The sequence below is a fragment of the Staurois parvus genome, unplaced genomic scaffold, assembly GCF_062004578.1.
Source record: "Staurois parvus isolate SC_StPar_1 unplaced genomic scaffold, SC_StPar_1.0 ptg000207l, whole genome shotgun sequence".
Lineage (NCBI taxonomy): Eukaryota > Metazoa > Chordata > Amphibia > Anura > Ranidae > Staurois > Staurois parvus.
In genome coordinates, this window is record NW_028318003.1 from 5,823,355 (window position 1) to 5,967,533 (window position 144,179).

A 144,179-nucleotide genomic window follows, 5' to 3' on the forward strand; every position below is an offset into this window, starting at 1 on the left:
AGGATCAAACAGCGTTTTTATAGAATGCAATGCTATAAGTTCAGTCTGTATCAGGTGGTTATTGCAACAAGAAGGCTTCATGCACACTGGGCGTTTTAATATTGCTGGTAACGGTAGCTGTGTAAAGTCACTGGCTGTAGAAAAAAATGTCAATAGCCAAAAACAGCAGCTGTAAAAACGTCCAGTGTGCATGAGGATGAAGAGGGTCAGAGAAGAAAGGATCAATCAGCCTTTTAACACAATGCAGAGGATTAACCCCTTAGGTTCCACAGTGAGTATAACAAGCATGCTTTACTGCATATACAGACTGATTTTACTGTTCTGGGTTTAGTACCACGTTTATTTCTACATCTAAATAAAGTGATTGTGCTAGTATGTGCACTGCCCGCTATCCTTTTTGTCATTTGAGGTTGCCTGCATCCCCTTGTGTATGGACTGAGGCAGGGGTAGGCAACCTGCGGCTCTCCAGCTGTTGCAGGACTACAAGTTCCATCATGCCTCTACAAGTTATAGCTGTAACTGTCAGTTTTGTAATGGTGCAATGCCTCATGGGAAATGTAGTTCCACAACAGCTAGAGAGCCGCAGGTTGCCTCCCCCTGGGGGATTGCTGCACAGGATTTAACATTACAGGTGAGCATTGTATACACTGAAGAGACTCATATACACCTAAGCATGAAAAGTTCATAAAGGTTGTTTGCTGACCACAGATATCAAGCCTGTGTGGGCAGGCGACAATTTCTGAGCGATTAAGCAAGCTCATTGAATCTGAAACAACAAAAAGTTGGTTATTTGTGTGTACAATTGAAAACATAAACATTGAACAGCATTGCACCACACTTTTCAAGCCTTCGTTGGAGTAAGCTGCAATTTCTAAGGGAGAGAGTAAGCAGATTGCATCCACAAGCAAAAAAAACGGGCTTCCTTTTTCATAGACTGAAGAGAAACATTTGACAGATTTGTGGCTAAGCTTGGAATCATTTTCTGGCAGGCCACTTTTTTTGGAGAGAACAAGTAGCTAGAAAGAAGCAATCTTTCTGTTCTTAAGAATGAACCAAGGCATTGTAACAGATTAGCACCACAGGTTGCTATATGTCAGCCATGACACGTTCCCCCAAAAATGGAAAAAAGGGGTTATTTCTTCCCAGACAGAAGACAGAAACAACATAAAGAACTGTAGCACACGTTTTATACACTTTTGGACAGACAATAGTGTTGAGGTAGATAATGGTAGACAGGGCAAAAATGGAGGGTAAATCTCTCTAATTGGGACACATGCAGCAATAATAACCTGACAGGTGTTCTAATCTCTCTCCACTCTATTCAAAACTAAACAAAAAAGTTTGTCTTTAGTTATACTTTAGACTTGGTTCACATCTGTGTGGGCGGTGCCACTGCGGGTCACACATACATACCTGCAGCCGCACCACCCACAGAGGAATGCAGGATCCGCAGGCCGGTGCTATTAATTCTAATGGCATGCCACCCGCACTGGACATTGCACCCGCACTGAGAACCTTGGTTCCTGTGTGGGCTGCGTTTTCCCAAGTAGTGCAGGGACTGCTTCCCTGGGTGTCCCGGGGCATGGGGGTCTATTCAAATGAATGGGCCCGTGCAAATCGCGGTGCGGACAACCACACATATGTGAACTTGGTCTTAAAGCTGAACTCCAGCTAACATTTTACAGTCAGTTACAGCAAACAGTGTTGTTCCTTTTGGGATAAATGTTTTACATACATGAATAAAAGCTGACCATTGTAAGCACCCCTGTCAGCAGTAATTGGCTTGTCTTAACCCTCTAACTGCAATGTCTGCAGGACAGCTTGTTCTGTTGTAAAATAACAAATTTACCGGCCAGAACTTACTGACAAACACTAAAATTGAAAACAAATGCAACCACCACATCTAAGAATTGGTAAGCTGCAACATATTACAATTTAGTTGTGGGGTTTATTACTGCTTTAACCACTTGCCCTCCTGAGGATTTACCCCCCTTCCTGACCAGGCCATTTTTTGCGTTACGGCGCTGCGTTACTTTAACTGATTATTGTGTGGTTATGCAATGCTGCATCCAAATGAGACTTACGTCCTTTTTCCCCACAAATAGAGCTTTCTTTCAATGGTATTTGATCACCTGTGCATTTTTAATTTTTTGCACTATTAAAAAAAAAACACGACAGTTTTGAGAAAAAAAAACAATATTTTTGACTTTTTACTATTAAACATGTCCAGTAAAAAAAGTTTGAAAATCTAATTTTATTATAAATTTAGGCCAAAATGTATTCTGCTACGTCTTTGCTAAAAAAAATCCCAATACGTGTAAATTAATTGGTTTACGTGAAAGTTATAGGATTTATAAATGGCGGTATATATACTGGAATTTTTTTTTTACATTTTTACTAGTAATGGCAGCGATCAGCGACTTTTTGCAGGACTGCAGCGGGCATTCTGACACTGAGGGAAAGTGACTTGGTGTCATTGACATCCCGAGTGACACTGATACAGTGATCAGTGCTAATAAAAAGCAGTGACACTGTACTAATGGCACTGGGCAGGAAGGGGTTAACATGTGGGGGCAATCAAAGGGTTAATTGTGTGCTGTTTTACATGATGTTGTGTTTGTGCCTCACTGCAAGCACACTGCTTTGCATGGCTGTGCTATGCAGGAACTGACAGGGGAGAGAACTGTTTTGTTTACAACAGTTCTCCCCCCCATTGGAGATGCTCGGCAATCACCGGACACCAGTAATTACAGGCCGGGACCCGGTGATTGACAGCCAAAGCCATGAATGGTGGCGTGGGTAGGGCATGCATGCAGCTCGCGCATGCCCCCTACCCAGAAATATATATACATAATTTTGCACACCCGTGCCACCCTGTAGCAGTACTTCTGCTATAGGGCAGACCGGAAGCTGTTATTACTAAAAGGAAATGCTTTTTTGATTTGGATAATCTGGTGAGGGGTTAGAACTCTAAAAAAAATACTTTTTAAAGATTTTTTTAGTTTTGGATAGAGTGGTGAGGAGTCATGTTTTGATTGTTATCAGAGAAGAAAGCTAGAGATGTAAATGACAGGGTGTGTAACTGTTGTTCCATGTGAGAACAAACCACTGTTGGTTTGATCCCACCCAAAACTCTTCTCTATCATTCGGAATGCTGGCTTTAATCTCCAATCGATATTTGCTGGTACTAAAATTGACTAAGCACCCTCCAGTCTCTTGGTGCTTTCAAGACAGTGAGGAACATTTGTTGATCTTGAAGGTTTTCATTGCTATCTGTGTCCCTATTAGGGAGATTTGCTCTCTCTAATTATCCTGATCACCAATGCCACCAGGAATGAGAGTGAGGGTATATCCACATTTTTGAGGTGCCACCAGAATGGGAATCGAGGGGAAAGCTTCTACTTGCAAGTAAACCAGCAGGAAAGCTCTCTGAAAGCAGATGCCCACCGAAGCTCCTTGCAAGAGTGCCCTCGCCATGTCAAGGAGCCTCACTGCTACAGGCCTTGCACTGTGGCTCTCCGAGAGATCTGCTGCTACCAGAAATCCACCAAGCTGCTCATTGGAGAGCTGTCCTTCCAGCACCTCCTCCGGGAGATCACTCAAGACTCCAAGACTGACCTGCACTTCCAGAGCTCTGCTGACATGGCTCTGTAGGGGGCCCCAGAGGATTATTTCATAGGACCCTTCCAGGACACCAACCTCTGCACCATACACATGAAGAGGGTCACCATCATTCCCAAAGACATGCAGCTGGCATCAGGGCCATGGATAAGGGGGAACCATCAGTCCTCCTCTATGGGGCCCAGGCCTCTGGGGGAATCAGATGCCTGGGCAGGGAGGGTGATCGGTACAGTGAGGGTGCAATTACTGGAACTGATCCCCTGTATGACTCTCTCTGCAGCAGCTGTAAGCTGGCTTCTTCTCTCCCTCCCTCAGGCTTTCAGCTGCTGCAGAGTCATACAGGGGATTGGTTCCAGTAATTGCCCCCCCCTTCCATCGCACCCATCACCCTCCCTGTACACCATACGTTTCCCCAATGCTGCTCAGGCCCCCCTATGTGCCCCCAAACCCTGCAGTGCTGCCAGTTATCCTCCTCTCCTTCCTACCAGCAGCTGCAAGCACACAATAGGATCCTTCAGGATGGAGAGTGGTGGAAGGGTCCAGTCAATGTCACATTTACCAGCTCCTTCCTTTCCTGATCACAATGGGATTTACTAAAGCTGGAGAGTGCAAAATCAGGTGCACTTGTGTGGAAACCAATCAGCTTCCAGGTTTTATTGCCAACGCTGAACTGAACAAGCTGAGGTTAGAAGCTGATTGGCTGCCATGCACAGCTGCACCAGATTCTGAGAGAACCAGCTTTAGTAAATCTCCCCCAATGAGTGGTCGGTACCGATCACTCACTGTGTTCATTCATAACCAAACCATAGTATACTGTGTTTTGTGGGGGCCTGTCAATTTGGCTGTATGGGGCCCCATGATTTCTGGCTAGCATGCAGAATTAGTGGAGAACAGCACATCTCCTCCTAGTCCTCTGTGAGGAGATTCCCCTCACAATGGAAAGATTTTCTGAGGGGACAGGCCAGGAAGTGAGGGGGATTCTCCCTATGACATCACAAAGACACACTACTTTACCCTCCCCCACCCCTACTTTTTTTTGGGGGGGGGGAAATGAAACAAGGTGAAGCTGTAGGCCTGATTACTGCAGCCTGGTTGTGCTATGACCAGTCCCTATCCATGGACAAGGCAATGTCCCTTATGACTTCAGTTCCCCCCCAGTGCATTTCTCACTCCTACTCCCTTCATCTGTATAAAACTAAAAGTCTCTCTTATTCGGAGGTTGTGGAATTACAGTGCTGACAGGCTCTTCTTCTACCCGACCACATATACAGACGATGGCCGCAATCTCCATACATCTGTAATACGAACATGGAGCAAACTAGTCTACACCGCTCCTCAGGCTCCTATCGCCCACTTTCTGCGCATGCGCGCTCCCCTGCCTCTCCTCCGCAGCGCCGCCCTGGGCGGGGCTCCTCTGCATATTCATTCTATCCGCGGGCTGTGCGCGCTCCCGGCCCTGAGAAAGCGGAAGTGACGGCGGCGGTGCGGTGCTCGGCCTTGGGAGAGTTCTCCCCTCCCTGCCCGGCGTTCACTGGGAGGGCCGTGTCCGGGGGTGGCGGCGGCGCTCTCCGGTGACTTCTTCCTCCGAGTACCCGTGTGAGCTCTGCGCTACCATGGCGACCAACCTACGGAAAGGCGGAGGGCTCATCGGCCTGGTGAAAGACGCTTTCCAGCCGCACCATCACCACCCGACCGCTCAGCCCGGAGCTGTGGACCGGAAGACGGTGGAGAAATGCTGGAAGCTGATGGACAAGGTGGGTTCTCTTCTCACCGTTGTTTGAGGGACCCCCCTGGGTGGCCTGGGATTACCGCTCCCCACCGCTACATCAACCGGGACCGAGCTGGTCTGACCTCCTCCTAGAAACCGGGAGTGGGTGGGGGGGACTCGGCATAGACGGGGGGCACTGTACTGATAGAGGGGGGGGGTACACAGGTGGCACTGTACTGATATAGGGGGGTACACAGAGGTAGCACTGTACTACTAATGGGGGGGTACACAGAGGTGGGGGCACTGTACTGTTATGGGGGGTACACAGAGGTGGGGGCACTGTACTGTTATGGGGGGTACACAGAGGTGGGGGCACTGTACTGTTATGGGGGGTACACAGAGGTGGGAAGCACTGTACTGTTGGGGGGGGGGTTGGTGCACGGAGTTGGCACTGTACTGTTGGGGGGGGTGGTGCACGGAGTTGGCACTGTACTGTTGGGGGGGGGTGGTGCACGGAGTTGGCACTGTACTGTTGGGGGGGGGTGGTGCACGGAGTTGGCACTGTACTGTTGGGGGGGGTGGTGCACGGAGTTGGCACTGTACTGTTGGGGGGGGTGGTGCACGGAGTTGGCACTGTACTGTTGGGGGGGGGGGGGGGTGGTGCACGGAGTTGGCACTGTACTGTTGGGGGGGGGGGGTGCACGGAGTTGGCACTGTACTGTTGGGGGGGGGTGGTGCACGGAGTTGGCACTGTACTGTTGGGGGGGGGTGGTGCACGGAGTTGGCACTGTACTGTTGGGGGGGGGTGGTGCACGGAGTTGGCACTGTACTGTTGGGGGGGGGTGGTGCACGGAGTTGGCACTGTACTGTTGGGGGGGGGGGGGGGGGTGGTGCACGGAGTTGGCACTGTACTGTTGGGGGGGTGGTGGTGCACGGAGTTGGCACTGTACTGTTGGGGGGGTGGTGGTGCACGGAGTTGGCACTGTACTGTTGGGGGGGTGGTGGTGCACGGAGTTGGCACTGTACTGTTGGGGGGGTGGTGGTGCACGGAGTTGGCACTGTACTGTTGGGGGGGTGGTGGTGCACGGAGTTGGCACTGTACTGTTGGGGGGGTGGTGGTGCACGGAGTTGGCACTGTACTGTTGGGGGGGTGGTGGTGCACGGAGTTGGCACTGTACTGTTGGGGGGGTGGTGGTGCACGGAGTTGGCACTGTACTGTTGGGGGGGGGGGGGTGGTGCACGGAGTTGGCACTGTACTGTTGGGGGGGGGGGGTGGTGCACGGAGTTGGCACTGTACTGTTGGGGGGGTGGTGGTGCACGGAGTTGGCACTGTACTGTTGGGGGGGTGGTGGTGCACGGAGTTGGCACTGTACTGTTGGGGGGGTGGTGGTGCACGGAGTTGGCACTGTACTGTTGGGGGGGTGGTGGTGCACGGAGTTGGCACTGTACTGTTGGGGGGGGGGTGGTGCACGGAGTTGGCACTGTACTGTTGGGGGGGGGGTGGTGCACGGAGTTGGCACTGTACTGTTGGGGGGGGGGGTGGTGCACGGAGTTGGCACTGTACTGTTGGGGGGGGGGTGGGGTGGTGCACGGAGTTGGCACTGTACTGTTGGGGGTGGTGCACGGAGTTGGCACTGTACTGTTGGGGGTGGTGCACGGAGTTGGCACTGTACTGTTGGGGGTGGTGCACGGAGTTGGCACTGTACTGTTGGGGGGGGTGCACGGAGTTGGCACTGTACTGTTGGGGGGGGTGCACGGAGTTGGCACTGTACTGTTGGGGGGGGTGCACGGAGTTGGCACTGTACTGTTGGGGGGGGTACACGGAGTCGGGGGCACTGTACTGGTATAGGGGGGTACACGGAGTCGGGGGCACTGTACTGGTATAGGGGGGTACACAGAGGTAGCACTGTACTACTAATGGGGGGGTACACAGAGGTGGGAAGCACTGTACTGTTGGGGGGGGTGGTGCACGGAGTTGGCACTGTACTGTTGGGGGGGGGGGGTGCACGGAGTTGGCACTGTACTGTTGGGGGGGGGGGGGGTGGTGCACGGAGTTGGCACTGTACTGTTGGGGGTGCTGCACGGAGTTGGCACTGTACTGTTGGGGGTGCTGCACGGAGTTGGCACTGTACTGTTGGGGGTGCTGCACGGAGTTGGCACTGTACTGTTGGGGGTGGTGCACGGAGTTGGCACTGTACTGTTGGGGGGGGTGCACGGAGTTGGCACTGTACTGTTGGGGGGGGTGCACGGAGTTGGCACTGTACTGTTGGGGGGGGTGCACGGAGTTGGCACTGTACTGTTGGGGGGGGTGCACGGAGTTGGCACTGTACTGTTGGGGGGGGTGCACGGAGTTGGCACTGTACTGTTGGGGGGGGTGCACGGAGTTGGCACTGTACTGTTGGGGGGGGTGCACGGAGTTGGCACTGTACTGTTGGGGGGGGTGCACGGAGTTGGCACTGTACTGTTGGGGGGGGTGCACGGAGTTGGCACTGTACTGTTGGGGGGGGTGCACGGAGTTGGCACTGTACTGTTGGGGGGGGTGCACGGAGTCGGCACTGTACTGGTATGGGGGGGGGGTGCACGGAGTCGGGGGCACTGTACTGGTATGGGGGGGGTGCACGGAGTCGGGGGCACTGTACTGGTATAGGGGGGTACACGGAGTCGGGGGCACTGTACTGGTATAGGGGGGTACACGGAGTCGGGGGCACTGTACTGGTATAGGGGGGTACACAGAGGTAGCACTGTACTACTAATGGGGGGGTACACAGAGGTGGGAAGCACTGTACTGTTGGGGGGGGTGGTGCACGGAGTTGGCACTGTACTGTTGGGGGGGGTGGTGCACGGAGTTGGCACTGTACTGTTGGGGGGGGGGGGTGCACGGAGTTGGCACTGTACTGGTATGGGGGGGGGGTGCACGGAGTCGGCACTGTACTGGTATGGGGGGGTGCACGGAGTCGGCACTGTACTGGTATGGGGGGGTGCACGGAGTCGGCGCCGTGTTGGTATGGGGGGGTGCACGGAGTCGGCACCGTGTTGGTATGGGGGGGTGCACGGAGTCGGCGCCGTGTTGATATGGGGGGGTGCACAGAGTCGGCGCCGTGTTGATATGGGGGGGGGTGCACAGAGTCGGCACCGTGTTGATATGGGGGGGGTACGCACAGAGTCGGCACTGTACTGGTGGGGGCACTGTACTGATGGGGGGATGCACAGAGGTGGGGGCACTGTACTGATGGGGGGATGCACAGAGGTGGGGGCACTGTACTGATGGGGGGGATGCACAGAGGTGGGGGCACTGTACTGATGGGGGGGTGCACAGAGGTGGGGGCACTGTACTGATATGTGGGGGTACACAGAGGTGGCACTGTACTGATATGGGGGGAGGGGTACACAGAGGTGGGGGGCACTGTACTGATGGATGGGTGCATATAGTTGGCACTGTACTGATATGGTGGAGGGTACACACAGGTGGCACTGTACTGATATATGGGGGTGTACACTGAGGTGGGAGGCACAGTACTGGTGGGGGTTGCACAGAGGTGGCACTGTACTGAAGGGGAGGTTGCATAGAGGTGGCACTATACTGAGGGGGCACAGAGGTGGGTGGCACTGTTCTGATGGGGGAGGTTGCATAGAGGTGGCAATGTACAGATGGGGGAGGTTGCACAGAGGTGGCACTGTATCGGTGGGGAAGGGGGTGCACAGTAGTGGCTTTTTACTGATGGGGGTAGGATGCACAGAGGCGGCACTGTATCGGTGGGGAAGGGGGTGCACAGTAGTGGCTTTGTACTGATGGGGGTAGGGTGCACAGAGGCGGCACTGTATCGGTGGGGAAGGGGGTGCACAGTAGTGGCTTTGTACTGATGGGGGTAGGGTGCACAGAGGCGGCACTGTATCGGTGGGGAAGGGGGTGCACAGTAGTGGCTTTGTACTGATGGGGGTAGGGTGCACAGAGGTGGCACTATACTTGGAGAGGATGTGCAGAGAAAGCGCTGCCCTGATTGGAGGTGTGTGTCACGGAGACAGCGCTGTTCACATAGGGGAGGCAGAGGTGTCACTCTCTGGTTGGGTTCACACTGGCAGCAGTACATATAGTGACCTGCAGTAGCCTGTCTTTGCTGGGTACACTGGGGTTAATGTACTAAAACTGGTGCATACAGAATCTAGTACAGCTGTGCACAGTAACCAATCAGTTTGTTCAGTTATGTTTTGGCAAAACTTGGAAGCTGATTGGTTTCTCTGAAAAGCTGCATCAGATTCTGTGTGCGCTGCGATTTTAGAAAGTCCTCATGCACACTGGACATTTTTACAGCGGATGTTTTTGGCTTTTGACGGTTTTTTCTACAGCCAGTAACCCCCCAGCATGTTATCCTATGTGTCCATGTACACACAGACTGGAATCAACATTTTTTGGCTGGAAAAAAACCCCAGAACTAGTGGGTTCCTAGAGGAGTTTTTTAGTTGTAAAAACACTCTTAACATGGTAAATCATGGTAAACTCATCGTTTTTGGATGTTTTTTTGACCCCCAAAACATGGGGGGATTTTGGTAGGAAAAACCCCCCTAAAAACTGCTGAAAAAAATGACGTATTTAATGTGACTTTACACATCTAATGTTACCAGCGTTATTAAAACGCCCCGTGTGCATGGAGACAAAATCTCATCCATGGCGTTATTTTTGCTGTCTTCTTCATGTGTTCTTTGTGTTGCCCCATTTGCTTTTTTTTTCTTTGCTCATTTTATGCCACTTAGTAAATCTAAAACCCAAAGTATTTATGTGAAAATAGAAATCCTTTTGCAGGCCTGGACTAACCTTGGCCCCAGGTAATCGGTTTAAGAATGATACAACTGCTGCTTCCGTTATTCTTGAATGTTGTTTGAGGAAGTCATCAAATGTATTTCTTGTCTTCAGGTTCCGGACTTCCACATCAGCTTGTAGCACCCAGTTCATAGTATTATTGACACTGGGAGTGTCCTGTCAAAAAAACAAAAAACTATCAAAAACTACAATATCAGTTGTGCATGCCATATATAGGGTAGTTAGATCCAGGTCCATGTCTGTCCTCTGGGTCCACCTCCCCATAAGGGAAATCTGTACTGTGGGCAATGCAGACTGAAGTTACTATTCTACAACCAGCTCTGGAAGGTAATTCACAGTTGTATGTAAAGTCCCCACAAAGCCATATAAAGTTTTATTTATTTTTGTTAGACTGGAGAGAATTGGATCCCCTGGCAGGTTTTATTGTGGTTTGTGTCCTCACTGGGGAGAAACACACTGTCTGTCCTGGGGACTGATGAGAAATCAGCTAGAACAGGAGGTCAGGGAATATCTGTTGCTGTTTCATAAAATGGAGTATCCCTTCTCTGTCTCTCCTGTATTGCCTCAGGGACAAGAAGTGAAGATTGTCCCAATGGGAGACTCCCTACTCTGTCCAAAACTTTAATATATGATATACTTTGTTATTTTTACAGTCAAACATTAAATGTGAAGTATTTCCGAAGCTTTACACTTACTTTTGCACTGCTGTGACCCAGAATCAGCCAACAGAGGCCTACAGCATAGAGCCGCTCTAGGTCTGGAAGGGTCCTAACCATATTGTCAGGATCCACCCACATACATGATTGACAGGTGGCTCTGCCTCTCCGCTAATGCCAAAAATGTGAAACTGGCGAACTTGTTACATGAGGCTAGTAGAGATCAATGCTTTTACCTAATCAGTGTTCCCACTGCAAGCAGCTGAGGTCTGAGGGACATACATCATATACCAAAGGGGTCGCAGGTTGGGCACCAGGGCTCTAAAGTCTCATTCACATGGGTGAATAGGGGCGTACATCAGGACCACTGCTGTATGGGGAACTGCTGTAGTTGCTCAGCCTGTACAAAGCAATGACAAGCTGCCAGGAACTGTCATTATTTTGCATGTATCAACACATCTAGCTGTTACCTGCGATTAGGGACAGAAGTCTAACCCTCAATGCAGACAGATGAATCCACGGTCACACATCTGTTCTTTAAAGGCCTAGATCACCTTTTGGAAAAATTTAAATGAATGCACAATATTTTTCCATGTAAGAGTGCATTTATTTTTTTCTTTCCTATGGATCCTGCAGAGCATTGCAGTGGTGATGAGCAGATCACAGGTACAAAGTCAGGCTTCTGCAGACTCAGGATAGCTGTCTTGCCTTACCTCATACAGGCAGACAGTTGCTTGAGAGCAGGAAGAGTCCATAACCTATCCTGTTAGAAGTGAAGTAGTAAGCACCGATGTGGGTTAACATGTTTTGATGCATTTCCATTGTTTTCAATGGAAAATGCATGGGGATAAAAATGAATAGGTGTAAATAGGTCCTCAAAAAGCTAATACAGGCTATTATGCCTTTAGTCCCCTTGCTTTTCCAGAGTCTTGAAGAATTGTAATCTTTGCGTCAATGTAATGGTCTCTGCACATAATTCTTTTTTTTTTTTCTTTTTTTTTTCTTTGGGAGGGGGTGGGGGGAGGATGTTCCAATGTAACATGTAAGCTGCGTTGTCAAATTGCATTTGACATGGTATGGAGAGCTCTGTAGTGCTGCCAATGGAATTGTATTGTGGTTGGTTTTTTTTTTGTTTTTTTGTTTTTTTTTCTTATATTAATGCCGTCTACATGCCATTCCTACAGACGTTCCATAGGATTGAATTTGATCACATGTAAAATGTGCTTAGCATGGTTAAATTGTGGTTTTAGCTATTGTACGTACCAAAAAAGGGCCTCCCCACTTGTTTTTTCTGGGGGACTTTTCAGCATCTAAAGGAGACTGTAAGCAAGGAGAATCCATGAGAGCTTGAAGAAAGAATTGACGTCAAGAGAGTGCCTACAGACCATCTTCACTTCCCTTATGGAGCAGAATCATCAGCTTGTTGACAAACGTAGGGATTGACACGAGATGGAGTTGTACTTCAAGTCATCCTCTTGAAAGCAGCTTGGTTAAGGTGAGAAAAGTGATAAACCTTTTGTATTTTATGTAAGAGGTAGTGGGAACCATAGAAACATAGACTGCTTGTGTTGTAATAAGGAGTGAATCGTGTTTCTGGTTCCCACAGAACTCTGTGTAGTATGGATGCCATTATTTTATCTGTGTAGTGCATGCAATGAGTGTTCATTTACAGCTTATGTAGGTCTGCACATTTTATCAGCCAATCCTTCTGCTACTGTTGTGATTACTTTAGGAGTCCAAACCACCATACTGTCTTGACTGCATTGTTTGGAATAGTTCAGGGCGGATTATATTGGTTTCAAGAGAAGCCAGTGCCAAGTTAAGCCAGCCACAGATGGATTGAATCTTGGCCAGTTCAAGAGGGATCGGCCAAGATTCGATCCATTTATGGGCAGGCTGGTTGTACTGAAGTCGATTGATGGAACAACTACAATACAACCAGCCTGTCGTACTTTTAGTGTGCTATTGCTACCAGCAGCTATAGTTGCCAGCAGTGATTATTGCATTCTGCCAGCGTGGAGTCTTCCCATAGCGCTGCGGGAGGGATTCCCGTCAGCACTGACAGTATTGATGGGGGAATCGAGCAGTTTACTTTGCAGGAAAGAAGACTGTCTCATCTATGGCTTGCCTTTTACCGTCATTGTTTTACAGATGAAGTGGAAATCAATTGCATTGCATGCACTGCAGATATTGGCAATATCTCACACATTTGGACATTTTTTTTTGGGGGGGGGGGAGCTGGGAGTCAATACCTAGCTTTGACATGTACCCACTTCCACTCTGATCGCCTAGGCATTCTGAGCAGAAGTTTGATGCCCCCCCCCTTCCCCTTTGCCTGCAGCTTTCTGGTACACGTCGCAGACTCCAGAAAGCTGCAGGACAAGTCACAAAATGCAACACGCCTCACACAAATGCAGTAGGGAGCCGGCTGTGAAGCCGCTAGAACTCACAGCCAACTTAATCAGTAAACATGCTGGCACTGGGGACCCAAAGACCAGTGAAACGTGCTGGTGCTGGATCCCAGGACAGGTAATTGTCCTTTGTATTACAGTATGTGTAGCTGCTGACTTAATTTTTTGGGGGGGGACACTGTAGATTGTCTCCAATCCTCAGATAAATCCAAAAGAAATGTTTATTCTATTGCAGCTTGCCAATTCTCAGATGTGATGGCTGTAATTGTGGGGGTTTTTTGGCCTTTTTTTAGGCCTACTTTCTTCTATATTCATATGGTGATTCAGCCAGCAAGTCTGCTGTTTCAGAAGCTCAAGCTCCAGTAGAATGTATCAGTTTATATGGATGAGGCCTATCATTTACCACTGGCAGGGGTGATTAAAATGCTCTGCTTTTATTTATTCATGTAAAAACTTTATCTCATAAAGAAAAAAAAGTTTTTGCTCTGATTTATAAAGTGTGAGCTGGAGTTTGACAAACATCTGTTTGTATTAAAATCCGCTAAGACGCTTAAAGAGGCTTAAAACACCCCCTCCCCTCCCCAGACTAACCATGATGCTGTCTACTGTGTCCTGTGCTCATTCTTCCACAGTGGTGTCTCACTAATACAGGTGGTGTGTCATTGGCCAGATCAGCTGAAAAAAGCCAAAGAAAAGAAAACTGATGCAGCCACCACATCTAATGCTAGTAAAAAATGGAAACCCTGTTTCAGCTCCCCAACATCTCTATAATGTGAAAGAAAAGGCAAGGTTACACTTGGGCTTTAAAAAAACACGGCAACTCTTGAGCAAATGATTGCTCTTACTAAAAATTACTAGTTTCCTAGCTGCCATGCTGAAACTATTGTTGGGGTGTTTTGAACTGACCTGAAACAAGAGGACTTCTGACATTTCTTTGACTTTCCTGTTTTCTGCATGCTTCTAATCAGTGACTTGAAAGTTTATAAATATTTGGATCAGCATAACAGCCGGTCAAGTATCATTGAATGACTGTTGCCATACACATTTCACCCCCACAACGCCTATTTTTAGAGCCCATTTACATAAGGGTGGTCTGTTATAGTGATCTTAACACAAATAACATCTTAACAGGCATTGCTTAAGGCAGTTTATTCAAATGGTCTGCCAAAGGTACTAAAACAGATCTAAAATTGTACCTGCTGTATTTTTGGTGGTGCACGCAGGTTCATTAAGGTGTCAATCGAATAGCTGTGCTTCAAGCACCTATCAGGCTCTAAGATTCTGGTTAGGCTCTGCTCCTTCACTTGTGTGAGCAAGTGTGCATTTGTCAAAGCTGCATTGGCAGCTGGCGTGTATTAATGCAAACCATAGGTGTGAAAGGCCTTATTTGGTTTCCTTTTTCCTGGTGTAAAGTACTAATTCCATCACCCCCCTTGTAATAGAGATCTACAAGGGCAGACATGTTAGGAGTTCAGACTTCCACCATAGTTAAAGGGTTAACATAGTAACACTAGGGCAGGAAGGACTTGGAAGCTGTGGTATATTACACTTTTTTTGGATTTCTCATAAGTGTCTTTTATTGGTAATAACACTTTGTACTAAATAAGAATTTGCAGTAGCACAATGGCGTGCACTCTTTAACTTCCGTCACTGTAATGATGATGCAGTATTTTATAGGGCAGTGCCAGTCCTAAGGGCCCTATTCTTTGATGTCCTCCATTCAATCCGCACAAAGGCACTGGGAGAATTGTACCTGGAGTCCAGGGGTGCAGACAAACATCTCTGCCTGCATTAGTCTGCCATGCTGAGTTAAAGTGGGTGTGAGAGACTCTTCTGCTACACAGAAGTTTTAACCCGTTTGGGGTCGCAACCTATGATTTGCACACCTAGTACAATGGTTGTTAGTACCTTGTTTTAGGTGGTTGTAAATCTACCTTGCATTAAAGATTCATTCAGTATTTAAGATTCACTATGAGACTTTCCTTTTTAAGGTAGACCTGCAATGATAGAAATATGATGTTATTTCTGACGACCTTCTGAAAATGCTGCTAGGCTATTATACCTTGTGTCAGTGGTAGGAAATAAGTATTATTAGGGCTGGTTCATGACAGAATGCACTGCCCTTGTGATCTCTATATAGGTGTCAATGTATTAATGCAGATCGCAAATGGAGTGCAATTGTGGGCACCAAATCGCATGGTACCGCAGTGCAACGCAGTTGACTGCAGTGCGATTCTAAAAGCAGTGTAAGCAGTAATGTTTCTGTGGTCGTGTGTTGTGCATCCCATTCAAATGAATGGGCAGTCAAAACTCACTGCACAGGAATGTGCGCGTTCCTGTGCGATCCCCATGTGAACTGGCCCTTAGGAAAATCCAAGTAAAGTCCTTGTCTCTGTGCTTTCCGATGTCATTAAATGTAACACAGACCCTTCTGCTTCTCAACATACAAAGCGCAACCAGAATTCTTAGAAGTAAAGGTCAGCATTGTCAGTCTGTATGTTGCTCTTGTGATTAGTTTTGCTAACTTCATTTGGGAGTAAAAATATGAAAACTGAGGAAACGCCACTTACAAAATCCAAGCTCCATTGCTTTGTATTATCTTTGACCTTCATTGAGAATTAGGGAAACGACTAACATTCTGTTTTTACCTGTTCCTGTCCCTAGTAATTGTAGAGGATTCCTTTCTCTGTTGTGCTGTCATGGAGAATATAGTAAAATATCATTAGTATAATTGCAGTTTTTATACTGCTGGCTGAGCTTTTCCTTTGGCATTAAATTTCTCCAACTGTTGCAGTCTGGATGACATTGTAGACCCAGAACTGAGGTGCTTTCCACAAGATTCCAGCCAGTGGCTACTTTCTGCTCACAGAAATGTGCACAGTCCTGGTTTTCTGTTGAATTGTGCAGGTTTCACTATACAGGGAGCATTCTCCAAGTTAAAGGATAAACACACTTTTTCATTATAAATAAAGGCACCTAAAATTGCTACATGAGCGATTTTGTAATTTAATGTTATTGAAAAAAATCTCCTTTCCATTGTAATCTGCTGTTATAACTTTGTTTTAAAAAAAAAACAGACTGTCAAATTCCGTGCTATATGCCAATCGTATACAGAATGCTCTCAGAAATGTGTATTCCTGCTTCTCTGATTGGCTCACTTATTTTGTCAAATTCTTTTCTAAGATAGAAGTAAAATTTTAGACATCTCCTGCCAAAGGAATTTTGTTTTGGTGACCTACTCCCTAAAGATTTTCTACTAAAAGAATGCAAATGATGCATCTTTTCTCATTAGAACATTGAGAGTGTTATGGGTGCAGACCCTCCCATTCAGGATTCAGACTGAAAAGTACATGGTGAACCAAACTGCTATTTCTTTAGAACCGAAATCTGCAACAATGTACATCGCTCAGAATTTTATGTCCACAATAGTGGAATTACACTTTAAATGATCAGTCTTCAGGCCCTTGTTCCAGTACAAAATATCCCATAGTTCTTGTTTTTTTTGTGTTTGTTTTTTTTAACACGTCCAAGTCTTTGTGGAAGGCAGGTTCTAGCTTGCAGGAAGACTTCACCGATCATTAACTAGTAACCGGAAGTCTCCTCATCTTCACATTGTTGTGTTCCACTCATGCTGTGTTCCACTCATCGCACTATGGCTTGTTCTGCATTGGGTGGAGAGGACATGAGGGAAGAGACACGAATACAAAACAGCTAAGCCTACAGATCTCCAATAACTTCCACTATAATCGGCTAAAATTAACTATAGCAGATTTCCAGCAAAGTGAGATCCTATGTAGATTGCTGTAGTAGTTGTATCTGTAATTGACATTTCTGCTTCATTGCCTGACGACATTGCGTTAGGTGTTTGAAGTCCAGGAAGTTTTGAAAACTTCTTTCAGGAGCCCTTATGTATAGGTTTGGTGGAATTCTGGAATGACATCTGCATTATGCTGCCTGTTTTTGCAGCTTTGCACACACAAACCTGATTGTAGAATGGCTGATGTTTCTTATGGCTTAGTAAGTAGTAGTTGGTAATATTCAGCTGGAAATATTCTGTAATATTGAAGAGGTTTCACTGTTCATCCAAACTGCTTTCTTAGCTATGAGTGTCAGGAACATTTCATGGTGATTGGTTTAAGGAGACTCAGGAAGCCAGTTGGAGAAGCACTGAATGTCACAAACTACTACTAGCAAATTGTAATGTGTTCTCTGTAATCAAGTAACTTGTAATACAAACTGAATTAATTTTTTTCCCTTTGTTTTCATAGTGCAAGTCCTGGAAAGGCGATGAGGGACCATGAGAGAGCATTTTAGAAGAACACTAGGTAGAAAATCTGAAAGAAATGCTGCAGCAGTTTTATAATAATTTAATTCGTATTGTAGGAACGTTGTAGTAAGTATGCATTTTTTTAAAAAAAAATTTTCCTACATTTTAAAAATGTTTTTTCTCGGTACCAACAGTACCAGGAAATGAGCCTTCAACCATGGAATTGTCTTCAGGACAAAGTGTACAACTTGCCTTATCTGAATGTGTGCAGGAACATTCTTTGTGGTGGTAACACTGCCCTTAGTTCAAGAAGAGTACTCACAGCCACCTAGGGAACCGGTGCCACTGGTGATAGAAGCCTTTGAAGCAGCTGCAGGGGCATTGGACATAACTGTAAAACATTTCTCACAGAACATGAGGAAAAGAGGATATCCTCATTCCAGCCTGGTTTCACAAATGTAGAAAGTACACAAGGGTCATGTTGCAGCCACCTTTCCCTGGTGACATTTTTTTTTTCTTTTTTTTTTTTTTTTACCAAATTGAAATTAATGCATGGCTTATTACAGTAATACATTGTTAAATTTTGAAAATTGTTTGACAAAATAAAGTTGCTCTATATTGGATAAAGAACACAATAAAAAGAAAAAAAACCTTCTGTTTGTCTCATGTTTTTTTTTCACATAGTATACCCGTATCAGTTCTTTCACAGATATTATTTACAGGATAACTATTTTATAAAATTGGTTAATAATTGCAAAGAGGTTTTGTGTGGTTGAACATTCTAATTTTTTGTATTTTTCAAACAGCACAAATATTTTAGAAAGGACAGTTTGATTTCAGACTATTATGTGGGCATTCTTTTGTCTGTCATTTTTAAATAGCAACGTATCGCTAAGAGTAGTTCCAGGAGTGTCATAGTTTCACTTTAATATTTGGCAAACAATGGTTTTATAGAAATACCAAGATGATATAAAACATTACTTTTAAAACATAATCTTAAATCATTTATCCAAAACTATTATAGTTAATTTTAATAAATCACACTGGTAACATTATTAAATGTTTTGATTATTTCCAAGTCTACTGCTATATTAATACCAATGATTTTGACATTTGTAAACTTGGTAAAGATCCCCACATATTTGCTTCTTAAATTCTGAGTCATGTATTCACTATGCCCTGTGACCAGTGCTCATTCTGACGTCAAATTTCAGTTTTAGTCAGTCTTTTGACTAAAATGCCATTTTAGTTTTGTCATCCTGAATATTTTTTTTTTTTTTAAGTTTTAGTGATATATTAGTTAACTAAAATAGTGGTAATTGTGATGCCAAAAATATTTTAGTTGACAAAATTAACACTGCCTGCGATAAGGCACTGCTGTGTCACACATTCAACAGAGCTTCAGGCAGTAGAATCAGTTCAAAGATCACCGTTTGCAAATGACAAGGTGCCATGGGATATGTAGTCTATAGAAAGCGTAAATGTCAGAAGAGCTGCAAAAAAAATATCTGGAATCCAGGAAGTTGTGGAAAGAGATGGCCAGCAGACAGGCAGCACTCACAACATGAATGTAGGTTTGCTGCATAAGCTTATATTGGATTCTCAAAAATAACTATTAGAGTCAAAGGCGGAGCCTTCTAAGTGCAGGATATAAAAACTTTTTATTCTAGATGAGTGGTAAATAACTCAAGACATATGATGAGAGAGATTTGGCATTATAAAGTGCTTCTGCTGTGGTCCGGGTGGTAAATCGCTGCCGAATGGGGCCGTGGCGCTGGCGGCTCCCAGCACTTCCTATAGGCAGCTAGCAGGAGGGAAGGGGCAAAAACATCTCACCACACTTCTACTGTTGCAGTAATGTATACAAATTCCAACTAATATATTCTATATTTATCGTCTAGGATGGCCCCTCCTCTACAGTCCCAGCATTCGTGCAACATTGCAGTGCCAACCACATGGGATTGTCATTCACATTGGTTTGTGACCCTGAAAAATTGGCTCTTAGATTTAACAACTTTGTCACAAAGGTAACACCATTTTTGCTCAGAACTACACTAAATCCACGGCCGGCAACTCTTTCTTACATTATAAGTGTTGCCACCACCCCTGCTGGGTCGACAATATCCAAAAAAGCCAATTCTGCCAGTTAAAACATAATTGTACCAGGGAACAGGACTACATCACACACAGTCAACATTTTGAAAGAGAAATTCCTTGATAAAGGCTATCCAGACACACTAGTAGAAGAAGCTTTTTCTTTAATTATGAGCCAACAACTCATGTTACCCTGGCCACTCAACGACCGCCCCCTTTAGTATTTACAACACTGGTTCATACTCCGTTTCGCAGAATGGAACGCATATTTCAAAAACATTGGTCTATATTTCAAGAATACTCGCATCTAACTCCCACTCTTACGGCCAAACCAAAGGTAACGTATAGGTTAGCTAGGAACATTAAGACCCAAATTTCACCTAGCAAAATTAAACTGTGCCAAACTAAACTCAATGCTCCCTTTTCAATATGAAAGGAATGTTACAAAGTCGGAAACCTAGGTGCCTCATTTGTAAACATGTCCTTCATGGTCAAAAAGAGTTTATTGCAAAAGGGAAACTATATGCTATAGCCAAATTTTACAATTGCTCTACCCAATTTATCTACTGTCTTACCTGTCCATGTGGCCTACTTTATGTTGGACATACCATTTGGACTCTCCAAAAGAGATCTGGAGAGCATAGGCGGTTGGTTGAAGATGGGCTTGACCAACATAGTGTGCCACAACACTTTCTTGATGATGGATCATCTCAAGGCCTCAGACTATGGATCATTGAATCTTTGCCTCCCGATCTCCCCACTGCTGAGCGATTTAAATGTCTCTGTGAGAGAGAAACTTATTGGATATACTGATTAGATACCCTGGCCCCTGGAGGCCTAAATGGAGAATTAGAAATCAGTAGCATTATATGATTATTCATACTTTCATTTTAATTTTCCTTATTGTTCTTCCCCATGTAACCCCATGTAACCATTGGGCACAGATCATATATCCCCTTTCAGTCTACTATTATAATTCCCACCACAAACATACGTATTTCCTCATTGTTACCCAATACCATACAAGATATCCCTTTACAATCTCAGAGATAATAAGGACGAAATACTATGTCCTGCCATATTGTGTTTTTATCTCTTGAAATAATGTTTCTGAAAATAGTACCTGATAAGAGTATCACATGATGGACGACCCATATTGCACTACTTATTCATTTTATTTTACTATACAGAACCCTTAAGGTCTTTATCTGTAAATGTCGCTATTTTTAATTTGTTATTGCAACTATTCGTAATTGTATAAGCGTTTGATATTTTGCTTCAGGGATCCTCTGTTGGCATTTGTATACATCACTTTGGCAATGGTGGAAGTGCAGTGAGACATTTCCTCCCCTCCCCTCCTGCTAGCTGCCTGTAAGTGCCAACGCAAAGATGCCCCCTGCTATGCCTGAAGAGGGAGCAAGCATGTTCTGAACAAACGTCAACCCCCCCCCCCCCCCCGCTACCTATGTGTCTGGAAGTGGCGTCAGCTTAGCGTACCTGAATCCATAGGAGGTGCTGGGAGCCACCAGCGCCACCTCCCCATTCGGCTTCACACTATTTGGCAAGCGATTTACCACCTGGACCACAGCGGATGCACTTTATTATGCCAAAGCACTCTATCATCATATGTCTTGTGAGTGATTTACCACTCATCTAGAATAAAAAGTTTTTATATGCTGTGCTGCACTTAGAAGGCGCCACCTTTGTCTCTTTGATCTTCCTACAGAGTCCCTTCTAGCTCCTTACCAGCTGACAGCTTTAAAGTAAAGCTAGTGTCTATGGACTGACATTTACTTCAAGGACTCGCCATTTCTCCATTGTTATACTCTTGGTCCTTGCCTATTTATTTATTACTAGGGCCTCTCCAGCCCTCCCAGAGTGCGCTGAATGCTTGTTACAAAAATAACAATTTTTTGTATTGCATATGATGTATAATGAAAGTGTATGCTGTGACCATTGAATTCCTTTAGGCCGCCAGCTGTGTGGATCTACATCTGGTTTATAGGAAATGTCCAAATTGTTATATTTAAATACTTAATATTTATTAACCACATTCCCGCCGCCCTATAGCAGATATACTGCGGCAGGGGTGCGCAAAATCGTGTGCGCGCGTATGTGTGGGTGTGTGTATACATGTGTGTGTGTGTGTGTGTGTGTGTGTGTATATATATATATATATATATATATATATATATATATATATATATAATCTCTCTCTCTCTCATAGCATCTTAGGGAAAGGGGGTGCGCGCTCCCTACCCACGCCGCCGCACAGCCATGCAAAGCAGTGCTTACAGTGAAGCACACAGACACAGCCCCTAGTAAAACAGCACATAGTTAACCCTTCGCATGTTAACCCCTTCCTGCCCAGTGCCATTAGTACAGTGTTCGTGCTTTTTATTAGCACTGATCACTGCATTGGTGTCATTGACACCAAGTCAGTTCCTCCCAGTGTCAGAATGCCAGCTATAAGTCGCTGATCGCCGCCATTACTAGTAAAAAAAAAAAAAAAAAATCCCAGTATATATACCGCCATTTGTAAACAATATAACTTTCGTGTAAATCTATTAATTTACACGTATTGGTATTTTTTTTTTTTTATTTAGGAAAGATGTAGCAGAATACATTTTGGCCTAAATTTATGACGATATTTGATTTTTACATTTTTTTTTTTATTTTTTTTTTACTGAACATGTTTAATAGCAAAAAGTAAAAAATATTATTTTCTCAATTTTTTTTTTTTTTTTTTATAGCGCAAAAAATAAATAATGCACAGGCGATCAAATACCACTGAAAGAAAGCTCTATTTGTGGGGAAAAAACAGGACTTAAATTTCATTTGGGTGCAACGTTGCATGACTGCGCAATTTTAAGTTAAAGTAACGCAGTGACGTAACGCAAAAAATGGCCTGGTCAGGAAGCGGGGTAAATCCTCAGGCGGGCAAGTGGTTAGTACATAGATCTCCACTAGCTTGTCTGAATGTCTGAGGTGGGCAGATGATGCCCCAATTCCTGTTCCTGTCATGCTGCTGGAACACAGCACTATATATTGTATGTAGCTGAGGCTACATAACAGTTTATACGGTGTACACAGTTGGCACATCTAGTAGTGAAGCGGTAGTAAAGTCTACATCTGAAAAAAAATGGCACATTGTGCTAGTCTGCATCGTATACTAGCACATTATGAAAGGCTTGCCTCTAAAACGAAGCCCTCCAGCAGTACGCTGCCACCTCTGACAGGCCTTTCATCCTTACTCTGTCTTCCTTTTGGGTTCATGGGCTCTGACTGTTTGAATGGCTGAGCCGCAATGCCATCACTTCCAAGGCACAGAACTCTGGATTGATGGCACATTCACTGAGCCCACAATTCACAGTGCAGTGTGCATGAGCTAGCTGCAAAACATGCAAATATCCCCTAAACGGTGCACATTTAGGAGATATTTATTTTACCTACAGGTGAGCTTTATTATACGTTTTATATATTAGAATTTATAAGCTGTAGGTAAAAGTAATAAAGCAGAGTTTACTACCGCTTTAAACTTTACTCCGACATGAAACTTGGGGGAAAAAAAGGCAAAAGGATTGAAGTAGTTAAAGAGGAACTACATTTTATAAACGAAGTCAGCAATTACAAATGCTGTAGCTGCTGACTTTCAATAAACAAGCACTCTCCAGAGCTGCCTTCTCATGTGACGTGTCCTAGGAGCTTGTGAGCGGGAAGTGGGCATACTTCCACAATCTTCAGAATTCCTGAAGTGAGAGGGACTAACTGTGGGGGAAAAAGGTATCCCCCAAATTTATTTTGTAAATATATTCCCAGACAAATGGAAATTGTATCTTTTACATCTCTTTTCAAATGTATGACATATATTTTGGGCAGACACTATATATGGTGAAAAAGAAGAGTATAATTCTCATACAATCAGTGCATTTTTGCTTTTTTTTAACACAAATGGCAAACAACTAGTCATGTAGCTGCAAGTTGATGCATGAGCCATAAATAGTGTACGAGGTTCACTTTTTCAAGTAAATAGTAATGGATAGTGACCTGTGATATAACCAATTGACTATGGAATGATTAATCTTGCCAGATGTAAATTCATCATTTCAGAAACTTTGACCTGCTGAGATTTTTCACACAATACAGACTGATCTTTGTTCTCTGATCCCTCTTGTTAACAAGCTTTAACAACTAAACTTTTCAGGCTGATAGGAAACCCACAACTCGTGCAATAACCAGTCTTTGCTGGTGTGCAGAAGTGTCAAGGAAAACTAAAACCTGAATGAATAAAGAGAGAACATTTCCTTATCAAAGGGATCTATATTTTTCCATTTGTGATTTGTTAATTGTATGCCCAGATTTGGGTTATGGATAAGATGTATATTAGATCTGCACTAGGTCTGGCAATAGTGTTTTAATGGTTAGTGAATGTGTTCTGGGCATGCACTAGGCACCTTGGTAAGGCCCCATGTACACGGGACACTTCTGAATGATCGAAATTGGCTGCTGGAAAACGTAGGTTAAAAACCTTCTGTTTAGCCGCGTTTGCCTAACGTGTTTATGCGCGTTTGCGTTTAGAAGAAGTTTTTAAAGATAAGCACAGGAGAACCTCCCAAATGCCCAGAATGCACTGAAAAGTGGTAAAATATTAACTATTTCAGACTGTTTCAGAGAAATACAGAGAGTAGAAGCAGACGCAGCAGTATGTGTTGAGATAATTAGGTGTAAGTTGCTCATTAACATTTCTTTTGTTTCCAAGGGTGGGAAAGGTGTCTGGTGGAGGGAGTCATTAAGGCCACCTGGCAGGGGGTCTTCATGAGGAATTTGGTGTGTGAATGGGCATTAACATATCTTTTGTTTCCAAGGGTGGGAGAGGTCTGAGGTGTGAATTGGTCCTTACAATGTGTGACGAGCTTGGTAGGAACATCCTGTGTTCAGTGTTTTGTCCATTTGAGTACCTTGAAAATGATTTGCATGCCTTTTTTCATGATGAAAAAAGTCTCTCGACAGCATCGGGAACTGGAAGAGTTAAAAAAATGTTTTCAAACGCTTATAAACGTGATCTGCTGCGTTTACAAGCGGTTTGAGTTTGAAACGCTGATAAAATCGGCTGCTGAGCGCACGTTTTCTGCGTTTAAAAGAACGACTAAACTCAAATGCCTGTAAACGACTGTAAACGAAGATGTGTACATGGACACATAGGAAAACATTAGGGTGAGTTCAGGGGCTGCTGAAAAAAATGCTGACCAGCTCCTAAACGTGAGTTTATCAGCTGCAGTGTACATGAGCCCTAAAGACGGTATTATCTGAATGCCAGAGCATACTTGAGCGTTTTTACTTATCTGAAAAGAATTTACTTCATTCACATTTCTTTAGTTCCTTCCTGGTTTCCAAGCCTAGGCAAATGATGTCATGCATCCAAGGAGTCTTCAAGAGGGGAGGAAGGTTCTTCCCAGCTAAGCACACCCTTCTGCCTGCATGCCTGGCATAATGCATCATCTGCCCTTACTCAAGATGGTCATGGCCAGAGATGCCAGGGGGGGTTGCTAAGTGATTTCTCAGCAAAATAAATCATGGAGACATGGGGCAGTTTGCTTTGAATGTAAAAAAAAGAATTAAATAGCGCTTTTTGGGCTGTGGTGCTCAGATACAGTATGTAGTTCCACTTTAAACAAAATCTTCTAACTGCTCTTGTTGCAGTTTGCACAAATAATAGTAAATATACCATCAAAATCTGCACTGGTTCAGATAGATCGTAAGCTGCCAACACTAAATTCTGATACAAAGAATTTGCAAGACCTATAAATAAAAGTGTAGCGTAAATAAACAATAACCTAGTTGGATATCAGTGAAGCTGGGCGTGACATCTTGATCCCTGGTGACTTAATTTGTGATGTGACGAAACGTGTCAGGTGGAGCTTGGGCGTACGTTACCACGCATACATGTACGCTCGTGGCCATTTTGGGAACATGTGGATGTTTTTAGACATAAAGCGCTGTATTTGAGTTTGTAAGTGCAATTCTTTGGCTTAATAAATCTTTTAATTGATTTTACACTATGGGAAGCTTTTTCATTTCATGCACATGCCACTCTTATGCCTGACATTTGGAGGCTATGGAGGAGGCTGGAGTGGTTGCTCAATGATCGTTCTTGAGCTGCTTTTGACCATTCTATAACTTGATGGTCAAATACATCTGGTAAGCCTTCTTTGAGCACGGAGTGGGGTGACATGTGTTTTCACATGGATAACGTTTGAGCGTCTAGCAGTTGAAGATTTACATTTACACCTTTTTGATATTTTTCAAATTCTTCTTGGAATTTGGACTTATTGTTTCACATTTATATTACTTTCATATTGTATTGGAAGTAATGTCACATCCAGCTTCACGGATGTTCAGCTAGGTTATTGTTTATTTACACTTTTAGTGCTACACTTTGATTTTTACAAATAGTAAAATTGAAATTTCAAAGTACGTGTTTGTAAAGGCCCCCCCCCCCCTTTCCAGCACTTATAGTAGTTGAAATGGACTGTTCAGTCTGCATGCCTAAATTCCAGACATATCCATATTTAGACATATACAGTATATTTTTTCAATAAAGCTATACCTCCATTCCTTGAGCTCCACTTGTAGTGGTTGTAAAGGTACAAGGGTTTTTTTTTTACCTTAACGCATTCTATAATGCAAACATTTTGTGTGCAGCTAAACCCCCCCCCCCCCCATACTTACCTGAGCCAGTGCAGCTCAGGATTGAGCCTGTACGAGCTCTCCATAGCAGACAGCTTGCTTGAGGGGCACTCGACTGGGGGAGGAGCGCAAGCGTGGGACCCCAGAATAAGAGGATCAGGGCTTCTGTACGCAAAACCATTTCACAAAGCAGGTATGACATGTTTATTTAAAGAAAAAAAAAAATAAATAAATATATATATATATATATATATATATATATATATATATATATATATATACATATACATATACATATACATATATATACATACATACTTTGCCTAGGCTGAGATGTTGTCTGTCTGCTATTTGCAAGTGGAAGCTTTTGTATAACATCCCAGTGTGATTACTCTTACTGCCACATTGTCACTTCACAGCATTTGAGCTCTGTACAGGTACCAGGATGTACATGGATGTGTCCTTTTTGGGCCGTGAAGAAGTTGCTCACTTTGGATAGTGCTTGGATATAGATAGCCTTGTGCTAGTAAGCAAAGCAGTTTGAGGCATTGTCAGAGGGAGAATGGTGATCCTGAGAGGTTCTAAAAACCTGCATGTTTTTTATTCTTGTACATTATTTGGCATGCATGCACTTAACATGAATAAAATCTAATGCTATTTATGGTTAAAAAAGAAAAAAAAAAACCTTGAGGTCAGGTCTGTAGTCTTTTGCTGCTCAGATAATTGATTTTGTACGGGCTGCCTGAACAAAGGATAGCCCGTAGAATTCTATGGGCTAGGGCTTGCACAGTCCTGTCCTAGTAAACAAGTAGGAGTGCTCCAGGTATGTTGCCTGCCACCATAGAAGCCTACTCTAAAATGTCTGCCTAACTTTAGACACAGTAACTTAAACTGGGTGAAGACTTCTAAAGAGGGCTTCACCTCAGCTTTGTGGTTCTATATGCAGGTGGCTTCCTTCTGTCTGTTTTAAGAGTATAGCATTGTACTTTGGCTCCCTGCTTGCATCATTTAGACAGCAGTACTGGTGTTACATCTCCACAACCTCTCCACTAGACCATTCACAAAATGCACGCCTGCAGGACTAGTTTGCAGTGTTTTTTTTTAAGTGAATTTTGGTTTTTAGCTTAGAGCTTATCTGTGCTGCTTAATTTAGGGTCCCTTCTTTGTACTATATTTTGTTAAAAAAAAAAGGTAATTAACCAATTCATGAAGCGCATCAACTTATTTGTCAATGTGACAAACTCCATGAATTCCAGCTTTCAGGAAAATGTCGGCCTCCTTCTCTTCCTCCTCGTCCCCCTTATAAAATGTTTAATTTTGGTCCTAAAGCTAGCCATGCACAGATAGAATTAAAATAAATATTGAATTCAGAATCTTCATTCATTTGATTTTGGCTTCATCTGATTGGCTGGGCAAATGACTTCAAAATTTCCACCTCAGCCAATGAAAGGAAACATCGTATTCATTCAGAAAATAAAAAGTGTCCTGTGAATGGCAGAACAGCACTCAGCCTGGCTCCGTTTTGTCTGGGAGGGGGATGGAATGTACCCATCCCACTGCTTGAACACGGAGCTGCATATTGTATGTAGCTGAGGCTATATAAGTTCATACACTGCTGACAGCGACTACTTGATTAAGTCAAATACAGGTGAAACTCAAAAAATGTGAATATCGTGCAAAAGTTCATTTATTTCAGTAATGCAACTTAAAAGGTGAAACTAATATATGAGATACTCATTACATGCAAAGCAAGATAGTTCAAGCCGTGATTTGTCATAATTGTGATGATTATGGCTTACAGCTCATGAAAACCCCAAATCCACAATCTCAGAAAATTAGAATATTGTGAAAAGGTGCAATATTCTAGGCTCAAAGTGTCCCACTCTAATCAGCTAATTAAGCCATAACACCTGCAAAGGGTTCCTGAGCCTTTAAATGGTCTCTCAGTCTGGTTCAGTAGGAATCACAATCATGGGAAAGACTGCTGACCTGTGAGTTGTGCAGAAAATCATCACTGACACCCTCCATAAGGAGGGAAAGCCTCAAAAGGTAATTGCAAAAGAAGTTGGATGTTCCCAAAGTGCTGTATCAAAGCACATTAATAGAAAGTTATGTGGAAGGGAAAAGTGTGGAAGAAAAAGGTGCACAAGCAGCAGGGATGACCGCAGCCTGGAGAGGATTGTCAGGAAAAGGCCATTCAAAAGTGTTGGGGACTTTCACAAGGAGTGGACTGAGGCTGGAGTCAGTGCATCAAGACCCACCACACACAGACTGATCCTGGACATGGGCTTCAAATGTCGTATTCCTCTTGTCAAGCCGCTCCTGAACAACAAACAACGTCAGAAGCGTCTTACCTGGGCTAAAGAAAAACAGACCTGGTCTGTTGTTCAGTGGTCCAAAGTCCTAATTTCTGATGAGAGCAACTTTTGCATCTCATTTGGAAACCAAGGACCCAGAGTATGGAGGAAGAATGGAGAGGCACACACTGCAAGATGCTTGAAGTCCAGTGTGAAGTTTCCACAGTCTGTGTTGATTTGGGGAGCCAAGTCATCTGCTGGTGTTGATCCACTGTGCTTCATTAAGTCCAGGGTCAACGCAGCCATCTACCAGGAGATTTTGGTGCACTTCATGCTTCCGCAGGCGAGCTTTATGGGGATGCTGACTTCATTTTCCAGCAGGACTTGGCACCTGCCCACACTGCCAAAAGCACCAAAACCTGGTTCAATGACCGTGGGATTACTGTTCTTGATTGGCCAGCAAACTCGCCTGACCTGAACCCCATAGAGACATGAGAGCGAACAATGCAGAAGAGCTGAAGGCCGCTATTGAAGCATCCTGGTCTTCCATAACACCCCAGCAGTGCCACAGGCTGATAGCTTCCATGCCACGCCGCATTGAGGCAGTAATTGCTGCAAAAGGGGCCCAAACCAAGTACTGAGTACATATGCATGCTTATACTTTTCAGAGGTCCGATATTGTTCTATGTACAATCCTTGTTTTATTGATTGCATGTAATATTCTAATTTTTTGAGGTTGTGGATTTGGGGTTTTCATGAGCTGTAAGCCATAATCATCACAATTATGACAAATCGCAGCTAGAACTATCTTGCTTTGTATGTAATGAGTCTATCTCATATATTAGTTTCACCTTTTAAGTTGCATTACTGAAATAAATGAACTTTTGCACGATATTCTAATTTTTCGAGTTTCACCTGTAGTTTGTTTAGACCAGCTTGGTCCAAGTAAACTTTTTAAAGTTCACTAAAACATGGAGTTAGGCTTTAAAGTGTGTTTCCACTTTTGCAGTCCAATTAGAGAAAACCCCACTATATGTTTTTGTTTCATAGCATACCTAATTTTTTTTTAAATGACTTTTTAGATGTTTTTGATGAGGAGGACTCATGGCAGATTGCAAGAAATTCCAGACTATCTCACAGACTGGAAACACACTTGGCACTCTCATTAAAGTGACACCTAACTCTGGTTTTAAAAATTAAAGAAAATCTATTACGTTTGCATTATTAACTCAAAGGGTGGCTAAGTTTGTTCTCTATGCTCCCATTGTATGTAGAAACACAGCTACCCTTTTTGTCCCTCCCAAGATAGATTAGGAGCTATGGGATTTGTATTGTTCATAGAGCTGTGCATATGACTACAACAACTGTTTACTGCTTGATCTAAACAAATGGAAGTGAGGTTTATGATGGATTATTTTTGAGATTGATATTGTTTAGTGTTACTAGTGGTTCTAAAGGCAGCACATTTTTTTTTTAACCTTTATGCATTCTATGCATAAAGGTAAAAAATATTCTGCATGCATCTCCCCCCAGCCCCTTCTTATACTTGAGCCCACCCCATCTCGATCCAGGGATGTGCACAAGAGCAGAGGCTCTCTCCACTCATTTCCATCATTGGCTCAGAGACAGCAGCCAGAGCCATTGCCTCCCAGTGCTATCAGTTACAGCCGCTGAGGAAGGAGCGGCGGGCGGGGCCAAGCCGGGAGCAAGTATGCACAAATGGCCCTAGGTCAGGGATGTCAAACTGGCAGCCCTCCAGCTGTTGCGAAACTACAAGTCCCAACATGCATCTGCCTTTGGTAGTCATGCTTGTAACTGTCAATCTAGCAATGCCTCATAGGACTTGTAGTTTGGCAACAGCTGGAGGGCCACCAGTTTGACACCTGTGCCCTAGAACATACGGCTTGCTATAGGGTGCACTCTGCAATGGGAAGGAGCCATGAGCACCAGTGTGGGACCCAAGAAGAAGAGATTTGGGGGCTGCTCTCTGCAAAACCATTGCACAGAGCAGGTAAGTATGATATGTTAAAAAAAAAAAAAAAACCTTTTACAATCACTTTAATTAAGCTTTGATCTTTGAGACCATGTTAATACAGACTATTAACATCTTGGGTCAATTTATGGTGTTTGCTGCTTTTTGAAAGGATATCCTGCTCATGAAGGCCGGAGTAGCTTTGTGAATAAACAATTCACAATTCAACAAAAAGCTGATATCAATTTTAGCCTTTTTTTTTCTTTTTTTTTTTTTTAAATAGACCATCACTACAAAAAACCTTTCAGCAGTTATTGCATCGTAGAGTGTGGTTTTGATCTTTGATCAGCGTTAAAGGAAACCTCAGCTGTGTTACAGTGGAAAATATGACATCAACTAAACCTTTCAAAAATGTATATGAAGGAAATAATCATTTCTCATTTACTGTACATGCATGTGAATGTTCTTAAACAAGCCACCTGAAACTTTTTTTTTTTTTTTTTTTTTTTGGGTTTTTATTTTAAAGTCACAGGAATTTCTGCTAGTTTGCTGACCTCATATTTTAGTGCTTTGGATCTTTAGTTTTAACAATAATACTCATTCTCAATTTACTTTTATCTAAAATGACAAAGTTGTGCTGCGGCAGTTGATTGGTTTTCAGATTAAATTTGGCCTGCTGTAAAATGGGATCTGCCATCTGAAATCTAGACTCCAAGTTGAACTTATCCAGCATCCACTGAACAGTGCTTCAGAATTTTACCTCTTCTAATTGGGCTGTTCTACTTTTAAAAAGCTTCAGAGGTATTTTTGTGCTATGTTGAGGTTTAAAGAAAAAAAAAAAGAGCAGATTATTCCCTGTCCAAAGCTTGCATTATTGTTGCTCTTGAGCAGCAGTCCTCAAACTTTTTAAACGGGGCCAGTTCACGGACCTTCACACTGTTGGGGGACAAGACTATAGTTTGAAAAAAATATGAACTAATTCCTATGTACACCGCACAAATCTTATTTGTAGTGCAAAAAAAGGAAAAAACAATACAATATTTAAAATGCACTGTAACGCACTGGACACCAAAATGCACTGTACACGGTAACGCACTGCACACCAAAATGCACTGTACACGGTAACGCACTGCACACCAAAATGCACTGTACACGGTAACGCACTGCACACCAAAATGTACTGTACACTGCAACTCACTTGACACCAAAATGCACTGTACACTGTGATGCACGGGACGCCGCAATGCATTATACACTGAGGCACTGGACACTGCAATGCACTGTACTCAGTTACACACTGGACACCACAGTACACTGTAATGTACTGGACACCGCAATGCACTGTGCTTGGTGTGCTCTCCTCCTCTTCTCCTGTTGCTCCTCTGGCTGCAGCACGTGAAATCTGGGTGAGTCTTCGCCAGGCTGCCGCTCGCTGGGTCCTCACGGCTGAGGACCCAGCAAGCAGCCTAGGTATTTACTGGCCGGCGCCGTTTCTTTTTTGTTTTTTTGTTGTTTTTTTTTTTTGGCCGGTCCTTGTAATTGTCTTTACTCTATAAATTGTGAAGATTCAATTTGGTTAGCTAATCATGTAAAAATGAATTTCCGGTTTTAATATTTCATCTACATGCAATTGGGTATTCAGTGTTAACATGGTTACAATTCAAGTAAAGATACTCGACTCCACTAAATCAACTCCATGGTGTCTGAAATTAAACAATTCTTTAGGAAAACCCACAGTGCACTGAAAATCCTTTGCCACAGGTAAACGTTGCATTAAATGTTTGTAAAACCAAGATTGTGAATGTAAAAAAAAACAAAACGTCTGTCCAGCCCCAGAGGTTACCTGGTCACATCATCACTCAAGAGACCATCATTGATTCTTTTTCACCAGAATATTATTATTATTATTATACAGGATTTATATGGCGCCAACAGTTTGCTCAGCGCTTTACAATATAACGGGAGACGATACAGCAACAATACAGTTCAATACAAGACATTAGGTGGGCCCTTCTCCTTGGAGCTTACAATCTAAGAGGGAGGGGCTAGTGGTACAAAAGGTAGTAACTGGGGGGGATGGACTGGTAGGAGGAGTAGAAGATTCCATTATTAGCTGAGGACAGGATAGGCTTCCTTGAACAGAGAGGTTTTCAGAGATCGCCTAAAAGTGGGCATAGTAGGCGATAGTCTGATAAATTGGAGAATACATTACTGCTCAAATGTACTGTACATACACTTTGTCAAAGGGGTGTGCCCCCGCCTTCAAAACCTTTAGAACCATTCCTTCCTACTAACTATGGAGCAATGGTTCCACAGCATTGAAGACATCCAACTATTGAAAGACCTTACCTGATTGATACCTCAAGGGAACTGATTAAAAATTCTAGGACACCTGGAATTACTGAATAGACTAATACATTTATAGAGTAATATAAGCAACTCACAGGACTTGAAACACAAATATCCAATTCCCCAAGTCTTATTAAATGTAGCAAATAAAAATGTTTTGCTATAGAGAGGGTAGGCAGTATTCACCAAGCTTTTCCAGGAAATAATATCCAAGGATGCTGTTGAAACCCATTGTAATTCTACTGTCTTCCTAGCATAAAATAAGTGGTCTTTTGAGCACTTCCAACATCCATATCACCAAATACTTCTAATAGGCAATACATTGGATCAACCATTGGGCAGTTCCAGATCATATGTGTAAGATCCCAATCAGTCCCCTAACAATTAAGACCTAGAGGGGTATCTCTCTTCCTCATTTTGAACCGTTGTGCTGATGAAAAGTAGACCCTATGAAAACACCACATTTGGATGAGTTTGTCTCTAGCAGAGATGGTTGTGCTAAAGTAGGAGGCATAAACCTCATCCCAATCCTGCTCTTCCATATCCGGAATGTCTCTACCTAATCTTGTGCGACTTTCAACCAATGTCACTTATGAAGGATTTACTGGATGTACACCATAGAATGCTTCAAAATTATATATGAAAAAAAAAGTTTTTTGTATGTTTATAAAGTAAAAAAAAAAAAATGACCTCCCCCAACCATTGTAGTATGCAGTTACAGTAGCCAATCATTTTCACTATATTGGAGCAAACATTAGACTGCTTTACAGTTCTCAAGATTATCAGAACAGTAGACTGGAGGTGGTAGATGATACGACTACTTCTTTTATCATCTGTTTAGTTCTGTTCAATATACCGCGTGTATTATTTATTTATTATTTTATTTTAATGCTTTACAGGTTGTTCGGTTGTGCCAGAATCAAAGGCTTGCTTTGAAAAACAGTCCGCCATATATTTTGGACCTTCTTCCTGATACCTACCAACACCTCCGCACCATTATGTCTCGCTATGAGGGAAAAATGGAGATGCTTGGTGAAAATGAGTATTTCAGAGTCTTCATGGAAAACCTAATGAAGAAGACAAAGCAAACAATAAGTTTGTTTAAAGATGGCAAGGAACGCATGTATGAGGAGAATTCCCAACCAAGGTTAGTTACTGCTCATTTCACTGCTTTCAAAGCTTCCCTGTATATACTGCAGTAATGGAAGACAACTTGGTTTTAGATTTTAGAAATTCTGTTTTACAGTGACTGCTCTAATGGATCACTCTGCTCCTACGGACTATTTTCTTATTGCTGTTCTATATACTGTATGTTGTATTGTTACCATGTTTTCCTAGGCAATTGTATGTACGTTCCAGTGTAAATATTTACCCATTTGATATATAATAACTTGAAGCAGAACTTCACCCAAAAGGGGCAGTTTCGTTCTTCCTCCTCGTACCTGCTCCCACTTCCTCTCAGATTGCCTAGGCGATCTGAGTGGAAGTTCTCCTTCCTGCCCACAACCTTCTGGAACACGTCTCCTGCCCCCCAGAAGGCTGAGGGACCATTCACAAAGCACAGTGTAGCAGGCAGTTGGCTGAGTCAAGAATCTGGCCCAGGAGAGGACAGCTCTGCATCCTCGGACAGTTGACTGTTTATTAAAAGTCAGCAACTAAAGTTTTTGTAGTTGCTGACTGAAGAAATGACTGAAGAACATTTTAAGGTTTCATTCATACTAACCCGTACAGTAAAATGCAGCAATTCACTTTGTAGGTCTGTGCGAGGTCCAGCACGTGTGCAGTGCATTTTTTCAGAGCAGTATGGTTTACTTTTTGAAGTCTCATAGTGACATTTCATTCATTCAGGTCTCTACAGGACCACATAGCCATCCAGTGTGCAGCAGGAAAATGTGTGCATTTCTCCACCCTGCATATCCCACTAACGTAGGAAAAAGCATTTCTCCCACACATCACAAACGCATTTTGGTGTAGACTGACATGTGGAAAACAATTGTTTTCCATGTTAGCTCGTGGTGACTGGCATTCGCCTATTTTGGAAAAACACCTGTAACGACCCTTAAATGTTCTGTACAGGAAGAGTGATAACTACTGACCTGAAATATAAACTCCTATTCTCTTTCCAGATATAATTAGAATGTAAGAGAAAAAGAAAAAATGTGTTAATTTAACAAGCTGACTTCAGGAAAAGACAATCAAAGCCAGGCACAATGGGCCTTGTCCGCATTCGAAGACCAGTTTAATTTTAACCAGCACATTCAGAAAAAGTTACCAAGTGACTGTAGTTTGTATTTACATTTTAGTGTGCCATCTTCACGGAATAATAGTATTCACTTGCTGTAGTTTTTGTCTGTTTGTTTTTTGTTTTTTTGTTTTTTCCATACCTGTTGTGGTGGTTTTTGATGCTTTGCATTGTGACGACATGGTGACACAGATATATAGATCGTGTTCACTGAACGTGTGAGGAGACCATTGTTGGTAACAGCCCCATCCTTATATTTAACTCTGCCCTTTCAGTGCTTTCTGTGTCTTTGAATTTAAGTAATACTACGTTTGAATACACATGGAAAAATTTGTGGAAATTTGAAGGTACCATTCTAACCTCCTTGTGATTAAAATATTTTCAGAAATGCATTACAATAGTTTAAAATGACTGACAAACTAATTTTAATACAATAGTATTACTCAGTCTTCACCTCCTAGCCTATACCTTTAGCCTAGGTTCATGTTAATACTGCTGTCTAATCGTTCAGTTTTCCATGCATTTTAACATGTGTTTTTGAGGCGTTTTCATGCTTCCTGCATTTTACTTTTATTTTTGGTGGGAGGAGACTGCGTTTTATACACACAGGGCACTAAAAACGCATGTACATGCATTTTACATGTGCTTTCCATGTGCTCCCATTGAAGTCTATGGGGAAAAAAATACGTTATGCTGCACCAAAAGAAGCACCTGCACCTTTAAAAAAAAAAAAAAACTCACTATACCATGCAGCATTGATGTGAACAGGCACCATAGGGAATAATGAGATTTTGCATTGTTGTGCGTGCCAGCATAATGGCAGACGCAGGAGAAATCACACTAGTGTGAACATGGGGCTTAATCTGTTTTTATCGGGTCTTGTAAAATCATATTTAGAGAAGCCATATTCCAGTGTTGGTCTTTTAGTAGATTTATGCAAAATATCACTCTTGAGATGAAAACAGGATGTGTAGGCTATACTTTAAAGTCTCCACATTTCTTTGACCATTGTCCTACTATCTCTGAAGACAACAGAAGGTTGTTCTTTGAAATTACATAAACAAATTAGTACATAAAAATATAGATATATATTAGTATTGAAACCATTGTGGCCAAACCATGTTTCTGCATTTACATAAGATAACTGCTCTAAGTAGGGAAGACCTAGTTTAACCACAATGTTTCAGTATTGTAATTAGGGGAAAATGTTAAAGTGATACTAAACCCAGGACCCTGCATTCACTCTATCTCGTCTCCCACAGTACACACAACATGGAAATGCAATTATTTTAGTAAATAACTGCTAAATACCTTTTCTCTTCAGCAGTTAGAACAGTCTTGTGACTTCAGCAGAGCACTGGTTAAAGCTTGTAGGAGTAGTTTTCTTTCTACTTTAGGAGGATGTGAAATCCCTGACCTTGTCTGGACAGTGCTTATTGGCCCTGTGCTGATCACATGCACCCTCCCAAGAAAAAAAAAACAACAAACCTATCAATACACACCAAACTGAGCATGTACACGTGACCACGGGTTCAGTCTGTATCAGGCGGTCATTTCAACAAGAAGGCTTCATGCACACTGGGCGTTTTAATAATGCTGGTAACATTAGCTGTGTAAAGTCATGTTAAGTATGTGAGTCTTCAGCGTTTTTGCATTAGCATTTAGCGGTGTTTTGCCACGTTTTTTCGCATTTGCGTTTTTTTTTTTTAACAAAGAAAAAAAAATTTCTTTTTTCTGCTCAAAAAAAGTCCAAGAATGCTGTTTTGCAGAGATTTACTGCGTTTTGCTGCGTTTTTCAGCATTAGAGCATTTTTAGAGCTAAAAAACTCCTCTAGGAACCCACTAGTTCTGGGTTTTTTTCCACCAAAAAACGTCCCTGCCAAAAATCGCTGATTACAGTCTATGTGCATGGACACATAGGATAACATGCTGGGGAGTTTACTGGTTGTAGAAAAAACGTCAAAAGCCAAAAACAGCAGCTGTAAAAACGTCCAGTGTGCATGAGGAGGAAGAGGGGCAGAGGATTAACCCCTTAGGTTCCACAGTGAGTATAACAAGCATGCTGTACTGCATATACAGACTGATTTCACTGTTGTGGGTTTAGTAACCCTTTAATTTTCACAATATTAGCACACCAAGTAGGAACAAATGTGGCATTTTTCTTTTGTGTCTTTGGAAGGGTTGTGAGATGTAAGGTTGCCAATGTCAGTTTATACAAGTATAAAAACCTGTGCAGGATAATGTGAAAAGTTCTGTGTAAATTGATGGTGCTATGAAACTATCTATAATAAAATAAATGAATACCTTCATATTCCAAAATTTCACATTAAATCTGCAAGGTTAGTAATTAGCATTCTGAGGCAAAGGGAATGCATGGCATCTGTAGATATCCACGGTGCCTTCTCTGCATGTTCCCATTTATCCACCTAATTGTGTGGCAGTGGCAGGCAATTGTTTCCAGTTTGTCGTACTTCCCTTTTGGTTTATCATTTGCTCCCAATTTACAAAGGTCATAGCACCTCTTTTTGCCTCCCTCAGAACTCTGTGCTTCCAGGTCACAGGTTATCCATTCCCCTGAACGACTCTGCTCTCCAATTTTCTCTTCGCCTATATTACTTGGGTCTGGTCCTGCACACATCTCAAGCAAAGGTTTTTCTCCCAGAAAAAAAAAACATTTTTCTCAGAGCCCATGCTCAATAATTAAGTTCAAAGAGACATCCAACAATGAGATTTTCCTTGAGAGTTCCAGCCCTTAGCCTCCTTTTTCAGGCCGTACCGTTTTGCTTTATGTATTTAAAGAGCTCTCTTACACAACATCTTGTCAATCTAGAGTAATTCTTTGTCTTGTCTTACCTGCACACCCTCATAGAGGACTTCTTGCCTCCCTCCGCACCATTGCTAGGTATATCAGACAGCATACATTTGTGCTCAGAAGTTTACATACCCGGGCAGAAATTGTGAAATTTTGGCATTAATATTGAAAATGACTAATCATGACAAAAAATGCTCTTTTATCGAAGGATGATGATCATATGAAGCCATTTATTATCAAATAGTTGTTTGGCTCCTTTTTAAATCATAATGATAACAGAAATCACCCAAATGGCCTAGATCAAAAGTTTATATACCCTGGAATTTTGGCCTTGGCACGGACACACAAGGTGACACACAAATGCCAATTAGAAGTTAATGTCCCACATCTGTGGCTTTTTAAATTGTAATTAGTGTCAGTGTATAAATAGTCAATCAGTTTGTTAGCTCTTACGTGGAAGCACTAACTAGGCTAGATACTGAGCCATGGGGATCAGAAAAGAACTGTCAAAAGTCTTGCGTAACAAGGTAATGGAAATTAAGAAGTGGAAAGTTCGGGGATCTCTTGATAACAAGCCAAGGTCAGGTAGACCAAGAAAGATTGCAGCCACAACTGCCAGAGGAATTGTTCGGAATAAAAAAGGGAAACCCACAGGTAACCACAAGAAAAGTATAGGCTGCTCTGGAAAAAGACAGTGTAGTTGTTTTGAAGGAGCACAATATGATGACACTTGAACAAAAATTAGCTGCATGGTTGAGGTGCCAGAAAGAAGTGACTCTAATCTCTATCTTCTCCAAAAATTATACATACCCATCCACTACCTAAAGCAGAACTCCACCTAAAAGATGTTCTGATCATTCTCCTCCTCCCCTCCCAGTCCTCTCTCACCATTGCATTTTTTTTTTTCTGGGGGTGGGTAGCTATTCTGAACAGATACCTGGTCCCATGGAAGTTGTCACCACCAATCTTCCCCCCCCCCCAAAGAAACCTCCTGGGCAACCTCACATGTCTCATGAAGGTGCAGGACCACCTCGAAAGCACAGCACGTGTCCCTCATGCCCATTGGGGAGTTGGCTGTGAGACAGCAGGAAGTCATAACCGGCTTCCCACAAACATGGTGGTGCCAGGGTCCAGAAGTACAGCAAGGAACTGGCCTGGGTGATGACAACGCTGGATCCCAGGGCTGGTGAGTGTTTGTATATTAACTACTTCCCACCCGGCCTATAGTAAAATGACGGCCGGGCGAACCTCTCTTCCCTCCGGTAGGGTGTCATATGACGTCCTTTCCGGATCACGCCTTGCGCGTGCCCGCAGGACCGCACTGTGGCAAGATCTGTCACAGACTGTGTACCTCGGACATGGCCGATGACAGATCTGTATACGGCTCCGTTGCCAGTACCATGTGACCTGCTGTGACCAATCACAGTAGGTCACATGACAGTGGTATACAATGAATGGCTTCCTTTCATGCCATCCATTGTATACAAGTGTGTAGCTGTGAATGGTCACACTGGGCCAATCACAGCCCATCTGGGTCGTGATTAGCCGTAGCTAATCACAAAAAAAAAAAAACCCTGAATTAATCGATGTCATTCAGGTAAATGCTTACTTATAGCAAAGAAATTCTTTGCTATAAGCAACCAAATTGTGTAAAAAAAAAAAAAAATACTGATCACTTCCCCAAAGTAGTACAATGTTACTATGGTAACATTATACTACTTTGGTCACAGTGTAATATGAAGAATAAAACCTTAAAAAAAAACAAAGAAAATTTAATAAAAATTGAAAAAAATGATCAATTTATCAGTCAGTGTCCCTGGTCACCGCCACACCAGTTATATGATGACTCTGTACTGCACTGGTGACAGTATATAAAAAAAATTGTGAAAATCATTTTTTAAATTTCTTCATTTTCCGAAAAATTGTGACAAAAGAATTACAACTTCAAAAAACTCGCCATGCCTCTTATAAAATACGTCGGACTGTCTGCTTTGCAAAAAGGGGTCATTTGGGGGATATCTGTACTGTTCTGACATTTTTGTGTCTCAAGAAATTAGATTGGCTGTCAGTACTTCAGGATTGATCAATTTTCAGATATTTCCCATGGTTTGGGAACTCTATAACTTTCCTACAAACTAAATAATAAATACTGATTTGGGTTATTTTCACCAAAGAAATGTAGCAGAATACATCTCGGCCTAAATTTATAAAGAACAATTAATTATTTCAAACGTTTATAACAGAAACAAACGTTTTTATTTTTTTTTTTCAAAATGTTCTGTCTTTTTTTGTTAATTTAGCAAAAAATAAAAACCCCAGTGGTGATTTAAATACCACCAAAAGAAAGCTCTAGTTATGTGAAGAAAATTTATAATATTTTAGTTTGGGTAAAATGTTACATGACCGTGCAATTGTCATTCAAAGTGTGAGAGCGCTGAAACCTGAAAATTGGCCTGGGCAGGAAGGGGGTAAAAGTGCCCGGTATTGAAGTTGTAGCTGTGGACTTTTAATCTTTGGACAAATTACTGTAGTTACTTTTTAAGGGCCCATTCACACTGGGGCAATTTGTGACTAGCTGTGGGAGACCTAGCGGGGGTTTCCTGTGTTTATCTTCAAGCATGCATCCGCATTGAAAGCAGTGGGAGGCAGAATTCATAGGTAATCGCTGCATGAGCGGTTACATGCGATTGGCTACAAATAGCTGCGAGAGCTGCCGGCCTCCCAATACTTTCAGTGGTGCTGGCCATTCACAGCAAATCATAGGAAACCCTCGCTTGATCTCTCACAGCTAATCGCAAACAACCCTGTTTGCAAGTGTGAATGGCTATGTATTCTACTACTGAAGAAATCTTTTCTTGGTGTTTTTCTGCCTTTGTGACATCCTCTGGGGGTGGCTACGTTCCTACACACAGTATGACCATGGAGAAAGAATGTAGCCACCATTTAATAGGAAGTCAGATCACAGGAAAGCAAAAGGAATTTGGAGGAGGCTGAGGGCAATAGAAGGTACTTTTTGACCACAGTTTAGTGTCACTTTAACGTGGTTCTAAAACCTAAACATTTTAAACCTTAAATTCCCTACATTAAGGTAAAAAATGTTTTGGGTATCAGTATTTACCTGAATCTTCTCTCGATCCAGTGCTGTGCCCATCTGAAGTGACTGTTTTCTCTCCCAGCTCTCAAAGACATTGCTGAAGCAGCAGGAGCTATTGCTTCCCACTGCTTTCAGTCATGCTGTGACCAGTGAGTGGAGGGAGGGGCCAGGTCACACTGTCTGTCTATGGTCGCAGGCAGCGTGGCTCAGGATTGAGCCTGCAGGTGTGCAATGAGCGGAAGCTGCTCCCTATGGTGACACACCAAGAAGAAGAGGAGCCAGTAGTGCCAGCGGGGGGACTCAAGGAGAAGAGGTTCAGGGCCGCTCTGTGCAATTCCACAGAGAAGGTACGTTAACCACTTCCCGTGCGGCCCATGTACATAAACGGCCAGATGGGAGCAGTACAGGAGCGGGTTGTCGTTCATAAACGGCACCCGCATTTTCAGGCTGTGTGCGCTCCCTGGGAGCACACGGCACTGCAATCCGGTGCCCGCTGTGTCAGGAGGACACAGTGGAACACCTATTGCTGTACGGGACCTCTGTGTGAGGTCCCGATCATGTGATCACTGATTGGCCAATCAGTGATCACATGAATAGTAAGCAAGATGTCACTTCTGACATTGCTTACTACTAGTGAAATCTGTGAATGATCAGAGGTCACATGGTACAGGGCTATTCACAACAGCCTTGTACCATGTGACAAGCTGTGACCAATCTCGGCTCTCACAGTATTTCTCAATGGCTGCAAGAATGCAGCCAGAGAGAAGGAGAAATGATTGCTTTTACGGCCTTTATGGGTGTAAAAGCAATCGGTGTAAAAAAAAAAAAATCTTCATCACCCCCCACAAGTAGTACAGTGTCACTATGGTGACACTGTACTGCTAGGGTGACAGTGTGTTAAAAAAAAAAAAAATATAAAAAAAACAAAAATGTAAAAAAATATAATTTTTGGTTATAAACTAATTTGGGTGTGTTTTTTTTTTTTTTTTTTTCCCCTACTAAAAAGATAACCGAATAAATTTTGGCCAAGATTTATGAAGAAAGATTATTTATTTGCAAAATCTTATAAGAAAAACACTTTTTTTCAAAATTTTTGGACTTTCATTTCTATAGCAAAAATAAATAAATAAAAATGCCAGTGGTGAATAAAAATTGGCCTGCACAGGAAGGGGTGAAAGTGTCCGGACTTGAAGTGGTTAAACATGTTTGTTATTTTTTAAACAAATCCTTTACAATCACTTTAAGCAATTGTATGCACATTACTCAGAAGATAATTAAAATGGCTGCCTTGTATTATCAGAAATGGCCATTTCTGAGCAGGAGGAGGAACAATGCATATGGAATGCGTTGAAGAGAGTTTTGTTCAGTAAAATAGGAAGCTTATGTAGACTAGCAGAAAATACAAAGAGGAAGTGAATGTGACCACAGTCAGAAGCCGCCTGCTACAAGAACATTTTGAAACCTTTTAGAAATTGTTTGATTATATGCAGAGTCATACTGCTTTGCCTTACAAAAGGCACCTGAAGTACTATTTCCTTTTAGTTTTGGAAACAAATAGTTTTTGATAGTTTTACTGTTAGCTTAAAGCAGAACTTTACACGTAACAATTCGTTAAAAAATGTTTAGCAAAGAACATACATTCCACATTACTAATTAGGCTGCCAAAATTAGTGTGTGCTGTAAATTGCCTTCAGAATTGCTCCTGTTTCTTCTTGCTGGAGGAGGATATTTTGCTGAAGCCCAGAGCCCCTGAGCAGCAGTAAATCTTTAGCATGTCAACAGATCGACCTCTACTTTTTCTGCACAGTGCTGAAAAATAGAGAGCAACTGAGCATGTGCAGAGCAGGGTGGGACAGTGTATTACTGGATTTTAAGCAGTATTCGCTATCCTTTCTTAACCTTTTTAACACAGAGCAACCCTTAAAGTAACTTTCCAGTCTCAGAAAATCCCTGCTAAAAATGACTTTACAACTCACAATACAATAGTATGATGGTCAGTGGGAAGGATGCTCATAAACGTGTGGACATTGGGAAGAATTACCCCTTACAGATGGTTAAATAAATTACTGATGTCAATGGGAACTTATCTGAGAGGCAGAAATTGCTCAAGGAACCCCTAGCAACCTCTGATGGAACCCTGAGGTTCCATGAAGGACTTAATTTTCTGACTAAAGTTTTTTACTTTAAGCTTTTTTTTATGTCTTAATGTAATTCTGTAGTTTATTATTTATTATTTCAGGTACTTATATAGCGCCATCAATTTACGCAGTGCTTTACATATATATTGTACATTCACATCAGTCCCTAACCCTCATGGGGCGTACAATGTAAGGTCCCTAACTCATATTCATACATATACATACTAGGACCAATTTAGACAGGAACCAATTAACCTACCAGCATGTCTTTGGAGTGTGGGAGGAAACCAGAGTACCTGGAGGAAACCCACACAGGCACAGGGAGAACATGCAAACTCCAGACAGGTAGTGCCGTGGTTGGGATTTGAAACGATGACCCTAGTACTGGCAGGCGGAAGTGCTAACCATTTAGCCAGTGTGCTGCCTGTAGTTCACAACCTTTCAATATCCAACATCCAGTATTGTCTGAGTTATATATGCAGGTTGTCCTCCCCTGGAAAAAAAAAAAAAAAAAAATCTGTTTTACAGGCGTTCAACGTTTTTTTTTTCCTGCCTCTAAATGCTAGTTCATGTTAGCCTACAGTGAGAAACAGAAGTATTTGAACACCCTGCGATTTTGCAAGTTCTCCCTCTTAGAAATCATGGAGGGGTCTGAAATTCACATTGTAGGCGCATTCCCACTCTGAGAGACAGAATTAAAAAAAAAATTCAGGAAATCACATTGTATGATTTTTAAAGAATGAATTCTGGCTCTCAAAGACCTGTTACTGTGCCTTTAAAAAGTCCACCTCTACTCCACTCATTAATCTAACTTAGTAGCACCTGTCTGAGCTCTTTAAAGACACCTGTCCACCCCACAGTCAGTCAGACGCCAACTACTACCATGGGTAAGACCATAGAGCTGTCAAAAGACACCAGAGACAAAATTGTGGACCTCCACAAGGCTAGAAAGGGCTATGGGGCAATTGCCAAGCAGCTAGGTGAAAATAGATCAACTGTTGGAGCAATTGTTAGAAAATGGAAGAGGCTAAAGACAACTGTCAGTCTCCCTCGGACTGGGGCTCCATGCAAGATCTCACCTTGTGGGGTATCACTGATGATAAGAAAGGTGAGGAATCAGCCCAGAACTACAACGGAGGAGCTGGTCAATGACATGAAGAGAGCTGGGACCACAGTTTCAAAGGTCACTGTCGGTAGAACACTACGCCGTCATGGTTTCAAATCATGCATTGTGCGGAAGGTTCCCCTGCTCAAGTCATCACATGTCCAGGCCCGTCTGAAGTTTGCCAATGACCATCTCGATGATCCAGAGGAGGCATGGGAGAAAGTCATGTGGTCAGATGAGACCAAAGTAGAACTTTTTGGTCTAAAGTTCACTCGTCGTGTTTGAAGGAAAAAGGATGCGTTGCATCCCAAAAACACCATCCCTACTGTGAAGCATGGGGGTGGTAACATCATGCTTTGAGGGTGCTTTTCTGCGGAGGGGACAGGACGACTGCACTGTATTAAGGAGAGGATGAATGTGGACATTTATTGTGAGATTTTGAGCAACATCCTCCTTCCCTCAGTCAGAGCATTGAAGATGGGTCATGGCTGGGTCTTCCAACATGACAACGACCTGAAGCACACAGCCAGGATAACCAAGGAGTGGCTCCGTAAGAAGCATATCAAGGTTCTGGAGTGGCCTAGCCAGTGTCCAGACCTAAATCCAATAGAACATCTTTGGAGGGAGCTGAAACTCCGTGTTGCTCAGCGACAGCCCCGAAACCTGACAGATCTAGAGGAGATCTGTGTGGAGGAGTGGGCCAAAATCCCTGTTGCAGTGTGTGCAAACCTGGTCAAGAACTACAGGAAACGTTTGACCTCTGTAATTGCAAACAAAGGCTTCTGTACCAAATATTAACAGTGATTTTCTCAGGTGTTCAAATACTTATGTTCAGCAGTGCAAGACAAATAAATTCTTTAAAAATCATACAATGTGATTTCCTGAAATTTTTTTTAATTCTGTCTCTCAGAGTGGGAATGCGCCTACAATGTGAATTTCAGACCCCTCCATGATTTCTAAGTGGGAGAACTTGCAAAATCGCAGGGTGTTCAAATACTTCTGTTCCTCACTGTATGTGTCCATTGTACAATAGAGGAGCATTTCTGCTGAAACGTGTGTAAACGCACTTAAGCGCTAGGTTCATTTAGCGCTTGAGTGTTTATTGCAGTGGCCAGAATACATGACTTTTCTGGCCAATGACAAGAATAAATTCCCAAGCACCGAATGCGCCTGATCTCACCTAAAGATGTTTGGAAAAATGCGGCTTAGTTGTGCTTTTGCAGCTGCTTATCTCCTGCTAGAAAAAAACTTTGACAAAAGCCCTATTGTGTGTGAGGCTTTATTGTTTGTGTCATTTTACTGTTTTATACATCCTCTGATAAACTTCATATTACTCTCCTGTGAACTGCTAATTATGAAACTTGACAACTGAGGAAGTTATTACGTTCTTGCAGGAACTGGTTTGTAAATAGAAACAGGAATTTGCGCTGTCACCTGATTTTGTTTTATGGTGCTAACCTATGCATGCAATTGCTTGCTGGAAGCTACATATTTCTAATTTAGTGTTTTACTTTTTGAACTTCTGCTTTCTGGCTGTGTTCCATAGACCAGCCTTGATCAACCCCTTTAACTTGGAGGAACCGTTTTTAAAAAATGGAGATCTCGGGAGAACCTCAAAATGATTTTACAGCTCATGGTACATGGAAATAACAATAAATATGCTAATAAAATATATAAACCAAAATTGTGTACTATTATAAATATCCGATAGAATGGTAAAAAAAAGTTTTTTTATCCCAGTCTTCAGTGCAAATTTTACATACACGCATTGCACACAAAAAGCAATTTGTTCTTTTGTTTTAAAGCCTAAGTCCACCTTTTTTTCCCCTTAGTATTTTAGGACAGCCTTACCTGTCGATCCAGCTTGCTCCATAGGAAAGTTCATGACTTCCTGGTATGTAGATTTGGGACGTGAAAACTGTTAAGACACAGGAAGTACTTTACCAGCTCGCTTCATTAGCACACACCTGGCCCCCTCCTATGGGGAATTGTTCACCCACCCCTGTACTCACATGCATGCTGTAGTATTGAAAACAGGAGAAATATGTAAATCTCATACACTATACAGAATTGTACTATCTTCTTTAGTTCTACCATCAACTATGGCGTGCAATAGCCTGTCTGACTGGATACAGTGTGATTGGATAGATAGGTGTGTGCTTCTATTATATAGTGTTGATAAATCTAATGGAGATTGTGCAGAGATTGTACAATCAGAGCATATAGTGTATGGCCAGCTTTGTAGAAGTACATATAAAACAAAAAACAGAGTGCCACTCTGGGTGCAGCATGAAAACAACATGGCATTTATTCATAATAAACTCTTTTCATGCTGCACCCAGAGTGCTTCAAGTCTATAGTGCTGCCTTCCTGTTCCATTACCTGGGATTCTGTGCTCATAGACTGTATTCCAATCCAATGTGCCACCTGTGCACACTCATTTTGGCGTTGTACAAGTATATTGGAGTATGTGGACAGAGACACTCAGCTGTCAGGCCCCATTCACTCGGCCTAGCAGCTGAGTGTCTCTGTTCACATCTTCCTATGTACTTGTACAAAGCTGGGCACACACTATATTATCTGATTGTGCAATCTCTGTACACTATCCTTTAGATTTACCAAAACTATATAATAGGAGGACACACCTACAATGCATCCAGAAAGTATTCACAATACTTAACTTTTGCCACATTTTGTTATGTTACGGCCTTATTTCAGAATGGATTATATTAATTTTTTCCTCAACATTCTACAAACAATACCCCATAATGACAACGTGAAGGAAGTTCATTTTGAAATCTTTGCAATTTATTAAAAATAAAAAAAGGAAAAAAAAACACATGTACATAACTATTCACAGCCTTTGCTCAGTACTTTGTTGAAGCCCCTTTAGCACCAATTGCATCCTCAAATCATTTTGAGTATGATGCTACAAGCTTGACACCTATTTTTGGGCAATTTCTCACATTCTTCTTTGCAGTACCTCTCAAGCTCCATTAGGTTGGATGGGGAGCATTGGTGCACAGCCATTTTCAGATCTCTCCAGAGATGTTCAATCGGGTTCAAGTCTGGGCTCTGCCTGGGCCACTCCAGGACATTCACAGAGTTGGCCGTAGCCACTTCTTTGTTACGTGGGCTGTGTGCTTAGTCGTTGTCCTTTTGAAAGATGAACTGTCACCCCAGTCTAAGGTCCAGAGCGCTCTGGAACAGGTTTTCATCAAGGATATTTCTGTACATTGCAGCATTCATCTTTCCTTCAATCCTGACTAGTCTCCCAGTTCCTACTGCTGAAAAACATCCCCACAGCATAATGCTGCCACCTCCATGTTTCACTGTAGGGATGGCATTGGCCAGGTGGAGAGTGGTGCCTGGTTTCCTCCAGACATGATGCTTGGCATTCAGGCCAATCTTTGTTTCATGAGACCAGAGAGTTTTGTTTCTCATAGTCTGAGAGTCCCTCAGGTGCCTTTTTGGTAAACTCCAGGCAGGTTGCCATTTGCCTTTTACTGAGGAGTGGCTTCCATGTGGCCACGCTACCATACAGACCTGATTGGTGGAGTGCTGCAGAGATGGTTGTTCTTCTGGAAGGTTCTCCTCTTTCAACAGAGAAATGCTGGAGATCTTTCATAGTGACCATCGGGTGCTTGGTTACCTCCCTGGCTAAGACCCTTCTCCCTCGATCGCTCATTTTGGCGGGGCGGCCCGCTCTAGGAAGATTCCTGGTGGTTCCAAACTTCTTCCATTTACGGATGATGGAGGCCACTGTGCTCCTTGGGACCTTCAATGCTGTAGAAATTTATCTGTACCCTTCCCCAGATCTGTGCCTTGATACAATCCTGTCTCTGTGGTCTATGGACAATTCCTTGGACTTCATGGCTTGGTTTATGCTCCGACATGCACTGTTAACTGTGTGACCTTACATAGACAGGTTTATGCCTTTCCTAATCATGTCCAATCAACGGAATTTCCCACAGGTGGACTTCAATCAAGTTGTGGAAACATCCCAAGGATGATCAGTGGGAACAGGATGCACCAGAGCTCAATTTTGAGTGTCATAGCAAAGGCTGTGAATGCTTATGTACGTTTGTTTTTTTTTTTTCCTTTTATATTTTTAATAAATTGCAAAGATTTCAAAACAAACTTTTTACGTTGTCATTATGGGGTATTGTTTGTAGAATGTTGAGGAAAAAAATTAATTCAATCCATTTTGGAATAAGGCTGTAACATAACAAAATATGGCAAAAGTTAAGCGCCGTGAATACTTTCTGGATGCACTGTATCTATCCAATCACTCTGTATCCAGTCAGGCAGGCCCTTGCACTACTTAGTTGATAGTAGAGCTAAAAGAGATTGTACAGTCCGATTGTGCAGTGTATGGTGAGCGTTACAGACTTCTCCTGTTTTCAATATTACAGCCTGCATGTGAGTACAGGGGTAGGTGAGACAATTTCCTGGAGAATGAGAGCGGGTGCATGGTGTGTGCTGGTGAGGGTTACTGGTGAATTACTTCCTGTGTGTTAACAGTTTTCACATCCCAAATCTACATACCAGGAAGTCATGAACTGTTCTATGGAGCAAGATGGAACTGGACAGGTAAGGCTGTCCTAAAATACTAATAAAGCTTTATCTTTGCTGCAACAGAAGTACATTAATGGTGTATATAGGGGAGCTGGAGTTTAGAAAAAAAAATAAGGTGAACTTGGCCTTTAAAGTGTTTGTAAAATCTTACATTTACCCAGCAAAGCGACTAGCCTCAGGTTATAAACTGAGCTGAAACACATCCTCCTACATAAGTTGCACCTGTTTATCTGCAGCCACTTCTTCTTTACTTCAGTTCTAAAGTCCAGAATTTACACAGCTTGTCTTGAGCTTTTGACGTATTTTCTGGTCCTCCTCAGCCCAAGCACCATCTTGAGCACATGCTCTGCTACAGTACAAGGCACACTTCAGTCACATCCCTGCTTTACCGGGTTTACCTGCAGCCTTTAGTTGTGAGAGACAGGATGGCTGCACCCCTCCTCTGCAGCACAGGTTTTAAGTAATTAAGGACATGCTGGTCTTTAAAGACCGGTGGACAAGAGGTTGGAGAACCTTTCTAAATTTTGAGCGTGGCCATGCAATCCACAATGGTATTCATGGCCATTTGCCAGACCAGTGGCAGTTTGGGCCAAGAACAAAGCACGCAACCCTGAACTGATCCTAACAGATCCCTTCATAAATTGGAGTTACTCATGGTGGTATTGTTAAGTTTGACGGGCTGCTTGTGCCAAAACGCTCTCTTAGCTCACCCTTATGTCAGTCCAGATGCACAGGATGTTGTTTCTGCAGAGGAAGTCTTCTGTAATATCTATAAAAAAAAAATTTCAATTATGGTGAATAACTCTTTAGAGAGTCCCTTAAGCTGGGTATACACAGGCCCTACAGAATCTGATCGTTAGATCAAGTTCTGTCGAACAAGACTGCTGGAAAACTTTGATCAACGGCCTGCAGCCAATGGGCTGCAGCGCTGACCAGTGTATTCTGACAGCAGAGGAGTCCCTGCTGTCAGAATATAATGAGTGTCCCTGTGGTGGGAAATTCCTGCATCCACCTATATTGTGTGGATGTAAGAACCTGCTGGTTGAGAAAAAACACAAAAAACAAAAACTGATAGTGTGTTACACAGCTTTAGACACCCTTTTTGGGAAGGAAGTCACGGGTAGGAAGAGCAGTCTTACCCATATAAAAAAGTAAATGTGCCCATGGCAAAATATGGTATTCCCAGATTTGAGGAGTTTTCATCTCTCCCAGGCCTCCCCTTTCAAGGCCAAGTCTTCCTTTGTATTCTTTATATGCAACATATAGCAATACCGCCAAAAAACTATTGAAAAAAAACGATTTCAGTAATGGCCAAAAATATTGACTCCCCTGCATTGGTGTCATATAATGCACCACTTCACCCGGAAAATTGTTGCAGTTACAAATGTTTAGGCATTCTTGTGTTTATTTTTGTTTGTATTGGTATGACACAAAAAAGTGGAGAAACAAAAAGCCAAATCTGACACCTTCCACGCAAAATCCCAAAAATGGACTGGACAAAATTTTTGACACCCTCAATTTAATATTTGTTAGCACACCCCTTGGAAAAAATAACTGACATTAGTCGTTTCCCATAAACATCAATGAGTTTCTTACATATCTCTACTGGAATTTTGGACCACTCTTCTTTCACCAACTGCTCCAGGTCTCTCAGATTGGAAGTGTTCTTTTTCGCAACTGCTGTTTTGAGATCTCTCCACAGGTGCTAGGGGTTGAGATCTGAACTCATTGCTGGCCAGTTCAGTGCTTTTGTGTGATCGGTGCCTTTCCTCAGGTAACCATCCTTTCTAGGATGCTCAACAGGTTCAAGGTGGAGGGTGTTCTTGAGATCCTGGTAGCTCTGTACTGTCCCAAAAGAAATTGATATTCAGACACCATCTGACTCCTAGCAGACTGTGGGGACTTCCTGAACGACCTAACCTGCTTTCTCAAGGGCTGGTCTACCATCCTACCTCACAGTTGCTGGCTTTAATGATTTGGCTGTTAAAGCCAAAGTCCTTTTTGACCTTCTGCTCCCCTGGTAAATGCTGATTCCCTTTCGCTCCAGCAGTGAACTGTCCTTTGATGCTCCCCTGTTGAATGTAGGGCTATGGTCCCTGCATCAGTCTTGATGATATCAGAGGACTTTAGACCACAGGAGTGCAGGAGATAAGGGGCTGCAGGGATTGGTATAGGAGCACTGAGGTGCCTACAGCAGCAGAGGATCAGATAAGAAAAATTGCTTTTCCTGGTCCCCTAGACATAAATGAGCTGTTATCACTTGAAGTGTGGGCACAGCCCTACTGCAAGGAAGGACTTCTAAAATTCCTGGGGTTCAGATTTAAAGAATATGCCAACCAAACTTTTCATATTCCTGATATGTGCCTGCTATACTGTGTACTTGTATGAAATATTATCCTTTTCTATTTTTATTGCTTCCTTTGTGTGGAATACCTGGTGTTCCTGCCAGTCCCTCTGCGTTCCTATTAAAAACTGACTACATTAGGAAGAAGAGCACAGCATGGTCAGTTTTCTAGCTATGCTGAGAGCTAATGCAATGATCAGGCTTGTGCAGAAATGCCTGCCCTTCAAAGCCATTCACTGTGAACATCAGTGTACTGCTGTTTCCCCTCCCCGAGCCCCTTATGCAGCTGAGAACAGAGGGTATATGAGCACTTAAAAAACAAAAGAGGAGGGGTGGTATTTATAATGTTTGTTTTTATACACTATATTGCCAAAATTATTGGAGCACCTCTCCAAATCATTGGATTCAGGTGTTCCAATCATCTCTATGTCCACAGGTGTAAAAAATCAAGCATCTAGGCATGCAGACTGCTTCTACAAACATTTGTGAATGAATGGGTGAACGAGTCGCTCTCAGGAGCTCAGTGAATTTAAGCGTGGTACCGTAATAGGTTGCCACCTGTGCAATAAATCCATCCCTGAAATTTCCATTATACTAAATATTCCACGGTCAACTGTTATTGGTATTATAACAAAGTGGAAGCAACTGGGAGCAACAGCTACTCAGCCACGAAATGGTAGGTCACGTAAAATGACAGAGTGGGGTCAGCGTATGCTGAAGCGCACAGTGCGCAGAAGTTACCATCCATTTGCATGCTCAATAGCTGAAGACCTCCAAACTTTGTGTGGCCTTCAGATTAGCACAACAACAATTTGTAGAGCTAGAGATCTTCATGGAATGGGTTTCCATGACCGTACAGCTGCATCCAAGCCTTACATCACCAAGTGCAATGTAAAGCGTCAGATGCAGTGGCGTAAAGCACGCCGCCACTGGACTCTAGAGCAGTGGAGACGTGTTCTCTGGAGTGACGAATCACGCTTCTCTGTCTGGCAATCCAATGGACATGTCTGGGTTTGGCGGTTCTCAGGAGAACAGTACTTGCCTGACTGCATTGTGTCAAGTGTAAAGTTTGGTGGAGGGGGATTATAGTGTGAGGTTGTTTTTCAGGGGTTGGGCTTGGCCCCTTAGTTCCAGTGAAGGGAACTCTTAAGTCGTCAGCATACCAAGACATTTCGGACAATTTCATGCTCCCAACTTTGTGGGAACATTTTGGGGGTGGCACCTTCCTGTTCCATCGTGACTGCACACCAGTGCACAAAGCAAGGTCCATAAAGACATGGATGAGCGAGTTTGGGGTGGAGGAACGTGACTGGCCTGCACAGAGTCCTGACCTCAACCTGATAGAACACCTTTGGGATGAATTAGAGCGGAGACTGTGAGCCAGGCCTTCTCGTCTGACATCAGTACCTGACCTCACAAATACACTTCTGGAAGAATGGTCAAACATTCCCATAGACACCCTCCTAAACCTTGTGGACAGCCTTCCCAGAACAGTTGAGGCTGTTATAGCTGCAAAGGGCGGGGCCAAATCAATATTGAACCCTACAGACTAAGACTGGGATGCCATTAAAGTTCATGTGCGTGTAAAGGCAGGCGTCCCAAAACTTTTGGCAAAATAGTGTATATACACAAATGTTTTGCCTTTCATTTCTATTTTAAACTGAATGGGTAATACTTCTATTACTCTGCCGATGTATTCTCTCTACAGTATGAGTCTTTGTCTGCACAGCCCTGATTGGTGCTGTGCCAGTCACATGACTGAGAAAAAATGGTTTCTGAAGAGCAATGCAAATAAAATGATAAATATTTAAAAAAAACTGTTTTACAGCTGCATATAAATCAAGCAACAGATTGAAAATAAAATGTTTTTTTTTTTTTTGTGCATTAATATGGTTCAGGCAGAGTCAAAGATGGTTGAAACTAGCTTTCGTTTTCTTCAGAAAGCATCGGCATCTAAGGCTCTTTGTCTTTTTACTTTGTATGTATTAGCAATTACATTGATATATTGAATACTCATTTATATTAAAACTTAAGCTTTTTTGTGAGTTTCTTAATGAATGTAATCAATCAGCGTTGCTATATCCTGCCCCCATAGTGTTTAACAATAGTAAAACATGGAGGAGGAGGGAAGGGAGCGTCATTTACCTCTGTGTAGATGCCCCTTGTGGGACTCTGTGCTCATGTAGGCTGCACAGATAGGAAAAAGGCAGAACTACAGAGCTTAGAAGGAAACTGAAAATGGACTATGCTCAGTAGATGACAGCAGCTGGTGTACTCAATCTCTGCCTGCAAATGGGACATAGAGAAGATGGGAGGGACAGCTGAAGGCAGGAGCAACCAGGTATACTTCACTCCATGTTAAAAATAAATGAAGAGACCGTGCTCTATATATAAAAATAAATAGGATTAAAAACTAAAGAGCTGCACATCAATAAGTCCACAAACATAAACCGAAGTACATAACATGGACCACGCTCTTGTAGAAATATGACCTACTCCCACCTGAACTATGTATCAAATTATATAAAACGACCCCCCCGGGTAAATAATTAAATGTGAACTACACAAGTGCCTAATTCCAACAAAAGCAAGATATGCAAATTGTGCAAAAGTAAATATGTGTAAATGACTTACACCCACATAAACTATGTGTCAAACAATATATAACAATCCCCAAAATTCTGCAATAATGAGCGCACAAATTGTGCAAAAATATATATATATATATATATATATATATATATATATATATAAAAAATATATAATCTCCGCCCCCATAAACTATGTGCCAAAATGTAACAATCCAGTAAACTATATTAAGTGAACATTACATATTTGTAAAGTGCCTGATTTCAACAAAACAAAGTGCAAATACCAATATACAGGATATCATGCATATTATTTACATGAACATAACTTAATAAATTTCCATAAAAAGTGCTTTGTGCTCATGATCTATAGCTGCGCCATATAAAGTGACAACACCCAGAGAGTAAGTGCTCTTCCTTCTTCCCAACGAAATCACACCGCAATCACCAGAACAAATTGACCTCTTTTCTCAAAGAAGGTCAAATGCGCCTAAGCTATTCCAGTTGGATATATGCTCCAGCCGATACACTAAACCAGCCTTTCTCAACCAGGGTGCCTTAATGTTTCTTCAGGGGTGCCTTGGCAAAATGTCTAAAAATTGCCCAAAACTTGTATACAAGCCAGCGGGTGGAACAAGCCTGCCTTTTAGTTACACAAAGCCATAGGTTTTCATTGTGCACCATTTCGAACTTCTAGCCACCAGCGTCCTGACGACCAATGGCATCATCAGTTGATAAGGAGGATGTTGGTTGCCTACACAGCAATCCTAGTATGACCCTTCCCCCGCCCCTCTCAATCAGTGCTGGGGTCACATTAGCTCAGTGCTGGAGAGAAACACTGGAATACTAGTCAGTACCATTGTGCAAAAGTGTATTTGCTTTGGAAGAATAAATCACCTCTATGTTAGGTGTCCTACATGTGTGGATGTTGCTGTGTTATATAAAACTATTAGAATAGTTTTTCACATTTTAGAATGGGGTGCCTTTTTAAAATTATGGACAGTCTTAGGCACTCTATTTTAGAATGGGGTGCCTTGGGACTGTCCATAATTATAAAGGGTGCCTTGGGACTGTCCATAATTTCAAAGGGTGCCTTGACCTTAAAAAAGGTTGAGAAACACTGCACTAAACACTTAGTAAAGGATGAGTTCATAACCTTATCGATAATCCTTCCTTATAGAGACTCTGTATAAATCTCCCTCATAAAGGGAAAAAGGAACCTCTCGTGGTATAGTAATTCTCATTTATTAAGAAATACTTAAAATTACACTTACAAGCATAAAAACATCTGGGTAGTGGAACGCAAACCAGCTTTCCATAGGTTTATATACAGATTTGCATTTGCTGAAAGTTTTTATGCTTGCAAGTGTGATTTTAAGTGTTTTTGATCACCTTTGTGATTTTTATTTTTTGCGCTATAAATAAAACACTGACAATTTTGAAAAAAAACCCTTTTTACTATAAAACATCCAGCAAAGAAAATTTAAAACGTCAAATTTCTTCATAAATTTAGGCCAAAATGTATTCTGCTACATGTCTTTGCTAAAAAAAAATTAAAAAATACCAATATGTGTAAATTAATTGGTTTATGTGAAAGTTATAGCGTCTACAAATGGTGGTGTGTATATATACAGAAATTTTTTTTTCTAATACTAGTAATGGCGGCGATCAGCGACTTATAGCGAGACTGCTTTGGGCATTTTGACGGTGGGAACAAACTGCCACTGAGATCCCAATGACACTAATACAGTGATCAGTGCTAATAAAAAGCACTGACACTGTACTAATGACACTTGGCAGGAAGGTGTTAACATCTAGGGGAATCAAAGGGTTAACTGTGCTGTTTAACATTATCTACTGTGTGTGTTTTACTAGGGAGACATGCTGCTTTGTATATCTCTGCTGTGCAGAGAAATACAAAGTAGCGTGTCCTTGCTGGCAGGAGAGAGACCTGTGTTTACACACAGGTCCCGCCCCTGTCAGCTTTCCCCGACGATCACCGGGTGCCAGCGGGGAATTTCCGGCTAGGACCCAGTGATTGACATCCATAGCCGCCAATGACGGCTCCCCCTACCCCACGCACTCCCCCTACATGGAAATGCAAATCACGTATATACAGTGAAGGAAAAAAGTATTTGATTCCCTGCTGCTTTTGAATGTTTGTCCACTCACAAAGAAATGATCAGTCTAAAAATCTAATGGTAGGTATATTGTACTGTACTGAGAGACAGACATGCATTTCTTTTGAATTTTGTGCTGCTATACTAACAAATTATGCACTGATTTGCATGTTCATGAGGGAAATAAGTATTTGATCCCCTATCATTCAGCCTGATTTCTGGCTACCAGGTGTCTTTCATACAGTTAACAAGCTGAGATTAGAAGCAGTCTCTTAAAGGGAGTGCTGCTAATCTCATGTTGTTACCTGTATAAAAAACACCTGTCCACATGAGCAATCAATCAGATTCCAAAGTCTCCACCATGGCAAAGACCAAAGAGCTGTCCAAGGATGTCAGGGAAAAGATTGTAGACCTACACAAGGCTGGACTGGGCTACCAAACTATCGCCAAGCAGCTTGGTGAGAAGGTGACAACAGTTGGTGCAATCATTCGCAAATGGAAGAAACACAAAACAACTGTCAGTCTCCCTAGGTCTGGTGCACCATGAAAGTTCTCACCTTGTGGAGTGTCAATGATTATGAGAACAGTGAGGAATCATCCCAGAACTACACGTGAGGATCTTGTCAATAATCTCCAGGCAGCTGGGACCACAGTCACCAAGAAAACAGTTGGTAACACACTACGCCGACAAGGATTGAAATCCTGCAGTGCCCGCAAGGTCGTTCTGCTCAAGAAAGCACATGTCCAGGCCCATCTGAAGTTTGCCACTGAACATCTGAATGATACAGAGGAGGACTAGTTGAAAGTGTTGTGGTCAGATGAGACCAAAATCGAGCTCTTTGGCATCAACTCAACTCGCGGTGTTTGGAGGAGGAGGAATGCTGCCTATGACCCCAAGAACACCATCCCAACTGTTAAACGTGGTAGAAACAATCTGCTTTGGGGGTGTTTTTTCGGCTAAGGGGACAAAACAACTTTTTTTTTTTTTTTTTTTTTAAAGTCCGCAAACGTGCAACTATAACGAAAAAACCCGTAAGTGTTCACAAAAAATGTGCAAGTGCAAAACACCACACGAAAAAGTGCACTTAGGGGTGTGCTGTGTCCTACCCCTAAAGGGGCTTGGACCGCTTACCCTGATCCTCCGGGGCACGAAGCTCCTGACGGGGACAAGGTTCCCACTTGGTCCTCCTAGCCAAAAGGCCTGGTGGACCACCGTTCCTTGTGTCCAGCCAAAGCCAGACACACAGTACTTGGTCAGGGGGCTCTCCCAAAGAAAAGCCCCCTAGGGATCAGGGGAGGAAGGAACCAAAAGGCCACACATCCTCCCCCTAGACTTCAGGGTAGGCCCGAGGACCCACACCCTCCATCCGTGAAACACACGCATAAGCAAAGAAAAAAGTGACAAACGGAGGTGAAATTAATTAAATAAATAAATAGGGGACAAGACAACTGCACCGCATCAAAGGGACGATGGACGGGGCAATGTACTGTCAAATCTTGAGTAAGAACCTTCTTCCCTCAGCCAGGGCACTGAAAATGGGTCGTGGATAGGTGTTACAGCATGACAATGACCTAAAACACATGGCCAAGGCAACAAAGGAGTGGCTCAAGAAGAAGCACATTAAGGTCCTGGAGTGGCCTAGCTAGTCTCCAGACCTTAATCGGATTGACAATCTGTGGAGGGAGCTGAAAGTTCGAGTTGCCAAACATCAGCCACCAAACCTTAATGACTTGGAGAGAATCTGCCAAGAGGGGTGGGCCAAAATCCCTCCTGAGATGTGTGCACACCTGGTGGCCAACTACAGGAAACGTCTGACCTCTGTGATTGCCAACAAGGAATTTGCCACCAAGTACTAAGTCATGTTTTGTGAAGGGGATCAAATACTTATTTCCCTCATGACCATGCAAATCAGTGCATCATTTGTTAGACATGCATTTCTTTTTAATTTTTTGTTGCTATTCTGTCTTTGTGTTACAATACACCTACCATTCGATTTTTAGACTGATCATTTCTTTGTGAGTGGGCAAACATTCAAATTAGCAGGGGATCAAATACTTTTTTGTGTGATTTTGCGCAGCCCTGCCGCAGTAGTTCCACTATAGGTTTGCAGGAAAGCGGTTACGTAATTAGAGTTTTTTTATAGTCTGGGTTTAAGAACACTTTAAGGTTCACTTGACTTGTTCAGTCAGTCGTTCAGCACCAGCCGTCTCATTCTCATATTTGCTAGGCTGCCACCTGGTCCGTGGTTCACTTGTTTGTGAAGTTCTACCAGGTAGATGTTCAGACCTCTGCCAACACCATCTTCATGTATATGGTGTTTCAAGCTGGTTTTTGAGTTCAGGGCCTGAATCCCTTTGTTTTTGGACTTGTTAGGGTTGTTACTGAGTTGCCCACCCCTCTGTTATATTGTTTGGGGATGTCCCAGTTCCCTAAACTGTTCTGTTAAGAAGTAATTTTTTCCTGTAAAATCCTTTTCTTGGAGTTCAGTACAGGACACAAGCCACCCCCCTTTCTGTCCTGGTACTTCCTCTTATAATTTAGGTAGTTCCTCCTTGTAGTTCCTCTTATGATTTGCTACAAAAATGAGGATTGCTGGGAGTAGGAAAGGTTATATTGGCTGTCTCATAAAATTAACGGGCAAGAATAGTTATTTCTATATAGCTTGGTCTTAGCAGGGGTGTGGAAATTTTTGAAAAAACTACTTGTCCAGGGACTAAATCAGTGCCCCAATTTACTTTCCCTCATGACAATCTTGTTTGTCCTGATAAAAAAAATAAATGCATTTTAACCAAAACCTTATTTAAATCTGAGGTGCTTTAAGTAATGTCTGGGGCTTTTAAAAACAAAATGGGCTTTATGGAGACTTAAACATTTAATATTTTTAACATTGCACTGTTTATCTCTGACCTTGCAGTGTAATGAGAACCGATTGGGTACTCATCAGGAAACTGGAGTGTCAGGCTTATCCTTTATCCCTTTCGCTGCCAGTGCTGTTTTTGCATTTTTTGCATACAGTTAAAAAATCATTTAAAGTGGAGTTCCACTCCTGTCAAAAAATAAAAGTCAGCAGCTACAAAAACTGTAGCTGCTGACTTTTAAAAAACAGCCATTTACCTGTCCCTCGGTCCCGTGGTGTGTCCCCCACAGCCCGTTTCACCGGCCGTCCTGGTTTCCAGGAGGCCGACATCTTCAGTGTGGGCACCTAGCTGTGATAGCTTGCGGCTTCACAGCCAGGTACCCACTGCTGATGTGTGAGTAGTGCTGCGCTTCATGAATGGCCCTGTAGTCTTCTGGGACCTGTCACGTACCAAAAGACTACAGGGAGGGAGGACACCTTCCGTTTCCGATCGCCTAGGCGATCGGAGCGGAAATGGGCGCGGGTACCTGTCAAATTTGGGTACCCGCTCCCCCCGCCCCCCAAAGGTGCCAATCCTTAATGGGGAGTCGGGGAGCAGTCCTTAAAGCGGAACTTTCTTTTTTGGGTGCAGCTCTGCTTTAAGATTTTCTTAAATCAGAGACCCTAGAGAATACAATAGTGGTAGTTCCAATTTTTTGTCGCACGATATTATCACAAAGGTCTAGGAAATGCAACATTTCAGTAAAAAATACACTTAGGTTAATTTTAGGGCACAAAAGGCAATAAATTATCCAATTTCTTTGTAAAATATAAAAGATGAGGCTGCATCAAGTAAATAGTTATCCAACATGTCAAACCTTAAATTTGTTTGTGCTCGTGAAGCGGCAACAAACTTTAGTGCCCTACATTTTCTATAGCTGACGCTTTTAAAGCCTCTTATAGGTCATCCGTTTAGCGTTACAAAGGAGGTCCAGTGCTAGAATTATTGCTCTCATTCTGGCGTCGTTTTCATGAGTAGGTGCCCCAGCGTGTACTTTTACATTTGTATGAGCATACATATGTAAGGGCCTTTATGCTTGGCTGTAACTTTCATTTTTAAAAAACAATAATTTTTTTTCCATCACATCACAAAAAGTCCCCTATGCGATGATTTTTTGGTGACCGGTTCTCTTTTGAGACCTCCAGGGTCTAAAAGACCCTGCATGTCTTCCCTGTACTACACTGGATGTAATGCTGTGTACATCGCACTGCATTACATTCTTTCCCAGCCTCTGTCGCTGGGAAATCTGTGGGACCTGGAAGTGGGACCTGGGTCAGGACAAGATGGGGAGCAAATGTGTTCGCTCTTCTCCCTGCCCTATACCAGCCGGCACCCACTGAACTGGTCCCGGGTCCACAGATGGGAAAGTGGAGCCCGGGAGACATAGTGGGCAGGGGGACGGAGTGGGCACCCTAGTGGGCTGTGTGGAAGCAATTGGGCAGCAGCGCAGTCCCCTGAATGCTTCCACCTGACAAATGAGCCCTGCTGCTTGCCTTCTCCGGGGCTAAAGGTTAAATAGAACTACCTGCCTGGCGCCCATAACTGCATGTCCCGGGTGTTGGGCGATTATGAATTGAACATCCCTGTCTTAGGCTCCATTCACACGTGTGCAACACAAAAGTCAAGCTATTTCCAGTGTGACTTTGATCAGACTTTATACTCTCTGGCACTAAGTCACATCTAAGTAGTTGCAGTCGCTGCAACTTTAAGTTGCACTGATCTGAATACCATTGTAAACAATCAAACCAGTCCAGCGCACTGCACGTTCCAACTCTCCAGTTTAGTTCTCTTCTGGTGGATATAGATCAGAGATAGATGGTCATGCAGTGAGGAATCCTGCAGCTGTCAACATAATCTGGGAAAATCAAGGGAAGCTCAAAGACAAAAGTGGCAACAGCGTGACACTTCCATCGGCATTTGGGCAGGTTGTGGCAAAGGATGATTTCCCTTTGAAACGCGTTACTGCCGCCCACACCGCCCACTTCTCCCAGACGCACACAGGAACCACCTTGAGGTTGACTACAGCGCTCCAGGATGCCAAACTCTGGCATACCTCTGACAGCTGTCAGATCAAACACACCCTCTCCCTGCTAGCACAAGAGGGACCCGGTCTGTAGCTTCACACTATCAGCTGAGATGTCTCTGTGCTTCCCCCTGTGCTGGACACCTGAGTTTCACACTATCAGCTGAGATGTCTCTGTGCTTCCCCTGTGCTGGACACCTGAGTTTTACTATGTAAGTGTGCTATGTTTTTATTCCAAACAAATGTGTACATATGCTAATTGAAGTCTTGCGTTGTGTCCACTTTTGTAATTTAAAACAGTGGGATGCGACTTTGGTGTCCGTTTATGATCCAGCGGTAAATGATTGCTGCTCAGTTCTCCGGCATTCTCGGAGAACACAGTTCTCCTGTGAATCCCTTTTATGAAGCGGTGTAGATCTGTTCTCTGAACGAAGGGAGAACGATCTACAAACGCTGGAAAACGGCTGCTTTTACTATAATCTCGCGAGAAGATTTACAGTAAGAGATCAGTTTACTAAGCAGAGGTAAATTATCTCTGCTTAGTTTGCGGTTCCTCCGATTCTCCAGCTCTGGGCTGGAGAATCTGGAGGGAGAACACGGATCTCCAGTGAAGGGCTGACATCGCTCCTCGCTGATCTCCTGAGTGTCATAAACTGTGAGTGACCAGAGAGTAGCTGCGATCCTCTGAATTCCCCCCCCCCCCCCTCCAGAGAAAGATCTAGTCGGGCTGAGTGCTGTTCAGCCTTGCAGAGGAAGCTTTGTATTTTATGAATGTATATAAAGCTTCTGCTTATTGGCTAAGGTGCAGAGGCAAGCAAATGACATTACAATCTCCCCCTAAGCCAATTAGAGGCATCCTTGTACTCATTCAGGAAATACAAAGGTTCCCTTGAATGGATGAGCAGGACTCAGCCTGACTTGATTTTGTTCTAGGAGTGGGACTGGATGTCCTCGTTCTGCTGCCGGAACACAGAGCTCTATACTGTATGTAGCTAATGCTACATAGTTTATATAGCACTCACTGGGAAGAACATGAAAACAGCTAGTGATGCACTGATATATTGGCCGCCGAAAATTATTGGCTGAAAATAGGGTTACCGGCATTTTGCCAATAGGAAAAAAAGTGCTGAAAATGATAATTGAATTTAATGCAAAATCGCGTTCCATTGACTCCAAGGTAAAATAGTGTCCCATTGACTGCCATGCAAAATTGTGTCCCCTATTGACTTCAATCCAAAATCGTTTCCCCTATTGACTTCATTGTGAAATCACGCCCCCTATTGACTATTTGGCCACCGAAAATTATCGGCTGAAAATAGGGTTGCTGGTGTCTTGCTGATAGAGTTTAAAAAAGGTGTCGATAATTGATGCAAATTCAATGCAAAATCTCATCTTCTATTGACTTCAATGCAAAATGGCGTCCCCTATTGACTTCAGTGCAAAATTGTGGCCCCCTATTGACTTCAGAGCAAAGATGCCTCTAAGTTTTTTAGTTTTATATATATATTTAACTTTATTTTATGTTAAATTTTTGTGTGTTACTTTCAGTAAGTTATTTTACATTGCTGGGTTGTATTTTTTAAATTCATATTCATTTAAATTCATGATATTAATTAAAAAGTCAAATATAATACAAATCTATAAAAATATATTTTAAAAAACTGTCCATTTCGGTTTCTTATGCGTTCATTGACTAACACAGCATCCTCTTTTTTTATCCAGAACCAAACAGGGTTTTATAACCCCACCTACAGGAGTGGGACACTAGGCAGAAAAAAACTTTGGCACCTCCTATGGGCAGTCCTCTCTGGGCATAAAACCCCCTCTCTGCTATAGGCCTCCAGTTATTCTGCCTAGTGTTCAGGAGTATAGGTGTGTTTTTATATGCTGGGACTTGTGATTCTGTTATTTTTTCCTTTTCTTTTTCCTGAGATTTTTTGCTGCAGAAGATCTTCTATTAACAGTTAGCCTGGGCATCAAGCTGCATAATCTAGATCCAGTGGTCACCCAAGTCTGACCAGTGAGTGCGCGTAGACCGCCAGCTCAGTGTTCGGTCAGCTGCGACGATGCCCTACCCTGGACTGGGGTGGCCAGCGAGTTAAACATCTCACAGGGACACATATGACCGGGGGCCTATAGTCTATATCACAGTGTTACCCTGGCTGACAGCCCCCCACTTCGGTGGAGAGGAGGATCCTTCACGGGAGCCTTTCCCGCATGCTCCAGCTGGATTGGTAAGTAGAACTGCCTCCTCCCCTCCATTTACGGTCATAGTGTGAGGCGTGGATACTCCTGAGGGTGGTCGGTCCTGCGGGGTCCTCTCCACCCTCGTGGGAGCTTAGTCCGGTAGCGTTTTGAGCTTGCTGACCGCGGCGAGGGTCCATCAATCTTGTGTCCTGTGCAGGTTACCTGTCTGGCCCACTCTGGTGCTCCTGGGTTCCCTGGGATAGGGGGGCTAGTGCTGCCTTGGGGGTTCTTTGGACGGTGTCCCCATTTCTGCTGGGTCCTGTGTGGGTTGCAATGCCCCCACATGGCTAGTTTTGGCCGGCGCCCATTTTCCCGGCCCGGAGCAGCGGCCACCATTTTCCCTTTTTGGAGACTTCTTGCACTGGGCATGCTCAGTGGTCATTTTCCCTGAGACCAAGTGCCTGTCTGGCCTGGGAGAGCTGCTGGGGGCGATCCTAAGCGACCATTTTCTTGTCGTGGATTTCCCCTAGCTTCTGATGTTAAGAGGCTGTGGGGCGGGCCTTAGCACCTAGTGGCATGGCCCAGAGCAGTATAGACATGTGGCTGTCCCTGGTAGTACCTAGTGATCTCTGGTCCTTCCTGGGGATAACCTTAACTACCTCTATGCTGGGCAGCTCAGGGGTGGTCTTCTTTCCAGCCTATTACCCTGGGGGACCCTAGTTACGGCAGCTCCTGTCAATTAGTGTGGTCCCTCGGGAGCATGTTACACCCCCCCCCAGACCCCCTCCCCCAGGTAGCGGGTTCTTCCGTTCCTGTAGACGCGGCGTCGGCCGTCCTAGAGTCATTTGTTTCCCTTGTGGATGTGGCGTTTGGATGCAAGGCTAGTAGGAGGCACCCCCCGCCATCACCCTCATCCTTGGACTGCTCAGAGCCCAAAGCCAGGCTCTGCTGCCGTCAGTCCTGCGTTCGCTGCAGACACAGATGACACTTTCCCTAACTCCTCAGATGAGGTGGATGGGTCCTCTGCTTCTGTCATTGCACTGGAAAAGGCATTGGTTGCTGCTCTCATTGCTTTTGTGCGGGAGATGATGAAGATTGAGAATCCCCCAGGACAGTCTGATGGGGTACCTGTTCCTTTCAGTACACACAAAAGTGCGGGTTGCTAAGGTCTCTCCTCCCCCATATTTTGATGAATTTGTTTATAAAGACTGGGGTTGCCCAAACCGTCTGTTTGTTCTCCCGCTTCTCTGTACACTACCCCTTTGAGGAATCTACCTCCTTTAAAAGCCCTGTGAATCGCAGGGCGGTGTTCACCATTGCTGGGTCTGCAATCTGGCCTGTCCTGGTCACGCCACCCCTGGTTTCCCAGACTCTGACCAAATGGGCCAAGGTTCTATGACAAACCTTCACTTCTAGCCAGTTGCCTCATGCGTATGTGGAGCCGGTGAACCATTTGGTCCAGGGACTAAAGTACGTTTGTGATGCGTCTCTTGACGCTGCTCCACTCCTCTCCAAACTTTCTGTTTCAGCAGTAGTGCTGCGGCGAGTCCTGTGGCTCAAGTGTTGGTTGGCTGACCTGACCTTCAAAAAGGCTTTGGCGGATTTGCCCTTCCTGGGAGACCGGCTTTTTGGGGTTACGCTGGACAACATTATCAAGCACCTTATGGCAAGAGTACCTTTCAACCATAGTCCAAGAAGGGGAAAGAACCGCATAGGAGGACTGGGCTGACTTTCACGGCCCATAAGTGGCCCATTTTCATTCCCCTGGTTCCTTGGCAAAGGGATCCAAAGCCTTCAAGGCACCTGTGGGAGGAGGCAAGTGTCCCTGGCCCCAGAAGCCTTCTAAGCCCGCTGACAAGCCCTCCTTGACAAGAAGGTTTTTGCCCTTCCACTTCCAGGGTGGGGGAGTCACCTTTGCTGGTTTCCGGGTCCGTGGACTTCCATTCCCAACAAGTGGGTCCACGCAATCGTCGGGCTACAAAATAGAATTTCACTTCTTTCTGCCAGACAGGTTTTCCCTCCAGTCTGCAGCTTTCACCAGCCTGTCGGCAGGCCCTGTACGGGACTGTGCAGTATCTGGTCCTTCGTGAAGTGATTATCCCAGTGTCAGCGGTTCAGGGGATTTTACGCCAACCCGTTCACACTTCCCAAGACGGACAAGGTTTGCGCGATCCTGGACCTTGAGGCCCTGAATGCCTTTGTGTGGGTTCACAAGTTCAAAATGGAATCTATTCACTTGGCTGTGGCCTTTCTTGACTTTCTGGTGTCTATAGATATTAAGGATGTTTACCTGCACATTCTCATCTGCATGGGACATCAGCATTTCCAGCGTTTTGCTATCGAGGCTGCGCATTACTAATTTTTCGCACTGCCTTTTGGTCTGGCCTCTGCTCCACGGGTGTTTACTAAGGTCTTGGCCTTGCCGAAGCCATGGCGGATCACTCTGCCTGTTGGAGCAAGTCATCCAGTTATCCGATCAGAGACCCATTCCTCCCCGTTGGACAGTGTGGGGATCACCATATGTCCCCTACGGACTTTGAGTGGATCCTGAACTTCAAAGTTGGTTTTGACCTTATCCAAACCCTTGGAGTATCTGGGGATGGTCCTCGATTCGGAGCAGGCCAAGGTGTTCCTCCTGTCGGACAAACTACAGAAATCTTGATCGGCAGTCTGGCAACTCTTGGCCTCCAAGCGACCCTCCCTCCATTTTTGCATGTGGGTCCTGGTCTTGATGGTGGCTTCTTTTGAAGCAGTTCCGTATGCCCAGTTTTATACAAGAACTCTTCAAAAGGAAATCCTATCCGAATAGAACAGGTCTTCCTTGGCCCTGGTCATTTGAATCACTTGGGCTGGTCAACGAGGGTCTCTCATCTCCTCTGGTGGCTGCGGTCTCCGGCTCTTTGGAACAGAAAGTCCTTCCTTCCTCTTCCATGGAATGTGGTCATGACGGATGCCAGCCTGATGGGCTGGGGAGGAATCCTGGGATAGGAATCTGCTTAGGGTCGCTGGACTCTGGTGGAAGCTCGACTGTCTATAAATGTCATGGAGCTTCGGGCGATCAGATTGTCGCTGGCACAGGGGGCACGAAAAGTGCAGCTGCACCACTGGAGACATCTCTCATCCTGACATTCGTAGAAAGCTTTGTTGTCGCTCTGTCCGCTGTACATATTCCAGGGGTTGAAAACTGGCAAACAGATTATCTCGCACGTTGGATCAGGGTGAGTGGTCCCTGCACTTGTAGGAGTTCCATCAGCTCTGCCTTTGCTGGAGGATCCCAGACATGGATCTTTCGGTGTCCCATCTCAACTGGACTGTTCCAAGGTTCATAGCAAGGGCCAGTGTTCCACCCTGCTTTACCGTCGTTGCCATTGAGGGCGTGGCTATTGAAAGCCAGGTTCTGAAGTTTAGGGGTTGTCTTGCTCGGTGATTCCGACTATGTTAAAGGTTTTTAAGTCTACCTCCTGAAAGATTTATCAACGCACCTGGAGAGCTTATATTGTTTGGTGCACAGCTCTGGGGTTCCATTCTCGTTGACTTGGGTGTTGGCCTGAGTGGATCAGAAGCTGGCCTTGTGTTGGGTGTTGGCCTGAGTGGATCAGAAGCTGGTCTTGAGAACAATCAAGGGTAAAGTTTCTACTTTAGCTGTATTCTTTCAGTATCCCTTGGCCACTCATTCTAAGGTTCGCACCTTGATTCAGGAGGTTTGTTGTGGTGCCTCCTGTACACTCCTCGTTGCCACCATGTGACTTAAATTTGGTGCTGCCAGTTCTTCAGCAGCCTCCCTTTGAGAGCATTCTAGATATTAACCTACTTGCGCTTTTGCAGAAAGTTACCTTCCTGGTCGCTATCACTTCGGCTCGGAGGGTGTCGAAGTTGGTGGCCTTTTCCCATAGGGCTGCCTCATTTGGCTTTACACAAAGATAAGGTGGTGCTTTGACCCTCCCCTTCTTTCCTGCTGAAACTGGTGTCGGATTTCCACTTAAATGAGGATATTGTTCTTCCATCTGTGTCTTCGGCCAATGCACCCTAAGGAGGTGGCTCTGCACTCCTTGGATGTGGTTTGTGCAAATCACGTATAGCTTTCTGTGACAGCTGCCTGTTGGAAGTCCAATTCTATTTGTGCTCACAGACGGTCCGAAGAAAAGAAAGGCCTGGCAGTCTCTTCTGCCACTATTTCCCGTTGGATTCAGCAGATGATTGTGCAGGCATATGCCATTAGGGGGAGGGAGCCTGTCTTCCCTGTCACAGCGCTCTCCACCAGGGCAGTTATCGCCTCCTGGGCATTCTGACATCAGGCGTCTATTTCTCAGGTTTGCAAAGCCGCACCCTGGTTGTCTGTGCACACGTTTGCTAAATTCTATAAATTTGATGTGTTGGCATCTTCCGATGCTAGTTTTGGCTGCAAAGTTTTGCAGGAGGCCGTTTAGGATTCCTGGGCACCCCTTTGGGTCGTTCGGAATGTTGGCATGTTACCCTGAGTTTTGCTCCATTAGTTGGTTTGCCCTCCGCTCATTATGTCACTGCTTGGGGACAAAAAGATGCGCCCTTCAATGAACGTAAGAGAAAATGGGAATTTTTTGTTACCGTAAAATTCTTTACTCTGAGTTCATTGACTGACACAACACCCACCCCTCCTATGGAGTTTTCTTCATTGCACTGCCTGTTACTGACTGGAGGCCTATAGCAGAGAGGGGGTTTTATACCCAGAGAGGACTACCCAAAGTAGGTGCCAAAGTTTTTTTCTGCCTAGTGTCCTACTCCTGTAGATGGGGCTATAAAACCCTGTTTAATTATGGATAAAAGAAAAGATGTTGTGTCTGTCAAAGAACTCAGAAAGGGATTTTACAGCGAGTAACAAAAAAATGCTGTTTTTCGGTCAACTGCTTCCTAAATTTTCAGTTTCCAGTTTCAGTCCACAATTTTCATTTTGGTGCACCACTAAACATGTCACATGAACCTCCTGATGGCTGCAGGATTTAAGTTATCTAATAAGTAATCTTTTTAAAGGAAAATGCCAGAAAAAGGGTTGGGCGTGTCGGGGATACACAAAAGGCTTCAGTTGGCCTTTAAAGTGTAAGTTCACCTTCAGCAAGATTTTCCAGAAATTCCCCAATGCAGTTCCATAGCCTCTGAATAGTACATAGCAGAGCTCCTCCTGTTTTAAATAATACATGTCCTCTCATTACAGATGCAGCTGTTGAGGGGGCATTTCCACACACAAAAAAAAGCTGCTCCTCACCCCCTGAACATTACAATAATGCTCCCCTTAATGGCCGTTCCTTTCTGTTCAAACTGCGAGCCTGCACAGTACGCTCTCTCCACTTCAGCTAATGTTCAGCTTGTCCTGCAAATGGCAGGATGGGTAGAGGTGAGGGGCCAGCACTTTTTGTGCAGAGACCTGCAATAGCTGCATCTGTAATGGAAGGACGTGGCAGATTTAAAACAGAGGTGACCTGGTATGTAATATTCAGAGGGTATATGCTTAGGAGGATTTTAAGAAAACCTTGCTGAAGGTGAACTTACACTTTAAGTATTTTAATGAAGACATAACTGGATTAAATGGAGATCTTCTGTCAGCCTACACTCCCACTTTATTTACTGAAGCCTTTGAGAGTTGCTTTTCATAATTAGCATTGCTCCCCAGCCCACTTATTTCAGTGTTGTCCATAAGCTGAAAACGTTTCATGTCTTTCGGCCTACGCATGGTTCTGTGCCTGAGGGTTTTGTTTTGTACGTTTTGAAGATTATAGGCTTAATTAACTAAGCTGTAATGCTTATTTACAGTTAACAATCTTTATTTTCGGCCATGTTATTTTCAGTTTTTCCTGCTAAAAAAAAAACTGTTAAGGCAAATAAAGATTAGTAAATTAAGCCTTTGTATTTCAGTTTAACACATCAGCTGTATTCATATTATGCTTCATGCATGAGTATGTGCTTACTAATATTTTAATAGATTTGTCTACCTTTTTTTGGAATCATATTTGTGTTTTTTTTTTTTAATTCTTAATTTTGAATTTTCACAAAATGACAGAACTGAGCTGGACAGTAACACTTTAAAGTGTTACTAAACCCAGGACCCTGCATTCACTATATCTGGTCTCCCACAGTACACAGAACATGGAAGTGCAATTATTTTAGTAAATATAAACTTCTAAATACGTTTTCTTATCAGCAGTTAGAGCAGTCTTGTGACTTTAGCAGAGCACTGGTTAAAGCTTGTAGGAGGAGTTTTCTTTTCTGCTCTAGGAGGTTGTAAAACCCCTGACCCTCTGCCTGGACAGTGCTGATTGGCCCTGTGCTGATCACACGCGCACTCCCAAGAAAAAAAAATCTTTTCTAGCAATACACACTAAATAAATAAATTGAGCATGGGCATGTGGCTACAGGTTCAGTATGTCTTATCAGGAGATAAGACCTGGACATTTGAACAAGAGGAGGAGCAGAGAATACAGGCTCAAACAGCCTTTTTACACAATGCAGAGGATTAACCCCTTAGGTTTCACAGCGAGTATAACAAGCATGCTTTACTGCATATACAGACTGATTTTACTGTTGTGGGTTTAGTACCACTTTAAGCGTTCTTTATTTTTGTGAGAAGGAAGTACTCCGAGGGACTTCACACCTCCCACCTTTCATAAACCACTTGTAGAAAAACTTCCTGATGAAACACTGTTTAACTCTTAGCAGTCCAAATAGAAATATGTATGGCGGGGCTTGGATGACATCACTACATCCATACGGAATGTGGCAAGTGGTTTAATACTGCATAGCATTACCCTAGACCACAGGTGTCAAACTGGCTGCCCTCCAGCTGTTGCAAAACTACAAGTCCCATGAGGCATATCACCAAGGTGAGCGTACACCTGGTGGCGGTGGTGCACTGAAATATACGTGCATGCCAATTTTGGCTGTAGTTTTATCCTGGAAGACTGATGTTTATGTCACTATATGGACATTCATCTATACACTATATGAGTGATTGTAATATCTGCTGTGTTAATATATGCACATGTTGTTTGGTATAATTCAGCATCATTGTAGTGGGATTTTGGTGTAATATACTGTATTTTTCTTTACAGTTTATGCAGTTCAGTATATTTATAATATAGTGTGTTATTTTATGTATTGTGTTACACAGTTTGTTTTCAGTGCAGCACTAATTTGTGTTTCACTATAGGAATCTGTATTGCTTTGCATAGTGTAGTTTTAAATGTAAAGTAAAGCTTATTTATCTCCCAACATTAGTTGTATGTAGACGTTCTTTCCTAGCGTCCATTTCACCTTTTTTTCAGCAAGTGGTTTCAGAGAGCCTGGCGATCACAGGGACCTTATATTCTAGAGGCTCAGGAGACATTTGTTCAGCTTGGCACAAATGGTTTTCTGTAAGGTAGGTTTAGACTGAGATTACATGACTATGCAGAATGCTCTGATCACATGGAAGGGCTTAGCTTGGTGTCGTGTTTATTTTAGGGGGTAAATTGGCTTGTGTTGGTGTCAAGGATTAGGCAATTTAGTCTAGAGGAAGCATGTACAGTGAAAAAATTGAGATTGTCATGGCTCACCTTCTTATGCAAATGCTAGTTGTCTGGTGATCTCTGGCTTAAAGCGGTAATAAACCGCATTAAAAAAAAACAAAACATTCCCCACAAGGCAATGGCATAATGTGCTAGTATTCATCGCATAGTAGCACATTATGCAAAACTTACCTTAAAATGAAGCCATCCAACTGCACTCTCACTGCTGTAAAGGCTTCCATCTTCATCTGGTCTTCCTTTTGGGTTTGCAAGCTCTGCCATATGACTGGCTGAGCCACGATGACGTCACTCCCGCACAGTGTCTGAAGGAAATGGCACGGGTATGTCGATCTTTCAGAGCACATGCGCCAGCTAAAAACAAAACCTGAATATCTCCTAAACCGTGCATGCTTAGGAGATATTCGTTTTACCTACAGGTAAGCTTTAATATAAGCTTATCTGTAGGTAAAAATTGACAAAGTGGGTTTAATACCACTTTAAAGCAGAACTAAAGTATATTTTATTTTGAATGCAAATACTTTGAAATTGCAAGCTGAAAATTGTGCATGCAAGCATACTTGCAAATCTGTGTTATCTCTTGCATTATCCAGATTTCATGTTATCCATATCCTACTTTGCCTAGTCTTTTCAACGTTAGTAGGATGTGGTGAATAGAAAGTGCCACCCAAGGGAAGTAATATCTTTCCCTCAATGAAATTCTCTATAGGACTTATCTTTTTATTCTTTGCCAGAAACCATGTGTTTAATAGAAAAGTCCTATCCCCTCCCAATCCCCCCCCCCTCTCCTGCTAATAGCCCCTTGTTACTTGTGTTAAAAAATGGAGGAGCCATACTGTTCTGTGCCATGATGGTCTCTGCCCACACAACCAAAGAAGAGGAATGGCTTTGTGGGGCCGGTCATGATACAGAAACTGCAAGTACTCCCATCTACTATAACTTCCTAGACTAAACAAGGGATTAGAAAAGAAAAGGCAGAGTGGGCTGGAGGGGGGAGGGGGGATACAAGGATGGGCATGGGAGGGGGGGGGGAGGGGGGTTCAGGAGGGAATTAGGGTTGTGGGAATTAAATAGATTATGAGAAATATAATGATCTTTTCATGAAGAAAATGTTTAATTATATTTGATTGAAAACCAATAAATATTTATAAAAAACAAACAAACCAAGGGTTAGACCCTCTGGTGGTCGCAGCAGAGAACTGGGATAGCCAGGCTTAAAGTGGAGGGCAAGTCAAAACCTTACTAAGCTTAATTCTACTCCCACCCCCATTCTAAGCTTTCTCTTTACCCTGTTAAAGGAAAGAGGTCTATACTTGCCTATTCTGAAGTCATGCCGGTGAGGTCACATGATCTCTTCAGTGCCAGTTAAGTGTAGAGGAAAGATCACCGACAATGGCTGTGGAGCCTGGGCAATGATGTCACCCATAGGCTTACTATGGGACATCCGTTGTTGGCGGTTCCTCCTCTATACTGAAACCAGCAATGGAAGCCAGTCATGTGACCAGACCGAAGTGACTTCAGAATAGGTAAGTCTAGACATTTCTCCTTTTAAAGGGTAGATTAGGGTTAGAATTGAGGTAGAAGTATATTTAAGCTTGTTTTGCTCATTGTCTAGTTAAAGCTTACTTTTTGTTATAAGCAAGGAAGCTTAGACCTCTGTAATGTAGTAATGTGCTTTTACTAAACAATTAGTTATAGGAATACAAAAAATGATTGACAGATATACCTATAGCAAGCAAAATGCTACCTTCTTCCTAGGGAAACTATGTTCTGTATACAATAGTAATACGCTGAAAAGTTACTTGGCTCCGATTTATAGAGACTTCATAATCTCCGTAGGCAACACTGACCCCAGGCTTGCTCAAAAATGGTTGCAGGAGATTGGGCTAAAAAGCATCTTCAGGTTCTGGCAGAGATTTTCCTTTGTGTTAAGTCATTATAAGGGTCCTCCTGTCAGCTTAACCTGCCAACTTTTTATGTATTTATTTCATTTTATTTATTATGCCAATTCCCACATGGGTGTATCCTTTCGAAATACTGTGTTTCAATGGGAGAAACATTCATCAATTTGACCACTAGATGGCACTGTTTTATCATACATGCCATAGGTCATATATGTCAGAAGATCAAACTATTGTTAACCATTGATTAACTTGACTTGTTGATTTCCCTTACATAATTAAATGTAGAACAATAGAAGAGCCCAATGTAAAACAATGGCATCTAAGTTCTCATTATTGTAGAAGGTAGCTTGTGTAATTGTTACCAAGGCATTTGTTTTGAAAAAGTTTACTCAAACATTCAAGAGTAACTAAGGCTGGCCATACATTATACAATTTCCTTGAGAATTTTGCTTTAGATTTACCACAAACCATATAATAGGAGGTCAGACCTAAACAGCAATTTCAGTTGTATCCAATTAGGCAGGCCCTTGCATTACATAGTTGACGGTAAATCTAAAGAAAATTGGGCAGAAATTGGACAGAAAATTGTATAGTGTATGACCAGCCTTAATTTCTGTTTCTGAAACAAATGAACAAACAGATCCTTTCATGTAAGTCCTGAGAAAAATTATCCTAAAACAGACATATTTATATCAAATGCAATACAAAGCTTAGTTAGGTTTTGATTTACCTTCCACTGAATTTGATGCCAAAATAATATGCATCAGTGGCAAACCTAACTGGATATGTCTGCACGCATTCCCTAAATGGCGCTGAGTGTGCCTGCAAGAACTAAGTGCTACCGCACCTCCGTGGCCCTAGCGCTTATTGCGCCTACACCCCTTTGTTTTTAGGGGGTTACTGTGGCTGTTACCCCTCCCCAGGTGCCAAGTCCTGCTGGAAAATGAAGTCCGCATCCCCATAAAGCTCGTCTGTAGAAGGAAGCATGAAGTGCTCCAAAATCTCCTGGTAGACGGCTGCGTTGACCCTGGACTTAATGAAGCACAGTGGACCAACACCAGCAGATGACATAGCTCCCCTAATCAACACAGACTGTGGAAACTTCACACTGGACTTCAAGCATCTTGCAGTGTGTGCCTCTCCATTCTTCCTCCATACTCTGGGTCCTTGGTTTCCAAATGAGATGCAAAAGTTGCTCTCATCATAAAAGAGTACTTTGGACCACTGAGCAACAGACCGGTCTGTTTTTCTTTAGCCCGGGTAAGACACTTCTGACGTTTTGTTGTTCAGGAGCGGCTTGACAAGAGGAATATGACACTTGAAGCCCATGTCCAGGATCCGTCTGTGTGGTGGCTCTTGATGCACTGACTCCAGCCTCAGTCCACTCCTTGTAAAAGTCCCCAACACTTTTGAATGGCCTTTTCCTGACAATCCTCTCCAGGCTGCGGTCATCCCTGCTGCTTGTGCACCTTTTTCTTCCACACTTTTCCCTTCCACATAACTTTCTAATAATGTGCTTTGATACAGCAACTTCTTTTGCAATTACTTTTTGAGGCTTTCCCTCCTTATGGAGGGTGTCAATGATGGTTTTCTGCACAACTGTCAGGCCAGCAGTCTTTCCCATGATTGTGATTCCTACTGAACCAGACTGAGAGACCATTTAAAGCGGTGGTTCTCAACCTTCCTAATGCCGCGACCCTATAATACAGTTCCTCATGTTGTGGTGACCCCCAACCATAAAATTATTTTCGTTGCTACTTCATAGCTGTAATTTTGCTACTATTATGAATCGTAATGTAAATATCTGATATGCAGGATGCATTTTCAGTGTTAAGTTATTAAGATTAAGTTCCCACGGTACAGATTTTTTTTTTGCAGTAGTTGATGATTTTACAGTACATGATTTTACATTTACCCAGTAATTATAATTCATGAAGTGTCGTTTTACCTCCAATACTGCTGCTTTCAACACAGTAGCTGCTTTTAACACAGTAGCTGCTTTAAACACAGTAGCTGCTCTTTACACATGTGTGACTGATCCACATAAGTACATTATGGCGCCAACCCTGTCACATACACCTGTATTTGTAGGGGGTGCATGTGGAGTTGGCGTGATGATGTCATCACACAGGGTACTCGTATGTGGGCGTATCTGCATGTGGGCGGACCCGCCTGGAGACGAATAGAGGAGCGATGTCTCAGTTCCTAAGACCATCGGAAATATGTGTTTTCCGATGGTCTTAGGCGACCCCTGTGAAAGGGCCGCGACCCACAGGTTGAGAACCGCTGATTTAAAGGCTCAGGAACCCTTTGCAGGTGTTATGGCTTAATTAGCTGATTAGAGTGGGACACTTTGAGCCGATAATATTGCACCTTTTCACAATATTCTAATTTTCTGAAATTGTGGATTTGGGGTTTTCATGAGCTGTAAGCCAAAATCATCACAATTATGCCAAATCACTGCTTGAATTATCTTGCTTTGCATGTAATGAGTCTATCTCATATATTAGTTTCACCTTTTAAGTTGTATTACTGAAATAAATGAACTTTTGCACAATTTTCTAATTTTTTGCGTTTTTACCTGAATGTATGCTAAAGGTTAGAAGTCCTTTTAAGAACCTTGTCTTTTGAACAGAGCAGATGTGTAGGCACACGTGTTCTAAATGGTGGGTATCCTTCTTTCAGTATGTGATGCTTTAGATTTAAACAAATGAGGAAAGCAAGATGTCTTTGTTTATTTTTTAGAATAAATGTATTGGTGTATTAAATGGTGAATAATCACACTGAGAACTTTTGTGTTTGTTTTTCATTTTAGGCGCAACCTTACCAAATTATCGCTTATCTTCAGTCACATGCTAGCAGAGCTAAAAGGAATTTTTCCTAACGGTTTGTTCCAAGGGGATACTTTCAGGATCACAAAGGCCGATGCTGCTGAATTCTGGAGAAAAGCTTTTGGAGAAAAGTATGAGGTTTTACACTACTGAATTTATAAAATGTTTTAATATTTGTGAAAGGTTTGAAGTGCATGACCTATTAATGGCATTAGAAACATCAATTTTCAAAATGGGTGAAGAGTTTTAAAAAGAATACATATTTTCATCATCGTGCCATAGCTTGTTCCTCTTACGTTGACAGGGGAAATGGAAAAATTGCTGTTGTCTACTGCAAACAATTGCAGGTGCTGATTTATTCAGTAAGGCAAACTGCTATTCCATACTAGCTATTCAGAATCTTTATATTCTTCAGGAAATGGAAATCTACTTGCTTCCTCATTGCTGTCTTCATTGGCTTAGTAAATGCTTAATTTTAAAGCAAATAAGCAAATGCTGCTTTAATTCATCATATATTTGCTATAAAATGCATTATAGCTATAGTGTGTAGCTCTGTTTATTATTTGCTCCAGACCTCGGCCAGCTTGAGGGGAAAATTAAGTCAGTCCTTTTATATAGGGTAGAAAAAAATGATGCCTCAGTTTTAGCTTTCTATACTATACACCAGTGGTCTCCAAACTGTGGCCCTTTGCTTGCTTTTATCCGGCCCTTGGGGCACTATTTCATCCACTGATACCAACAATGGGGCACTATTTCATCCACTGATACCAACATTGGGGCACTATTTCATCCACTGACACCAACGATGTAACACAATTCCTCCCATTGACAACAATGTGGTCCCAATTTCTCCCAGTGACACTAACAATGGGGCACAGTGACACCAGTGATGAGGCACAATCCCTTCCAATAACACCAAAAACGGGGCATTGTTTTTTCCAACTGAGGTCAGGACCTTTTCTACTCCCAATGGCCATGGTCCGGCCCCCCTAAAGTCCGAAGGAAAGTAAACTGGCCCTTTGTTTAGAAGGTTTGGAGACCACTGCTATACACCAACCCCCACATGGCAGGGCAGGACAGGACTACCACCTCCCCACCCCCAATATACATTGCTACCTGATCAGACAGACTTGATTGTTGATACAGTGGGGAAATAATTATTTGATCCCCTGCAAATTCTGTAAGTTTGCCCACTTACAAACTAATTGAATGGTCTATAATTTTTGTCCTTTGTGTATTTTAAATGATAAAGACAGGATATCAAACAGATATCTAGAAAAAACACAATACAAATGTTATAAACTGAGTTGCAGTTCATTGAGTAAAATAAGTATTTGATCCCCTACCAACCAACAACACCTTTCTTCCATTCACCATCATGGGCAAATGACCAAAGAGCTGTTAAAGGATGTCAGGGACAAGATTGAAGACCTGCACAAGGCTGGAATGGGCTACAAGACCAACAGCAAGAAGCTTGATGAGAGGGAGACAACTGTTGGAGCGATTATTTGCAAATGGAAGAAATACAAAGTAACCATCAATCTCCCTCGGTCTGGAGCTCCATGCAATATTTTGCCCTAATGGGGCAAGGACGATCATGATAAAAATGAGGGATCAGCCCAGAACTACACGGGAGGATCTTGTAAATGATCGCAAGGCAGTTTGTGCCCCAGTCACCAAACAAAACATTGGTAACACAATATGCTGCCATGGATTGAAATCCTGCAGCACCCGTAAGAACCCCTTCCTCAAGAAGGCACATGTACAGGCCTGTCTGAAGTTTGCCAATGAACATCTAAATGATTCAGAGAAAGATTAGGAGAAAGTGCTGTGGTCCGATGAGACCAAAATTGAGCCCTTTGGTATTAACTCGACTCGTCGTGTTTGAAGGAAGAAAAATGCTCACTATGACCCTAAGAACACCATCCCTACAGTCAAGCACAGAGATGGAAACATTATGCTTTGGGGCGGTTTTTCTGCTAAAGGTACAGGCTGACTTTGCCGCATTGAGGGGCCATGTATTGTCATATCTTGGATGAGAACCTTCTTCCCTCAGTCAGAACACTGAAGATGGGTTTCGGATGGGTCTTCCAGCATGACAGTGACCCAGTGTACACCGACGGGTCTTTTCTTGATTTTTGTTATAGGTTCCCTCTGAGGACTCCTGGGAGTTCACTGCAGTATTTTGTCCAGCTGTTGCCCATCCCTCAGTCAGACTGCTTTTGGCTGAGTTCCAATTGAGACCTTTGCAAATCAACATTCCCACTATGTGGAACAAGCAGATCTCCTAGCATACACTTCAAGGGTCCTGCCAGATTGTCATGATTTTCTTTTTCAGGGAGTGATGTGCCACCTGGATTCGTGGTCCCTGACTTTAACAACATAGCTGTTGAATCCCTAGTTCTGTGGGACAGGGCAACTCTTGAGTCTGTGATTCCTACAATGCTACAAGCTAATATGTCTACTTCTCACAAAGCCTGATTAAACATGAAAGACATGCTTTACTTGGTGTGTGTCCCTGGAACCTACACCCCAGAAGTTGCATCTACAGCTAGGTATTGACTCTATATCTATCACTATCCAGGGTCAGATTTCTGCCCTTTCTGTATTGTGTTTTTTTTTTTTTATCGTCTTGTTTTTTTGGGGGGAGGTTTTTTCTTTTGTATCGGGGATTTCCCATGTAGCTCTACCCATCAGTTCCCCCATGACTCTATGGGATCCGAGTCTGGTTCTCTCTGTGCCTCATAAACCGCCCTTTGAACCTGTTATAGACATTTCTCTCTACTCTTGCCCACAGGGTGGTTTTCCTTGTAGCAATCACCTTTCCAAGGAGAGTAACTAAATTGGTGGCCTCATCCTGCAAGAATCCATTTTTGATTTTTACAGAGGAACAAGGTGCTGTTAGCCCAGGACTTTTTTCTTGCCTGCCTAAGTTAGTGTCTGCCTTCTACCTCAACCAGGACATTGTTCTATTGTTGCATCATCCGACTCAAGTTTACAAAAAAGAAATATCCCTTTATTGTGTGGAATGGTTTGGGCTGTATGTGTCACTCTCTCAGCCACTGCTTTTTTCAAAATGAGTGATTCCCTTTTATGACATCCCTGGTGGACCTGGTGCACGGACTTCTCATTCCTTCATCTTAAAGTGGCTTAGGCTTATGGTCTCAAGAATTGGGTTCCACTCTTTCCTTTCAAAACGTACTCTACTTGATCTGCCTCTTGGACTTTTCGGCATCAGATTTTCTGGCTTGCAACCTGGTCTTCTATGTACATACTCCTCTTAAATTCTTCTATGTTAATGTTTCAGCCTCAGTTGATGTCAGCTTCTTCGGGTGTAAAGTTTTTCAGATGGCTTTTGGAGCTGCAGGCAGTCCTTAGTGCTCGGTTGCTTCTTGGGCCTGTTAATCTTTGTTTAATGTGTTACTTATCCCTCAGTTGGACTACCTTCTTTGAACATCCAGAATGACCTCCTGTCTATTAATGGATGAAAAAGAAAATGGGACTTTTATACTTGCTATGAAAGCCTTTCTTTGGAGTTCTGTGAGATATGCAGGTCCCACCTAAGGCATACTAGTAGTAGGAAGGGTTGTCCTGGGCTGACCTAGTGTCCAATCCGCATGTAATCACCAGTCTAACCCATAGTTTTAAGACTTCCTGTGTTCGGTTTACTCTAAGAAATGCATTTTTTGGTGAGTACAAAGAGCCTATTATAAACTGACAGACAAAAATGTGAAAAGAAATGTTTTGATTACTTTTTACATGTAACTATTTTAACGGTTTTAAGTAAATTTTTTAAAAAAAATTAATTCTTTCTAGTACTGTACTACTGCAAAAGGTCATCTGCATGCTTGGGAGGTTTGTAGGCAAGCCTCCAGCCTGCATGTTATTACCATGATTTGCAGTCATGGTGATCACATGATCAGGGGACCATAATGATTGGTACCTAACTAGTCTAAGACCTGAGGTTGTCAAGTGCCTCTGCTAGTTCTCAGAGGAGCATAGTTTGTCACTTGGTCAGCTTGAGGAGCTGTGCCTGAGAATGTATGGACTGTGGTCCTGAAGATTTTGTGTTAGGGATACACGATTGTTTCTTTTGAAAGATTGTGATATAAATGGCTTTGTGTACTCTGTAACGTAATATAAACATTTCTTGGTGGTAATGGCTGCAATACAGGAGAAGGCAAGGTTTTGTAATAATAATCATGAGGAATTGTTTTTATTTTTAAAATTCAGGTGTGCATACAAAGAATATGTTGAAATTTTGAACCTTGTTTAGGCAGTGATATCTACAGAATGTGATTGCTTTGACTTGTGGTTGCATACACATTTGTAAGGAAACGTGTGTGTTTATTTTCTCCAAGAACGATTGTCCCTTGGAAGATTTTTCGACATGCCCTGCATGAAGTCCACGCCATCTCCTCTGGCCTAGAAGCCATGGCCCTGAAATCCACCATTGACCTCACCTGCAATGATTACATCTCTGTTTTTGAGTTTGATATCTTCACTCGGCTTTTTCAGGTAAACTGGTATAACCTTAATTATACATTTTCCTTTCTTTTCCAAGGACAAAAAGGTAGTATACTGCAGCTGTTAAGTCATTAGAATTTGGTGGCTACATAAGTTTTTTTTTTTTTTTTTTTTTTTTTTTTTTTTTTTCCAGCAGAAAAATACCTGTTGATGTTGCCAGAAATTCTTAACCTTACTGTGCGATGAACTGAAATTTTAATGCCTATGTGCAGCACAAGGCACATGAGTCAGTAGGATGTGTCCCTTGTGCTGATTCCTCTGATTTTAGTGATAATCTTCCTCCTGACCTCACCCCAGCCCCCAGAGTCTTTCAGTGCAGTGGTGGTCAATACAACTTAAGGGCTGTCGTCAAAGAGTGCCTGACAATATCTGCCCTTTCTGCCAGCACTATCAATAAAGCTGTATTAAACCCAACCCAAATATGTATTATATGACACCTGGTGATCCAACCAGTAAGTCTGTTATTTTTCAACTTCCTTTAACCACTTGCCCTCCAGAAGATTTACCCCCCCTTCATGAATAACCGTTTTTTCCTATACAGCGCTGCGCTACTTTAACTGAGAATTAAATGCAGTCATGCAAAACTGTGCACAAATGAAATTTTCTATAATTTTTTTCACACAAATAGAGCTTTCTTTTTGTGGAATTTGATCACCACTGAGTTTATTTTTTGCACTATAAATGAAAAAAGACAGAAAATGTTTTTTTTTTAAATTTCCATAAAACAAGGCCAATAAATACAATTCATAAATTTAGGCCAAAATGTATTCTGCTACATGTCTTTGGTAAAAAAAAAAAAAAAAAATTCCAATAAGTGTATATTGGTTTGCGTGAAAATTTTATTTATATATATATATATATATGCACACACGCGCGCGCTAGTAATGGTGGTGATAAGCGACTTATAGCTAGACTGTGATAGTACAGCGGGCATTCTGACTAAGGTATGCACCAATATACCAGTAGAAAAATATATCAGCCCAAAAATAGAGTTATCGGCCTTTTGCCGTTAATGGCCGTCAAAAACGTGCAATTTTACCACGTTTAGGGTGCATTTTTCATAGGTCATGTGACTAAAAAAAAAACAAAAAACAATAAAATGCAACATGTGATGGGTTTTCAATGCATTTCATTCACACCAATGCAGTTTGCATCCATTTTGCAGTGCTTTTTGCTCTACGCTTTGTGTTTTGGCACTTTTTTTTATGTGTTTTGCTTTTTTAATTTTTTTGGGTCAACTTGCTGGTCTGCTGGGCAGATTCAAAATTCATAAAAAAAAATGCAAGGTGTGTTTTTTTGTGCATTTTTGGTGCGTTTTCAATGTATTTCAGACCTTTTTCCACACCAATGTAGTTTGCGTTTTGTCAATTTTGATGTGCTTTTTGTAGTGCGTTTTGCATACAATCATTCTTGATGCGTTTTTTTTTTTGGCCAACTTGTGTGCATGTTTTATGTGTTTTCATTGCATTTCAGGCCTGGTGCACACTAATGCAGTTTGTGATTTGTCAGTTTTGCAGTGCTTTTTGCAGTGCATTTTTACGTGCACGTTTCTGATGCTTTTTTTTATGTGTTTTGCGGGTTTTTTTTGGACAACTTGTTGCTGGGTAGATTAAAAATGCATCAAAAATGCAACACGTGCATTTTTGATGCATTTTCAATGCATTTAAGGTCTGGTTCACACCAATGCAGTTTGCGGTTGTGTCTGTTTTTTGAGTGCATTTTGTGTTTTTCCATGCACGTTTGTGACACGTTTTTGCTGAGTTTTTATTTTTTTGTAAAACCGCACTACATGCGTTTTCTGCAGCATCTCCATTCAAGTTCGTTGAACCACAAATGCAACGTTTTACAATTAAAAAAGTCCCTGACCCATTCTGGTCACGCATCTTCGTACCCGGAAATGTGTGTGTGTGTGTGTGTATATGTATGTATGTATGTATGTGTGTATATGTATGTGTGTTATATATATATATATATATATATATATATATATATATATATATATATAATATTTTTTTTTTAAATATGAATGTATGTGTGATTCTGCACAAAGCGCCTGCCCTATAGCAGTAAAGCTGCTATAAAGCGGCCGGAAACTGGTTAACAGACCGCCTTTTTATTTATTTAATCATTTTTTTTCTGCAACAGCCTTGGTCTTCCCTTCTCAGAAACTGGAATAGTTTGGCTGTGACTCATCCTGGCTACATGGCTTTTTTAACTTATGATGAAGTCAAAGCTCGACTTCAGAAATTCATCCACAAGCCTGGGAGGTGAGTTTTCTTATTTTTTAATAAAACACAATTCATGAAATGCTGAAATTCTAATTGTGTAGTTTAAGCTGCTAACCATATTAGTACATGATTTTAGCATGCCTTCTGGTTTATAGAAAAAGAACTTTAATGTCACTTTTAAATTTGAAGCCTATGCTGTGTGCACTGAATATGTTATCCTATGCTCTGCACATGTCTGTCTCTGCATAGTACTTAAAAAGTGCAAGTAGCTCAAATGCATTGAATTACATATACTGTATAGAGAAAACAGCTGTAACTTTGTACAACTTTTAAAGAGACTTGCTAACCATTAGTAAAGACCAGTTAGGCAGGAAGGGATGGTGCCAGGCACTGGAAATCTGTTAATGAGTTGCTGAATCTTCTTAGGTTAGTGTGCCTTTACATTTTTTTCCAGCTGCCACAGATTTGCTCTCAGAACCTGTAGACATTTGTGTAGGATATTTTGTTATTCTTTGGTCCCTGCGTATGTATTAGAGAGCAGCCAACACTATTTTCTGTAACCTCACAAGAGTTCATAGAGTTGAGAGAGCGTTCACAGGAAGGTACTGACCATACAGCAGCATACACCATACCCAACACAGTGCCAATACCATTAACTATGCAAGTGCCCAAGCTGTTGGGGTGCATGAGACTTGCTCTGCTTCCTCCCAGTGGTTTTTGGAAATTAGTGACTCGGGCACTCACTCTTAGGAAGTAGGGAGAAAGCCCTTGTTCCTGTGTAAGCTCCAAGTTGTGGCTTGAAGCTTCATAGTTATTTACATAGTTTGGAAAAAAAAGACACAGGTCCATCTAGTACAACCAAAAAAAAAAAATACAAAATAACCTCCACATACACAATCCTATACCAACAGTTGATCCAGAGGAAGGCAAACAAAACCCAATAAAGCACGATCAGATTTTCTCCAATAGGGGAAAAAATTCCAGCTTGATCCTCTAGGAGGCAATCGAATATTCCCTAGATCAGTGGTTCTCAACCTTCCTAATGCCGCGACCCTTTAATACAGTTCCTCATGTTATGGTGACCCCCCAACCATAAAATTGTTTACCCAGTAATTATAATTCATGTGTCGTTTTACCTTCAATACGGCTGCTTTCAACACAGTAGCTGCTTTCTACACAGTAGCTGCTCTGTACACATCAGAAATATGTGTTTTCCGATGGTCTAAGGCGACCCCTGTGAAAGGGTCGTTTGACCCCCAAAGGGGTCACGACCCACAGGTTGAGAACCACTGCCCTAGATCAAGGGTAGGCAACCTGTGGTTCTCTAGCTGTTGGGGAACTACATTTCCCATGAGACATTGCAAAATTGACAGTTACAGCTATGACGTGCAGAGGCATGATGGAACTTGTAGTCCTGCAACAGCTGGAGAGCCGCAGGTTGCCTACCCCTTCCTTAGATCAACTACCCCTGGTTTTATTACATATAAATATGAATCCAGTTATATTTTGTGTGTTTGGAAATGCATCTGGCTCTTTTTTAAAACCCTCTACTGAACTGGTCAGAATGAGTCCTTAGGACAGTTCCACATTTTCACAGCTCTTACTGTGGAAAAGTCTTTCTATATGTGGAGCTTAAATCTCTTTTCCTCCATCTATAAAGAGTGCCCCCTTGTCCTCTGTAATGACCTGAAAGTGAAAAACTCTACACACGGTTCACTATAGGGACCACCTATGTATTTATACATGGTGATCATATCCTCCCTGATCTCCTCTTCTCGACAGAGAGAATACATTCAGTTTGGCTAATCTTTCCTCATAGCTGAGCTCCTCCATGCCTCTTTATTTCCTCCTAGAAGAGCAGCAGGGAAACAAAATGAAGGAAAGTATGTGTATCTTGTGGGTAAACTTTGCAAAGCACAGGTTCTTTTCCAATCTTCATTTCAAACAGGGTGTACACTAAAGGAAAACTAAAATGATTTTGGATACATTTTTTATGTTTTTAATCACAAACTAACTTTGTGTTTAGAACTGAAAATTTAATAAGCAGCAATGATTCTTAGAGCACTGTGGGATACACTTTGCTGTACAATATACTGCCCATGACCCTCCCGCCCCCCTCGCCGTGTGTGTGTCTCTCTCTCTTCTACTCCATAGTGCTTAACTGTATGTACTGTGCTTTGCATGTTTTTTTTTTTTGCATGTTTTGTATTTTTGCACTGCTTGGCTTTCCTTGTTACTGTACATTATATACTCCACACTGCTTTCTCCGTACACTGCATTTATATTATGCCCGCCTCAGATGTATACCCTATTATGTATTGTATGCTGCACAAATCTATATTTCATACATTATGTTGCAGACTATTTCACATTACTTTACTGCATTGTACTGCACATTATATATTTCATGGTACTAGTAATAAATGCTGTGCTATACAATATATAATCCATAATGTTAGCTCTATCCACTGGTGTGAACATTATATAGTACACATGCATTAGGCATATACTCCAAAATACAATCTATACACAGTTTTGTGTTTTAAAGTGGTTGTAAACCCTTCCATATACCCAGTTAAGTGTCTGCCCTCAGGTGATAGAGATTAAACAAATCCTCTTACATAGGTTATACCTGTTTATCTGTAGCCTTCTCTTCTCCACAGCCTCCTAAAACACACATTTTATGCAGCTTCTCTCAGTAATAGAAAGCAGGGTGCAGGATCTGATGTCACACACCCTGCAGAGATGGAGCACAGACCTGAGTGTAATCTGTTTGCTGATTGAAGGGAAGATACAGAAAAACAACCATACGGAGCTGAGGCTGCTGTGTGCCATCTCCCGGGAGCTGAGGTGTTGGCTTAAAGTCTTTTCAGTGACTCGTGCAGACAGCAGAGGGATCAGAGTAGAACCACACTCAGTGCTTTTAGGTTCAGATGAGTACATGCTATAGAGGGACATGTTTTTTTTGTTTTTTTTTTCATTTTCCACATTTGTTGTTTACAACCACTTTAACTGAAAATGTAGTTAATGCACCCTTGAATGTCCCTCTTGTCCTCATTACATAGTAGCATGAATAAATACATAAGATCAGACATAGCTGGCATCCTCTGCTTTGTGTTCTACATCTTTAATCTCCTACTGTAGGATGAGATGCAACTGTACATGCCCTGGCTCAACCATGCACTAAAACATTCTGTGCAGATATGCTGTCATGAGATGGAAGAGGGGACATTTGGGAGTAATTGAATTTAAGTTAAACTTTGATTGCAAATTATGTCCTGACTAACATTCGATAATTATTTTGTTTCCATTTTTGTTTTTTTTAGTTACATATTTCGTTTAAGCTGCACTCGTCTTGGTCAGTGGGCAATTGGATATGTTACAGGAGATGGCAACATTTTGCAGACCATCCCGCATAATAAACCACTTTTCCAGGCTTTGATTGACGGTTTCCGGGAAGGATTGTAAGAATAGCCTATTGCTAGGCTAATTTAATTTGTCAGTTCATGCATACTTCATTTTTCCCTTAGGTTTTTTTTTTATGATCCCCGTTTGTGTTTGCTTGTAGTATTTTCGACCATTGTAAAGTTTTACTTTTTGTCCAACTCTGCATACATGTTCTTGTGTAAGAAAAAGAAAAAAACTAGCATGTGTATATTTATATCTATAAAGATAAACATGGCCGTATAAATGTAGTAAGGCAGCGATATATAGGCCGGTTCAGCAGGGACCAGCAGAATTTTGATCAATGTATTGACAGGCTGGTTGTACAGAGGTTGATCTATCTGTCAGAATATAAAGGCTCTGGCAGGGATCCCCGATCCACAGTTAGTGTGGGAATGAGGAAATCGGCTAATTTTTTTGCTTGTTGAAGGGGAAAAAAATGAATAATGTATGGCCAGCTTTATTCTGATTTTACTCCTGTACTTGCAGCTACCTCTTTCCTGATGGTCGCAACCAGAACCCAGATCTGACAGGATTGTGCGAGCCCACCCCTCAGGACCACATCAAAGTTACTCAGGTACATTTTTATAGGGAGACATTTTTATTATACAGCTAGTTTCTTTACTTTTATTCAGGCAAACAGGTAGGATATTTTGATTGGTTTAAAATACGACTTTTAGGAATCAAGGTAAAACTGAGGGTAGCAATGCAGAAGCAGCCATTGGTGACTTTGTTTAAAGACAGAGGATTTGGACTGCATTCCTGTATCTAGCATTATTGCCTATCAAACTGTTCTGGGATAATTATACAGGTTGAGAGTTTAAGATTTTTTCTAACTTTACTGACTGCATGCATATTCCAGGTTAGTGACTTGGGTAGTGAAGCCGAAGTCTGTATTGACTGCCCTGTTGCGGTCATCTTCGGTAGTGACTTTAAAATTAAAAAGCAAGTTATAATTCTAATTTGTAACCTGACTGCACATTTGAGTGTGGTGAGAAGGTAAAAAATGAGTCTTGTTTTCTACTTTTATGTAAATGTACTGTATCAGGTGTGTAAGTTTTAGAACTTCATCAAAATTGTTTTATTTTTTCCCCCCAGGAGCAGTATGAGCTGTATTGTGAAATGGGCTCCACTTTCCAGCTCTGCAAGATATGCGCTGAAAACGATAAGGATGTTAAAATTGAACCATGTGGGCACTTAATGTGCACTTTGTGCCTCACCTCCTGGCAGGTTAGTGTAATATTTTTTGTTGTTACATCTTAAGTAATCCTGAAAATCATTGCCACTTGCTGATACCTGTGAACTCTTTTTGTTTCCAGGAATCAGAGGGTCAAGGCTGCCCCTTCTGCCGTTGTGAAATCAAAGGAACAGAGCCTATTGTCGTGGATCCTTTTGATCCTAGAGGTGGCAGTATGGCAGAAATGTTGCGACAATGTCTAGATGGAGCACCTTCTCCTTGTTATGAAGATGATGATGATGATAGTGGGAATGACTCTCTCTTCATGCTGGCAGGGTCCAAGGTTTGTTCTAAATGTATTCTTCACAAAATTGTTTAAGTGATAATATAGAAAGTTGCTTTCTGTGTGAGAGCTTGTTTACACTTTTGCAGTCTGAGTGCCAATCAAAGTACCTGTCACTAGATAAAGTTGTAAGCTTACAGTCCTGTGTACATGTTGCGTTTTCTTTGTTTCAACAAATATACCAAACCAGAGGATCAGGAGAGCTGGGGGTTACTACTGAGTGGGGCATCAACAGAGCTGAGGGTATTAATAAGCTTGGGGATCTCCTGAATGGGAGTACAACTGAGCTGGGGTTCTGCTGAGCCCCTTTAACCACCTCCCGCCCGCTATATAGGAATATGACGGACGCAAGGTGGTTCTCTCGTTCTGGGAGGATATCATATGACGTCCTCCCATTCTAACCACGCAATCGCGGCTCCCGGAGCACGCGGCGATCGGCAGTGCGCTGGACACAGCGGATTCACGATCCACGGAAAAAGCCGAAGATGCCGGCTCGGTCATGTGATCAGCTGTGTCCAATCACAGCTGATCACATGTAAACAGGGAAATGCCAGTTATTGCCATTTCTCTCCCCACGAGCTGTCACGCTGGTTGTAAGCTTGGGATGGTGTTTGCCACGCGTAAACATATCCGGTGGTTGAGAATAGTGTGGAGCTTGATTCTTTGAACCATATTACAGTCTTCCATTGATCAATAGTCCACGATTTATGGATGTGCACCACTCTTTCTTCTCAGCATTAATATCGGTCACTAGTGGTTTGCCAATTGCAGCTCGCCTGTGAATGTTTTGCTTGTCTCCCCTTCACACAGTTTTTATTGACACAGGCTTTGGAAGACTGAGATTGAGCACTGCAGTCACTTTTGCAGCAGTTGTTTTCTTATTCTGGGTCACAATTCTGCGCAATGTCCTTTTGTCTCTCTCGGTCAGTTGACTGTGTTTATGCTTATCAAAACACGTTTTCCCAGAAACTGTATATGCCATCATAACCTTTGATACTGTACATTGCAACATGGCAAATAAATTGTCAACTTCAGTCACAGAGGCACTAGCTAAGTGACACCAACAATTTGCCCTCTTTGAAACTAAGCGCTGATATGACTCTGTATTACTAGCAGCGCACACTGAATGACGAAAGTGAGGCTTCCCACCTGTTAGGTAGGTGTCTCATCACACAGCAGAAGCAAAAGAATGTTACATCACTTCTGCTTTCAACACAAAATATGTTGTCACTTTCACATCTGCAAATCATGTAGTGTTTCCATATTTTTGATATGGGAGGTTGATAAAGGATTGTTTTGAAACGTGTCTCTGTGCCTTGGGGTGCACAGAGATGACAGCAAAAGGCTTTTTGCTTTTGGACTCCAGACCTTGCAGCAGCTCCATCCATCTCTGCCGGCAGTGCCATTTCAACTTCAGCTGATGCTTTCCTCAGCCAGTGGCCAAGACAGGAATCAAGGATAATTTATACACTGGCCCTGGACCTATCCTCCAAGCCACCAGACAAGCCTCTATAGTCCACAGTTGTTTGTGAGCGCAACCATTGATTTTATTTTGGCCATTAAACTGTTTTACACATTCTACACTATGAGGTGTGCGCTTCTCTCTCTTTTCTTGCTTTCTGACCCCTGTACTTCCTGGAATCGGTCTGCCCTTAGCTCAGATATGCATGCAAGAGGGTGGCTTCTTTTAGCAGACCCCTCTTCTCCCTCTTTAAGACTGATGGAATGTATGCCCTTGTTTGCCTAGGCCTAGAAACCATGAAATACCTGAAGAAATGTAAAAAAAAAAAAAAAAGTTTGAAACCAGTAAATGTGCTAAACCTTCCTATCTATTTTCTAATGCTAGCAGCATAAGGATTAAAATAGTCATTGTTGATTGAGAGAGTGAAGTTCTGCTTTACGCTGGTCATAGTCAGATTGAAATTCATACAGCTAACCAGGGATCAGATGAGTTTTGATCATTGTGGCCATACCTGCTCAACGGAAGTTGATCAAATTCTGCTGAAGCGGCATGTTCAATAGTTTTTGTCAATTGGCGCCTGCAGCTGCTAATCCGTGTTTTCTGACAACTGCAAGTCCGACTGTCAGAGTACAGTTTCCCGCCTGGGGGGGTGCTTCTTCCATCCACCTTGCTTGGTGTAAGAATCTACACCGTTGGCTGAGCAAAAAATTGTCTCTGGCTTAGAATTTCATGTGGAAGTCAGAGATGAGCAGGTGTATATTACCTGAAATCATTGCAAGACATGAGGCGTTTAGGGAATTCCCTGTCGTCTTATATTCCATGCTGAACCCAAATGCCTGTGCACACATTACCAGGTTTCATTTCTGCCTGTATACATACCTTCTTAGGGCTGTGATTGTGATATCTTTTGCATATCTGATTTTGTACAAATAAAAATTCCAGTTTATTTGGCTGATGTTTAGAATTCGTTTGAATTAACGTATTTTAATAGTATTGTACAGGACACAGGCAAATTATTCATAGGTCCTGGGTCATAGGCTCGTACTGTCAGGTGATTGAATTAATGGTTTAGAAGTTTAAAGTAATGAGTGTGTATATACTTCACATTGTTTTTAGGTTGAAAGACCCCCTTCACCAATGTCTGCTGCCCCACAAGCTGCCCTACCACCTGTGCCACCTCGTTTAGACTTACTTCATCAGAGGGCTCAAAGTACTCCAGGAGCTCCAAGCCCAGCTGCCAGCTCCAAGGTGAGGCTTTATTTCTGGTTAGCAACTAATTCTTCTAAAACAAAGTTATTGCCTGGAGTTGAAATATTCATGTGTTCACTTCATCTTTCAGGCTCCTAGCAGTTTACATCACAAGGACAAACCATTGCCTGTTCCTCCAGCACTTCGAGATCTCCCACCACCTCCACCCCCTGACAGACCGCATTCAATTGCAGGTGAAAGCAGGCCACAGAGGAGACCTCTTCCGTCAACTCCTGCAGACAAACCACTTCCATTTTCAGCAAGCCGTCCTGCAGATCCTTGGCCTACCCGCTCTGTACCCAAAGTTCCCCCACCTAGCCTAGCAACCAATGATCCATGGACTGGAGGAAAGGAGCTCACCAACCGGCACTCACTGCCCTTCACATTGCCTTCACATCTTGATGAGAGAAAAGACCGCCATGGTAGCACACTGAGCTTAGACAACCCTGCAACAGTAAGTCAGGAATGTGAATCAAGTAAATGGTCATTTCTGGGGGGCAGATTGTTTTAATGGTACAGATGCTTGTCATTTTCAATTCTTGTGTGTATGTAGGAGGTTTTGTTTACTTCTGATCTTTTCTATCTTCACTCTAGCTTTAACTAATTTCTCCACAGACTGTATTCAGTAGGCCTTTTTTTCCTTTGCAGAGTGCCAGTGTGGAGCTGTTGGCAGGTCTTGATTTGGATGATCCCAAAGTAAAGTCTTCTTCATCTGCAAATGCCATCTACTCCTTGGCTTCAAGGTGTGCATTCTAGGAGAATATGCCCAATACATGTTTTATCTGTTATTTAATAGTGAGGGAAGTAATAACCAACAAGAATAGTGTATATAACACATTACGTGTATCTTTTCAGGAATAGAAAGTCAAGTTTTTTGTAATGTTCTTTTTACCTAAAGTATATCATAAGAATAAAAGTGTTATCACTCACGCACATTGGAGCAGTTTAATTCAGGAACATTGGGTTATACTCAGTGGTGTATATGTTTTGTGCTGCCCTAGGCAAAATCGCCGCACCCCCACTGTCTCTAGTGCACCAACGTTTGCTGGGCGGAACTTAGTGGTCGGCCACATCTTTCTGTGAAGGTGTCAGTTAGTGGTATGAGCAGCGAGAAGGTGTCAGCGGCATGAGAGGTGTGAAGGTGCCAGTTAGTGGTATGAGCGGAGAAAAGGTGCCAGTTAGCGGTATGAGCGGAGAGAAGGTGTCATTAGTGGTATGAGCGGTATGAAGGTGTCAGTGGTATGAGTGGAGAGAAGATGTCAGTTAGTGGTGTGAAGGTGTCAGTGGTATGAACGGAGAGAAGATGTCAGTTAGTGGTATGAGTGGTGTGAAGGTGTCAGTGGTATGAACGGAGAGAAGATGTAAGTTAGTGGTATGAGCGGCGAGAAGGTGTCAGTTAGTGGTATGAGCGGCGAGAAGCTGTCAGTGGTATGAGCGGTGAGAAGGTGTCAATTAGTGGTATGAGCAGTGAGAAGGTGTCAGTGGTAGGAGTCAGCCACCTGGCAGTCACCTAGTAGTCTCGGTCAGTCTCTGGTCAGTCACCTGGCAGTCTCTGGTCAGTCTCGGGTCAGTCACCTGGCAGTCTCGGGTCAGTCACCTGGCAGTCTCGGGTCAGTCAGCCTATCAGCTCCCCCCCCCCCATCCCCAGTAGGCATGAAGATCACTCGCCAAGGGGGGGGGGGGGGTGTATTGCCCTCGCAGCCGCATTTCCCTTCCCTCTTCCACCTCTGTGACAGAGATCCCTGTCTCCTCTGGACACTGCTGTCCTCCAGGATCATCTCTCAGACCTGGCTCCCCACCGCCATCCACTGAGGAGAGCTCCGACCCTTAGAGCAGCCTATAGCCTGGCCGGGCGCACTGGATGCTGGGAGTTGTAGTCCTTCCCCTGCACAGCCTGCCGGGATTGTAGTTCGGTGAGGCGGGGAAAGGACTACAACTCCCAGCATGCAGTGCGCCCGGCCAGACTATAGGCTGCTCTGATGGTCGGAGCTCCCGGAGCTCTCTGCAGTGGATGATGGTGGGGAGCCAGGGCTGAGAGATGATCCCGGATGATGGCAGTGTCCAGGGGAGGCCTGATACTCCCACTCCTCACTGGATTCCTGCTGTAGTGACATCAAAGACGTCCCTTCTTCCGCGGCGGCGCCCCCCTGTAAAGTGCCGCCCTAGGCAAGTGCCTAGTTTGCCTCGCGGCAAATACGCCCATGGTTATACTGCTGCCTAAAGGATAATTTGGATGCTGGCAAACAGCCATAAGCTTGCCAAGTATAGCCCCTCCCACTTCCTTGATGCTTCAGTTTTTTGCTAGTGCCTTAGGAGGATTGCTGTCTCTTCTATTCGGTAAAGAGCAAACCATTTATCTTAATCGTACAGTACAAGACTTGGATTCTTGGACCATGCTTTATATGCAGGCTGCCTTCAGATGATTGGGCACTGGTAAAAAAAACATGCTAGGGTCACATCTAGAGTGTACTCACAAAACCTTAATCTGTAAGACTCCAGTTTTCCGCTGGTGTCTTCAGGTGATAGACCAGTTCTGCTTTTGGAGAAGTATTGTTCTTTTTAGACCATTTATTTTCTTTCTCTAAAGCAGCGGTTCTCAACCTGTGGGTCGCGACCCTTTTGGGGGTTGAACGACCCTTTCACAGGGGTCGCCTAAGACCATCGGAAAACACATATTTCCGATGGTCTTGGGAACTGAGACATCGCTCCTCTATCCGTCTCCAGGCGGGTCCGCCCACATGCAGATACGCCCACATACGAGTACCCTGCGTGATGACATCCTCACGCCAACTCCACATGCACCCCGTACAAATACAGGTGTATGTGACAGGGTTGGTGCCATAATGTACTTATATGGACCAGTCACACGTGTAAAGAGCAGCTACTGTGTTGAGAGCAGCTACTGTGTTGAGAGCAGTTACTGTGTTGAGAGCAGTTACTGTGTTGAAAGCAGCTACTGTGTTGAAAGCAGCTACTGTGTTGAAAGCAGCTACTGTGTTGAAAGCAGCTACTGTGTTGAAAGCAGCTACTGTGTTGAAAGCAGCTACTGTGTTGAAAGCAGCAGTATTGGAGGTAAAACGACACTTCATGAATTATAATTACTGGGTAAATGTAAAATCATGTACTGTAAAATCATCAACTACTGCAAAAAAAATCTGTACCGTAGGAACTTAATCTTAATAACTTAACACTGAAAATACATCCTGCATATCAGATATTTACATTGATTCATAATAGTAGCAAAATTACAGTTATGAAGTAGCAACGAAAATAATTTTATGGTTGGAGGTCACCACAACATGAGGAACTGTATTAAAGGGTCGCGGCATTAGGAAGGTTGAGAACCACTGCTCTAAAGCTTCTGTCAAGATCTGACTGCTTATTGCCATGGACTATTGAGATGCTTCCTGATCATTTACTCTTGGTGGGTAACTTGGACACTGTACCTGGACCCCACTACATGGGACCAGCCTGTAATGTTTGCTTTTGACTATGGATCTTATTCACCTTGGTGCTTAGTGCAACAAATACTTTCAGTTCAGTTAGCTACAGGGTGCTATACAGGTCCTTGGTCATTGTCCATTTCTATGGTCTCCAGACCCTGAAGACCCGTTCAGGTGTATGCCCACTGTATCAGGCGAAGGCTAGACCTCTAGATTTGGGAGTTATTCACTTTATTGTGACAATCCTTGCCATTTTATATCTAACATTTCTCGGAACAAGCGATTTTAAATTTTTCTGTTATCCTCATCTTGTACTGTCCTGTACTGTACAAGATTTGAAATTTACAGGCAGGCAAGTCAAATCTTTTCTATCTCTATCCCTTCCTTGCTTTTATCCTTCCAATCTGCCAGCCTCAGACCAAAGGAAAGCAGATTTGATGACTGCTTTCCACCAACTTTAGAAGAATGGTGTTAAGGTTTCTGTGCAATCTTATTTACAGTACCAAAACCAACTGGTACTTACTGAAGTTAAGCCCTATAGATAGGTTTCCTTGTGTACCAAAATTCCAGATGGAATCAATGAGAATTGTCATTGCTTCTCTCACACAAGGGTAGCTCCCCATATTCCCTCACATTAACGTATCTACATTTCATTGTGAAATTTGTAGCACTGCCATTGAGCCTCTCCTCTGCACCTCAAGTGTTCACAAAAGTGCTTGCCCCACTTATGTGTTTTTTTCAGAGGACCTAGGGCATTCACATCACAGGCTACCTGGATAAACTTTCACTGAAGGACTCCTCAGCCACAACCTTGCCAGCCAACGCCCATCCAACTTTTGGTTGGACAATAGACTTTCCAAAGTCTGCTCTCCAGTCCTCCATCTGGAGTACCTGATTCTAATATTTGACACAGCCCAAGCCAGAATTGTTCTTCCTCAAGAGAAAGTTGCTTCCCTAAAGCTCCATGTAGTTCCTCTTGTCAAAACAGCACCCTTTAGTTTACTTTTGCCTGAGGGTTCTTGGCTTGATGGTAGCATACTTTGAGGCAGTTCCCTTTGGCCCAGTTTCACTCCAGACCTCTCCTACATGCTTATGGCATGGAACAAGATATCCTATCTTTGGATCACCCAATGCTGCTGTTCAGCTGGACACAGCTCTCCTTGGCATAGTGGATGCCATTCTTAGACTGGGGCAGAGTTTACAAATACCTCACTTCCATAAACCTTTTGGAACTTAGAACCATCAGAATTTCTCTACAATGCTGGACCTCCCTTCTGTAAGGGTACCCAGTCAGGATGCAGTTATACAATGCTACAGCAATGGCCTACATAAACCACTGGAGGGGAGGTCGGCACCAGGAGTCAACGTGCTCTAAAAGAATCAGATCTGAGACTTCCCTGAGTGGAAACTTACATTCCAGCTCTCTCGGGCATCCACATCCCTGGAGTTGACGATTGGCAGGCAAACTTCACAAGCAGTCAACGCCTAGACCCAGAGAATGTTCGCTGCACCCAGTGATCTTTCAAAATTTCTGTCAAAGGGGAAAAACTTAGGGAGTCACCTGTGTTGAATTCGGGTACACCAAATGTGGACATCCTAGCCTTTTTAGGTTCAGCAGCAAGCTAAACAAATTTTTAGCCACCACCATGGATTCTCTAGCCTTTGCAGTAGTTGATGGTTCCTTGGATTCAATTCAGGCTGCTATATGCCTGCTCTCAAATTAAGATTCTCCCTTGAATGCTGAGCAAGATAGAAGAGAAATGGGATTCCAAAGATTTGTATTACACCAAGTTGGCCCAGACGAACATGGTACACAGACATACTCAGACTTCTGACTGACAAGCCTCTTGCAAACAAACCAGATTTACTGACCCATGGTTCATACAGCACATGGGCTGAACAAAAAAACAAAACAAACTCCTCCATCCATACAATTGAGGTGGATGGAGGAATCCTCCCAGTTGGAGCTGCTGTCAGAATACCCTGATCAGCGACTGCGGTCTTTTGGCGGCAGAAGCTGATTGATTTCCAACATTCTTTGACGGAAATCGATCATCCGTTTGATTTCTGTTGAGCAGAGATGTCTGCACTAGAAATACAGCCAGTTGCAATCTATCTATGGCTGCAGTTCTAGTTTTAACTTAAAAGCAACATTTGACTTTGCAGTAAGGGACAGTATTTTACTACAACAGAATACTCTTCAGATCGTGCGTTTGTGTTTAGTGCAAGAGGGCATCCAATGTTTAAATATCAGCCTCTGGCAGGCTGTGTTTAGTTGTTCTCAAAGCAGGGAAGCTGTTGAAATAAAGTCAGCATGCTTTATTAAAGTCAATGTTGACCAACCCAGTGCCTGGTTAACATTTCTGCTAAACTATTCAACTAATGTTCCTTTGTGAGCCAGGCAGTATTACCTGTCCAACCTATTGGTACTTGTGTAAAGAGTAAACAATAAAAAAAAAAAAAAAAAAAAAAAAAAACCTTAAATGAGGATGTATTAATCGCTCTGAATACATAGTCCATGCCACCCTTTTGAAAGAGAAGTATAGCCAAAGCTTTTATGACCATACTTCTCTTGTGGGTCACAGGAGTTCACTTAATTTTTGCTCTCTTTTGATCTGTTGTCAGTTTAAGGGGGCTATAGCCTGTTACCAGCTGACATGGCAGAGCCTCTGCAGGCTCTGGAAGGATCCCGACCATATTTTGTCGATATCCACCCAGCTGCCTGACAGGTAGCTTTGGCTTTCAGCATGCGGCTGGGGGCCGGAACCAGCTGTACCTCCCCCTTGCCCAGCACTCCAGTGAATGCTGCAGACCGAGAACTGAACAATCAGCGGTCATGTGAATGCTCAGTTCTGTCTTGGGTATGGCATCCAAGAGCTGCAGCATCACACCAGTGCTTCAGCATAGGGGTGAGCTTTTTTTTTTTTTTTATCAAACCCTAAATGTCTCCTTTAAAAAACACTGTATCATTAAATACATTTTCAGGTTTTTCTTTTATTCATTATTATAGTGGCAAAATTATTTACAGTACTTTAGAGCATCCTTTCCTGACCTTTCTTTACACAAGCTGAACCCCAAGATAGTTTTAGGTCTTATGGAGTCTCTACTCAGCCAAAAAAATAAATATATATATATATATATATAGCTTATGGTACATTATCATGATTAGAAATTGTATATATGTTCTATTATTAAATTAAAGAATAGATAATCTAGCATATGTTACACTTAGAATGGATCATTTCTTAATACCCCCTGCTGTAAAAGTCATTATTTTCAGTTATAGTAATGAAATGAAACAACAATAATGCTCAGAGAAGAAACACAGGCAGTGAATATTTGAGTTCCTCTTTACATTGGTAACTATTGGAGACCTGCCATCTTACATTAATGGCCAGTGGGGAAGGGCACCCTCTGGATTTGGGGATCATTGAAAAGATGCCCTTTACATTTATGTTCAGTAGGAATTCTGAGGAGTGATACTGATGCTGGAATGTTGCAGGACCTGCAGGGCAGAAAATCAATCTGCCTCTGCTCAAGAAACCGCTAACAACCTCTAGAGCACGAGTGTCAAACTGGCGGCCCTCCAGCTGTTGCCAAACTACAAGTCCCATGAGGCATTGCAAGATTGACAGTTACAAGCATGACTCACAAGGGCAGAGGCAAAATGGGACTTGTAGTTTCGCAACATCTGGGGGGCCGACAGTTGGACACCCCAGTTCTAGAGGAACCCTAGTCCATCAAGACCATTCTACTCCTGCTCACTGTGGCTGGATGATCGCAGCAGATTAAATTTTTATTCTGACCTCTTTTCAGTCTGCTTTTTCTAAGCAATTGACAACAGGTCATTTGGTAGAATGTTGGTGCTGAAACTGACTTTGATAACATCTCTGTGCTCTGTGCTCTGTTGGGAAGAAACTAGTAGCTGCTGAAACAGAATGTGCATCCCTTTGAATGAGCAGCAAGAGTGGGCAAAATAAAATTTGCTATCCAGGCCATTCTGAAATTTTTATTTGAAATACAATCCCTCAGATTCTCTTCTTATGTTACCTTTAACATGGTTTAATATGTCACATTTAATTCTTCATTGTCTTATTGCTTTTTCCATCAAAGGCCATTCCCAGTGCCAAAGCCTTCATTGGAAGATCACTCTAATAGTATTGATGATTCAGAGTATATGTGCCCCTCCTCTCTACCAGTTATTCCTCCTGTGGTACCTAAAACCGAAGCAAAGAGGCCTGTTGAATCCCTACCTCCTGGAATACGGTTAGTGAATATTGTTAACTTTATTGTCAGAACCTGTATGAATGTCAAATCCATATACATAGTAAATTGCTGCAGCCCTCAAGCATTCATGAGTGCAGCACATGGCATATGGACTGTTAAGAGTGTATCTCTCCCTCATCCATCGAGGGGCAAAGAAAGTCTTCGGATTATACTGCCTCCTACAGAGGGTTTGAACATGGGCAACTTATTTGCTAGCACCTTCTTTGGTAATTTTTTTTTTTTTTCTTCCTTAACCACTTTAACCCCTTAGGACGTACCCGTACATCCTCGGGTTGAAGTGGTTATACTGGGATGATGCCTGCAACTGAAGGTGTCATCCCGGTATCAAAATTTTCAGCAGGCAATTGGCTTTCATGTAGATGTAATCTAAGCAGCTGTACAGCCACTTGATCACTTCTACAGGGTCTGAAAAGAGGCCTGCCTGCTTTGTTTACCTGGCTCTCCCATGCGAGAGGGGAGCATGGTACCACCGCTGTGTCTGCTTATGAATCGAATTCCTATCCCACCTTAACAATGCACTTTTTTGTTAGTGGTTGTGTCTTTTCTTTATGGGCCAAACTGATGAGCTTTTGGAAGTCCTTTCTAGAGCTCTCTTCTCACTTGGCAGGTCCTGAACTTAATCCGTTTTTGGCTGTGACTGTATTTTGTTAAACATCAGATAGTACAGTGAGCTCCTCCCGAGCTCTTCAGTTTTTTTAGTTTTTTTTTTTACATTCAACCACTGTGTTGAACGGAAAAAAACTGGTGGTGTGTACCCAGCCCAGACTGTTCCTCACACAGGAGAAACGTCGGACACCAATCTCCGATTCAAACTCCCCAGTCAAGGAGCCATCCGTCTTTATGCTTTTCCATGGGAACTGATGGTAGCCTTTTACAAGAAAGTTCCGTTTGCCCAGGAAATTTCACCTTCACTCCTCCAGACCACTACAACGCAACATTCTGCCATTGTGGGACAAGTCGATCCAGTCTGTCACATAAGAAATGGTTGTTCCTGATCTGGTAGCTCAGAAATCTGGCTCTAGAGGCAGGGAAATTCTTCCCTCCTTCCTTTCTTTTGGAGTATCCTCGTGACAGATGCCAGCCTGTTGGGGGGGAAGGAGTCCTGGGCACCCTGTCGGTGCAGAGGACTTGGTTGTTGAACTGTAGGCAATTTGGCTGTCTCTGCAGCGATTGTATCATTTGAGGGTCATCAGATCCATATTTAGTCAAACAATTCTGATGTACATTGATCATCAGGGAGGAACCAGAAGGCTCTGTGGCGAGAGGTAGTTCAGATCCTGTCCTGGGCAGAACTTTATCTCCCAGCCTTGCCTGATGTAACCGATTGGCAGGCAGACTTCCTCAGCTAGAAGTGCCTAGACTCCAGGGGAGAGCTCTGTACACCCAGAGATGTTTGCAGCTGTTGGGCACTATATATGTGCACCTTCTGGCTTCCAGGTTCAACAACAAACTGGACAGAATTGTCTCCAGTTACGGAGATCCTTCAGCAAAAGCAGTGGGTGCTCTCATGGCTCAGTGGGATCAGTACACCCTGATAGGACATGCCTTTCCTCCCCTAAAACCTTTTTCATCTGTTTGGCAGGATCATTAAGGAGATCATTTCGGTGATCATCATTGCTCCAGACTGGCCCTGGCAGATTTGGTTTGCTATGACTTTTGCCAGATCACCAGGATCTTCTGTTCTCTAGACTGATTTGTCACTCTAAACATGAACAACAGCCCCTAGGAAAGCACTCTAGGGGCTTGTACCTGCTAAATATTCCAATATGTGGACACGTGTTGGATTGTTTAACTGGTGCAAGCCTTGTGGGGTTCACTACACTGCTGTGTCCCAGAGGTGCTTTCCTAGGGCCTGTTTTTTCATGTTTATTGTTAAAGGTCTTATCCTACACACCTTCTGACTAGGCAAGCAGGGAGCTCTACCTTATGGACATGGTTGTTAAAGCCTAAGTTCTGAAAAATGGGCATCTCTGAGACTGTGATTTATATCATGCTGAAATCTAGGAAGTCTGCTTCTCACAAAGTTTAACATTTCATCAGAATGGCACATTTTACTTGATGTGAGTCTCGGAACTTCCATACTAGGAGCTTTCCCATGTGACGAATCCTCTCCTTTCTGCAGCTGGGTCTAGTGGGGTGGGGGGACGTACATAGCCCAGCTCAGGAGCGCACCCAAACAAGTGCCCCATAGCAAGCAGCTTGCTATGGGGGCACTCTGAGAAGAGGAGGAACCAAGGTTGCCAGCACGGGACCCCAGAAGAGGAGGATCAGGGGCAGAGCAGGTAAGTGTAAACCTGGTATTTATTTATTTTTTAATTTTAAAAAAGTGTTTATAACTGCTTGAAGCTGCTCTATGAGCTTCAGACAGTCCCCAGGTTTATTCGGATTTTCTCTATTTTGGGAGGGGGGCATGGCTGGTAGTTGCTGTTTTGCCCTCCCCTCTGTTGGCTTTTTTTTAACATCACTGTGTCGCTCAATAAACAAATAAGAAAATAGGATTTTTGTACTCCTCATATAATTCCATTTCTTAGAGTCCGGTAAGTGACACTGGCCCCGCCCCTCTGTGCTTATGATCATACTTTCTACTGCTTTGCTGCACAACTGAGACATTCTAGTAGGGAGGGGTTTTCCTGGGCTGGCCTTCAGTTTTGTTTGACAGTATCCATTCTTCCTTTAAGCAGCAGTAGATTTAACGTTCCTGTGTGAGTTTTGGTATGCTGCCCTTCCCTGTAACAGGCACTAGGAGTACCTGTTTTATGAGTGGCTTTCTGCTCCAGTTTGCATACCCCTGTTCTCAGTACCCCCCTTATGCATTTGTTTCCCCTCATGTGGTCTGTAGCTGCCTCTGCACTCTTCACCAGTAAGGCACTTTCCAACCGTGAGGTTGGGTGCGCCTCTTTCTCAGGGCCATGAATATCACTCTCCCCATACTCTACAGTCATGTGTGAAAGTTCTCACCTAGTGTAATGTTGGGGAACCTCAGAAACTGTTGCCATTCCTGATCCTTCAACTTCTTCCATTTTGAAGTGCAAAATGCCAAACCCGTGTTACTTGGCAGGTCTTGGTTAGGCCTTGTATACCCTCCTCCTAACATATTTCTTTCACATTGCTTTTGCACTCCCTTTTGTAAGAAGTTGTGCTTCTTCGTCTCTCTTGCAACTTTGTACTCCTCTGGGGCCTTCCTCAGGTGTTCTTGCCCATGCAAAGCCCTCTTGCTCAAAGGGGTTACTCCGTCTGTAAGAACAGAACTTCCTTCTCTCCATTGACCCTGACAGCTGTAGATCTTCCTTGGCTCCCCTTGTATTTTTCCTGTCGGCCCTCTCCTTTTCTTACACTACATGAGGACAACGCATCCTGGAAGCCATTCCTTTTTGCTTCTCTGGGGTTCTTATTACCTTCTGCAGAAATGTCATTCTCCCTCCCCATGGACAGCTCCTTTGAACGCATGGTGTAGGTTCACAGCAATAGATTCCAAATGCAAATACCACACTTAGAATCAACTTCTGACCTTTTACCTGCTTAATTGATGAAGAAATAACAAAGGAGTAGCCCACACCTGGCCATGAAACCGCTTTTGATTCAATTGTCCAATTACTTTTGGTCCCTTGAAAAAGGGGGGCTGGCTACTCTTAAGAGCTGTAATTCCTAAACCCTTCCTCCAATGTGGATGTACATACCCTCACATTAAACCTGAGTGTGCACTTTCAGCCCATATCCGTTATAAAACTATAGCTTGAATTTGTTTTGGTAAATACCTGAAAAAAAATAAAATTGTGCCTGTGTCCAAATATATATGGACCTAACTGTATGTGATATATGTAGTGGGGATACTTCACTTTTTCACAACTATTTTTAGAGATAAGTTCCCACTGACAGCAATGATGTTTTTTGCAATCTAAAGGGGTAACACAAGTGTAAGGAGCATTTTTCCCACTGCCCATCACACTAGTTGTAGATATAGTAGTTTTTAGCAGGGGTTTGAAAGTTATTTCAAGTGTTCCTCTGTTATGAAAAGGTTGATAAAAGCTGCTTAAAAGTGTAACTGAAGGCAAAACATTCTTTTTCATTTTAGATAGAGTAAGGGAAGGTTATAACCTCTGTCAGGTTTTTTTTGTTTTGTTTTTTTTTTTATTTTTTTGCAATCTGTGTCCATATTGGAAGCTGTCTCCTCTATTATTTTTCTAGGGACAACCCATAATTTGGGATTTTCTTTTCATTTCACTTTCAATGATAATGGTAAACTGGACAAATAAGGGAGGGTGAATCTCCCTAATGGAGACAGACCACAAGACCAGTAAAAACCTAATAGGTGTTCTAATACCTCTCCACACTAACCAAAACTAAAAAAAAAAGTTTTTCCTTTTTAGTTTTACTTGAAGTAAATACAAAATATCTTTCTATATGTCAAATATTGAACATTCACACACATGCAGTATACAGGCGTACCTCGGTTTACGAATTGAATGCGTTCTCCAGGACGTTTCGTATTGCAAAAAATTTGTAAACCGAATCGTGGTTTCCCATAGGAATGCATTGAAAACCAATTAATCAGATCCGCAGGTCTGAAAAAAGTAAAAAGTCTTTTATCTGTTCAAACCTCTTTACAAAGTGCACTTTAAAGGCATAAATACTGTACAGGGACATGATTAAAAAAAATGTGTAAATGCATTGAAAACCAATTAATCCATTCCGGGGGTCAGAAAAAAGTAAAAAAAAGTCTCAAAACTCTTTATAAAGTGCACTTTAAAGGCACGGGGCCGGCACTATAAACCTCCCAGGTGCAATGCATCCTAGGGTAATGTTACCTGAGGCGTTCGTAAACCGAGGTATGCCCTTTTTCCACCAATAAAATAGACAACGTATTTTTTTAAATTGGTGGAAGAAGGGTATTTATATGTGTGCGTATTTTTTTTTTTTTCATATATATACTACTTTCATTCAATATTTGACATTTAGAAAGATATTTTGTATTTATTTAGTTCAACTTGGTATTTTTTTGTGTCCTGTGAAAGGAGCTTCCCTTTGACTGGTATTCCAGTCACCTTTTATATTTTTGGATCAATACATCTGCTACAGGGACTGCACTGACTTAGTGAGTTGGCATATTTCCACAGTTTAAACTATTTTACCTCTTTATTAGCAATAAAAACTGACAAGGTCTAATTATTCTCCACTGTATCAATCCCATTAGATATCGCATGAGATAAAATACTGCATGGCTTCATGAGATAAATACTGCATATTTTATAGAAAAATACCGTAAGCTGTATTTTAGCAGTGTTTTTTGTGAATGCCCCCCAAAAATGTAAAAAATGCTAAGTGATATTTTACCGCATTTCTTAACCTCTTCACGCTGGCCAAACGCAAATGTGCGGCCTCCCAGCGTCTGGGCCTAGACGTCGAGCGGCCACACATTTGCGTTCAATTTAAAAAGGACATATGTGCTGAGAGCACGCTCCCAGCACGCTCCCAGCACACATGTCCGGTACTCACGGAAAGGTCCCGATCTCCTCTTTCGATCGGTACCTTTCCCGATCATGTGACCGCCATGATAACGCATCATGGCGGTGACATGACCCTAAACCCCGCCCCGTGTCCCTACATCTGAAACTCATAAAAGGGCCGGGAGGCGCCAGCGTGAAGAGGTTAAAGTGGTCCATATGCTTTGTGAATGGAGCCCCCTGTGTGATATTACTGAGTAGATTGCCCAGCCTGTTGTCAAAAAATGTTCCTGCCTGGGCTCACACATGCACTCTGAAATTCTATTATTTCCCATGGATTTCTGGGTATGTGGAATTTTAATTGAGAGACTTTTGACTTTTTGATGCTTGGCAAAACTTGTTGGCTATGTAATAGTTTGTAACTGGGATTCAAACATCTAAGGACCACTCCAGCTGTTTCTAATTTTCTTTTTAGACCAGCCGACCAGCCGGTTGAAAGAGAGTCGTATGAGACCATGTACAACATTCATTGCCAAGCTACACCTGTGGTCATGGAACCAAGAAGTGATGAAGGTAAGTAAGTTAACATTTGTAAATGAAATAATAGGCAATGCTGGACATGATGTGTTGTATTCTTGTTGGGTCAGGATGGTAATCTTAAATAATAAAAAAGGATACTTTTTATTTATTTATCCTATTGAATTCACAGCATTATTTTAAAAACACCCCATTACATTTACAAGTTGTAAGACATTATTCAGTATGACAGCCAGTGGCAGAATATATACAAATACATTAGTCACTACCTAAGTTAGTATTCTAGCCGGTGACACCACTCAGGATAGTTGTATGACAGATTATATTTAGTGTAATTAGTCAATGTAATAGTTGGTAAAACAGATTGCAAATAATATTGCGTGTTGTGATAGTAATTAGAGATTCTGTTGGTGGTAGAGTGAGATGCAAAGCACAGTGCAGGAAATGAGAGAGGGCTAATGGTATGGACACATGTTGCTGGGGAGAGAGATCTACTACAGATGTGGACACTGCTAAAGTTAAAGCTGTGAAAAACCTACTGAAGCCAGTAGGGTGAAGTAAGGTTAAAACAAATCATGTATTAAAAAACATATTGCACTTACATTCAGGCGTATGGAATAAAGCAGCCTACAATGAGAATGTCTGGCCGCAATGTCAGTCCGCACACCGGTGAGCAATGGCATCACACAGAGGCTCCGCTCGACGCGTTTCCCCCAAACTAGCCTCCTCTGGGACTGGAGATCTTGTACTTTTTTAATAAATTATTGGTTTTAACCTTACTGCACTATGATGCTTCTCCTTGTTTGAACTTTGCATTCATAATCATGATGAGCAATATGAGATGCTAGAACTGATTCCTGGCGGGGACCATACATTCCTTAGATGAATGCATTTATCCTTCCGAGGGTCTGACAGTGAGAGTGACAGCCTGTTGTTTGGATGTACATGTTTGATCTCTATAGCTTGAGATTATTTCAGTTTGGCAAGAAGCCTGCCTTTTTCTAAGGAGCACTTTTGAACACAGGAGCACTTTATATGAAGTTTTTCCAGCACGGAGCACTTTTTTCACAATCAATTTTGGGACTTTTTATTAATTTGTTTGTTTACACCAGTGTTATTTATGTGCATAAATTGTGGGATTTGATTTTCATTTGTTGTTCAACTGTTGAATAAGGGTATACATAATTTAAAGGGACAGCACACTATTTAGTTTATATTGAGATTTATTCTAATCAAATATTTTAGTTGCAGCAGTCTGCACATATATAATTTTTTGGCTAAGCGCAGAGAATTTACTTTTTACACAAAGTATAAATTAAAAATACTTGATTCCTCTGTGCTTTTATCTGCAGTATTTTTAAGTACATGATAGGATTTCATTAAATTATTTGATCCTGAGATATAGCTGTGTTACAAGACCTATCAATACCAAAAGCTGACATGACACAGAGCAGCTTCATCTTTACAAAATGTGCCACGCTGGTAGTCCTACGATTATGCCATACTACGACAGACACTCGTGTATGAATCAACTTCCTCCCATCCCACAGGACACTTGCTAAAAAGCAATGGGAAACTTTCCCAGTACTACAGTTTCTTTTGTGCTTTCTTTCTTCATAAAGAGAACGAGGAAGTGGGGGCACAGACTACTGCTGAGCTGTACTTTCAGTGCTCGGCCTCTAGACTGTGTGTCAAGACTTATTGAACAATGTCTGTGGGGGTGGATGTGGATGCTGCTCAGTATGCAGTGAGTGTGGTGACAGGAAAGAACGTCCCTAGAGAGGGTGTGGACTCTGGAGAGGGAATAAAATGGTGTACTGTTGAACCGAGTGTGCTCTGTGCAGCTAAGTGCACTACTGGAGGCAGCATCCATCCAGAACTGAAAACTGGAGTTACAATCTTCCTTTTATACTATACAGTATAGTATAAAGTGTTTTTTTTCTTTTCTACCACTATCCAAAACTGAATCGGAGATGCATGATAATGACACCAAAGTATTTTGCTTAAAGCTCAACTCCATGAAAAGAATAAAAAAAAAAACCCTTGCTCGCTATATGTAGGGGATTGCAGAACAGGCTGTATCACTTTCCTGTCTCCCTGCTCTGGTCTGTGGCAGAGCCTGTGTCATGATGCACCATACAGGGACATTAACCTTGTGATTACGCTTTGAAAGCTGAAGTGCGACCAGAAGCAATCTCAGCATATGGAGAGGCTATGGGTGACTAGGTGCAGTGCTGTAGGGACCCTGCTGGAAGAAGGAATAAGGTATTTTCTCCTTGGTCCTCTGCCATAGACTAAACAAGCAATTAATACTTACAGTGAGGGGGAGATTTTGTTTTTTCATGGAGTTGGGCTTTAACAGCATTGTATACTGTTAAGTCTGTGATCTACCAGGTCTGTTAGATTTGTGCCAAGTGAGGGAAAAATGTAGCAGAAAAAATGCCATCAATGATGCAGTCTTTGATGGACTTCTGCCAATCAGAAATTCTTATTTTTTCTGAAAGATAGTTACAGCGCAGTTCTGTTCCAGGAGGGTGCCCATGGACCTCCTTCTGGAACCACGCCCCCTGTGGCACACGTCGGGCTCACTTTGTGATCGATTTGTCCTTTGGACTCAGCTGATCACATATTGAGGTGAAGGGCCAATCGCAGCAGCCATTTACCATGTGATCAGCTGTGTCTAATTACAGCTGATCACAATGTAAATGCACTTGCCAGTTATCAGCAGTACTTTCCTCCTGCGGTGTCACAGCATGAGGAGAACAGAGCCAGTAACCGGCAAGTGTGACAGAGGCATGTGCACAGATGATCAGGGCACTGATGATCAGTGAAGCCTATCAGCACACATCAGTGATGGAGAAAAATTAGTCATTTGCAAAATTTTGTAACAAATGAAGCCTTTTTTTTTTTTTTTTTTTTTAATTTCGGTCTTTTTTTATTTGTTTAGCAAAGAATATGATGGTTGTGGGCTGGGTTATCCTGTGCTGGGCAACAGCTTTTTTGTTGCCATTGTTATTTTCTCCTGTAGGTGGTGGGAAGGAGGGGGGGGACCCTGACAGTATTAATTCCTGTGTCTCTGCTCAATGGACAAGAATAAGGATTTTACATTCCTCTCTTTACTGCCGTACTAAAAAAGTCAGTTTGTGGTTTTTAGCCTCATGTATGATAGAATTAGGCATCTGCTCAGGAAGTTACTATTAGGGCTTTTTGGTACAAGAAGACAACTGACTTTCATGAATTTGATAACCAATCTTGTGAAACCAAACCTATATATTTTAATGTTTCTATTTGTAAACACAGAGGAGTGCACTGCCATGTCAAGCAATGGGCCTGAGGATGAAGATGATGGGTATGAGGTACCAAAGCCACATTTGCCAATGGCCCTAGCTCGCCGCACACTTTCTGATATCTCAAACGCTGTACCTACCTTAAGTTCCGCGACTACCAGCAGAGATTCTGGAGCAGGTATATAAACACATTTCTCTTATTTTACTCAAATAATTACTTTCCAGCTTATCTGAAGATCCTCCGTAAGAGGGTGTATTGTGATTTCTATCAGTTCTGGTCTTTAACATACAGTATTCAACAGAAATACACTGTCAAAACTGATTGTAGATTGACACGTGCTTGTTTACCATTTGGGTGAATTTCTCTTTTCCTGGAGGGAGAATCTCTCCAACAGGGATGCAGACAGCAATACAATTCTAACAGAGGTTCTGTCCACTCTGTTCAAAACTAAATGTTCTGTCTTGACTTCTACTTTAAAATCATCGTGTTTTTCAAGAAAGGTAAAATATTAGAAATGTGTATTTTTTTTCTATTTTAGTCTGGTAAATCTGAGGCTAGTTCTATTATGTGCAGTGATATGCATCTTCCCACACTGGATAAACATCAATCACTGCAACGGCACATAGAAAACACCAGGTATCGCTGTACCCCATTCACACCGACACCACACCGCTTCTGTGAGATGCAGTGTAGATAAATGCAGCATGTCTGGGTTGGATAGATACCTTTCAAGTGCTGACGGTGGACCAGGGCTAATGTGTGCAAAAAGGCATACCTAATCTAGTCTGCAGTTCCAACCAAGGACAGAACATCTATAGAAAAACCCTGAAGGGGTGCCTTACTGATCAGTAGCTCAGGCTAAGTTAGCAGAGGCAGTATTCTTGGTGTGACGAGTGACCTCTTGTGTTCATTTGAAGTATAGATTCCTGTACCTGATTATGTCCCTTCCAATACCCTTTGCACCAAAAATCATACAGACGTATGTGAAAGGATTTGATTTACAATCTTAACTGTTGAGTGGACTTGCCTCAGTTTACAGATATTACCTCTCAACATCTCCCAAAGAAGTGGATGTCTGGCTACAAAAAGCATAGCAATAATACACTCCATCCACTAATGTTGTAATGACTGTTGTAATGCTTATATGACTGGACACTGCATGTTTTCTCAATAACATGTGGCCATATAACAAGGAGTGTGGTTTGGTGGAGGAACAATAAATGAAATGTATTAAATTTATATCCAGAATTAGCCTTGTGTACAAGATACTGTGTTTTTATAAAGATAGATTTTTATAAAGTATGAATAATATATTTTCATTACAAATATCTGTTGAGTTTGGTGCAATTAAAGTCCCAAACTCTTCCATATTATCTGTCTACTGTTCCACAGGACAGAAAAGTTATAACAGTTCTTTTCCATAAAAACTGAAAAAGCAAGGATTTGGTGCCCTTATATAAGTGATAAAATGACTTTAATCTCCTTCCAGAATTTGTTTTCCAACAAGGATATACAGTATATACAGTTGTGTTCAAAATAATAGTGTGTTTTTAAAAAGTGAGTAAAGCTCAAAATCCTTAAAATAGCTTTTCATACATACAAATGCGTTTGGGAACACTGCATAGTCTATTCCAAATCAAAACATGAAGAAAAATGTTTCAAATTTGTTATTACTTTACAGAAAGTTAAGAAAAAGGATAGCAGTGTCTGCATTTTTTTTTATTAAGTACATTTTAGAGTTTGTAAACTGAAAAATGTTTGAAGATTTTGCTTTCCTGTGAATCACTGAACTAATATTTAGTTGTATAACCCCGGTTTCTGAGAACTGCTTCACATCTGTGTTGCAAGTCGACCAACTTCTGGCACCTGTGAACAGAGGTATTCCAGCCCAGGATGGTGGAACCACATTCCACAGTTCCTCTAAATTCCTTGGTTTTACCTCAGAAACAGCACTTTTTATATCGCCCCACAAGTTTTCTATTGGATTAAGGTCCAGGGATTGGTCTAGCCACTCCATAACGCTATTCTTGTTTGCTTGGAACCAAGATGTTGCACATTTACTGGTGTGTTTGGGGTCGTTGTCTTGTTGGAACACCCATTTCAAGGGCATTTCCTCTTCACAAATAGGCAACATGACCTTCAAGTATTTTTGATGTATTCAAACTGATCCATGATCCCTGGTATGCGATAAATAGGCCCAACACCGTAGTATGAGAAACATCCCGATATCATGATGCTTGCGCAACCATGCTTCACTGTCTTCACAGTGTACTGTGGCTTAAATTCAGTGTTTGGGGGTCATCTGACAAAACTGTCTGTGGCCCCTAGACCCAAAAAGAACAATCTTGCTTTCATCGGTCCACAAAATGTTGCGCCATTTCTCTTTAGGCCTGTCAGTGTGCTCTTTGGCAACTTACAACCTCTTCAGCGCATGTTGTTTTTTTTCAACAATGTGACTTTGTGGCGGCTTCTTGCCGATAGCTTGGCTTCACATAGGCATCTTCTAATTGTTACAGTACTCACAGGTAACTTTAGATCTTTGATCACCCTGGAGCTAATCATTGGCTGAGTCTTTGCCATTTTGGCTGTTCTTCGATCCATTCGAATTGTAGTTTTCAGTTTTCTTCCACATCTTTCTGGTTTTGGTTGCAATTTTAAATCATTTTGAGATCTAGGCACTAACAAAATTACATTTGCGACTGTGTACACACCTAATCATTTCCAAATCTCCTTCTTAGACTCTGTCTTAGACACCCTCATGAACTTCTCCAAAGGCATTTTAGTCTTTGGCGGGAACGTCACTGTGATTCTAGACCGTTCCGTGGATACCATGGGTCTCTCATCCCATCTCTCTCAAGAGGCTCTTCGCCATTTAAAAACAGCTTTGCACACACATCAGCTGGATGATGTGTGGCAGATACACAATCCAGACACTTGGGACTACTCTTTCCATTCTATGGTGCACAATATGTATTCCCACATAGATTTCTTCCTAATAAAATATCTGGGCTTACAGTGGGTCACTGCCACCGTCACCGCGAATATCTCTTATTCTGACTGCTCTCCAATCATGCTCTCTATTCAACCTAACTCCCCCTTTACAATCTACCTGGACTTGGAAGGTGAATGAGTCCCTGCTACAAGACCGCATGACTTTTCAGGACCTACGGAGGGAGCTGAAAGCCTACTTTGATGCCAACATATCAAATGATCTCTCTCCCATGTGTGTTTGGAAAGCACATAAATTGGTTATTAGAGGTGTCTTGATTAAACACTGCTCCAAACTGAAAAACGAACAGAGCCGGTTTATCCCAGATACCCTAGACAGAATAGCTCTGCTGGAAAGTCAGCATAAACGAGGACAAACATTGACTGTCTTGACTTAACCTCCCAACAACATAGCCTAAAAACTGCTTTGCTAGATGGGCCACGGCTTCTATTATCAAATGCAAACAAGTATTTTACGAATATGACAATCAATGCAGGTAGACTCTTGGCCAACACCTTGCAGCAGCGTAAAGCTCAGACCTTTATCCCTAAGATACAAAAACCTGACACATGATATTCCCACCTGTCTACTGACATTGCAGCTGAGTTCAGAATGTATTATGTGGAACTGTATGATATTAAGGGAGACCATTCACCCACCGACTTGGACTCCCATATCGTTAAGATTCAACGTTACCTGAGACAATCTAACCTCCCAACTTTGAGCTCTGACACCATTGTTGATTCAGACCACCCAATCACACCTTTAGAATTTTTACAGGCCATTAAATAAACCAAACCAGGCAAAGCTCCCAGACCTGACCGTTACTCCCTGGCTTATTACAAACACTTTCATGCTCAGTTGGCTCCACACTTCGTAAAGGCGTTCAATGTCCTTACTTCAAAACATCATGTCTGACCTGAAACATTGCAATCCTACATAACTGTTCTACCCAAAGAAGGGAAGGATCATACCCTGTGCCAGAATTTCAGTCCTATATCTTTTTTAAACGTAGAACTTAAACTTTTTACTAAGATCCTAGCGACCCGCCTGATTCAACATTTACAACATATTATAAATTTTTATCAGGTGGGCTTTATGCCCAGAAGAGGCAAGGGATGGAACAATCCGAGCCTTAAATGTAATCCACTCCGCCCTGTCAAGGGCTAACCTTACTATCATCATTTCCACAGATGCTGAAAAAGCCTTTGACTGGGTGGATTGGGATTTTCGTTAGTCTACTTTGAAGGCCGTTGGATTTGGCAGCTCAGTGATCGGCTGGATTGAGTCTTTATACTCCAATCCTATGGCCCAAGTCAAAGCCAATGGCATACTCTCTTAGCCCTTTGATATAAAAAATTGGACGCTTCAGGGCTGCCCTGTCTTCTCTAATAACTTTGGAGCCATTTTTATGTCATATACGGCCAAACTCTACTATTAATGGCATTGAAATCGGACGACACCAGCATAAGGTCTCGCAGACAATCTTCTATTTTTTATTAGTCAGTCTGATATAACTGCCTTACCTAATGGCTGAGTTCTAAATTTCAAGATAAATTTTCAGAAATCTGAAGCAGTAAACCTGACTCTACCGGGGGTGATCCTACAGAGACTCAGATCCAACTTTTCCTTTAAACTGGCTTCCTTAAGCATCAGATATCTGGGAATCCAATTGGCGAATTACTTCTCTAAAATGCCTAATGTTAGACTATACCAATTGGCGACTCGCCTCACAAGAGTCATTGATTGGAATAAGCACTCACAAACTAAACAATGGGTAGCCATGAAAAACCACTCCTCTCCCACACCTCTGTCCTGCCATGGTGCCCTTCCCTACCAACACTATCTTTGCATACTCATCCGACCATTACCCTAACTTGGAAACTGTGTGCAAAGGCGTTTACATCTCTTGGCATTTCGTTTTTTCCCTTGCCTCTCTGACCCATATTGGGCAATCCTAATTTTGGGCAATCCTAATCCCCCCAGGATTACAGAACGCGACTTTCTCCTCTTTGTGTCAAAATGATCTATACTCTGCTACCCATTACATCAACCATTCACAATGGTTAAGGGTACACCAGTTGTGGCAGACGCCACCATTTGCCCACCTCAATAGATTCCATTTGCTTCTAATATACCATATTCTGAAATCTTTACCACCAACACCGCAGTTTACCTGCCCCCTGTCGATCTTTTAAATGGAATGTAGACCAGAAGGCGTGCATTGTCTTTCAGTTACAAAGTGTTATTGACGGAGTCGTCTTCCACTGCTCTCATTCCTAGACCAATGGGAAGGAGACCTCCTAATCTCTATTTCAGAAGATCGTACAAAGTTTTTACTCTCTCCTACAGATCATCCATTAGCAGTAAATACCAGGAGACAGGCTATAAATAGCGAACTCCCCTTTATTTTTTTTCAGGCCCCTTTACCTCATAATACTCTGGGCTTTCTGACATGGGTCAGTTTGCTATCTATATTATATTGTCTTAAGGGAATCTGTTTGGTACAACAACTGTTATCATATTGTCTGACTGTGTCTCCCCATGTATGTTTCATCGCTTTGATGGCACAACACCTACTCTGAGGACCCATGTACTGAATGCCTGTATTTTTGGAATGCCTGAAATATACTTAAAGCAGAGTTTCTGTGAAAATAAAAAAAAAAACTAAAAGTCAGCAGCTACAAAAACTGTAGCTGCTGACTGTTAACAAACGGATGTTTACCTGTTCCTTGATCCCGCGGATCACAATTACAATCTGTTGCAAGACTAGAAAATTTCTGTTCACAGACTCTCTGATAGAGCTTGAGCTATTTTGCAAAGAAGACTGGGCAAACATTTCACTCTGTCAATGTGCAAAGCTGATAGAGACATACCCACAATTACAGACTTGCAGCTGTAATTGCAATGAAAGGTGGCTACAAAGTATTGACTCCGGTGGGCTGAATACAAATGCACGCCACACTTTTCAGATGTTTGTTTGTAAAAAAAAATTTTGAAAACCTTTTATCATATTTCTGCCACTTTGTGTTGGTCTATCACATAAAATCCCAATAAATACATTTACGTTTTTAGTTGTAAAATGACAAAATGTGAATACTTTTTTTCAGAGAAATGCAGCATACCCAGTATGTACAACATTTGCTGCCTTTGTCCTTAAATAAGGGCCACCTTTTTGACACCTGTTTTCAGACTGAATGACCTCACTAACTGAACTCCACACTGCTATTATTTTGAACTCGCCCTTTCAATGAATGATTCAATTATACAGAATCAGCAGCATGCATGTCATGACTGTCTGGTCTGTTGGTTTTCTATTACTCTACTACACTGATTAGTAAATTATTTGCCATGTAAAAAGTATAATTTATGCCAAGATGAGTGATTGATCTGGTTAGTGATGTTGGACTGCTATGATTTTGAACACAACTGTAAGTGTCCAGTTTAGTTAAAACATTTTATTGCATGGAATATAAAGCAACATGCCATTTTTTTCTGATAAAAATTGTGTTAAAGCTAAGCACTAGAAATCTTGGGGCATGTTATGGCTCTAATTAACCATCTGATTATGCGAGTAAGATGGTTTAGACCTTTCCAATCATAACTGTACCCAGAATTAATAGGTTTCCCACCTGTTAGCTGAAATCTCATTTTGTCTAATTTTTGGAATATGTACACAACTGCAGCCCTTCAAAATATATTTGCTTAAAATTGATTTATTTTTTCAGGACTCCAAGAGTCATCACCTGTTCCAGAGCGTCCCCCAAAACCCTTTCCTAGGAGGATGAACTCTGAGCGTCGTCCTGCACCACCTGGTGGTGATGCTTCTTCTCCCCTCTCCAGCGAGATTGAGAGTTTACTGAGCCAGGGATATTCTCAGCAAGATGTGAATAAAGCCTTAGTCATTGCCCACAATAACATTGAGATGGCCCGCAATATCCTGCGTGAATTTGTGGCTATCCCATCACCTCCTCATGTGGCTACATAGCAATTGGATTTCCAGATACTGCCGTACACCATGAACGAAAGATCGCACATCTGATCCTTGAGCTCGAGTGCAGTGGGAAGTAGCAATGGGACCAGCTGGGTTTAATGTGGGTATAGAAATAAATGGATGGAGAATTCCACCCCCCCCCCCCCCCCTCCCCCCCTCACCGGAAGAGTACAGGGTAGGGGCATCAGCCTGCCAATAATTAGCAGTGTTACGTCAGGTGATTCTTAACCAGATTCTCAATCAGAGCACTATGCTCCATTAAGCGTGTTTTTCAAATTTCCTCTATAACATCTGGATTACTACCATCCTGAGAATGAAGACATGGGAAGCTCTGATTGGCTCAGGTCACTATCATGGATACACTGAACCCATCTTTCCCATCCTTTTTTTTTTTTTTTTTTTTTTTTTTTAAGTTAAACTGCCTGTTGTAGGTCCTATGATTTTCTGTTTGTGTATATGGGGAAATGCATTTTCAAACATTTTGTGTGCTTTTTTTAATTATCCAGTGTTATTTAATGGACTTTATTTGCACTTACCAGTGCACTCTGGGGGACCTCAGTGACATTAAAAGTTGCCTTAGCATATAACCTTTTATTTTAAGCTCATAAAAGCCCACTATTAAAGACATTCTAGAATCACTTGTTGAGGTCCTATTTGGCCTTGTATTTTAGATTTTTTTTTTTTTTTTTTTTTTTTTAGCAAGTCCTGTGACTAAGTGCAGTGAGGCATTCCAGGAGTTTGGTGCCAACACTAATAACTTCAGGGGTGCAGTATGCCACATGACTCAGGGCAAAGGGGAGCTGTCACATTAGTACAACAGAATAAGGGTGGCATATTAGGCAGAATAGAAGGGAGGAAAGTGTAAGGATGTGACAGTGATATTATATGCAGCCACACACTGATAAATTCTCCTAATTTATTCTACATGTCTTACTGGCTCCACATGACATGTAAAGAAAAATATGCCTACAATCATAACTGTGTAGCCATTTGTAATAATATCAGTACATGTGTCATATGAGCATATGTATATTTATTTACATGTATATTTATATATGCTGAAATCATAGCTAATATGTACAGATTTGGTCAGATGTATTGCTCCCCCATGCTACACTTAAAGAGCAAATCACATCTTTTGTTGATGACACGTGAAATTGAAGGGAAGAGAATGTAATAGTGCTTAATTACACTTCCAGGTCTCTCTTCATCAGACCTGCAGCATAACGTCTTGCCATCCATGTAACAAATATGTGCGTTGGCAAAGAGGCTGGGCTTACCCACACGTCGCTTGTGTGTCAGTGGGCAGCCACAATGACCAAGCTGCCATACACTGCTTTAGTACTGGTCTCTAGTAATGATTCGAAGCTGGCTCCTGATCATGTGAAGACTGACATTCAATCATAGTGGTCACGTGATCAGACACTCCTTTACACACTGTGTAATGAACAGGGGAAAGGGTTAAAAGTCCTCGTCTGAAGAGCTACCAAGGCTTACAGCCTACAGCTTATTTCCCCTCTCAACTAAGTATTGGAATCATAAAGGGTGTGGAGAACCTTGAGGCTTTTTGCACACTGCTGCCTAAAAACACAGTATTTTTAGGCATACAGACTATTTTCTATTTTTAATGATGTACAGCACATTCATAACCTGTTCAGTCCATTTTCACTTTTTTTCAATTTTATAGTGTTGCAGCCTGATACTACAGTTGTTTAAATTCATTTTGTCATTAATCTACATTTAGTACCCCATAATGACAAAGTGAAAACGTAATTTTGGCCACTGTGCTCTTAGGAACCTTCAGTGCAGCAGAAATTTTTTGTAGCCTTCCCCAGATCTGTGCCTTGCAATAATCCTGTCTCTGAGCTCTGCAGGCTGTTCCTTTGACTTCATGGCTTTTGCTCTGATACAGTGTGCATTGTCAGCTGTGAGGCCTTTCAGATAAGTGTGTGCCTTTCCAAACCATGTCCAATCAATTTAATTTACCAGAAGTGGACTCCAATCAGGGTGTGAAAACATCTCCACATTGATCAAGAGAAATAGGAGGCACATGAGCTAAGTGTTGTTGCAAAGGGTTTGAATACTTATGCCAATGTGATTTTCATTTTATTTTCTTTTTTTTTTTATAAATTCACAGACCTTTCTAAAATTCTGTTTTCACTATTTCATTTTGGGGTACTGAGTGTAGATTAATGAGGAAAAATGAATTTAAACAACTATAGTATCAGGCTGCAACATAACAAAATTGAAAAAGTGAAGGGGGTCTGAATACTTTATGATTGCATTGTAAATGCAGACCATTGTTTTCAATGTGTCTGTACTCAAAGGCATGTAAACATGGTCTGTGTATAGATCAGTAAATAAATTACCGAAATCTGCTTTGCCAGTCAGTATTTGTGCACATACATCACACTTCCTTTTTTAAAATAAAGGTAGAAGAATTGTTACTCTTTTGAACATACTGTATACGTGCAAATGCTATACAGATGATCCCTGTCAGGAATATCTGATGTACACACACACCACACACACCACACACACACCACACACATTCAGTGTTTTTGAGAGCTATGCTACCTAAATAAGCTGAAAACTTTTCCTCTGCTCACTGTGGCCCTTATGTCATTACAGGACACCATAGTGGTAAGAGAGGAGTCAAACTCCCAGTAATGTCAAATGCTAAAGGGTTTTTTTTTTTTTATAAAGAGGACTTCATAGATTAATCCTTTTCTTTGCAGACATGCCATTGAGGTAAAGTTTTAGACAATTAACAGGGTCCATTTTAGGGGTCAGCTCAGTTAAGGGCACACTACACTGACCACCCTTTCCTAATTGACCTCAGGTTGTCTTTAAACGTTTAGTATGCATACTTAGAGCAGAGGTAGGCAGTGATCATAACCCATGTGTGCAGCAATCATGTAGCCAGTTCATTTTTTCTTTCCATCATGGGACAGTGTCATTCATTTACAGCTATTTTTAACAGTTCAGTTTTCTCTCTTAAAGATTTTTAAACCTGTATGAGAACAGCTTAGCATGGGGTTCAGCAGCTTTTCTATGTAATGAGTAGATGGGACCAAATTTCAGTCCCATGTGCTCAATAAGAGAGAAGTGGAGTAGATGTCTTTATGCCTAGTAGAACAGATGTTTACTTGTCACAGGTTTCCCTGTTTGCTTCATGGTCACCTGTTAAGTGAACAGCAAACCGGTCTAATTATTTTGACTCTTGAAGTGCTTTCCCTTCAAAGCTGATAAAAAGCAGAATAACACATAGGAACCATAAGTCACCATCCTCCTGCAAAATTATAATCATTTGTGGGTTTTTTCAATAATTCTTTGGGTTTTGTTAAACTACAGTGCTCTGTATATATCCAGTTTATGGGTAATAGCGTCCCCTTAACCCATGATATTTTGAAGTCTCCAAATAGTAGGCAAAAAGCCATTTTATGAAGGCATTACGAATGACTACATTGCGTTTAAATAAATTAAGTTATTCTTTCCTCCTTTTATACAAATTAGCCTTGTACTCTACCTGTTTGGTATTTTGTGCACATCATTAATCTGTATTAACTCTTTCTGTCTTGCCTGTTAACATGACATTTTTGATTTGGTTTGGTTCTGTTTTAAAGCCCAACTTCAGCTAAACCATTTTGCTGTCTGTGTACTGGTTGTGATTTCCCTTCACTTCCTGTTTTGCCACCTACCAAATAGAAAGGATGTTGAGAAAAATCTGCCAGATGGAGACAAAGCAGTGAGAACTCAACACTCAATAGTTATTGCTGCAGTTGGGCTTTAAGGCAGTGAAATGTTTATTTATAAAGGGATAACTGTTATGAAAGACCCTGCCCTTCGCCCTAATTTGTGAAATTATGGTAACTAGGTGGGAGCTAGAGATGTTTTCTTATGTGTATTTTCTTTACAGGTCAAAATAGAATTTTGTTTTCCTTGAAATTTGCTAAATTTACACTGTTTACATCCACCTGTTGAATTTACAATCCAGTGTTACGTTTTTCATGCAAATGTATATTGGCAGTTAATATGTGATATGGTTTTATTTGCCAACGTAGGTAATTAAATGAAATACAATGTCAGAACAGCAGGGCAGAGAAACTTTATATAAGGTTATCAGCATATAACAATTTTTCCATGCTGAGGAAAGTAGTTGTCAAGCTCAGTGAATGCAGGGAACTGTACAATAGTAGTTTTTCCCAGTCACTTAAGGGGAATTTTCAGTTCTCTCCAAGTAGTAGACATGATACATTCACTACCTAATGTGAACAAGACCTGGCCTAACAATACTGCTGAAGTTAAGGAATTTTGTGGTGCCCAAAGTAGCTGTACACATCTTACAAAATGATCTGTGTCCAATGGAACCCCTTGGAACCTAGGCCCAGATTGTATACAGGGCTTTCACTGCTTTCTGAGTTGTGATTTTCCCCCACCTCACACTATATTCCATTCCTGTTCAACTGTCAAATGCCAGATGTTTGCATTTTGACTATTGAATAAGAAACACGGGGTAAAATGCATGAATAAAACCTAGATCCAAGGGGTTGCACAAGAGTAAAAAGATTGATTTGTAGATTAACACAAGTACTTACAGGTAACAGAAGGTGCCAGAACCTAAACTGCACCAATATCCAGATTATGGACATTAAAGTGTTTACGTGTTCTTTAACATCAAGAGCACTTTAAAACTAAAGTCCTCATTGACCTGTGTAGCTGCAGATACTTTGAAGGAATTCATCCTCAAACATCTCAAGAGACCCTGAATTTGGTTTCTAACAGTTTTGGTGCCTGCTATTCACATTTGATGGCTGGCAGTTCTCAACTGCCAGAAACATAGGAGTCACCAATCTATTGCTTTTGTTAATCTACATATTAATTTCTTTACAGTGCCTGCAGCTATACAGTTTAGTTAGGGCTTGTTTTTAAGCTATTTTGCAGCTTGTTAAGAGTATATAAATACTGAGGTCCATATTTTGGGAGCAGATGCGCTTTAAGAAGTAGCATTACCACCTAGGGTATTTAGGCCAAGTAAGGTTAATTTCCTTATTTATGATGGAGCATAGAAGAGTAATTGTCAATGTGTCTTTTTATTCTTGACTTGGTAGCCGGTAAAGTGGTTTTAAAGTGATACTATTTATTATATAGCTCAATAGATATCAAATTCAAACTTCAAATGTATTTGTATCTTTTTGGACATGATACCAGACGTCATGCCTGATGAGGAAGCCTAAATTGATTTGAGTCCCATCCAAAACACTGCCTGCTTGGATATTTGTATGTTCTTCCCATGTTCTCGTGGGATTCTCTCCAGTATTCAAAAACATACCAGAACATAAACTGTCTTCCACATAAATTACCTGCTGTGGTGTGGGAATAATTGAGTCACACTGCACTATTTAAATTGCTAGTTACATTCCTCCAAAAAAATCAAATGCAGCTGGTCCTCATTGTAACATTCAAATCCATGTTTATTCACTCTAGGGCACTGATGGAGATTACAAATACCTATTCCACTCTGCCTAGGTGATGAAGAACTCACCAGCAATTGCTACCCTCATATGTATTAAGCAGGTCAGAAGCCCTCAAACATCTGAATCCCTATCTCCCTATATATGACTCTAAGACCCTGATTTATGAAGGAATTGAGCATGTTCATGCTACACAAGTGAATTTTGACTTTGCTTAGAAAATGTGTCAATGCGCTCTGCAAAGAATACCCGATCACATGCAAGGAAACCCCCCCCCCCCCCCCCCCAAAAAAAAAGGTTTTTGCTTGCACATGACTGAATAAATGAAGTCAGCACAGCTTCCCCACATTCATGAAGTGAAAATTATTTTGGCAAGCATAAATTTTCTTTCTGAAATGAGCATGTTGAATTTGTTTAGTACATTGGGGTCTAAGGGTTTTGGAAGCATGCATTTTAACTGTAAATTGTCTAATAAATTGTATCACTACCAACTCTACCCTTCCTACTTTTTCTAATGGCTATAATATTTCTACTGAAAGTTTTCAGCCTAATTAAAAGCATTATATGGATGGCACACTTGCCACTGGAAAATGCATCAAAATTGCTGCAAGGTAGCTTTGCTCTAATTGCCTCAATAGCAATACATATATTTCGCAAAAAACACGAGCAACTTAGTCTCTAGCTATGATCCCTATAGCTTTAGTGAAGAGTAAGAGACTGTCAGGATAAAAATATGGGATGCTAATTCATTTTAAAGGTTCTTGCTCTCTGGCTTTTATCTTTAAAGAGAATGTATAGTGGTTTTGTATACATTTTAATTGCAGTCAGGACTAAAAATAAAAACCTTTTTAGTTAGCAGAACTAAACTGTATCTGAGCAGCACAAACTGAAAACTTTTTTTAATTAAATTCAAAGCAAACAGCCCCCCCCCCCCCTCCCCATATCCTAGCATTACTAGCCTCAGCCATCTTAAGTAATAGCAGATGAAGTTAGAGAGATTCACATGAATACTCACAGGATGTATGACAGCATTTTGGCCTTGGCTAGAAGCCAGGAAGCAAACGTTTAAAACAAGTAAATATAATAAGCTTTTCTATCTATTTACTAATGCTAACAGCATAAGGATTCACAGTAGTTAATGATGTTTGAGAGAGTTTAGTTCCGCTTTAATAAATATGAGCATTATGTAGTCTTCAATGCAGGTAGCACTTTAGACTCCTTTTTCACATTTTCTCCAAAACCTTTTTACAGAGCTCAGTAGCTCAAGTTGAAATAATAGTAGCTATGCCGCTCCAAACTAGCCTCTTTCCCTGTAGCTTCAACTGTCATCCGGTGCACAACCAGGAGCGTTCAGCTGCTCCACTTGTCAAATAGAAAGGAACAGGCCCCATACTTTGTGGGAAGAAACGCATTGCAGTTGGAGGTGAACAGGCAAGACTGTTGAGAATCCTCTGCTTATTATATTAAAGCTGGGTTTACATATTTGATGGTATCAGTGTGCGGGCCTGTTCATTTCTACTTGACAAGCTCAGTTTGAAGGTTATACAAGTGAAAGTGATGGTGCAGTGACTCCTTTTTAAAGGGCATCTATATCTGAGGTTTTTGTCAAACAAAATGGCATCAATTTTCGAAAATGTGAGTGGAAGGCCCTGGATCCAAAGTTTGATCCTGCAAAGTAGTCTGGTAAAGTGCAGTGACTGATTAGGCACTTTTATGACACAAAAGATCCTCTAGAGAGTGCATTGGATAAGTTGCAAAGGATTGTAAAAACATGCCACGACATTAGTAAAGATTCCAATTTTTTTTATTTCAGTATGAAAATACAGCTAGATAGGCAAATGAACTTTTGGAGGACCAAAGGGAGCCCTTCATCAGGGCTCAAAAGTACCAGTAGTAGTGAATGTTGGAGATCAATGCATACAAAGTATTTAAAACTGCTGGTTAAGTCTGAAGCCTGTCTTTTGAAACTTTTCAAAATTTTCAGTCCAGTACCTAACATCTCTAGTGTTGCTTTTAAGCCCTGACAAAGACCCTTTGAAGCCCTTAAATACATTGGCCTGTCTTGTTACATTTTTAGTATGACACTAACTTGGAATCTTTACTAACAATTTACAGTTAGACGAACCACAAGCTACTACTGTGCTGTCTCTTTTGATAATTCACAGTGCTCTGGGAATCCTTTGTTAGGCATTAATGTATATTTGTAAAACAAAGAATGTTTACTTAAAATAAAAGATCAGTTTAAAAGTGCATAGACTTACAAAAACAAATGGAGCCTCAACCATTAAAATTTCCCTTTACACACTGTAGTAAATAAGTGACCTGGAACACGCCTATGTATATGAGTATTTCTGACATCTTTTTGAAAATGCTTGTTCAGGTCCAGGGCTCCCATATTACTGTCATGACAGGCTCTTGAGTGTGCTGAAGTTTACCGTAATGAAAGCACAAGTGTGAATAGGCCTTAGGTGTGCTAACTGCTTTCTCTTTGCCCTGACTTCATGTATCATGTTTACAAAATGTAAGCGTTAAATTCTTTTTTTTCTTTTTTTTTTTTTTTTAATCTCAGAAAAAAAATACATTTTGGTTGTATAAAGGGTCTTGATTTCCTGTTGTCCCTTCACAATGTGCCTGTACATCAGTTGGTATTTAAGGCAGTGTGGCAGAATGCAGTTTGCTAAGGAACTTAATGCATTCATCGTAAGTCAAACCTGCTGGCATTTGGCATGTGGAAAAATAAATATTAGTGCACTCACATCTTCCTTGAATATCACACCTTTTGTAAAGGATTGATTGTTTTCGGCACAGTAATGTTGCCAAACTCTACCTTTACCAATGTTGCACAGAGACCTGGTTGAGTCTGTGCTGCAGCTGGTGTTTTCCTAGGCCCTGCTGTATGCGTACAACACCATTTTGGGTAGTAGGCAGTGTTAAAAGCTTGAATGTTTCACAACAATAAGCCTATCTCTTTATTAATGTTGTCTTGAGCATTTATTCAGGACTCCAAAGGTAAATATTCTTGCGGATGAGGGCCCCCATAAACTCCCTCATCCTGATTTTGTTTATATTTTAAGCCTGTCTTCTTTTAACGATTGTAGAATATACTAAAAAAAGGAAAAAAAATGCAAGTTATTTATTTAATGACATTCTTCTTTTGACTAAAGAGCTTTTCTTATTTTATTTTCAGTTTTGTTTTCTGTACAAGTTGTTGGGGAGAAAATTATTTTTAAAATAAATTTTTTTTGTCTGTTTAAACCTTACTTGTGTTATGTCTTAAATTGGCGGCTTTTGCTGTGAACTTGTGAGAAGTAGATGGTCTGCCAACATGGTTTTGCAGAAAATCCTTACAATCTTTATTGCAAATCCATCAAAACACAGGGGGAATCACCATTTATAACGAAGGCCCAGTAAGGGGCTGAAATGCGTCGACCTGTGCTGTAACGATTCCCCTTCTTGATGGATTTGCAATACAGATTGTGTGGGTTTTATGCAATGCCATGTTGCCATACTTCCATCTGCTTACATTAATGGCCGGTTGGTGTAGCAGTGTTCAAGGCACAGATTCGTTGTCTTATCCAGCCGCACGTATTGACAAAACAGGTAGCAGCCTCACATTTGTTTATTTTAAAATGTTGTGAACTTGTTTGGGGAAAGCAGTGCTGTACAGTAAGCTGTATACCCAAATTCTGCAAACTACACTTGTCATGATGTCTATATTTAAATGGTTCATTTGTGCGAGTGGTCTTTATTGGCAGACTGGAAATTTTGGCTCGCAAAGAGAGGGAGATGTAGAGACTTTCATGTATAGCACAGAGGGGAGTAGTATGAATTTATAGTATAACCCGAATTCCAAAAAAGTTGGGACGCTGTGTAAAATCTACATAGAAACAGACTGCAATATTTTGAAAATCTCAAACTAATTTTTTATTCACAATAGAAAATAGAAAACATCAAATGTATAAACTGTTTAAGCATTGATGGTGCCTTATTGGTGTGCAAGCAGTCCATTCCATATGCACTAATGCACCCCCATACCATCAGAGATTAAGGGTTTTTGAACTGAGTGCTGATAACAAGCCAGAAGATCCCTCTCTTTAGTTTGGAGGACACGACACCCATGGTTGCCAAGAAGAATTTATTTGACCACAAAACCATTTTCTGCATTGCAACAGACCATTTGAGTTAGATTTGGCCCAGAAAGGACAGCAGCATTTCTGGATCATGTTCAGATATGGCTTCTTCTTTGCATTGCAGAGCTTTAACTTGCATTTATGGATGGCACAGCAAACTGTGTTCAGACTGATTTCTGAAAGTATTCCTGAGCCCCAGATCTCTAGTTGATATCAGCCTAAGTACAATAAGTATGTCGTCCCCTGCCACGGTAACATGCCACTGATTCTTCCCCTGCAGTGCTTCAACTTTTATGCCAACATTTTGTCACTAACTAAACCGAGATGTCATCGGTGTACTTCTGTAAACAGTCAATCTATTCTTGCAGATCAATCTAGCTATCTTAAAGGGGTTCAATAGGCTGAAGTCTTTAGTGAGCAGCTCCCCCTTAGCCCCCCTAATACTTACCTGAGCCCGACCGTGATCCAGCAATGTGCTCAAGAGCAGCAGCTCTCCTGGGTCTCTGCCTTCTCATTGTCCGAGGCAAAGCAGTGGGAGCCATTGGCTCCCGCTGCTGTCAAGCACAGCCAGTGAGGAGGGAGTGGGGGCACACAGACACACAGAGGTGGCTTGGAAGCAATCGGCTTGCTCTGGGACACACAATGGAGGAGGAGCCAGGATTGCTGGTGGGGGACCCGAGAAGAGGAGGTTCGGGGCTGCTCTGTTCAAAACGATTGAAAAGAGCAGGGAAATATAATTTTTTATATTTGTTTTTAAATAAGAACCTTTAGCATCACTTTAAGTACACAGTAGAGCACAAAAGCTGGGTATTCATACACTGGGGTTATAGGGGGCTTACTTCAGGCGATTGAACACCGGCAAAGTTTTTGGGCACACAAACACCCCCCCCCTTCCTTGGGCATACCCCTATAGCTTCCCCCTCCATGACATCTCAGTTTTTTTGCTAGGGTTCTGTAGGTAATGGACCTGATCTCTCTTATGGGAAAATTGTTGTGGTTACGGAGACACATGACCAGGTGCCGGAATCCCTGTCAGTGTTACCTTGACTGACAGCTCCCACTTCGGTGGGAGGTGGATCTGTGTCAGGAGCATTACCCTGTACTCCTGCTTGATCGGTAAACAGAATCTTACCTCGGGCGGAATACGGGTTCTCCCTGGGATGGTCGGCTCTGCAGGGTCTCTTCCACCCCCCATTCTGCAGGCTTGGGCTCACATTGCTGGTCAGCCTTCCCTCTGCCAGTTCCGCCCTCTGTCAGCTTTCCAGTCTACCAATCATCCCCTCTTCTGGTCTCCCCTCACCTTATGCCAGCACTCCCACCAGCTCAAACCCCCAACGTTGCTGGTGGATGTTGTCTCTGTCTTGGACATGCAAAGGTTCCTCTGGTTTGTGGCGGGGCCAGCAGCATTGTTGACCTGGTGTGGGAGGTTATTTCTGAGGTACAACTGGGCGGGTGACCCTTGGCCATTTTCTTGTAGGCATGATGGCCATATTTGAGGAGGCATATGGGGAGTGGTAGTCCATTTTGTAGGTGATCAAACTGCGGCCATATTCTCATAGCCAAGTGACCATGGCTCTGTGGCAGTCCCTGTTTGCAGAGCTTGTGGGGGGGCGGCGCCAACTGGGCTGTTGACCAGGGTAAGTGGCATGATCCTCCATGCGGCCAGCTGCGGATGGCTTGCAGCGCTGCTCCTTGGGGGGTGTCCTGGGTCACGATGGTGAGTCCTGCTGCCACCCCCACAGTCTGGGGTGGTTTTCTTTTTATGAATCTCAGAGATATGTATCCCCCCCCCCCCCTTTCCCAAATGCCCTTGTGGAGGTGGCAGAGTCCGCTGAGTTCTCTATTCCCTTGGACGCTCTGTTGGCAGTCCTAGAGTAATTTGTCTCCTAGTTAGAGGTGGTGCTCGGGTGCAAGGCGAGTAAGAAACCCCACCCCCCCCACCCTCACCTTCCTCCTCAGAGTCTAGATCTGTCATAGCAGGTCCAGCATTCTCAATATGCTCAGAAGATGTAGCCCCCAATTCCTCTGACAGCGAAGATGATTCCTCTGTTGCTGCGCCTGAAGTGTTAGTCTGCTGACCAGATGTCTAAGAAAGCCCTGGCTGATTTACCCTTTCATGGTGCGTGGCTTTTTGGTTCCACCCTAGAGGACATTATCAATGACTGGGTGGGAAGAGTACCTTCTTTCCACAATCCAGGAAAGGTAAGGAGGCAGGGTTCCCCCTTCTCTGCACACAAGCGGCTTTTTCATTCACTAGGCTCCTCAATAAGAGATCACAGTTTTCAAAGGGCACCTAACGCTCTTGGACTTGCAAGCCCAACAAGCCTGTGGACAAGACCTGCCTCAGCATGAAGGCTTGTCCCCACCTGGTTCTCAGGTCGGTGGTTGCTTTCGTTAGTTCATGGATCCGTGGACCTCTCAGTTTTCCGACACATGGGCCTGCGAACTGATACTGTTCGGCTACATAATATAATTTTTTTGATATCCACTAAACAGGTTCTTCCCTCTAATCATCATCTCACTGTGGCTCACCTGCAGGCTGTCTTCAGGGCTGAGCAAGACCTGCTTCTCCAGGGCTTCATAGCCCTGGTTTCAGGTTTGGAAAGGTTTCAGGGGTTTTACTCCAACCTGTTTACTGTTCCGAAAAAGGAAGGTGTACATGTGATACTGAATATCAATGCCCTGAATTACTTTGTGAAATTACAGAGGTTCAAGATGGAATCCATCCATTCTGTGGTGGCCTCCCTTCATCAGGGCATTTTTCTGGCCTCCAGAGACATCAAGGACATGTACCTTCACATTCCCATCTGAGCCAGACATCAGTGCTTCCTGCACTTTGCAGTTGGGAATGCACACAATCAGTTTGTGGCGTTCCATTTTGGTCTGGCTTCCACCCAACTGGCTGCTCACCAAGATGCTGGCTGTTTTTTTTTTTTTTTTTTTTTTTTTTTTTTTTTTGTTACAACAATGGGGCGGTGGCCTATTTGGCCACCTTTTGCAAGTGGAGTCCTGTGCTGCACTGATAGACAACGTGGCGATTGCCACACACACTCTGCCGAAGTTTGACTAGGTGCTAAACTTCAACAAGTCCGCCCTGATTCCAGCAAGGTGTCTGTAATACTTGGGACTGATCCTCGACTCCAATCATATAAAAAAAAAAAAAATTTAAGAAAAAATTTTAAAAATTATAGTTTTTGGTTATAAATTAATATGGGTTATTTTTTTTTTTTGTACTAAAAAGATGGATGAATACATTTTGGCCAAGATTTATGACGAAATATTATTTATTTGCAAAATTTTATAAGAAAAATACTTTTTTTTTTTTCAAAATGTTTGGACTTTTTAATTTATATAGCAAAAAAAAAAAATCCCAGTAATGAATAAATACCACCAAAATAAAGTTTTATCTGTCTAAAAAAAAAAAAATTCATATGGCTATAGTGTTGCATGACTGCGCAATTGTCATTCAAAGTGTGATAGCACTGAAAGCTGAAAATCGGCCTGGGCAGGAAGGGGGTGAAAGTGTCTGGACTTGAAGTGGTTAATGCAGCAACCATATCATTACACATATACTCAAAAGGACTTTTTTTTTAAAACATATACTTTATTACGTTGATGTATTTGTGAAAGATATTTCCTTCACATTATGATAAAATTCCCAAAAGTTACTGCACCGTGTTTCGATCATTCCACTTTTTGATCTTCTTCAGGGATAAATAAATGCAAGGAGAATTTCTAAATGAACACATAAGAAATTTACCAATAACATTCATATACAGTTAGGTCCATAAATATTGGGACATTGACACAATTCTAACATCTTTGGCTCTATACACCACCACCACCACAATGGATTTGAAATGAAACGAACAAGATGTGCTTTAACTGCAGACTGTCAGCTTTAATTTGATGGGCTACAGCAGCAGAAGACCACATCGAGTGCCACTCCTGTCGGCTAAGAACAGGAAACGGAGGCTACAATTCGAACGGAATCACCAAAATTGGACAATAGAAGATTGGAAAAGCGTTGGCCTGGTCTGATGAGTCTCAATTTCAGCTGCGACATTCAGATGGTAGGTTCAGAATTTGGCGTAGACAACATGGAAGCATGGATTCATAATTTTTTTTTTAAGGTGGTATTAGTTATCCACCTCAATGTAGTCGCAATATCCAAAGCCATCAGAGTCTGCCTCAAAGCACAGCTTCTATGGAGAATACAGACTACCTATTTGTCCCACCCTGCAAAGGACACCCTACTTCCAAGTTCACTGTTGCTTGATGGGTTAGACAATTCCTCGCCAGACCTCGACTTCTGCTCTTTTACGTGCTCACTGTGCCAGTATAGTGGGCGTTTCTTGGTACCAAGCCTCTGTTGCCCAGTGTTGTTTTCTGTACTGTGTAAGATATAAATAATTTTGACTTACCTGTCAATTCTATTTCTGGGTTACTCTGCATTGCTTGCTACAAAAGTGAGTTGGGTAGGGTTATAGGGGTGAATAGCTGGGGGCATGTCTGCAAAAGCTTGCCAGTGTTCAATCACCTGAAGCTACCAGTCTGCAACTCAGGATCTATGAATACTCAGCTCAGGGGCATATCTATCACGAGGCAACAAGGCGTTTGCCTTGGGTGACATCTTTCAGGGGAGCCATGCTGCCTCCAGGCTAGTTGCATATAATCCATGGGTGCTGGGTGTTCACTGAACACATGACTCCAACATATACTGCATCCATTGATGATACTATAAGGCGCTACAGCTGTGGCAAGGGTTACGTGTCCCCACACACAGTGTCCCCTCTGCTGGCCCCGTCCCCTCCCGCGCTGGCCCTGTCCCCTTAGCTTAGTTGAAGCCTCTTCCCAGTGGCCTGCTGTTCCCCTCAATAGGTGGCTGCATGGTGATCTTAAACATGAAATTTAGATTGTGGGGGTCGCCCGATTTTAGTCTTGCCTAGGGCAATTCAAAACCAAAAAACACAACTGACTCCACCTGTGTCCTATAAAGTACTCTAAGAAATGGAACTTAGAGGTAAGCCAAAGTATATTTTTTTTAGTTATCAGACTAAACTTTGGCCTAGGCCAGGGATCTCCAAACTGCGGCCCTCTGCTACCCTTTATCCAGCCCTTGGGGCACTATTCCTCCAACTGAGACCAACAAAGAGGCGGTACTTCTTCCCATGAAACCAATGATGGTGTACGTCTTCCTACTAATACCCATGGTGGGGAACTACTCCTCCTACTGACCAACAACCCTGAGGCCATGTTTATTCTCACTGATGCTAGGGCCCAGGACATTTTCTGTCCTCACTGGCCCTAATCTGGCCCTCATTAAGACTGAAGGACAGTATACTGGCCCTTTGTTTGAAAAGTTTGGAGACCCCTGGCCTAGGCAAAGGTACTTTGGCCTAGGTATATCACTGTAACACGTCACCAACACCATGAAGCATGGCAGCAATACGTTTTGGGGATGCTTCTCTACAGCAGACCCTGAAAGGTTTGTAAGGTAGAATAAATACAACAAAAATATGGAAGGCCTGGAGGAAAACATTCGTGTTTTGTCAAGCTAATGACACTAAGTATGAAGCCAAAACTAAACAAGAATGGCTTAGTCAGATTCCAGATATTAAAGTGATTGTAAAGCTGTTATTTTTTCTTTATTAACAAACATATTATAGTTACCTGCTCTGTGCAATGGCTGTGCACAGAGCAGTCCCAATCCTCCTCTTCTGGGGTCCCCCTCTGGTGCTCCTGGCTCCTCCCAGCTTCCAAGTGCCTCCATAACAAGCCCCGCCCTTCCGCTCCCTTGCCACTGGTTTTGATTGACTGCAACAGGAGCCAATGGCTGTGTCCAGTGTGGAGAGAGCAGCGCTGAATCGAGATTGGGCTCAGGTATGTATTTGGGAAGGGGCGGGGGGGAGCTGCATGTAAAGGGTTGCAGTTATAATGCATTAGGGTAAAAAATATAAGCCTTAACAACCACTTTATTCTGAGAATTTGTGGTTGGAGAAAAATATTCAATCCAATGTATTGGGTCTATCACATAAAATCCCAAAAAAATACATTTACGGTTTTGGTTATAACATGACAAAATGTGGAAAATTTCAAGGGGTATGAATACTTTTTCAAGCCACTGTATATGCAAGTTTCTCTCATAAAGATAAAACATTGCCAGCGCTGCCTGTACTCTGACCTGTACAGTAAGCCAGTTACAAGACCACTGAGAGGTGAATGTTGGACAATCTCATCTACAAACTACAGTATATTAGTGTTATTGCAATATTAAGGCAAGGTGAAGACATTCTCATTTTTTTTTCTTTAGCTGTAGGAAACTGTAGGTGTCTGGAGACTGAAATGGAAAAGGTAATTTAATAATGCTACATTACAAAAACGTTTGTTTAGCAATCACAGACAGTAGTTTGTTTTTTTTAGTCAAAACTGGAGTTTACCTTAGCGTTCGACTTCAAGAATTTTATAAACTCCACCCTTGCAGAGCTTGTCATGTCTAGGTGATTACAGAAGACTCTGTTTAACTTACCTTATATCTCACTTCAGCGCTCTCCTCCCCAATTTCCAATATGTGGGCGGAGCCTTAAAATGGGCAGCACAGTGGCTAAATGGTTAGCACTTCCACCTGGCAGTACTAGGGTCATTGGTTCGAATCCCAACCACGGCACCACCTGCCTGGAGTTTGCACGTTCTCCCTGTGCTTGCGTGAGTTTCCTCCGGGTGCTCTGGTTTCCTCCCACATTCCAAAGACGTGCTGGTAGGTTAATTGGCTCCTGTCTAAATTGGGCCTAGTATGTGTATGTATGAATATGAGTTAGGGACCTTATATTGTACACCTTTTCAGGGTTAGGGACTGATGTGAATGTACAATATATATGCGTAAATTGATGGCGCTATATAAGTACCTGAAATAAATACATTCTCACATACAATACATGCATTAACCCTGTATTGTACATATAGGAGACTGGAGTGCTACCTGAGCCAATCACAGCTTACGGATAAGCTTTGAAGGACCAGTCACAGTGCTGGAGGAAGCCTGCTGGAAAGAGGAGTAAGATCATTATTTACACCTTAATCCTCTGACCCTAGACTAAACCAGCATTTAACCATTGCAGTGCCAAGGGGAAGTGCAAGGGTGGATTTAAAATGTTTTTTTTTCCACGTTTTACCACACAAGATTGATATTTGATTAGAAGCTTTACCACATCATCATTGCACATTGCGCTTACTTTGTATATGACTATAATACGGCATTGTATCAAAAATAGATAAATTGCAAAACCAGTATATACCTGCAGGGGTGCTGTAGGACTCAGTCTGATGAAACAAGACATTGCTGGACAATGGGATTCCTCTTTGTTTTTCTCTATAGGCAATGAGCTTAATGTGGAATGGTTGTGATCTCTAGAAATTGTACCTGTGGTTACCATGCTGCTGGACATGTCCATGCAGATTTATAATTTACCGGACTGTACAACCTAATGATGAGGAATATTATGTTTCATTAAAGAAAAAGCCTAATAAATGCAGTGAGCTCTCTGAGGTTAAAGTGGTTGTAAAGGCTGAAGGTTGTTTTCCTTCATGCTTTCTATGCATGAAGGTAATAAACCTTCTGTGTACAGCAGTGCCCCCAGTCCTCTCAATACTTACCTGAGCCTCATCGCGATCCAGTGATGTGAATGACAGCCTCGACAGCCAGAGTCTCGGCCTCCTCATTGGCTGAGACAGCAAGCGGGAACCATTGTTCCTGTCAATCACATCCAGTCAGCCAATGAGGAGAGAGAGGGGGCAGGGCCAAGCCTCGGCTCTGTGTGTGAATGGACACATGGAGCAGTGGGTGCCCCCATAGCAGGAGGGAGGGGCCAGGAGAGCCCACAGGGGACCCGAGAAGAGGAGGATCTGCAAAACCACTGCATGCAGTAGGTAAGTACAGACATGTTTGTTATTAAAAAAAAAATGAACCCTTAGAATCACTTTAAAATACCCCCACCTCTTGCCTTTCAAATGATACAAATGCATAGGATACAAAGCATTTTGAGACTGAAAGGGCAATCTGGGTAAATGGCCTCATTAATTATGTTAAACAAGGGGAATTGCACATGCTTTTAGAGGACCCAGCGTAATCCATTCTTTAGTTTTCTTATCGAATTTAGAAGAATTATTACTGCATTGTGGTTACTATAGACAGCTAGAGCAATGCCATGAAGAGCCATTTTACTGAATGGCACTGCTTAAGGCCATGTTTAAACGCTCAAATTGCTCTTTTCATTTATCCCTATAATACCCTTTCTCAAATAAATGTATGTAAATAAAATCAAATATACAAACACAGACGTGTAATAACACTCAAATTGGATGAAAAAATTAAATAAATAAGGCTATAGTGTCCAAAAATTGTCTTTCAACCAAGTCAGATCACTTTTTCTCCTCTTTCATAACTTCTTCTTGTGATCTTATATATGTAATTTCAAATACGATGATCCAATGCAGAAAACCTCAAAAAAATATAAACCGCAAATAGTGTATTACCTTAATTACATATAATTGTGCACTATGTGTCATGCACACTCCATAAAAGGTGTTCAAACCGTGAGAAAAAAATAAATAAATAAATTTGTTTTATCTATATATATATACTCTAGATGTGCACCAACAAAATAACCAGAACTTGTATGATCCAACAGTTGGCCTGGGGATCATACAAGTTCTGTCTGGAGAGCTGAAAGCCACAGAACAAAGGAGGAAGAGGACCCTGTGCATCAAATGATCAGACTGAAGACATATTAAGAACCTCTAACTGCCTATTTTACCTTATGAGGGATGTGGAGATATGCCTAAAGAAAGTGGATATATGTTTAAAGGAAGTTTGAGAAATTTGGAGGTGCAGCCATCCACCACTTTGTAAAGCGGATTATTACCTCTATAGGGTAATTGTTCATTTGTTGCACTAGGTTGGAGTGGTCACTTTTACACTAATTGTTTGGATTCACATTTATTTTATGGTATAGTAGTAGTGGTTGCAGTGTGTTGAGTTCACTGTCACAATTAATGAGATATACTTTACACGCATTTTGGGTTATTTTGTTGGTGCACATCTAGAGTATATATATAGATAAAACAAATTTATTTATTTATTTATTTATTTCTCACGGTTTGAACACCTTTTATGGAGTGTGCATGACACATAGTGCACAATTATATGTAATTAAGGTAATACACTATTTGCGGTTTATATTTTTTGAGGTTTTCTGCATTGGATCATCGTGTTTGAAATTCCATATATAATATCACAAGAAGAAGTTATGAAAGAGGAGAAAAAGTGATCTGACTTGGTTGAAAGACAATTTTTGGACACTATAGCTTTACTTATTTTATTTTTATTTTTTCATCCAATTTGAGTGTTATTACACGTCTGTGTTTGTATATTTGATTTTATTTACATACATTTATTTGAGAAAGGGTATTATAGGGATAAATGAAAAGAGCAATTTGTTTGTTATATCACTTTCAAGGGTGAAAGTATTTTATCTTTTCTTTCTTTTGTTGTAGCTATTTATACTTTGGGAGTGTTCACAATATTTATACATGTTTAAACGCTGGTTTAAAAAAGAAAATATATGTTCAAGTATTCTTAACTCGGAATTGTACCTTCTATTGCTCTCAGCCACCTTCAAATCTCAAAATTTCTATTGTGATGGATATCTAATGTAGGCTTCGAATGGATATCATTACCGCTTCATATTTTTCACCTCATTTCAATCATATTCATAGCATTAACAGAAGTGAAGGGGTTTTAGTTTAGCTTTGCATACTTTTTCCAAAATGGTCCCTATGCATTATAATGTCTTTTAGGGTTGGCATCCCCAAAGTCGTGCAGCTTTCAGTGCAACTTTGCATTGCGACTTTCCTGTGACTTTGATGTAATGAGATTTTGGCTTTGGTCAATGATAACAATATCTATTGTGACAATTTTCCTGCTCCTGTGAATTTCTTTTCCTTTACCTCATTTTCTTTGTGTTTTGTGGAGGTCAGCAATCATGTTCTCTCTGCCCTATGCAATTGCAGCTGTCATTACAGCTGGTGTGGCAGTGGTAATTGAAGAAGAGGAGGAAAAGGTGTAGGTACTGGATTCATCCAGTCATCGCAAAGGAAGACAGGACAGTTGTGGATCATGTATGGTGACCTTTGTGCTCATGAGGACAAGTTCTTTAATTACACACGTATGTCAAATGCAAGGTGCGTAGTGCGTACTGTACATATGCTTCATGTCAAACTGCGCATGCAAAAATTTTTTTTTTCCAAAAGTGCATATGCATGGTGACCATGTTTCATAACTTTTTGTGTGTCCAGCAGCCTTCAAATGCAGATAAGCAAAAGAAAACCTGCAACCACCAAACAAACACAAAACAATACAAAATTTTAACAAAATTGTTAGCTCTACCAGCGTTTCATCATAACAGTGTCAGGGATCCGGGTATGACCAGAGATGTGTGGACTGACACAGGGAAGTAGCAGGCTTCAGGAACATTGGCGTAGTCAGGGCTGGAGAGGTGGAATGGTCAGGCGGGCCGTAAGGTACTGTCAGGCACCGCCCAGCGGGATCTCTAGTGACCCACAGAATAGGATTCCCCAGGGCGCGGAGTCTAAGCCCCAGTCTGCCTTTTCACTAGAGCCCCTGATGGTGGGGATGGACTTGGCGCAGGACTGAGACCAGGTCGCGGCCCCTGAGTGCACCCAAATGTGGTAGAGGGGTCCGCCGAGGGTATGTACCGGGGGAAAGCCTGATGTGAAGGGGCTGGCAGGTTTGTACAGTAGTGACTGGATCCGTGCGGGATGGATGGATCGTCTGTGTAGCGTCAGGAGTAGTCAGGCAGGCCAGGTCAGCAACGTGCGGGCAGTGAGGTACCGGAGGAGCAGGGAGAGAATAGTCAGGGTCACAAGCCGGGTTCAGTAACTCACGGGCAGCGCGTTACAGAGGATCAGGCAGAAGGATGGTCTGGCAAGCCAGGGGTTCAACAGGAGACGGTCAGCAGAGGTCAGGATCAAAGCAGGGTCAGCAACTAGGCAGATAGGCAGGAACACAGGATACAAGGTACAGGGGCTCATGGGAAACATACACCAAGGCACTGATCACAGGCCTGGTCATTCCTTAAATACACCTCCTGCAATCAGCCCCAGGTGTTGGCTGATTGCAGGAGTGAGCTTCTGGCTGCTGAGAGCACCCGCTGGTCAGCCCTGGTACTGCAGCCCACACGGCAAGTGAGTCCCACCATCAGTGCTGAGTCCATTCCTGACACAGAGCTGTGGGGCAGCCAGGAGATCAACACTCTCAGGTTTCCCAGCAGATTTCAAGAGACTATATCTACTGAATGGAGAAAGGTTTGTCAGCTTGGGCACTAGGAAAGGTGAGCATACACTCTCTTCTTTTACAGCTAATGATCCCCAGGACCCCAGTGGAGGTGCGGTTGCAGAGGAGTCCCATGTCCAGAGGAAGAATCTTTTCCCACGCTGTCTGTCTGGTCTGTTTAAAGGGGCTTCCTGCTGATTCTTGGTTGTAATATACCATTCACCATATTGCGCTTTGATTATGCGCATCTGGTGAGTGCGCATTTTTATTAATCTCCTGCACGGATAAAGCCACATGGAATAATTTGACACAATCTGTGCAACAGGACCCATTTGCAACATTCTATGCTGACTCGATCGTGTCACGCCTTCACATCATTATGAACACTCTTTGCTTTAGGACTTTCACAATTGCACATATTTTCTTTTCACTGAGCCAATCATAGCGCTTTATCCACTTATATTTATATCACAAATAATCTAATACTTATAATTTATTATTATCAATAATTATTATTTAATTTAAACGGTTTGTCTTTTTTTAGCGCTGCACTGTTTTCTGTTTGTATAACTTGTTTACAACTCGGAATTGTGCTCTGGACTTGATTTTGCAGTTAGAGGGTTAATAAAAACATTTAACATTGACGGGTGCTTATAAGTCCTCATGCACACTGGATGTTTTTACAGCAGCTGTTTTTGGCTTTTGATGTTTTTTTCTACAGCCAGTAAACTCCCCAGCATGTCATCCTGTGTCCATAAACACAGACTGTAATCAACGTTTTTTTTGGCTGGAAAAAAAACAAAACTAGTGGGTTTCTAGAGGAGATTTTTAGCTGTAGAAATGCTCTAACGCTGAAAAACGTGGTAAAACACAACAAACTGGTGTTTTTGAACTTTTTTTCAGCATAAACATTTTTTTTTGCTAAAAAACGCAGCAAAACGCCACTTAACGCTAATGTAAAACCGCAAAAAAAGCAGAAAAACTCATGTTTTTAACGTGACTTTACACAGCTAATGTTACCAGCATTATTAAAACGTCCACTCTGCATGGAGCCTACTGATCAGCGTTTATTTATGTAACATCTTTATCCCAAAAGAAAGAAAACTTTTGCTGTAAAAGCAGTGTGAGGAGTTCAGTTTCTTAGTGTATCTAAATCTCCTATTCCATCTAACACTCCCCTCCCCCCAGACTGACAATGCTGCTTCCTAAAGGTGTCCCCTGTGCTTCTTCATCCAGAGTGGTGACACTCTAATAAAGGAGATGTGTTATTGGCCAGATTACCAGGTGAAAACAGAGGGAAAAAAAAACTAAAAACAAAAAACTAATGCAGCCACCACATCTAAAGATTGGTAAACTGAAATATATTTCATTTTTAGTTTTCAGTTTATTCCCTCTTTAATAGATTAAATTGCTGTGCCCCATTTTTCAAATAATTGCTTACTTTTCAGTTGCAGGATTTACGCAGCATTTGATGCATGGTATCTGAAGCTCACCAATGAGCACCACTGGCTTCCTTCCCTCCATACATCTGCTCGCTCTTACAACCTAGTGTTCTATGAAAGACAGCAGACTACACATGTGCTGGTAGAAATCCAGAAATTGCTTATTCGTGAGTTTCTGAAGCTGTGCATCCAATGTGCTGCAGCTGAAAAAGTAGGCAAAAGTAGGTACCTTTTTGGAAAAAGTATATAAAGCTGAACGAAAGTTCACTTTTCTTAAGGTTTATGGTTCAATAAATAAGGCTATGAAGATTGATACAAAGTCAAGAAGTAATGATATCCAGTTGAAACATCCAGCAGATATCCATAATATAATAATATTATTCTGACTCTACAGGACGATAAACGTTATCTCCAGCCATGTATACAGCTATACTATGTGGTGTTGAATTTATCCCTTATCGGGTCAGATAGTTTAACTCAATGAATAAACTCACATATTGAGGAAATCAGATGAGGAAACCCATTTCAATGTTCCGTTTAATGGAGAATATCATAGGTAGAAAAACATTAATGTTGTAGCCTCATGAAAGATGCATTCAGGAAGACAGGATACAGTGGAATGATTACAGGGAAAGGCAGGGGGGAGGAGTATACACAAGTACGGTAAGAGAAAGAGCTCAGCTTAGACAGAAGGAGACAGCTTAAAAGGCACAGAGCAATAATAAACAAGTGATGGTCACAGAGAAATAATAATAAAGCAAATAGTGTAATACAACAAATATCTTTGTGCTACTTGGGTTTATGGTAATGGTACTTCCAAACATAGGGCAGGACTTTTCCATATCCAGTTATATAAAAGGCACGGACACTTTCCAGAGTTCTTTGTCCATGAAACAATTTAGTTTCTTAAATCAATATATTTTTATCACAGGAAAAATCACAGGATGTAAACTTAGCAAATGTAACAGATGCAAAATAACATACAAAGCCAAAACCATTGTTTTTTTGTGCTGTGTTAAAACCCAACTAAGCACTATTTGTATCTAAGCAGGCAGCCCAGTTCCTATTATACTTTTATTACAATGACAACGTTTTCCTTCAATTTACCCAAGACTATAAATATAATTTATGTTAGTCATGAATCCTATTTCTCCTTATTATTGTTCTCCTCGTCCTGTCACAGCTGAGATGGTCTGAAACAAGAAATAAAACTAAGTAGCTTCTATTTTTCTGTACACTGTGCTGTTGATCAGTATAATGCATTGGAGGAATGGACATTAACATTATAGGGGTATCAGATAAAGGACTGCATATAAGCCAGAGCTCACCTAACAAGAAAAGTGTTCATATACAGTATATCACAGAAGGAGGAAAATGGGCTACCTTAATGTCTGAAGACCATGGTGGGTTTACTTATCCTTCATAGAAGCTTACCATCAACCTTCAGCCATATAAAAATATTCAAATAGGATTTTGTTATTCACTGGCAGAATTTTATGATTTACATGCAGGGGGTGGATGCATCTAGTAAGTATTTGCAACACTGGTGTAGATAAGAGGGGGTAGGGGTGTCCAACTGACTCCCCAGAGCATCTGCACAATAACTCAGTAAAAAAGCCCAGACAGCAGATTGAGTACCCATCTGAGACTTGAAGAAGAATTCCAGGTATGGATATTTTTATGTTATATTAGTCCAGCTTAGACCAATGTAACTATGCTTATACCATGGAGAAAGAAAAAACAGAGGGTGCACCGGCCTAGTGCATTACCTTAAAAAATGTTTAAGAGATAAAAATAGGTATTGTACTCACAAACGACAGTATAGTCAAAGGCACACCATGAAAGAGCAGCTTTGTCAAAACCGTGCTACGTTACTGTCCGCAATGGGGAGTGTAGACATCCAATAGGCTAGCGCGTTTCGAGGAGCTGCCTCTTCCTCAGAGCCACTACGTTACTGTCCGCTTTACCTGTGAGTATAGCAGCTGGAAATCACTGTAGTAGGCACCGCTATATCAGTAATCTCCTCTAGTTTCGAGTCCCGTGCCAAGTGGCTGCCCTGTTGGATTGTGAACACGAGTGTCTGTCCTATTGGATTGTGAACACTAGTGTCTGTCCTATTGGATTGTGAACACGAGTGTCTGTCCTATTGGATTGTGAACACGAGTGGCTGCCCTGTTGGATTGTGAACACGAGTGTCTGTCCTATTGGATTGTGAACACGAGTGTCTGTCCTATTGGATTGTGAACACGAGTGTCTGTCCTATTGGATTGTAAACACGAGTGGCTGCCCTGTTGGATTGTGAACACGAGTGTCTGCCCTGTTGGATTGTGAACACGAGTGTCTGCCCTGTTGGATTGTGAACACGAGTGTCTGCCCTGTTGGATTGTGAACACGAGTGTCTGCCCTGTTGGATTGTGAACACGAGTGTCTGCCCTGTTGGATTGTGAACACGAGTGTCTGCCCTGTTGGATTGTGAACACGAGTGTCTGCCCTATTGGATTGTGAACACAAGTGGCTGCCCTGTTGAATTGCCCTCTCCAGCACCAGCGTCGTTCAGAGAATGCTTTGCATGTCTCAGTGAATGCATAGCATTCTCTGATTGGGCAAGGCGGAGAGCGAGCGGTACATCATTGTTCCACCTCAACCGATTAAAGAACATGGATTTTTGCTGCACCCACAATTAGTGCACCATCTATTTGTCCTCCTCTGGGCATCCTGGACTGAACCCCTTGGGAAAAAAATATCTACGACCCTGCTTTTCAAATATCTTTCTTCACAGCTTAACACTTTCAGGCTAATGGCTAACTGTTTTTGTAACTCACCAGTTGCCACCAGAAATTCCAATCTACTCTGCAACAATCTCTTGTTCCAAAAAAAAGTTTAATTATTGACAACCATTTCAAAGACTTCAATGCTGAAAGAGAGTCAAGATCTGACTTTTCACTTCTCATCTGAACCTACGATGCTCATCGAACAAATTTGATCTAGGATTATTTAGTGGCCTATTTATTCTCCTCAAGTAAACTAATATTAATATTTTCCAACTTCATTTTATCAGATTCTCTTTTTGACATTTGCCAGATATGAGCAATGATGTTAACTTGAGGGGGAGACTGCTCTGGACCCTAAGCATTGGGATACCCAACACTGGATTCAGTGAAAGCTACAGGGCAGAAAACATTTTTTGGAACCCATACATTATTATTTTGTGATTGTTGTACAGAAGAACCCTTCAGCTAAGAACTAGGAACTCTGGAAACAAATATACAATCAATTAGATACACACCGTTCCAAACAGTGCACAAATTTTGATACACAAATACACGTCATATACATTACACTGTTTTGGATGTTAAAGATGGGCTACCAGCTGGTTTATCTAATCCAGACTGTGGCCTGAGCTCTCCTTGTAGTCACACCGTATCAATTTAGGGTCCGGTATTGAAATGGACTGTGGTTTTACCTGTGCCCTAATTTCGGCTGTCCCTGATTATGGTTTAGTTCATGATTAGTACTTTGTTGAACTCGAGCTGGATGTTACCAACTTAATCGCTTTAGGCCCCTGTGCGCAGGATCACGTATATATACGTGATTCTGTGTTTCCAGGTAGGGAACATGCGCAACCGCCCTATCTGCGCCACCATATGCGGCCCCGGGTGTCAATCATTGGGTCCCCGCCAGTGATTACCGGTGATCACTGAAAGGGAGGAGGTCTGCATTGTTTACCAACAGCCCTCCGCCCTGTCAGTTTGGGCACACTGCTCGTGATGGGTGAGCACAGCCATTCCGATCAGTGTGCTTACAGTGAAGCACACACCTCCCGCCCCCTAGTAAAATGCTCCCATCACACAGATAACCCTTTGATCGCCCCTCATTGTTAACCCTTTCTACCCCAGTGCCATTAGTACCGTATCAGTGCTTTTTTTTTAGCACAGATCACTGTGTTGGTGTCACTGGGGATGTCAGTGACACCAAGTCAGTTCCTCATTGTGTAGGAATGCTCGCCACAGTCCTGCTATAAGGCACTGATCGCCACTATTATTAGTATATAAAAAATAAATCCAGTATCTATAGTACCATTTGTAAACACTATAACTTTCACGTAAACCAATTACGTTACTTGTATTGGGATTTTTTCTAGCAAAGACATGGAGCAGAATGCATTTTGCCTAAATTTATGACGAAATTTGATTTTTTTAAATTTTTTTCCTGGATATGTTAAATAGCAAAAAGTCCAAAATATCGTTTTATTCTCAAAATTGTCGGTATTTTTTTTTCATAGCACAAAAAATAAACACCGCACAGGCAATCAAATACCACCAAAAGAAAGCTTTATTTGTGTGAAATAAAGGACGTAAATTTTGTTTGGGTACAGCATTGCATGACCACGCAATTATCAGTTGAAATAGTGCAGCGCCAAATAGCAAAAAGAGGCCTGGTCGTTAACCAGTTTCCAAACACGCTATAGCTGAAGGACAGCTACAGCGCAGTTATGGAATCCTGGAACGACATCCATGGACGTCATTCCGGAATCCGCCCCCTGCATGCCCCCAGAGGCGTGCATCCGGCGCAGCCTGTGATCACTGTGTCCTATGGACACAGCTGATCACGGAGTACGGTAAACGGCCAATCACGGCGACCTTTTACCATGTGATCAGCTGTGTCCAATGACACGGTGATCACTGAGTAAATACAGTTGCCGTTTTTCGTCTGCACTTTCCTCATGCTATCACAGCATGAGGAAAGTACTGCAGAGAACTGGCAGTTGTCAGTGAAGGGATTGGCACTGATGATCAGTGCCCAGGAGTGCCGCCCACCTGTGCCACCCACCTGTGCCCATCAGTGCCACCCACATGCCCATCAGTGCCACCCACCTGTGCCCAATGTCACCCACCTGTTCCACTCAGGAGTGCCACCCACCTGTGCCCAGCAGTGCCACCCACAAGTGCTGCCCATCAGTGCCATCTATCAGTGAAGCATCATCAGTGCCACCTATAAGTGCCGCCTATCAGGTCCATCAGTGCTGCCTATTCATGCCACCTCATCAGTGCCCATCAGTGCTGCCTATCCGTGTCCATCAGTGCTGTCTATCAGTGCAGCCTCATCAATGCACATCAGTGAAGGAGAAAAATTACCTGTCTGAAGAAAAACATTTTTCTTTGTATCTATTATAAAATGTAGCAAATTTTTTGCATTTTTTTGTTTATAGCACAAAAAATAAAACACCCAATGGCTATTAAATACCACCAAAATAAAGCTCTATTTGTGTGAAAAAAATTATAAAAACTTCATATGGGTGCATTGCTGCATGACCGCACAATTGTCATTAAAAGTGCGTCAGCGCTGAAAGCTGAAAATTGGCCTGGGCAGGAAGGGGGAATAATTGCCCAGTAGGCAAGTGGTTAAGGGGGGTAAATCCTCAAGATGGCAAGTGGTTAAGCTAGCTCCAGTTCATCCTCTCCTGTTTACTTTCCTTGTTACCAACAGGAAAATATCAGCTTGGAATAATATAGGCAATATAATTCTTGTCAAGTTGACCAACATATACTGACACTGATATCTTCCTTCTTAGACTTTACACTCATTTGGGCAGGTCCCCCATCTCACATGTCTTGTTTCTAACCATCTATACATACAACCTGTTGCACTTCCCCTTTAAACATATATGAACCAACAAAAGTGGATTTGATAACCAAAATATACCATAACTCAGTACATAATGTCTCAATAAATATATAATGGTGAACAAACCAGTGAATAAAAATGCATTCATATAAAATAATGTCCCACAATCACAAACAAATATATTACTATAAATAAAAAAAAACCTCCACAATAGAAATAAAGTCCATCCACAGGTGGGAAAATGCTGATTGGATGCTATGTGATCACTCCTGTGTTCCAACACTAAACACAACCTCTTACCAGAGATATCAGACCTCTATAAAGATCATAAATGCATGAGGGCTAGACAGGGTAACTGTCAGAATTGTTTTGTTTATTTATACACATTCTTTCTGAACCTGTTAGTTTGGATTTAGATTGTAATTGTACCCCTTCATTAATTCTTTACTTGATGTATGTTATTTGATATATCAACACTTTATAAATAAAGAAAAAAAAAATAATGATGATAATAATATTAATAACTGACGAGGCTGAAAAAAACACAGGAGCTACATGTTCAGCTTCTAGCAAACTGCAGCAATTTTTGTTATTTAACTAATTTTACTTCTTATTTTAAATATACAAGTATGCAGCGAGATATTTATACAAAGATGGCATGTAATCAATAACAGTATAGAAAAATACATCCTAGTGTGTATTATTGTCCATTACAAAATCAATACGCTCATAGAGTTAGGTTAAACTAGGTTTGCCTAGAATGCTGCTTAGAAACAATTGTGCTGCCTCCGCAGTACATAGAAAATGCAGTTGAATTGTGTATACAGTCTGTGTTGTTTTCTGGTTGTTTTTTTATTATGCTGCCATCCTGTGACCAACCTAGGACTATGTTATTTTCTGTATTTTCTTTCCTCTTCATGTGAAGATATTTCCTCTTCCTTGTGTGTGAGATTTAGCCTTCCTCCTTTACAAGAGACACATTGGTGCTAAGAAAAGCCAATGCTCTTTTTTTACCAAAAGCAAAAAAGCAAACATTGTTGTGCAATACTTTTAAGTTAAGAAAACGTACATAACACCCTTAAGTGCAAATAATGCATATATAAGTCCAACACATCCAATATAATTGCAGGAGTATGGACATTTTTTAAAAAACGTACTTGTCCAAGGCACTTACTCGCAGTCCAAATCTACTTATCTCTTGTGACAATCTACTTGTCCTGATAAAAAAAACAAATGTAACCAAAGCCATATTTAAAAATGAGGTGCTATTAAGAATGTCTGGGGCTTTCAAAAATGAAAGGGGCTTCATTGCGACTTAAACTTTTAATATTTTTAATATTGTGCTGTTTATCTCCTACTTACCTCCGTGTCTGTCTCCAGCACCGCACTCGGGGACTAACAGGGAGGGGAGAGACCTTGCAGTGTAATGAGCACTGATTGGGTACTCATCGAGAAAGGGGAGTTCCACGCACTCTTAACGCTCAGCTGAGCGATCAAATGAGGTGCCAGCCCCAATGAGAAAAAAAAAAATTATTCCCTCAGGTTACCTTTGCACACAGGAGCACGTCAGTGCTCAATACAAGTGCATGCTGAGCAGCCAAATTATGCTCCAGGGTCCACTCTGTTAAAGGATAAGTTCACCTTTTAAAAAAATGAATCAGGTAAAAAAATGTTCATTTAATTTTTTTTTTTTTTTTTTAGGAGCCTGGAAGGCATTGCACCAGCGATCAGCAGATTGGAGGTGCAATGCAGGACTCCTGCAGACTGTCTGTCCAGACCCCAAACAGGCAAGCAGTTTCACACTGACAGGAACAATCAATGAACTACCAGAGCGCTGAACAGCGCAGTGGTAGTTCATTGAGAACTACAAGCCGACAGTCGCAAAGGATGTCAGTACTGATGATTTTCAAAAAGTGACAGCCAGGTGCAAGTAACTTCTCCCCGTACTGCTGTCACACAGAGGGCTTGGATAGCTGAGCTGCTGCAAGAGCTGGAACATGTTACATGTTCCACCCTAAAGGTGGGTGTAACATGTAATGTGTTCCCAAAGGTGAACTTATCATTTATCCCTTTCGCTGCAAGAGCCCATTTTGCGTTTTAAAAAAAAATCACTTTAGGCCTGAAGATAACATAAACCCCAGAAAACATGCAAAATTTTCAGAAATCAGACACCCTAGAGAATAAAATAGTGGTAGTTCAAACATTTTATGTCACACGATATTACTGCAAAGGCAAAATTTCAGTAAAAAACACACTTAAGTTAATTTTATGGCACAAGAAGGCAATAAATTACCCAATTTTTTGTAAAATATAAAATATGAGGTTACACCGAGTAAATAGATACCCAACATGTCAAACCTTAAATTTGCGTGCCCTTGTGAAATGATGACAAACTTTAGTACCCTATATTTTCTATAGGCAACACTTTTAAAGCCCCTTATAGGTCATCAGTTTAGCTTTACAGAGGAGGTCTGAT

General features: G+C 42.2%; 1 protein-coding gene across 1 annotated transcript; it reads left to right on the forward strand.

Moving 5' to 3' along the window:
• Positions 1–5,053: 5,053 nt before the first annotated feature.
• On the forward strand, positions 5,054–115,806 carry CBL (Cbl proto-oncogene). Its single transcript, XM_089678568.1, has 16 exons — positions 5,054–5,375; positions 33,778–34,025; positions 75,259–75,405; positions 79,636–79,792; positions 81,947–82,068; positions 85,356–85,493; positions 85,963–86,050; positions 86,572–86,703; positions 86,793–86,993; positions 89,572–89,703; positions 89,795–90,157; positions 90,352–90,446; positions 97,260–97,412; positions 103,350–103,447; positions 106,712–106,876; positions 113,417–115,806. The coding sequence occupies exons 1-16, from the start codon at positions 5,235–5,237 to the stop codon at positions 113,674–113,676; spliced, it is 2,640 nt and encodes an 879-aa protein (XP_089534694.1). The 5' UTR covers positions 5,054–5,234; the 3' UTR covers positions 113,677–115,806.
• The last annotated feature ends 28,373 nt before the right edge of the window (positions 115,807–144,179 follow it).

What these genes read in the sequence shown, in the direction of transcription:
- CBL (XM_089678568.1), top strand. Translation starts at nt 5,235, where the DNA reads ATGGCGACCAACCTACGGAAAGGCGGAGGGCTCATCGGCCTGGTGAAA. An exon ending in ATCTACTCCTTGGCTTCAAG is followed by an intron (nt 90,447 to 97,259) that starts GTGTGCATTCTA and finishes TTTCCATCAAAG; the next exon opens with GCCATTCCCAGTGCCAAAGC. An exon ending in GGAACCAAGAAGTGATGAAG is followed by an intron (nt 103,448 to 106,711) that starts GTAAGTAAGTTA and finishes TTGTAAACACAG; the next exon opens with AGGAGTGCACTGCCATGTCA.